Below are 124,628 nucleotides of genomic sequence, written 5' to 3' on the forward strand. Positions count from 1 at the left end.
ACAGCGTAAACAAGCGCTCTTTAAATAAAGCGAGTTTTGCCAGCAATACAGCGCGACTTCAGGAAACCGAATGATTCATATCCTCGCATCCGCTTTTCCATGTATTTTTGGTCCCATTATTTGTTATATTGTTTAATTCCCCTCAGACCGGCGGTCGATATCCGTGCGGAACAGATAAGCTGTCATTTTTTTTTTTTTTTTTTACCTGCTTACCCTTAAGGTGACTCTACCTCTGCGAGTTCAGAGTGGACCTTAAATATGCCTGCAGGTGGCATCGCGGTTAAAGCCGCCAGCTTCTGACGTAAAGGACGCGGGTTCAAAATCCACCTCTTGCTGCAGTACCCTTGAGCAAGATGCTTAACCTGAATTACTCCTGTAAAAACCACCCAGCTGTATAATGGGATAAATCACTGACAGCTGCTTTGGAGAATAGAGGCGGCTAAATAAATGCGATCAAAAAGTATTTTCATATAATTTATAAGTTCACACTTAACATTTTTATAGTCGATGCTGTTAGGCCAAAGTTGACACGTGGCAACCACTTATGCTATTTTCATGGTAAGGAAGAGTAGTAAAGCAGGTTAACCACCGCCTCCCACTTAAAAACAGAGAGAGCATGTAAACTCCGCACAAACTAAGCCAGATTCGAACCCAGGTCCAACACCGCTGCCCAGGAGCCGTGGGTCACCGTTGAGCCATTATCATCTTTGCCACGGAGCTCTGATCGCCGACTGCACGTGACACGTTACGAAACCTAATACAGCACTGCTCTGGCCATGCCCTGTATCACTGGTACAATTCTCATAATATTCATATTAATCTGAAATATTTCAAACATTAGCAGTTGGTAGCATGGCAGCAAAGGGCAAAAACCGGGTTAATGACTTAGGCAGACGACTGGAAGTGATGAAACTGCAAACGGTATGGCATCGGAAAGGTTGATCGCTGTACTCCAGGGAACATTCACCGCTGAGCCGGACTGCCCTCTCCCAGCGAGAAGCATCAGCAGCCGGAAGGGGCCAGCAGGTGGCGCAGCGGCTAGAGACTAGACGGCTAGACGAAGGTGTCGGCTAAACGAATAAACAAAATCACGCACATACGGGTGAAACGTAAACGTCACTGAATCTGGAATTTGTTTTCGATTGCCTTACTGCAGATCGAAACAAAATTTTGACAAACTAACAAAAAAAAAATACACCCCGGTTGTATCTTCGTTTGAGGCGCCGCCCCAGAGCTGGAAACCCAGCATTTCTCAAAGCTCTTTCAAGCAGGAAGGGGATTGAAGGGGGGGCGGCTGGGAAAAGAAAAAGTTCCTCCCCGGGCTCATTTTAATTGCCATTCTTTTGAACGCTGTTCATTATTCGGTGTTTTTAGCGTTCACGGTTCACGACTGCGCTCAAACCCCGGCCTAGTCGGGACCCCGGTGGCCCCCGGGGCTGCGCACAGCTTGTTTGAATTAAAGTGACTTTGAAAGGCCCCCGCGCATCGCTCCCCTCGGCATTACACAGGGCAGAAGGAATTTCACACTGCATTCATAAGCTCTCCGAAGAGCGCACATGAACCCTTGTCCTCCCTCCTTTTTCCACGGGCTATTAAATGGAGCAACAAAAGGGGGAAAAAAAATGTCCATTTCCTCAAACCGCATTCAGCATTTATTACTGGAAATGGTAAAAAAAAAAAAAAAAAAAAAAAAGGAAAAAAATAATAATAATATAATAACAACGAAAAGCGAGCCACGATCCACTGCTTGTTTCTGTTCCTCGGCCGTATGTCTCCCGCGGAGCTGGGACGCTAGCAGGACGAAACAGGTAAAGCCAGCAGGTGGTGCGGTGGTTCGCACTGCTGCCTGAAGACGCAGAGACTGTAGGTTTGAATCCCCCTCCTGCTGTAGTAGCCCTTATCGAGGTACTTGCCCCGAGAGCTTAGCGAAACGATGCCTTCATCAGCGCAATTGAAACGATTTCGTGTAACATGTGTGTGTGTGTGCGCGCGCGCGCGCTCTCCAGAATTTGCTTTAATGTCATAATTACGGGGGGTTCCGAGCACCTGAGCACCTCTTCTGTTTCTTACTGTAAAAATGACCCCGCTCTATAAATGGGCAGATCACTGTAAGTCGTTTAACAGCGTAAGACGATTTGGAGAAAAAATAAAAAGCATCAGCTGGTGAACAAACGGTAACGGCGACTGCTCTTCTTCTCGCCCTTTAAGGTTTCGTGCTGGTGATCGGGCTGGTGACTTTCTACCGGATCGGGCCCAACACGCAGCTGTCTTACTCGTGCTACGTGAACATTGCCGCGTGCCTTCTAGCCACGCTGGCCGCCGCCACGCTCATCTGGAACATTCTTCACCGCCGCGACGACTGCCTCGCGCCGCGCGTCATCGTCATCAGCCGCTCGCTCGCGGCGCCCTTCCGCCCTCGCCCCGAGAACGACTACGTGGAGTCCCCCTGCTGAGCCCAGACCCAGGCCGCGCCAAGGCGGGACCGCGATGCAGCTGCGCCCGAGCGCTTCTCTCTCTGGGACCGAATCGTTCGTTCGAAAGCCGAAGCCGGAGCCGGAGCAGCTCACGACGAGAAATGAACTGCAGCGCAACCCATCCGCAAAGCTTCCTTTGGCTCTTTGCTCGAATTCTGGTGTCTCTTGGGTTAGGACTCACCGGAGGAGAGGAAAGGTCGCTGCCACGAATGTCCCGTCCGTCAACCCGTCGGCTCGCTCGGTTCCACAGCACAACCACACACGCTTAAAAGAGCAAAAGAAGACAACGTGATTAAAAAAAAAAAAAAGCTTTAGAAAGAGGGCTGAATATATTTAGAATAGATCTGTTATATATAAATATATAGTTAATTATCATAATAGGCTAATTTTCATTAAATGACAAAATCTCCTACTTTGAAAAACACGACAACATGCAGGGGATTTTGTGGCCGCACGGCGGAACGGGCGGAACGGACAGAACGCCTGTTACCCGGATCATGGTGCTGCTTTTCTCCCGAGTCACCCGTTCCCGGCTGAGCGTCGGCCTCCACGTCCGGCTGCGCTCTCCCCATAAGATCGAGCTGGGTCTTGAACTCTTGCCTCCCTTGTGCACTTACTTCGTACCACTATATTTCTTGCTGAATGTTAATATTATTGTGTATGTTAAAAAAAAAAAAAAGATATGGATTTCACAGCTATAGCTACAGCAAACATATAGGAATGACGTACTTCCCCGTAACACTGTGCAACTTGGGGTCTTTGGTACCAAAATTAGATTAGCACTAATCCTTCTTTCTTAAAAGTCCGTCTCTATGTGCCGTCATAAAAAAAATACCCACGGACTGGCTGAGAAGCGAGAAGGGAGGACATTTGAAGAGGAGAAAAATAACTACAGTTAGATGTAGGCTACTCACTTTAACACGGACATATTACTATTGATAATCTGCTCGCTTGTGGTACATTTACTTAAATTAATTTGACGTTCGTATTAATTATATTGCTATTATACTGCTTCTTGTGGATGAAGTTCTGTTCTGAGCTGAGTTCAGTTCAGAAGTGTATTTTCTGCTTAACGGAAGAAATTATTGAGAAAAGACACAAATTTAATAAATGTATGACCAAGTTTGCAAAGCGCTCATGATTTACCGTGTGTGAAAAGCAGCATCGATGCTTCGAAGCGCCGTGATGATGATCTTTCTCGTTGCATCGCCTGTACCTGCAGTTGAGTTCTGCCAAGCCATAGTCTCTGTAAAAAAAAAAAAAAAAAAGTGAATATGTCAACAAATTACTGACATGACAGAGCTTATAAAATGTCCTTTAAGATTTTACATCAGTGCTGCACACAGGATATCAAACACCGACTTACAGCTACGTGTAGTCGGTAAAAAAAATAAGATATTGTGAGATCAGTAAACAATTACAGTTGTCACACAAATGTAAACATACAGTAAATATTCTGCTCTGTTTATAAGAGTGTTCAACAGGAGCAGTAGGCAGGGGAGTGGGTCTGAAGGTCCTTGGTTCAAATCCCACCTCCTGCTGTACAGTACTTACCTTGAATTACTCCAGTAAGAACAACATGCTCTACGAAGGGGTAAACGATCACAAGTTTCCTTAGATAAAACACACGCCTCGGCTGAAGCCGCTGCTCCCAAGCAGGGTCACGGCAAGCCGGAGCCTAACCCGGCAATGCAGGGCACAAGGCTGGAGAGGGAGGGGACACACCCGGGACGGGATGCCAGTCCATCACAAGGCACCCCAAGCAGGACTCGAACCCCAGACCCGCTAGAGAGCAGGACCTGGCCAAACACGCTGCACCACCACGCCCCCCTTCCTTTAGATAAAAGTATTGGCTAAATAAAGAAGGTAAAACATTCCAGCTTGACAGTATGTCAACCCCTTGTGTCCCTTAGTTTTACTACAAAATGGTCATTAAATGAGAATCAATGTTTCTCATGTGACATAATATGTGTGTAAGGATCAATTCCATATGTTGTTTAGAGGAAATCGTGTGTCGTAGAAACACGCAAGTAGTGCAGGTGAATAAGTGAAGCCCAAGTTGTACTGGGTAAAGTAAGTAGGTAAGTAACATAAAGGATGTAAATCGTGGCACGGTGAGTAGCGCTGCTGCCTCAGAGGAGCTGGGGGTGCGAGAGGACGTGGGTTTGATCCCTGCTCAGTCTGTGTGGAGTTTGCATGTTCTCCCTATGGGTTTCCTCTGGGTGCTCTGGTTTCCACCCACAGTCCAAAGACATGCTGTTCAGGTTCCCCCATAGTGTGTGAGTGACAGAGAGTGTGTGTGTGTGTGTGTTCCACTGATGTATGGATGAGTGACCCAGTGTAAGTAGTGTATCTAACAGTGTAAGTCACCGTGGCGAATAAGGTGTGTGGGCTGATAACACTACATAGTATCCAGTAAAAATTGCTTTGGAGAAAAGCATCTGCTAAATAAATTTAAATCACAGTAATATAATAATCTTATAAGATTTAGATTTGAATATTTTACACAAGAATAACAACCACCCATACAGCATTCACATACTATCAAGCAGCACTACACAACATGTCATCTGCATTTGACTGAAAAGAAAACTGATAGCAGACACTCTGCTCTCCATTTGTCCCTAAACACCTGGAACATGTCACTGGACTGCAGAGGACCAAATACCCCACAGCTGATTGATTGGACAGGAACTGCTTCATATTTTTCACTCATGCGTCCCAGTGTTTTTGTGTGGTTACTGCGATAATAAAACCTCTCGGTGTCACTGTGTGCCGGAGTGCATGGAGACACTTGTCATCAAGATCCATTTGCAATCCAAGCACAGCACACGAAAGAGCCAGATTATTAGTTTTCTAATAAAAAATTATTAACGGCGGCAGCAGGTGGCATAGCGATTACTGCTGGCACCATCCGTTCTAAGGACTCGGGTTCAAATCCCACCTCCTGCTGCTGTATTCTTCGTTGAGGTGCTTCCCCTTCATTGCTCCTGTCAGAAAAAAAATACCCAGTGGTATAAAACAGTAAATCAGTGTAAGCTGCTTTGGGAAGAAGCATCAGAAATATGAATAAACATGAAAGTAGAATATGAGCTGTCAATTTAAGATGTAAACGTAGATGTGAAATGACACTTAGTTACACCTCTTATATGAAAAAAGACAATGTTTATCCATTATCATTAACCACTTGTCAAGTGCAGGGTTGCCATCAGAGGGGTACTCTCGCTTTCTCACACACACACACACACAAAGGCAATTAAAGTCACCAGTTCACGCAAAACCGAGGTCATAGAACCTAGGAAGGAAGGCTACAGAGAGAACATGGAAACTCCGTGCAGACCGAGCCAAGTTCGTACCCACATCCGAACCCAAAGCCCAGGAGCCGTGAGGCACCGCCACTTCCCACCGTGCACCGTGCCATCCAAGGACAAAGGTTTATCAATATAATCTATTTTTAAGCGTAGAGCTAATATTTTTGGTAACGGGTGGTGCCAAGATGGACTCTCGTTTAACTTATCTTCTTTCCACCGGCACTGTCTATTGTGGGTGCGAACGCGAGGCCTTTGCGCGATGAATAAGAGGAAACCCCACTACATCCTGACGATTGAGATACCCACAATGACCGTAGCCGTGCCTCTGTGTGATCCTTCCAGCGCACTTCTGGATTTTTCTGTTTTTTGCTCATTTCCAGGGTAACGGGCCCACACAGACAACGCAAGATGCAGCTTTGGGTGGATGGATGTGTGTGTGTGTGTGTGTGTGTGTGTGTGTGTGGGGGGAGGCTGTGGGAAACAAACACAATGCCTTTAATGTCTTAACAGGGAAAACGCAGGATTAAAATAGCCATCAATGCGGAACTGTCATAAAGCTGTCTTCGGAGAAATTTAACGTGCCGCGGTTTCTGGCAAATCAGGTACACCGTTTCTTTCACATTTCTGTTTTACTGCTCTTGTTTTGTTATGTGGTCTTCAGATAAAATCCTGAGATCTGAGCAGGGGATTAAAATAGAATGAACCCTTTAACATATTTTCTCATGCAAACAGCCGGAGTCAGGGAAACTTAAGTTTTTCCAAGCAAAAGTCTTGATTTAAATATATATCAGCTCTCTCTCATACATATACATATATATATATGTATATATATGTATGTATTTACACACAGACACACACACCGGCTTCTGCTGGGTATATAAAATGTAGATAAAATATGTAACTGTTCCTTTATTTCATTTCTTGCTTTTGAAATATTATATACTATATATATAGCCATTATGGGCAAGAGAAAACTAGCACTAAACTGGGCAATTTAGATGTTCACACAAAAAACTGCTAGTTTGTCATTAACAACTAGTTAAGTACTTTGTTAATCCTAATACAAAACTAATAGATGCTCATATTTACATTTATTCATGTAGGAGATGCTTTTCTCCAAAGCGATGCACCTCTGAGAGAAAACAAGGAGCATTCAAGTAAGAGACAGATGGGAGTGGCTGTACTGTCAGGGATGATGCATAAATCAGTCTGGCCCAGGAGGTTCCGCGAGAGACGTGAGGTGTAGGATGGGATGAAGTCGGTCTTCTTCACTGCCCACAGGTACTTCCAGAGGCCCATGGAGAAAGCAAAACTGGGTGGAGGAGTTGAGAGGGGAGGAAACACCAGGTTACTGCTGCAGGGAAAACCCAAATGTCATGACACTTGGTCTGTTACCGTGGTACCTTGTGGACCGCAGAACTCACGCAGTAGCGGTGGCCTTACTCGTTGAAGCCCCAAAGGTAGACTCCCTTGTCTCTGCACCGTGAGGCTGCCACTAACATCTCCTCAAAGCACGTTTATGGAGCGTATAATATAGTTCTTGGTCAACATGAGACCGGCCTTATTTAAACAAAATAATCTCATTATTCTGTTATAGTACTGATTTCCAAAAAGCCTCCATTATGAAAATAAACCAAGCAGATAATTTAACTGAAATTACAGTCATTAGCAATTCAATACCCACCTGGTAATTCCAGCCAAAGGGAGTTGCACTATTCAAACACATTCATTTACCATTCAGTGTAGTACTTTAGGGTAAACACTGTGCTCAAGGGTACTGGAGCAAAAGATGGAATTTAAACCTGTGACCTTCAAGTCCAGAAGCAGGAACGCTAACCACTACACCACCTTCTGCCCCTATTCACATAGCAGGGTGTTCTTACTTGAGAAATTTAGGGTAAGTACCTTGATCAAGCTGTGGCGACAAAGACCAGGGCTTGAACCCGCATCCCTCAGGGTGAATATATACTGGGTGTTAACGTAACTTATGACATACTCTTAATACTGCATTTTCTGGAGCTGCACTAAAGATTTTCACTCTTCTCTACATGTTATGTTGAGGATGATGTGACAATAAAGCTTGATTTGATTTGATTTGAAACTTTGTACCCTTCACTGCTGTGCTGCCTAGCCGGAGCCTGATATTATTAAAGGACTTACACGTAGGAATCCTCGTAAGCAACATCCAAAGCGCCTTCTGCAGGATTCCGTGACGTTGCCAAAGCGCGTCCGTTGAGTGTAAACGTAAACCTGACAGGCCTGTTACTGGACAGAAAACGTGTCTTCCGTTACTCGCCCTTTCTGAAAAAGCAGAGCAATGAACTCAAATGAGAAAAGTACGACGATCAGCGGGGGTCACAAGCAGCACAGGGACTGGCGGTTAAGGGGTCTTGGCAGAAGACGAACAAATGACAAGAAGTTGTGGTCGCTCATTGTTTGGAAAACAATTCTTTATTCTCTTTCCTTAAGCAGGAGGAACACCACTGCAAATATTGCTTTTCACATCAAGTATGAAATGCTGCTTCTAAAAAAATGTGCCATGGTATAAATCCGGGTCAGACTGCGGCTTTAGGGTCACTACGCATGATTCGGGAAATATATCAAGAGCGTTTTCCCAGCTTTAGAATGTAATAACCGCTCTTCACTGGGATATAATACTAGAAAACCTCCTGCCCTTAACACTGACATTAACATTACTCTAGCATTTGTCCTTTACTATATTTTTTTTTTAGTAAAACAACTAAGCAACCGTGGTGCTTTACATTTACATTTATTCATTTAGCTGATGTTTTTCTCAAAAGCGACTTACGATGTTAAGGGTGCAATTATTAGTTATAAGCTTACAATTGTTTACCCATTTATACAGCAGGGCAATTATACTGCAGCAATTTTTTTTAGTGTAACTACGTTGCTCAAGGGTATTACATATTTCCCTTTTTTGTTTGCACTTTTCAGTAGAGAGAATAGAAAAGTGTTCCACATCACCGAAGAACATTAAATTACAGCACTTCGGTTTCAGCTTTATTTCCTCAGCTGGACTGTTCATCACTCACATCCTGAGGATTAATTTAGGGGTTCTTTGTGACATACTCTAAACATCCTGGTTCCTTTCATTCTCAGGAAATGCAAACTCTATACGAAAACTTGTAGAAAATATTTAAGTATTTCTCGTAAATAAACAACGGAAAGACCGCGTTTAGGCACGTTCACAAAGCCAGCGCGTACAGTCTGTCTCGGGGCTGCTGCCAGCACGGACAACCCGTGGAGACTGTCTGAACTGTGTGAAGGCTACACTCAAGACTATGAGTAAAACATACTTCTTCCTGCTTTAATATACTGTATGTGTCAGTTTGGTGGGTTTAACGCTTCCCATAATTACCCTGTAGACGGAGGAGACGAGGGACAGTGCTCCGTACGCGTGCCATTCCACACGTTTCACTGTGACCTCATGACCCTCCTGCACTACAATAGAAGACGTCATGAACTCTATATCCATGGTGGTACTTCGAACTTCTTTTAGAGCAGCTGGTAGCATAGGGGTTAGAGCTGCTGCCTTTGGACCTAAAGGTCACAGGTTCAAATTGCACTTTTAGCTGTAGTACCTTTGAGCAAGGTACTTACCTTAAATTGCTCCAGTAAAATTACCCACCTGGATAAAAAGGTAAAAAATTGTAGATGAACACTAAGTTGCTATGGAGAAAAGTGTCAGATAAATGTAAGCTAAATGTAAAGCCATGGTATTGCAACCCTCTCCTGCAAAGATGACAAACCCACTGACTCAGGATGAACTCAGAAATACCATATGGGCAGAGTGTAAAAACAGCAGGAACCACATTCCAAGAGTAACACACAACAGCTTGCTATTTTAAAAAAAAAAAAAAAAAAAAATCAACTAAGCCTGAGCAAAAAGCTCAACATCTTGTCGGGTTTCAATTATTTATAGTTTATTTTTGTCCATTTATTTAGGTGATGCTTTTCTCCATGGGAGGGGGTGCGGTGGCACAGCGGCGCAGTGGGTTGGACCACAGTCCTGCTCTCCGGTGTGTCTGGGGTTCGAGTCCAGCTTGGGGTGCCTTGCGACGGACTGGCGTCCCGTCCTGGGTGTGTCCCCTCCCCGTCTGGCCTTACGCCCTCTGTTGCCGGGTTAGGCTCCGGTTCCCCGCGACCCCGTATGGGACAAGCGGTTCTGAAAATGTGTGTGTGTGGTGTGTGTGTGCTTTTCTCCAAAGTGTCATAAAACAATGTTCCCTTTAAAATAGCAATAAAGCATATAGAGGATTAAGATGTGCACAACAGAAAACACACCAAACGGCTGCATTCACTCACCACATTATACATGAATAGAAGTAAACGCACACAGGCTGCACGGACTGATCATACAAACTTCACAGCACCTTGGGAACTATTCCTCAGGAAATCCTTTACTTGCATTCACACCAGTACTACACAGAAGTCAATGGTAATACATCAAATTGCTAAAAAAAAATTTAAAATTATCTGCGAAAACATGTCAAGGATTTGTAAGATGCATCATTTTCAACAAATTTTTTTTCCTACATTTCTTCGAAAACAAAGCTTTCCACAGTAACATTCACGCCTGCGGTTACATATATTCCACACAAGTGAACGACAAAAGTTTATGTGAAAACTTGGTGGGGAAAAAAAATCTGAAATGTTGGTGTCAAAAACAATAATGCCACCTGCTGGACAAATCGAGGGGGAAAGAATAAAAATCAGCTCAGGAGTTAAACATTCAAGTCGCTTTGCAATCTTTAACACACAGAACCTCAAGATAACATGAAAGGACGATGTCAGTTATTCCACTCGATATTCACAATACATTTAGCGTTTACAAACAGACAAAGGGAATAATCAGAGTGATTCAACACAAAGCAAAACAAAATGCAAGTGACATTCACACACACTGAAGCAGTGATCAGGAAAGAGGATGTGTCGTGCAGGAGCTGGTTGTTACACAACTTCCCTTTTACACACCTGTAAATAGGAGGATTTCTGTGAAGGCCCTCAAGTACAGGAAAATGAGGTAAAAGACATCCGCCTTCCTTGGTAAAACTCCAAAAGGGTTATTTTTGACCTGCGACGCCGCTCTGTTTGTGGTTTCTATAATTGAACGGATGGATGCGAGATAAATCGGGATGGAGCACCGCACCCCCCTGCTCTCCTCCCGCTCAGGATTTGAGGTCTAGGGCTGAGGGCTCCAGTTGGGTCCTAAGACTCTTGTCCAGCAACACGAGAGCCTGCATGGCCAGGGTCCGGCAGTCTGCGTCAGCGTCTCCCTCAGCTACGTCTGTGTAATGGACACAGGAGGACATCACTGGGTTAAGTGACTTAGAGGAGTGGGTAGACAACATGACGAACTGACATACAGATAAAAGGACGGACTGACACTTTTATGACGGGGTCAATAAGGGGTCAAACGAAATGTACCGTGATTAAGCACACATCTCATTTATAGGCTGGGAGTACAGCAGTTAGAGCTGCTGGCTTTGGCTCCAAAGGCTGCAAGTTCAATTCCTATTTCCAGCTGTAGTACCCTTGAACAAAGTACTTAGCCTCTATTGCTCCAGTAAAGAAAGAAAAATTACCCCGCTGTATAAATGGGAAAATAACTAAGTACCTTAAAATCGTAAGTCGCTTTGGAGAAAAGTGTCAGATAAAAGAATAAATGTAAATGTAGTCTGGCAGCTGAAGTCCCAAGAGGGCCCTGGTGTAATGCCTTTCATTAATTTAAAAAGCTGTACAAATAAAACTAACTTCCTTAGGATTAAAGGATGCAATAAAACAATATTCCTGACTCTAAGGAGAGCTGTGCCCGAATGCAGACTCAGTACGGCGCAACATAAAGACCTTCATTGACAGGGCTACTAGAATGTGCTGAGACGGCGGGATGCCGCTGTGAGGGACACGCAGCAGGAGCGAAGAAAATAGAGCGGCAGCTGAGCAAGCACGTCACCCGGACTGTCTGCACCGGCCGGGAAATCCTGAAATCCTCTCTGCTTCCTGCGCTTCGCTTCCCAGAAAAATCTGCCCCTCCAGCTGCGCTGTCCCCCGTCTGCTTGGAGGCCAGGACGTCCCTGGCTGACGCACATTCCTGCTGACGGGAACAGCCCACGGCAGCGGGTTGCAGGTGTTGGGGGCCCTCTGTAGTGAGCACTGTGCTCCCTGGTACCTGGAAGTTGCCTTCAGTCACCTGTCAAGAGCAGCGCTGCAGAACTGCTCACGCTCCGGAACAGCCGACACCACGATCCAACATACGTGACGGCCCTATCAAAGGCACCTGATTCCAACCCTTCTAAGAGCCCCAATCATTATAATAGAATGCTGCTTCAGTGTATTTATAAAAAAAAAAAAAAGTCAAGTAAGTGACATACTAAATCTTAATCTAAATTGGGGGGGGGATTCTTTTTGAATTTTATTTAGGTGCTGTACGTCTTCAAGTACATCTCCGCATCTGTATTATTGTGTGATTTGTCAGAATTTACAGTAGTTACAGTAAGTTTTAATTTTCTACTCTCAATTCTGGCTACGTAACTTGGTCAAGAGTAACACAGCAGAAGGTGGGACTCAAATCCTTCAACTGCAAGGATATGACTGTTGTTTTTCTTGCCATCTAACAGACTTAATTGTAATGACCATATGGATTACTTTTCCTCAGATTCCACTGGCCATCAAAACACCCAGGCTGAAGTCCAAACTCTGTGTTTCTTCTGCCTCTCCTACTAAAGATCACCTGGTTACACATACTAACAAGCCTGGCGGGGGGCGTTTAGTCAGGTGGCCTTAGACTCCCAGAGGTTTCTTTCCTCCCCTTTGCAGCTTTAGGAGTTTTGTTTCTACTCATCTCTTGGTTTCTGTCTTTTTTCCCCATATTTATTTTAACCTGTGTTATTAATAGCACTAATTAATGCGTATTATTTTTGCACTACTCTACTCACTACTAAGTGTTCAGAAGTGGTCTGTCGGGAAGTGGGCTATAAAAAAAAAAAAAAAAAAAAAACTGAACTGCAGTGCATAAAGAATAAATTTAACACAATCAAATAAACTTAAATAGCAGGAGGTGGAAAAACACTAGCTGCAGTGTGTGAAGATCTTGAGGATATGACTATAAGGATGTAGCTAAAAAAAGTACACAAGAATGAAGTATTTGAGACTTTGAGATAAAAGCAGCTCCGAATCCAGTAAATAGGATATGGCTGTTGGGAAAAGATGCTCTTACCTGCCAGCCAGGCCCTGGTCTCCAGCAGGTGGTCACTGAGCTCCGCCAACAGGCACTGACCGGGCATGCTCAGAAACACTGCACAGACGGAGAAAAGGACACCCTGGCGCACCACCCTGAAAGAGAGCACGCCAGTCAGGACATGTCAGTTACACCTACAGTTACCCTTATTTATGTCACACACAGACACAGTCTACAACTGCTTGTCCCGAGCGGGGTCGTGGCGAACCAAAGACTAACCCGGCAACACAGAGCACAAGGCTGGAGGGGACACGCTCTACAGCAAGGCACCCCAAACAGGACTCGAACCCCAGACCCGCCACACAGCAGGTCCTGGCCAAACCTGCTGCACTACCACAACCCCCTTTATTTATGTCACTGATTCTTTTTTCCAAAGCTACTTACAATGATCTACTCATTTATACACCTGGGTCCTTTTTACTGGAGCAATTCAGGGTAAGTACCTTGATCAAGAGCACTACAGCAGGAGGTGGGATTCAAACCTGGGTCATTTGACTGCAAGGCAGCAGCTCCAGCCGCTATGCCAACTGCCACCCCACCTACTGCACACTGTTTTCATACACATCTGACAAATGTAAAATACAACAAACTTGCAACGAACCACACTCACGACGGCTGTCCTTATACCTTGTTTGGTCGTACCATCAGTGCGATCATCAGTGATGACATTTTATTTACAGAAATGCTGTTTCATCTACAGAACATTTTGTTGTGATTCAAGTTTCCCTTTTTGCCAACATCGTTAACAAATGACAGCGTCATTAATCTCCTTCTGCTGATGTCAATACGCTCTCTGTACTGTCCTCAGAAAACGTTGCTTTGGAGAGAAGTGTCTGCTAAATCAATCAGTGCAAATGTAATCTGGTGGTGCAGAAAAAAACTGATTTAGAAAAGAAAAGTGCAGCATGAAAATATAGTTATATAATACTGCACTGTATGTTAACATTATATTAGCTTTAACATGAATAATGTGTTCAGCTGGTTTAAAAAAATACAACAAAGCCATACACAATAAAGCTTTATGCATGTTGTTTGTAAATCCTTATGGTTATATAATCCTTATAATGTCCTATAATATTTATAAATCCTTATGGTTATAATACTGTTGTTGGCAGGAGATCGGCCGGACAGACCCCTGTGGCAAGTCAAGGGGAATTAGCTCCCTCTATCAGAGCACCTCTGCAAATGTGAACAAAGCAGAAGTAATGGAAAAGCTGAAGGGCTGCAGCAGGTGTTTCTAACCCAGTTCCCGCGGAGCCCCCCGGTCTTACTCACTGGTCCGTATGGTAGCGTATAGCCCACACAAAGTCCAGCAGACTTCTGCCCATCTGAGTGGCCACCTGCGGGACAGTACAGACAGGAAGTCAGTGTTGTGCTGAGAGACGGGTCAGACGTGGGGCTGCCAGACATGGCCAGAACATACCGGGGCATTTACAGCCAGGTGCATTAGGAGCCCCAGTGTGTGGACCAACCTCCCCAGTACCAGGTGATCACTTCCCAACAGGTCAAAGGTCACCTGTGGTCTGAGAGAGGGTATAGTTATTTCAAACAGCTCTGTTACAAACACCCTGCATTTGAACCCGATCACTGAAGCTCCTGTTATTATACAAGTACCTGTCATAGCTCTGCAGCAGAGGGAAGAAGAAGAATCCAGCAACGGAAGCGTAACGGTTTGGAGTGGCCGTCACAGGCGCCGGAGCGCCACTCTGGCAGGGACACACAACGGTAACAAGGACCCCATCGATGACAGTGTGAATCTCAGCCTTGTGCAGGTCAAATCCCCAGCAAACAGCGCAATCCAACTGGAGTGGGTCAGACACTCACTTTGCCAAATCGCCGCGTCTTGCTCTGAATGCGCTGCTCCACGACCTGTCGCCAGTTCGAGGGCACGGACTGTGGGTCAACGAGCGTCACCGCAGCTGAAGGGGGAAGAGAGGGCCGGCCTTGCTCCGCGATCGGCTTGGACAGCTCTTGGGCTGACAGGGCAAGGACCTGATTGTCATAAGAGAGCAACACACTGCGTATCGCAAGGGTGATGGCTGCACTCGCCGATTCATACACCGGCTCCTCCTGTTTCAAGTCTCAAAAATACAAACATCATCCGGTTTATTTTTCCAAGACATTTTCTTCACTGATCTTTGCGTACAATTTCTGCCCTGTAGTGTAGTAAATGTGACCAACAGTAAATAGGTAACGGGATCACTTTCACAGAGTTTCCAGTCATGTGTGTTGTTCTGGTACGATTGAGATCACTAAAAAGATGAAGAGATGTGCATGTGTTTATGAACTGAATCTGGCAACAATTATTAAATAAACGCTTATGGAGAGCAGGTATTCTGATTTTCAATAATTTTAATGTAGCTCAAAGTTTATTTTTTTGTTAAGTGTGTATTTATCATTCTAATAGCTGACATTGTTACAAACCATAACCAGCAAATAAATCAAGGTAGGAGAGAATGAGACACATGTGTGTCATTAAGCTTTTTATTGATCTCACTTTGGAGTTACAAGCAAAACAAGTTAGACAAAGACAGACATCAGGTCATAACTGGGTCAGTAACCAGCATACGGTCACCAACAATTCTACAAATCTGAAGGAGAACCTGAAAATGTCTCACCTCCAGAATGTCCATGCGCTGCCGCAGACTGTAGTTCACGGAGTAGAACTCGGTGGTCAAGTACTCAGCGACCTGTGAAGGACAGAAAATCCAAAGACAGGTCACACTGACCAAATTCCATGTGTGCTCCTGATGCGTTTTCTTCAAACTGACCGGGATGCTGTCCACCACAGCAAGGGCCACCATAGCAGCCTGCCTCAGGGCCAAGAAGCTGGGTGTGCTGTACTTGTCTTCGAGATGGAGGAGCACTTTGGTCAGCTCCACGCTCACCTGCACACAGAAGCACCTGGAGTGAGATCCAAATCCTGAGCGCTAAAGAACAGCACAACGGACTGGTACTCTAGGGTCCTCACCTCTCTGGCCGCTGAGGGGTTCTTGCGCACCAGACCCTCGGCGGCCTGGAGACTGAGCTCCACCCGTGTCGGATCCTCGGAGAAGATGAGGCCTGGGGGAGGGGGGCAGGTTACACGTGTATGAAAAGTCCATGTCAACAGTGGGATCACAAAGACAAAGCAAGACTCTCACCCTCCAGGCAGTCTCTGATGTAGCGAGGGGGAGCCGATTTGGTCATTTCTCGATCATCCGACATGTCGTAAGGAGTCAGTTCATCATCACTGCCACGCAGAAAAACACACGTGTAACGTTGATCAGGTGGCATAGTGAGTGGTTAGAACTGCTGCCGTGTACTGGAAGGACCAACTTTCAAATCCTACCTCCTGCTGTAGCACCTTGAAACAAGGCACTTACCCTGAATTACTCCAGTAAAAATTAGAGAGAAGAGATGGGAGAGCACACTAATGGGTACTTTACTTTGTAGAGCATGGAGGCGTCTGCAAACTACCTTCTTCAACGTACCGTACATGTTACGTAAAAAATGACATATGTAATGTCTGACAGATGGTGACATCAATGTTCATGGACCAGTAACATACAAAAGGTTGCACAAATAATATGATTTTCAGTACAGTGATGATAGCAGTAAAAACAGAAAGCAGCAATGTCTGAAAAAGAGACAATACAGAGTGGTCATACAAGACATCAAAATACAAAACGTGTAAAAATTATTATATAATATAAAGCTAACCAGCTGTATAAATGCATAATTCTAAGTGTGACTATAGGTACTTTGTACCCTGTAGATCTTTCACCTGTCCAGCTCGGAGTCTGAGCCCTTGTCCGCTGGTGGCCCCTGGCTTTCCAAGTGGCTTGTCAGTGTGACAGGTTCTTCAGGAGAACCCATCTCTTTGTCCTTGGAGCAGTGGCTAATCTGGAGTGTGTCCAATCTGTGAGAAAGACATCCATGGGGTTGAAAGCATGATCAAAACTATGTACAGAAGAGTACAAGACTAGATGATGAAGCACCTGTCAGTAAGTACTGCATCTTCAGGAGGAAAGGGGTCCATCATGGAGACCAGCTCTTTAGTCTCCTCATCCTGTTCATACTGGAGAAAAGAAAACAGGAGAGCAGCAGGGCATCACCTTAAAGATTTCACAGTGTAAAGGGACAGAAAAGACAGTAAAATTCTGTACTAAAATTATTGAAACAAATAATAATATGGCAGTGTTAGAATGTGCTCACTTTGACTTTATTATTTATTAGCCCTTTATTATTATTAGACTTTATTTGCAAGCCTATTTTCTTTGTGTCTGCTGTAACTGCTGGTAGATTACCTAAATGATAGATTTCATTCCTAAATTTTATTGCTTCTTTTTGACTATGACCATGCTTATTTTCATACCTTTATGATGATTACAAATAACAGCTTATAGTGAAATAGTTGCAGTTGGAGTGCACTCACTTTTTATTTTATTTCATTATTTACTGGTCCTCATTACATTTTTCATTTAATCTTTTGTGATTACTGCAAACTGGATGTGAGCACACAGAGAACAGGTGAATTAACATGAGCACAGTTGTACACTCTTTGGGGAGCACGTACGTATATTAGTGATGGATAACACCTGCTGAAATTCTACAAATCGGTAATAAAACCCTTTTTCCAAGTTTTAGCGTGCCTTGACACACCAAAGAACCTTCAGTTGTCTGAAAAAGATATATTCCAACAACAAAATAACGATGCTATGGAACACAGGACAACAATGTACCTCGAATTTGAGTCTGGCCTCTTGGGTGTTGAGTCGGGAGCTCAGACACTCGCCCACCACCATACCTATCCGCCGTATCCTCACTACGTTGCTGTCCAGGTGGCACTGCATCCCTCCCAGCATGCACTGCATCAGCTCTGATGAGAAGCAGAGCAGCATGATGACAGAGGCACAAAATAGACTTCCAAGACAGAAGGAAGTCACAACAGTCTCAGGTTACGTGTCAAAGATCAGGTGATCATCAGGATGACTCAAGTCATTGCGATAACGCACAACAAGAAATGCAGTGTGGTTCAGGAGAGCAGCCTGTGTCTCCCGGTATGGCGGCTGACCTGCGCGCAACTCCTGCAGCTCCGCTTCGCTCAGAAGGCTCACGCACAGCAGCAGCGCCCGGCTCAGGTAGAGCTGCTGCTCCACAGGAGTATGTCGAACCGAGCTGCTACTCGACCAGGCCTGGCACAGTGCCCGCAGCACCTGAGATCAGTGGCATACACGCATGTACTGCTGTGAGCATCCTGGGTTAGACCACATACACTCTTCACCACACTGGCATACCATACAGTACTGTTGAACTGGACTCAGAGACAATGTACACACTTGACTGGAGAACATGGTGCACAAGGTGACAATTGTAGACGTGCACACGGGAACACATTAAACACCCTGCTCTCCACGTAACTGCAGTTTGTGCAGACTTGAAACTCTGATAGTGCATCAAGGCACGCGCACACACACAAGCAAAAACTGCTGACCTGAATGAGCAGGGGGCGGCGTTCCCTGTCCTGTGCCAGATATCCCAGCAGCGTCCGCAACACACAGGTCTATATTAAGGAGAAAGAGCAAATCACAGAGGTTAGTAACATGATCAGATCCAGTTCTTCCAGTCTCAACTTGGGCTTTTGTGGAAAAAAATGACAAAGGAACTTGAATGCTGTCCCTCTTCTCACCTCATATTTATACTGCAGCAAAAGGAGCTTGTGAGTGAGGACAAACTGGGACTTCTTGTTTTTCACTACCAAATTACCCAAAATCCTGGCAAGTGCCGCAGGTCTGAAACCCAGAGAGAGAGAGAGAAAGGCAGCCATTGGACACATGAAGCACTTTGCTCCGAACAACCCTCCTTCACACCTGAGAGAGCTCAGCACTCACCCAGTCACAACTTGCACCAATCCGGTGACCACACTCTCCATCCAACGATCCGGAATGTCCTCCATCAGCCGCCAGCACACCCTCTGCCACACCATGTCTGAGCGTGTGCTAGCAGAGAGGTGGGGTACTAGATCTTTAAAGAGGTGCTCTGTTTGAGAACAGCACACATGGCAAAACTGCTGAAAATGGATATTGCTATAGAACAGAGAATATACAACCATTCCAGACCCAGTGCCAAACCACTACAATATATACACACATGAATATATAAAGGTGGTCCTCATGTTCAACATTCGCAGCTTAGGTGGGCCATACTATTAATCTAATTCTATTATTTTCAAATCCTGACGTTTGGCTGTAATGTCTAAGCAGGCCCGCTCCACCTGCAGTATGACAACATTGGCTGGACACACTGCCACGAGACACCGTGTTTTTTAGCATTTGGGTCTCAATACTCTTCGGATGTCTAGCAGTGACCACAGGTTGTTTACAGACTTTTTCATTTGTGATTCCCAATCTAGCAATCAAAAAAGTAAGTGTTCCGTTGATTATGATAAAGCATTTAGAAATAAATGTGAAAAGCGTAGCATGAAAGTATGATACTGTACTGTAATTAATTATAGTTGTATGTTAAAATGAATGTGAAACTAGTTAAAATATATAACAAATGTACTGTACAATGCAGCAATCATACATTAATTGTTCATACATCCATATGATTCATGCAACACAATATAAGGGGATTGTTGACTTGCGATGGGGTTGTTGGAATGGAGCCCAGTCATAACTGTAGGGCCATATGTACATACTACGTACACACATTTAGAGTAATTTAGAGCCACAAATGCAGAGGAACTGCATGAGGAGACACAAACATGGGGAAAGCACAAAAAAAACTGCGCACACACACACACACAAGGCCACATTCATGAATCAACAGCGCTACCTGCTGATCCAACACACTGCTCATAAGTACATTTAAGGTACACGTACCACTGTGTCCCTGCACACAGGTCTTCCCCAGGAGCTGTGCGACAAACCTCAAAGAACAGTCCTGTCCATCTGCGGACACAGAGACACTCAAGGTCGCAAAGTAGTATGCACAGTAATGCGTTACGTTATTTAAACATGCAAAACACGCAAAGTGTGTATCATTACTTGAAGGAAAAGGCCATATCACAGTGACTGGAATATTAATTATTTAAGAATATTTATTATTATTTAACTAACTATTTAAGGATAATTAATTTGATCAAGGGTTCAACAGCAGGGCCAGCTAGGACTTGTATGAACAACCCTCTAATTACAAGATCATGTCTTTATCCCATATGATCTCCCCTATTTATGCTTGTGTACTTGACACAAAAATAATATACAGAGAAAAAGCACAAAGTACCTCTGTGGCTTACCTTTCAAAGCTTTGCAAGTCTTATCTAAGGCAAACTTAAACTCCTGGGCCAGCAAGGAATAATATTGCGCAGAAAGGAACAGTGGTCTGTTGTGCGGGTACAGGCGGTTTGCCATTAAGTCAGGCAGAGACACCATGCGTCCCAGGAGGGTTTCTCTGAGTTGAGGGGAGTCCGGGGACCCAGGTCCTTGGCACCGAGACCACAACAAAGCCCCCACACGGCCATTCTGAAGGTACAACTCGAGGATGTCCACCATCTTGTCCTGGCCTGAACTCTGGCTACCAGGTATGAAGAAAGAGGAAAACATGAGGATGACTACCGTAAAGACCTAGAACACAGTCCTCCTCATCAGCCTAGAAAAATACATCATATTCACTTAGCTGATGCTGCAGTCCAAAGCTACTCTCAGTAACTAACCCCTTTATACAGATGGGTAATTTTTACTGGAGCAATTCGGGCTAAGTACCTTGCTCAAGGAAATTACAGAAGGAGGTGGGATTTGAACCTGTGTCCGTAAAGTGCAAGGCAGCAGCTCTAATCACCATGATACCTGCTGCCACAAGACTCACCCAATAGTGCCAATGCAGTCCATAATGACCAGCAGAGCCTGGTCTGGGGGACCTTGGAGGAAGAATGCACCCCACAGCTCCGTGTGCTCAGCGGAGGTAAGACGCTGCCGCCAGTCAGCGTGGAGACCCCCAACGAGAACCTTCAGGACCATGGTGTAGTGTGCTCGGTCGAATTCCTCCCTCTCGCTGGCAGAGGCGCGAGCGTGGGGTCCATCGGGCAAGTAGCCGGCCAGGGTGCGAAGACTCGCAACCACCTCCACCGCATCGCGTGATGTAGAGATGGTCCGGATACATCGGTTCACCTCCAGCCGAACCTCTGTTTCGGAGCGCTGCGCTTCCATCTAACCCCACGGTCCTGAGGGCACAGAAGAGCAATATACTGCCTGGTGTTTGTCTTATCATAGAGGCTTTATAAAGCTCACACGACGTATTTAAAACTGTACTGTAAAAAAGCACCGTGGTATCAGTTCAGCTGCCTGAACTGTAGTAACCAGCAGCGCAGGCTTGTCTCCGGTGGAGTTTGAAGCGCAGAGGCGTTATGGTGGGATACAGGAGGACACATCGGGTGTGCCCACCTTTCAGAGTTCAAGCAAACATAACATCATGGCATGCCCACCAAAATCTGTGTTAAACTCCACTGAGCACTACTGATAATATTGTTTGGCCTCCAAAAACTGACAAGTTGTCACACCCATTGTTAGGTGAATTAAAACTGCCAGTTAGTACATAAAAAAAGAATTCAGAAATTGAATTAAATTTAGTAAATTACAAAAACTGGCAGAAGTTATTTCTGATCAGGACAAACTGATGAAACTCTGGACAAATTTCAAACGTGCTCTGAGTGTTACAAAACCACGGCTGTATGTATGCTCAGTAATTTTTTTTTTTTTTTTTTCAATCAGCACAGCTCAATTTCAGGAGCTTCATGCAGAAATATAATTAAATATATATAATTGTTCGTCACGTGAAAACACAGAAAGAGAAAGAGTCTTCTTTGTTTGTTTACTCTACTAGTTTGTTCGCTATAGGTATGATTACTCCTCAATATTTACACAAATATATTCATGAATGAGTTTACCCTCACCGGCGACGATAAACATGAAATGACAATAAAACAGGTTCCTCTGAAATTCGTGAGCATTTTATTTAAACTCCACCGCTGCCATCGTGCGTGCGCCTCTTAAATGAGTCCGTGTTCGCTACGCCTGTGTGCGCCTGTCGCAGCCGCTTTACGTCTGCTTGTACCTATAAAATACGTCCGTGCTGAAAATGAGCACAGCAACGAAGACCGTTCCCTGATCCCAGCTATATTCGTTCAGTGAAATGTATTTAAAAAAAAAAAAAAAAAAAAAAAACAATTGAAAAGAGTGGCTTTAAATGAAACAAACGATGTTTATTACATAGTAGGGAATTTAACACATCCTTCTGAAATGCGAAACACAGGTAATAAGTCAGTATGAGTAGAAGTGTCTCCTTGGTCAGCTAGCTCCGTATAACTGTGTGTGGAACACATTTTGTCTCTCATGCACTGAGGACCCTCCTCCATCCTCTTCCAGGCTCTTCTCCTTGCTGGTGTTCCATTCATGTCTCCACTGAAGGGCATGCAGTGCTAAGTAACACTCAGAACACTATTTAACCCCATCCTGACACCTGGAGCCTGGAGACACCTATTACCACCATGGAAAGAGTTGGGTTTCATTCCAACTCTTCTTGATTCCCCACCTGCGCATCTCAGAGCCATCAGCTCTGCCATTTGCTGATCGTTTGGGGCGATGTTACACTAAACAGGGTAAATGGGGTATACACAGGACCCTAAACAAGCTCTCTTACTGGAACAGCATGGTGGCACAGTGAGTATTGCTGCTCTCTTATGGTGTACAGGTGGTGTGAGAGGTTGTGGGTTCAACCCCCCATGCTCTCTATGTGGAGTTTGCATGTTCTCCCCTTGTCTGTGTGGGTTTCCTCCCCCAATCCAGAGACATGCTCTTCAGGAAGACTGGTGACTCAAGTTACTTGTAGAGTGTGAGTGACACAGAGTGTGTTCCACTGATGTATGGATGAGTGACCCAATGTAAGTAGTGTATCTAGCAGTGTAAGTCACTGTGGTGAATAAGGTGTGTGGGCTGATAATGCTACATAGAGTTCATTGGAAGTTGCTCTGGAGAAAAGCATTAGGTAAACATGCAAAGTGCCCTTTGTAACACATGGTAAACACCATGGTATCTGCACTGGCTGGTCTTCAGATGCTGCCAAAGAGTCCTTTCTAGTACAGCTGATGCTGGAAGCCTCTGAGCAGAAGGTGGGCACAACTGGAAAGAGGCCTAAATCAGTCTGAGGCCATGAAGGGTAAAGGCAGCATACTTGTCAAAGTGATAGTTACTGTATAGATTCCTATGCTGGTAGTGTGTCCTCTGTCATTACTGTGTTGTTATAAGCTAATGTGATTTCCTTTGGGATTAATATTTTCCATGTTGACAGTAAATGGATGGTACCTTTTGAAAGGGCTTCAGGGTGGACCTGCTGGACACTCCACTGCTGCAGTGGGATGCTGAGCTACAATAAGCACAAAGTAGACCTACATCTAAATTTCTACGAATATTTTGTAAGCATGCAGTAATTTTAACTTTAATAAAACCGAGGTAATGGCAAAGCCATTCTGAAATGGTCTCCTGGCATAATAAAAACAAAAAAATTTGCTGTCACATGCTAAGCAGTAGTACTGATAGTTATATTTTGTCATCAAACTCCCTAAAACTTCATTGTCGTTCCTTCAGACTTTATCGGGAGAATTAGAGTGTTCTGTATAAAGATTGTTAGGTACACATGTTTCGTGTAATTTTGGAAAAGATTGTTATCCAGACCCCATCTTAAGAATGGATTTTAAGGAATTATTTTCTAATACCAGGGAAGGTGAAACAATACAGGAAACATGATTACACACACACACACACACACACACACACGCGCGCGCGCGTGCGCAAGTGAAACCGCTTGTCCCGAATGCGGTCACCGCAAGCCGGAGCCTAACCCAGCAACACAGGGTGCAAGGCTGAGGGGTTGGGGGGACACACCCCATACGGGACGCCACTCCATGGCAAGGCACCCCAAGTAGGACTCGAACCCCAGACCCACCGGAGAGCAGGCCCTGGCCAAACCCACTGCAGCACCCCACCCCCTCAAAAACATGATTAGAATGTCTGAAATGGGCATTCTGAGAAAGTAACTGGCACCATTACTATGGTGACTAGAAATACCGTGTTTGGAATTCAAGTTGTGTGTTAATGAACAAATTCTTCAAACATAATCCTATTCATATCATAAAATGATTTAAATGATCTGAAACTTCAAAGCAGCACAAGATAGCTGCTCATAGTACCAAATTTAATTTAGAAATGTGCAATTTGTGGGTTCACTCTAAAATGGAGTTCAATTTCTCAAGTTCTTAATGCAAGTAAACTATAATAATCACCCAATGCAACTTGTAACCCAGATAAGAGCTCATATCTTCACATCAGCCATAATAACCACCACCAGACTTTTTCGATATTGTTTTTTTTTTTTCTTTTTACAGTGACTTGGAAAGTCTATAATTCTCCAAACAATAATGATTACATCTCTCAGAATTTTTCAAAAGAAACAACATACAGCAGTACACAATACTGATCTTTTAATACAGTATCCTCCACAATTTGAATAAACTTCATTTGACATTACAATCTTCCTTTTTTTTTTTTTTTTAAAATCTTTGTCTCATGTCTTTAAACTAGTGAACCATTAGTGCAGCACCCAATAGTGATATTCGTGCCTTAGGACCAACTCTTTGGACATTTGGAAGCTAGAGTTAGAGCAAAAGTCTTACAAAAAATAATGATTCATATTCACATTTAAACTTCATTACAATTATTAACAAGCCTACACATTGCTTGTCCTACCATATTTAGACCAGTGAGAGGCTGACGGAGATGGTGTATGCACAGTACTGGACCAGCAAACCCAAATTAGGTAGGAGGAGTGTGTGAGCATCTCAAAACATAATGACTGACCAGTGAGACCCTCTAAGTACTATCATCCCTCATTGATTATTTCATTGGTTTGTGCATAACATTTTTAAAGAGCAAACATATTACAAAAACATAAAATACAGAACAAAATACTTCAGATCTGGTTAAAAGCTTGTTTCTACAGTTCAGCTGCTCACTGTATGTCTGACACTGAATTGTACCAAATAGATATGTAGTCAAACTGATTTAGCAAACTGATGCATGTTGAACTCCTTCTTTGGCAATTTTTAAAGCAGGACTGTTTTTTTTTTTCTTCAACAGAAGGGTAACTAAAGTGCATAATACAGTGAACAGTTGATCCCGCAAATGAAATGTAATAAGTACAGACATCTGATGCAGTTGCCTTCATTTAGTTATTTCAAGTCCCAAACTTATCTGAGGCACTGTAGTGCAAAAGACACAGCACCGTAAAACTAATTAACAGGCTGCGGGAACAGCTGCCATGCCATGCTTTAAATCATATTAAAAACACAGCTTGCCCTGTTACCCTCTCATGTACAGCCCAACACTCTCCTAAAGTGTCCTTTTTGACTTGACATTACAGTGAGCAGCTCCAAATATGAAACAAATGAGAAACTCGCAGATAAAGTCTCAAGCACTAGATGAGCAAATTACACCTGTAAATTAAGTGCACACCGCTACCCCACCCCAATTCTCTGAGAAATGCTTCACCTACATTATACATGTCCAGCAAGTCAGGCAACTTAAAGCCACCTTCCCTTCATGACCCAGAAAGGCCCAGGCAGTCATGGATAAGTGTCCATCTGGCCATCTTAAGACAAAAGCAGAGAAATGTGTTTCATTGCATGTCTGACATGAGAAATAAAAGTGTGTGTGAAAGGGTGAGGGGTCTCGAGGAGACACCCCACAAGGGCTAATTCCCAGTGGAGGACAACTACATCATTCTTATTCTCCTTTCTATAAAAATACCTACAAGGCTACAAGTTAGAAAATGAGTGTTTACATATACAGTCATTTACATCCAAAGGCCATTTTACTTAGCACTAAATAAAGATTATGCAGCAAGTGTTTAGGTGGTTCGGTGAGGTTCCGTTCTCCTGGTGAGATGAGCCGATCCACAGAGCAGCCCTGATGCTCCTCGTGCGTCTCCAGCCGTGAGGAACAGACATACAGATATGTCCCGTCACAGGGCCATCAGTCAAAGGCAACTTTTTTTAAATGCCTTAGCTCCTCTGCCAAGAACAGAGCTGCACGACTTCTTTATTCAAAATAATACACCCAAGACAAAACAAAGTGGCTGCTGAGACACCAGAGTTCTCCATGTGGTGGATCATGCGTTCAGGTTGTTGCCCACAGGTGTACGGCTGGTGTTCTGCCTTTTGTGTCCAGTCCTGTCTTTAGTCTACAGATGTCCATCCTGTTGGTAACGACTAACAATTCCACCAGATCTTCTCCTGCATTATGGTTATTGCTTTAGAACAGCCATGCGTTTGTAGATTCAGGGTCCTCCTCCTCCTCCTAAGGCAAGTGTCTCTATGAACCAAGAGCTTCAAAGCCCTCAGACTGCTGAGTAGGAGATCCAAACTGCCTCTTGAAGGTCCCGTGTGTCGTGATGTAGTACAGTTTCTGTTCATCTGCTGAACACCGACGCAGTGCACCCAGCACTTTAGAATGTAAGTCACAACCATTGTGTTTGTTGAATACAGATGAGAAAGAAGGAGCAAGTGAGGAACTACACAGCTATCTGCAGTGGAGAGGGGAAAGGGGGGGGAAAAAAAAAAAAAAAAAAAAAGACGAGAGCGAACTGGTCCCTCCCAAGATATGTTGTACTTTAAAATTTTAATTAGTTCTTCTCAACATGGTTTTACTGTATACATTTCTTAAATGTCCCTCTGCCTCAAATTAGTGGAAATCCAACACACTGCCAACAGGACTTGTGATTTGCTTCACAAACTCTTGCACGTAGCCTTAGCCTTTAACAGACATGTAGTGATGAAGCCCAACAATTACATTGTGCCGTAAGAAGCTGAAGTGCATTTTTTATGATTAATTCTTCCACTTTTTCCTCCTATCTGGATGTTGCATTCACAGGTTGGTGTTTTTAAAAAATTGGGAATAATTTAAAGAAAAAATTTCAATGACAAGGACAGTCTTTTGAAAACGCCTTTTGTGAGGATTTCATAAAGTCAGGGTGACCTTTGACGTTCAAAGTGAGTTTCAAAGGGTCAGGACTCCTGGACAGAAGTCAGCTTAATGGTTGACTGCTCCACCCTGGCAATTCCTTCCCCAAACTCAAGCACACAGAGGATCGATCCTCTGCCGTTCTTCTCCGACACCTTCAGATGTGACCCTGTTCTTATCTGAGCCAGCAGCTGTGGGCTGGAGGGCCACCTACTCCCAGGAGTGGTCAATTAAAGAAACACACATAAAACACAAAAACACACAGAGACAGAACTCAAGGGCTCTTGGGACTATCATTCCACATGCTGACCCTCAGGGCAACTACCCCTCTACCGTACCTATTGCCCATCACTTGGGTAGCCAGACTGATGTGCTACAAACAAGCAAAAACAAAAAACAAAACATACTCAAATCATTTATGCATTTTGTGGTCCGCACTAGAAGCCTATGTAAAAAAAGCCATCTCCTCCAGATCATTTTTTCTGTATAAACAGGTCTGTTTCACTGAACAGTGGCTTAATCCTCAAACTAGTGCATCATACATTTCAGATTTGACTAAACTTTAAAATAAATCTAAAGGGTGCAATTTCATGGCCTAACTACTTGTCGGCTGCCGTCTAATTTTATCTTGAGACCCTGCACAGAATGCTTTTTCTGTTTTGTCTTACCCAAGTGGAGCAACACGCAACTCCTCAACAATAAACAAAGTGGGCAATATACTAAAATGTGAGAGAGTGAAGGCATTAAGTGGGGGTTCACTTGGGGTAAATGCAGGGTTGAGTTCCTTTGGCAAACAGCTCACAGAGCGGCCAACTGCAGAGCTGCCAGGCACCGGGAGCCTGATAATCAATAATTTATTGTGACAACTGATAAATAACCAGCAGCTATGATTGCTCCTCCAAAGTGACAGACCCTTAAAGGATGAAAACGGTCGGAGAAGATGCCCAGTCGTTGGAGAGTCAGCTCCCAAACAGAGCATCACACCCTAACAGCTGAGACCTCATTTACACAAATGTCTAGTGAAAGGGTTGAGAGCAAACAGCACCCAGACACACACACCCACACACAGACGCAGGGGGAGAGAGAGTGAAGACCCAGGTCCCTCCCACCCTTAACTACAGGGAAGTCACAGGAACCGAGAATCAACCACAAACGCACGCACGCACACGATTAACAAGGAAACACAAGGGATGGTCCAATGATTCCCTGGATAACACCAAACCCTGAATCCACATCTACCATTGGAAACATGGCAGAGTCTTGAATCATACAAGTATATTTTTATATAGCAAAAGTTCTTCAATATCCAGTGGGACAAGGAAAGGAGGAGTGTAGGACCAGGGGCGCCCAGAAGAACCAGAAGGGAGGATAGCTGCTACTTCACTTCCAGGATGGAAGGGTTAGACTCCATTATGGCAACAATGATGCGGTCAATGTAGTCCTGCAACCTGTAGTTGATCTCTTCCTGTTTGTGAATAGCCTCCATTAACTTGAAACAGAACAGAACAAAGATTTATTAGAAGACATGACTATGAGCAGCATTTGACAAAACAAGGAAAAAATAAAACAGAAGACTTCAGTGTAGGGTGCAATTATCGTAAAGAAGCATTAAAAATACAGAAGGTGTCACTCTATACTTCTGTAACTATCATCATACCGAATGTCACTGTTTGTTGTTCGCTAACGAGAAACATTTCACCTCACCTCATCCCTGGACACGGAGCTGATCTCTGCAGCCAGAGACTCTGAGAAGGAGGCGGAGAACAGGTTCTTGGCCCCCTGAATGCTAAGGTTGATGATTTGACCATTAAGTTCGTCATTCTGCTCCTTCAGGCTGCGGTTGTCCTGCAGGGGAAAGATTTTGGTTATGTCCCAGCTGACTCAGTGACACAGAGTGAACCAAAAACAAACAAAAAAAACAGCAGAGGTCTGTACACAGACAAGAGATACAAAGGCAGGGTACAGTATGGCGGTAAGGCTAAAGAAATCATCTGTATTGCCACATATATCCTTCCCTGACAACCCAAGTAATGGTGGGAGGGTATTGGGATTTGTCTATCCTGTGTTGTATGCACCTACTCGATCGATGAACTTTGGTGCAGCAAGTGGTAACGAACTAGGTTTGCTTGAGACTTTGTCTGCAGCTGTGTCTCCAGCTACGTCTCCTTCTCCTAATGTAATGCATAAATTGTACATTTGCTGAGATGTACGTTGCTTTGGACAAAAGTGTGTGCTAAATGAATAAGTGTAAATGTAATGGCACAAACTGTGAGCGCTGCTTCACCTACTGCGTGGCACCCCACCTGTTTGAGCCGGCGGATCTCCTGCTCCAACTCAGCCTCGCGCGTGCGGCTCTGGTACTCCTGCAGCCCAGCGCTGGGAGAACGTCCACTCCGGGCCTCCACCTCCAGCTTGTATAGCTGCAGGTGCTCCAGTTGTTTGCGCAGGTCCTCAATCAGCTACAAACAACAAAAAGGGTCTCCATGCAACTTCTGACCACTTCAAGCAATAGCTCACCTTTTCCATAACCTGGGATCAATTTGTCTTCAAAAGGGCAGTGTGTTCATGATAAATTACTCATAAGCTGAAAATGTCACTGAGTGAAGAGCAGTGTGTTCATCACAGCTTAAGATAACTGGCCTTACTCATGTGCACTGAGATCAGACCACTTAGCTGTGCTCCTGTCTCCTGGTCAGTGAAAGGAGCCCTTGCCCACCTCCTGCATGCTCTCCTTCTCTTTTTGGTGTTTGTGACTCTCGTGGGACAGCTTATCCGCCATTTTCCTGCGTGACTCCATCTCTTCACCCAGCCTCTCCGTCACATCCTCCAGCTCATCCTGCAGCTTTCTCTTCTCCTGGGGGGAGAGAAAGAGTGTGGTGAAGACAGCGGGAGCGAGCATGAGTGAGGTACAGTGGCAGATTTAGGCATGGGCGCCATGGGCAGCATCTTACTGGGGGTGGCATGGGGCACCCGCGCAAAAAGGGGAGAAGGGAAAAGAGGAGGAGGAAAAAAAAAAAAAAAGTGCAATGAAGTTTTTACCGCTTATTTGCGCATCACGTCTGCGCAGACCGTTTGGCGTATGACATCAAAGTACCGCGGGAGCGTCTCGCGAGCAGACTGCACCTCCATATGCTTTCGAATCGCTCTTGCGGTACTTTGATGTCATACGAGGCTCTGACTGCGCAGCACAGGCACTCTATGAAGTCGAACACACACCTGTACTCTTACTAAGAAATACGAGGAGGGGCGGGGTTAGTTGACATCACCTCAAGGCATCCAATGGCGACACCTGAGGTAACATTTGCAAGGAGAGCAGGAGGGGAGGGGGGAGCGAGCGAGAGGCTTTTTTTTTGGGGGGAGTGGAGGGGGGGCGCTGAGCAGGGGGTTCGTCCAGGACACCATACAAGGTAGAACTGCCACTGGTGAGGTAGGGTGCCTCTCTCTGCCTCAGGCAATAAAAAGCAACATAGATGGTGGTCAGAAAGGAGAATGTTCCAGCAGGTTCTGTGCCAGTAGGCCCTGTGTGCTTTAGTTACTACAAATAAATGAAAATGAGAAATTTGATGACACAAACTTGCTACTTTTATTCCAGCAGTAGAAACAGCAGAAATATGTTTTTGAATAATTTACTAAACGATTCTATACAGCTTTTTAATGATATAAAGTCCAGTCTTTAAGCAGTTTTGAACACATTTTAAAGAAATTTTTCACCGACATATTACTTACGTAATATTCACACGTTACACGATCATGAGAAACTTTTTTGAAGCTGTAGAGAAAATGTTCTTTATGGCATCAGTCTCAGTCCTGAAGAGTTGGTTTGGAGGTTTGAAACTGTTCTCATTTGTGTTCAGTTTGCTCTGCTCTGAGTATTAAACATGTTGTCCATGTCCAGATACACAGCGAGAACCACACTCCTTGCAGCACCATGAGCTGACTGGCCAGAGCATCCTGAACCATGAACCATTTGAGGAGTGCACACCTCAACTTCAAATCATTTCCCTCAAAAGAAATAAACTTCATGAAGCAATCTGGAACGTACACATTTGGACATCCTTGACCTTGGAGGGCTCACAGAGAGTACAGACTGGTGGCTTTACCTCCTCTAACCGCTCAATGTTGGCGCGAAGGCAGGGCACACAAGATCGCAGCTCGCTGTTCTCCTCATCCAACTGCTGTAGCCTGGAGTAACAGGACGGTACAACCAGAAAGGGTTTCCAGAGTGTCAAAAAGACACAAATACTTCATTCATAAAAGCAGCAGTATCTCATCTGGTGTATTCACAGATTAATTTTTCTATTCGTACCAGTGTACAATATAAAGGTCTGGAATAAATACTGGGCTTATTTTACAGATTTCATGGAAAAACCCAAACCAAAATATGGCAGTACACAGCTAATCTACAACGGTCACTTCTGCTGATCACCACTGGGGGGCAGTAACCTTTAATAAGACATGGGACAGCCAGTCCTAGTGCAGACAGGACATGGTGGTGTGAATGAGCAGGGCACATGGCTCAGCTGCTGCCAAGGGCCAACTGACCTGCTCTGCAGATTCTCCAGCTCGATCCCTCGCTCACGCTCCAGCTTGCAAATGGCATCCTTGTGGCGCCGAATCTCTATCTGCAAGGCGTCTTCTGCCCGCGTCTCCTGCTCCTTCAGCTGCTCCTCCAGGGCGTTGGCTCTGTGAACCAGCTGCAGGTTCTCCTGGCGGAGGCGAGAGTGCACCTCGCTGTTGGCCGTGGAGTCTTTTTCCAGCTCTGACACGCGTTTCTCCAGGAACATCACCTGTGTACGTAGCCCCATGCAGAAAAATTATAATGGAGTTTTCCGACAGTCATCACCTCCTACTCATAAGCTGGGTACCACCCCTATGTCCCACCTGTAGGGGACGGCGCTCTGGGCTGTACCTTGTCAGTGATGTCTGTGTCAGCCAGCTCCAGGATGTCCCTGGACAGGTCATCCATGCTGCCCAGTGTCAGCGTGCTGCTCTGGAGCAGGTGCCTGCATTCATGGGAGGGACACACTCTTATAATGATCCAGCATCAGAAAACCAGGTAACTACCCTCATAGTGAATCCATCCTACCACCCACACATTCATCATGGTACAAGGACATCACCTACATTCTGAACCTCTTTACCCTGTTAGACAAAACACCACATGTACAACTATGCCTGTAGGGGGCACCTCGCTAAAGGAGAGCCCCCCCCCCCCCAATTAAGAGGACTAAGCTGCTTATTCCTGTGTTTTTAGCAATGTGGGGGTCCACTGTACTTCCCTTTGAGTCAGAGCTCCTACATCACATTTACAGCTACTTATGTAGCAGATGCTTTTCACCGATGCAACATGTACAATCATTAACGTTCGTCTAAACCATAAAGTACATGTTGTGCTACCAATTTGCTCTTTCTAATCCCAGGGCGCTGAATGCCGACGCCCTGTGCCATCCATTGGTCTGCACCCCCGGCCCCCAACCCTCACAATGTCCTCCACTGCAGGATTGCTGTCCCTCCCCAGGCTATCCAGTCTAGTTACCCGCCAGTTAAATGCTGAAATTCACGTACCGTGCCACTTTCTTGCTGGTCAGCCTCTTGCTGGTGCTGAGATGGCAAGAGGAAAAAAAGATGAAAAAAAAAAAACAGGATGCTTCAGTCAGGAAGAGTGGAGGAGAGGAAACAGAATGTGTCCCTATGACCCTTCCCTCTTGAGCCCACCCTTCAGTGACCCTCCAACTCTGACTAAAGAGTGCATAGCTGGGGGTGGTGCTGGAGGAATGGCCTACAATGAGGCAACAGCATAACCCTCTAGGGGAACAGCATCACCAAAAACAGGCACAACAGCAGACCATGCAGTAGGAACCCCGACCAGGGTTACTTGTCACCTCAACGGTGGGCAACATTTGGTCAAAGGGGATGCCACTCCACAGTGTGCCAGCATTGCAGTCCACACCTGGCACGCCAGCTTGTGAGCAGTGACGAGCATTTGGGTCATCTCTAATTTTACCTGCCACACGTCAGAAACGTCTACAGAAGAACGTTATCCTATGCAGCTGGTTTTCAGCTTGCAATTCTGGGGGGGTCAAATCCAGCACTTTCTCTAGCTTCCTTCACTCCACGGAGAGCTTAGAACGGGAGCGAAATCTCTTTGCTAAATTGGAGCAAGTGGTTCAGTACCTCCCCAGAATGCAAACTTTGGACAGAGCTGAAACCCTATCTTACAAGAAAGCAGAGAGGAAGATTTAAAAAAAAAAAAAAAAACTTTTAGAGGGGACAGGTTTCTCTGCTAAATTAGCTCACATTTACATTGATCTATTTTAGCTGCTGTTTTTCTCCAAAGCAACTTACAATTACTTACCCATTTATACAGCTGGCTAATTTTTACTAGAGCAATTCAGAGCAAATACCTTGGTCAACGGTACTACAGCCGGATTTGACATTGGGATTTGAACGCGGGTCCTTCAAGTGGAAGGCAGCAGCTCTAAACATGGCCACTCCCTGCTCCTCCAACATTAGGGAGTTCAGCAGAAGTAGTATATATATACCAAACAGCTTAATATAAGAAAGGAATTCCTTTGCAAAGGAAGGAATGAGACTGATAACATCTGATGCTGACACTAATGGGGCAGTTTAAAAGTGCTTCCTGAAAAATAACTCCTTTCACAACAGTGAACTGGTTCAACCAGGAGCACAGTTAAAGAAAATATGCTCGAGGGTCATTCTGCCCTGGACACACCCCATAAAGCTGAGATCAACAGCAGCTACAGGATCTGTGAATTAAATACATTAATTTAGCTGATGCTCAAGGGTACTACACCTGAAGGTGAGACACAAACCTGCGACCTGTGGATCCAAAGGCAGCAGCTCTAACCACTATGCTACCAGCAACATAAGAGAAGGCACACAACTCACACTGAGCGCAAAGCACCACAGCACACTGTAGGCACACGCGTGTACACCAGTTAACAGGATCGAAGACCTCAATACACTCCATGAGGTGATGACCACACCAGTGCGATGAGGGGAGATGCACACAAACACAAAGAGAACACAGTGGGAATGAAGCGGGGTGGTGGGGGGCGTGGTGGTGGAAGAGCATGCGTTACCTATTCATTTCAAGGAAATTCAGGCGTGTGGAGAGGTCCTCCAGGCGACTAATCTGTTTGTGACACTGGCTACAGTAAAAGTCAAGCGCCTCCTCCCTGAGAAAGCTCTGAAAGCTGGCAGGGAAAGGGTCGGCGCTGAGGACAAGACCGAGAGACAAAGGAAGAAGGAGAAGTAAGACACAGGAGAGACCATGACAGAGAAAGATCCTGTGGGGGAGGACAGGTGGGGTCAGTGCGGCCTATACTAGGTACTCACGAACACGTGTGTATGGGTCTGCCAAGTGTCAGGGGTGGGGTCAAACAAAACACACAGGTGCCGATCCCAGCCATTTTACCTCTGATGTTTTGCACTAGTATTGCAAAAGGGTTACACTTATAACACTACACACTTCTGGGCAAGTCCACAGCATCAGCATCTTTGTCAGAAGCAAAAAGTTGATTAGTTTTATTGTGCACAGGGAGTGAGCTGCTAGCCCAGAGGTGGTTTCGTGTTCTTGATGGGCTTGAGCAGGGACCCCCGAGACTGCAGGGGAGTGATCGCGGACACGTCTCAGACTGTTCAAGGTGACGAAGACCAGCAACAGTGCGGTGGGAGGAAAGGTCGTGAGCTTGTGAGCAATGGGTTGTGTAGTGCTGGACATGTCACTGTTGGGAAGCAGATCAGCAGTCCAGACCCTGAGCAGTCTACATCTGGTATCTGTCCATGCTGTATGCTCCATGTGACGTCATCCACACTGCAGTCACAAGGCTTCAGACAAGGCACCCCAGAGAACTCACTGCACTCTCCAGACTTTCTTCTGCAGACAGACAGACAGACATTTGAGCTGCTGGTCCTGCTTTTTGTTCATCTGCACATTGCATATTTGCTCACTCTTGTGCTTGATATGGTGCTCATCCATTACAGTATGGCTCCAGTGTATTATGGGTAGCAGGACTTGCTCAAAGGCAGATGTTTACTAAAACTCAGAGTAGAAGTGCCTCACACAGACCTCCTACACAGAGGGCACTCCCCTGCCCTGCAGCTGTTACATAACATCCATGTAGAAGGAACCGCTGTGATCCGCATGTGGGACATAGACAGGTGAGCAACTGGCAGCATCAGCAGCTTCTCTGCATGGCTATTGGTGCATGTCAGTCACTATTTTTTGCACTACCTACCCCCTCTACCTACTGCTTCATCTCTGTTTTCTTACTGTTATGCTGGTATCCTTTTTGTTACTACATGAATGTTGTCACTACATGTATGTTTTTGTCTCTCAGTAACTGTTGCATGCATGCCACTGCAGTCTTGTGCAATTTCCTCCAGGACCAATAAAGGATCCTTCTATTCACCCACCTACTCTCCCTTGTCATATTTGACATACAAGAGTGAGACTTAGCTCAGTGGTACCGGGCACCTCAGGAAATGAACTCCTGAAACGGACATGTGTCTCCACGTGAACCTTGAATCTTTGCTTTCTGTGTTGGAGAGATGTAGCTTTTATGTTCAGCATGGTAAGAGCGTTAACAGCAGAGCCCCCACCATGAGGATATTAGCCCTGAGCTCGAGAGGAAGCCATGCTGGAAACAACAGACTGAATTCCTCAGACAGGTCAACATTTCTGGCATCTGTCCTGTGCTCTGCTGCGCCCCAGGTAGAGTCCTCACTAGGCCTTACCCCACATATCCCTTAAACAACCCCTTGGTGGAATTGGTCTCCTCCACGTCACAGATGTTGTCACTTGATACAAGCAGCTGCACTCTTCGTGCACGTTCCACTTAGATGGTTTATCAGAGGGCTAACCAAACAGACAATCCTCTTTAAACTGGCCATGAGGGAGGGCAGCATGGATCACAGCTGGCCTTCCATTGGGTACCATGGAATAAGCTTAATTACTTATTTGGATAAAGGCTGCGAGCCAGGTAGTCACGAGCTAAGAACCCGGGCAAAGTGCTTGAGCAGGAGTTTGATAATATTACTGTAGAAAGAATTAAGCATTAACCTAGTTAACAAATACCAAAAAAAAAAAAAAACCCACAGAGAAGAGGAGGACACAAACAGAAGAGAGACCCAAGTAAGCAGCATGGAAAGGAGTGGACACTGCATTCAGCGTAAAAGAGGAGCAGGCGGGTCTTGGACCCAGGGGTCTGACTTGGACAATTAAACTGACTGATGCGGGGGGCCCAACTACGGCAGGGTTTGCTCACTCCTCTATGCAATTGATATCTTGGAATGAGCATTAAAACATACAGCCACAGTGCATTCCTGCACAACTCTGATTCAATTAGGGTTCCCTTTCAGTTAAGGTTCCCCACAATGACACCCCCTCATTTTCCATCACGTCACAATAACGTAACACAGTGCTGTCAATAGATTATCTTGCTGCGAGGTTTCTTGGCCGACGCAATCAAGATAATGGGTCACTTATTCCAGAAGCAGGTAAGCGGTGGTAACAAGGTGCAGTAGAGCAGGATCTTGTACCGCAAAGTTTCCGTTTGGCTAGATACTGCCAGTGAGGTCATTGCCTCACATAAAGAATTGCTCAAAGCTCAAAAGCATAAGAGAAAATTGTACTGAAGCAAACAGGAGCTCTTCAGTACACTTATTTGTCCTTGGCTCCCGCAGCTGTAATTATGTCCTAGTTAACACACTGGCAATGAAAATTTGAAAACAGTGACAATATCAACTGATAGCAATCTATAACAAGAGTAATGTGAAACAGTACAATCAGCAGGCTCCTTTGACATTGAATGACCAGTGTTCGTGTGTGTTGCAGTGAGAGGACCCCTTCAAGTGACTGTGTGTGAGAGACAATGAGAGGACTAAGTCCTCAATAGTACCTGGGTGAGAGCAGTAGGGTGGAGCTGTGGGCCTGATTTTCCGAGCGGTGTTCCTTCTCCATATTATCGGGGCCTTCCAAGAGGAGCTCTGAGTCATTACCCTCCCCAAAGTCCTCAAAATGCTCTTCCTCTCCACCGATCACCGTCACCAGTGAGTGACTGTTGAGCTCAGAGCCCAGCGAGAGCCTGTGGAGAAGAAAGAGCAGATGTAAATACACAAAGACACAATCACAAAGAACAGAAATGCTTGTACGTCCTCCACGGTGGACTTGACAGTATCTCAACTCCACAGCCAGGTTTCACAGATCTTTTTACACTAATCTGAATAAAGGACAGGCTCTAAGTACTTATGCACAATACACATGTACGAGGAGGTGCATTAACATGCCATGCTGGAGGATTGTGGTGTCCATTATCAAAGTGAAGGAAAGGGCTCATTTGTTTCCTCAAAGCTTATCCTTAAATAACCAACAGCTCATTTTAATATGACATTTACTGATGCAGATAAACAACAGCAAACCAAACTGCAAAGACATCCCAAAACATACAGAAAACCTTTGTTATTCAGAAGATGTAAAAGATGTCACTGAGATCTGCTGTGTGTGTCAGCACTGTATGTTAATACAACAGCGAAACCTGCTTTACCTTTAACATGTAGCGCCATTTTCACCTCATAATCAAAGTCTGTATACCGCAATTGGACCCAGCAGGGGACACTGGCAGGGCACTAAGTCAGGCATGGGAAGCCCAGGCCATACAACCCACTCTCCTTACAGCATTGTGGGTCATAATGTCTGGCAAACACTGCACAGTGAGCTTTCAGTAGATTAAACCCTCTAATTACAATTAAACCTCTGTTTACACAAAAGGTATTGTCATTCCAAAGTGGAGGTAACAAACCTATAAACAAAGAAAAACCAAAAGGATTTCAGTTATTTTGCATTTATTTTAGCAGATTTTACCCCTCTGGCTCCAATTGTCTCAGGATGTTCATGGCAATATTTGCCGGAAATCACCTGTCCGTCAGGGGAAAAAAAACAATGAAACCTATCCAGCAAGGTCCACATTAAAAGGGAATTCAGAACAGAAGCTGGAAGATCACTTGCATGTACTAAAACAGAATAAATATTTGGAGGCAGAGCATCCAACCATTATTCCTAAAAGCTGCTCTCCTTAAAGCATGGGTTCTTAACATGGGGTCCACAAACTCCTAGATGTTAGGGGGGGTCTATGAATTTGGATTGGGGGTGGTGGAAAAAATTACTTCTAACTAAAATTTTGTTTTTCCTTTAATTCTGTGTGTGTGTGTGTGTATATATATATATATATTTATTTTAACAGCTCTATTGCAAACTGGTTTCCTTTGTAATCCTATGTATTTAATGCATTTAAAAACCTTATTCTGAGAAGTCCATATGGTTCACCAGACTGTCGAAGGGGTCCAGGGCATAAAAAGGTTAAGAAATCCTTAAGAGGAGGGGGGGGGGGGGCTTAAATTCTTTAAGCAGCACTGCTTTACACGAGACTTCAGCCACTACTGTACTACACAAATATGTTGAAAGCCACATATAAAACACAATAAGTTATATGCTGCTGGTCTTAATATGGCTTGACATTTAGTGTAACAATGAAAATAAACCAGACACAACGTAATAAAACACTTATTAAAAGCTGATCCTGTAGTTACAATTCAAAGCTTGGGAACAAAGTTTGTTTTTTTTTAGACAGAATATAACAGGAAGAAGAAAACTGGTAAATATCCCACTTTACAGCAAGGAAACCTGTATCCAAGAACAAACTGTCATCTTATAAAGCCAGGCACCTGGAGCAGTGATTTCATCTGAATGGTGATTTACATCACATGGCTGATCTGAAAGCTGGACAGTTTTTATACATGAGTTGTCCTGTGCCAATACACTAAAACCAATTTCCATGGTGGAAATGACAAACAGCCTGAACTACACTGACGGAAACTTATTAAATACTTCAACCCCCCCACCTGAGCTCTTAAGCTTAAACTGTAAGCCCAAAACTGCTGACAGTATTAAAAACGGTCCTCGTTTCTACGGGTGAAAGCCATAGCCTAAAGAAAGAGACGTTCCCGTAGTCGGAACTGATGGCACACGTACACAATATCGCGCCTAAACTCAGTTATTAGCAGCACCTGCTGCTATCGGTTCATGTGTTTAGTCCACCAGAGTCAACACTATAGACTTTGACACAGGAAACCTTCTGGAAACACAGCAGCACTGAGCTGTGGACCATACAACGTTTGAAGACTGGCTGCCATGTTGGCTGCAGAGGTGACAGAGCGACCTTGGTGTGGTACTCACCCACAATTCGGCCCCGCTGCACGGAGTGCGTGCGATGACAGGGATGGCATCCTCCACCGCTTGTGTATGGGCCACCAAACCTTCAAAGGGAACCGTGGGATGCAAGCAACCTCCTGGTGTGACTGAACAGTGAGCAGACGAACACCATGCCACTGGCGTTCACACTGGGCACCAAGAGCAGTGAGCTGAAGTGGCCTAATCTGATTTATTTCTGGCTGGAAAAACAAGAGCTGCCGTGACCCTATGGTGGAGCGGATGGGGAGTAATCCTGTTTAATTTCTAATCCCGAGAATATGCTGCAGCCTGTGAATCTGATACGAGGGGGAGGGGTTTCAAAACTGAAGCAAAAAGAGGGGGTGATGGCGATTCTGCGATTGCGTTGCTCTTTTATATGAAGCTTTCAGGCAGAACCTCACCTCCACCACCACACCCTGATTCTACAAGCTGCAAGTTTGAAGAAAAGAAAGAGAGGGAAAAAAAAAAAAAAGAGAAGCCCCCCTCCCCCACCACCCCGTGTCTCTCTCAGCATCAACTATGTCCTCAAGAGCTGTTCCTTCAGGATACATGATGATCCGTCTCTCACTGAGGACCGTCACAATCATCCTTTTGATATATTAGGGATTCAGCAGAAAAGTGGCTCTGTGGGGATTTCTGGGAGACAGATGAATGTGCCCTAGGAAAAGGCTCTAACCAAGGCCCTGGATGTTGAACCCATAGTATACTGGACAAATATATATAGAGAGGGCAGAGTGGGACCCCACACTGGGTCATACGTCACACATTTCACAAGTTGACCCCTCTTCAAAAAACAGTTTTCCTGGACATTTCATCTTCGACAGCAATTGGAACAACTGACAACCACATCAGCAAGATATTTTCTTGAAAAACACTCAGCTGCGATGTGTCAGCAGGTTATTTTTGTTGTAAATGATGACCCCACAAATGCTCATTCTGAGCACACACTTTTCCGTAAGTATTTCGATAAGGTCTGGGGAGGTTCAGCGGGAGCGGAGGGGCGACCTTTGAAAATCCTGCTAAGTGCCGCAAGTCGAGGACTGCTGACTTGCATGGAAAGGAAGAGTGAGGGGGAGAAATAGGAGGCGGTGACGCAGTCCAGAACAGTCAGCTACACACTTCCTGCTATTCAAGGTCTTCCAGCAAAGAGGAAATAAAAACACGTCCCTGTCAGTCGGAGCTGATCTGTCATCAGGCCGGGCCCCACTGGCTGTACCATTAGCAGATAAGCAGGGTCATTTCTCCATACCCCCATCCCCATCTCCTGGCTTCCTGTCCCATCCCTGGGTCATCTAAAGGCTTGGGAAACACCTATCACCTGAGAAGAATGTTGAGTACCAGGTCTTCATCAGCTCAAATTCAACAATTTTGCCTCAATCCCATTATTACCCGAGTAATATTTTATACCAAATGCAGGTTTTTTTTTTTTTTTTTTTTTTTAGCGACGTCAGTTGGAAAACCTCACCGTATGCCTGCTGTCTGGCTGTACAGGAAGAACAGGTGGCTGCTGCTAATCTTGCTTGTTAACAGACAGTGAGGCAGCAGTTCTGTAATCCTGCTACCTTTCCTCACAATTACTGTATTAGTGCTGTTTTAGTATTAGACAGCAATATGAAAATCATTTCAGAATAAAACAAAAAAAAAAATACACATGGCCTGCAGTGCAGTAATAAGTTTCTGTATACCAATCAAAGGAAAAACTACAGAAAAATATAGAAATAATACAAAGTAACATATTTAACGGTTTGAATTTGGTATGAAAATTAAAAACTTTGTGGAATCTTCACAAGAACCTTAAAATCTCAGAGGTTTTTTTTTTTTTTTAAATTTAAAAAAAAAAAAAAAAAAAAAAAAAAAAAAAAAAGGAGGTTCTCCAGGAGTTGGACACGCCGCCAGAACACACGCAAGTTACTGCAAGCCAACACCTGGGCCCCAGGAGAAAACCCCCAGACTCTTTCCTGGACAGCAAATCAAGGTCTTGAGCTTTCACAGCACCTCAGGGGCCTCAATAATTCGGTGCGATAGTTCGGCAATATTGAAAACCACCTTGAAAAAAAGTAGCCAGACTGCAGGAGGTCTAAAAATCCTGATAAAGCAAAAAAAAAATTGCTGCTTTTACAAGATCTGGTACAGTATGCATCTTAGAGCTGAACTGCACAGCAACCATTTCTAAATCCTTTCTGAGCATTCTTATTCAATTTATACTGTTTTTTTTCATCTCACTGTAAATTAACAACCCTGAACAAAGCTCTGTGTACTGTACATGCATCAACAAATCCCACTTCCTACTGCTGTGGTACCCTTGATCAAGGCACTTACCCTGAATAAAAACATTACGAATATAATGCTAAACAGATGAGTAAATCACTGTAAAGCCAGACCAAAGCATCATACAAATATTACCATTCATCTCCCCTCCTTCTCTCTCTCCACTGGCTTCTGGTAGTTGCCTGTATCAAGTTCAAGAGAGTGTGGTCATGACCTACAACACAGCCAAAGGATCTGGACCCAACACCTATTGTATCTCGTCACTCCCTATACCAAAACAAGTGTGCTGCGCTCTATACCTCAAAATGCATCTCTTTTGGACCAACTTCTCTCATGACCACCTTTATAAATTTACACCAAACAACCTGTTACGATCACATTTGGATTTCCCATCAGACACCATTCTATAGCCAGCTATAGAATGTGCAATGTGTTCCAGCAAAAACAGTGCTATCAAAATAACCGTGCTTCGACAAATCATGCCTAGTATGCTGATTTTACATTTATGATTGAGAAAAGTGTCAGCTGAATGAATAAACGTGAGTGTAAATACATGTAATTCACGTCACTATGTGGCACAGTGGGTAAATGTGGCGTCAACTCCTGGGCCGTGCAACGGAGCTCGGGTTGGACCCCTGCTCAGTCTAAGGGGATTCTGCATGTTCTCCCCATGTTCAGGGTTTCCTCCCACAGCCCAAAGACATGTGGAACCTTTTGACGGGATACTCTAAACTCCCTGTAGTGTGTGTGAATATGCAGGAATGTTGTATTGCTCTATTGCAGAAATGAGAGAAAGATTGCAGTGACACTAGTGAAGTATATCTAGCTTCATAAATAACCATGGACAAAGCTGTCTGCTAAATCCTAGTTGATAATGACTGTTCGCTGTTTACGAGAAAATCTAATAAATGTAATGTAGTGTTTTTGAAATCAAGAATGTCTCACAATACACACACACACACACACACACACACACACACACAGTGGGTCTGGGGTTCGAGTCCCGCTTGGGGTGCCTTGCGACGGACTGGCGTCCCGTCCTGGGTGTGTCCCCTCCCCCTCCGGCCTTATGCCCTGTGTTACCGGGTAGGCTCCGGTTCCCCGCGACCCCGTATGTCTCACAATACAAAGTTTAAAAATTGTACAATACCATTTCAGTCAACAAAGTGTGATTATGTAAATATATGTTGATATTAATTTACATACAGTAGCTATGACCAGAATTATTTAACAAATGTGAATCTATGAAATGCAGAATTTTGCTCAGTTTAACAGTAGCTGGCACTTGAGCCTGAAAGCATGTGGTACATTTTTATAATTATTATTTCTCCCAAAAATTCCTCTGCACTTATGACAATTTACACATAACTGCAGCGCAAAGTGAAAGGGCGGCAGCCAAGGGATTTTATATCGGAAAAATAAATGTAATAAAGCTCAGGCTGCGTTTCAGTGCCACCCACAGCAGCAATTCCACCTGTTAAAATAATAAAAGATACTAAAGAACAAACACTGGAGCTTTAAAATGTAAGCACCTCCCCCTTTTTGCAGTCTTATCGACGCTCTCAAACAGTGCTCAGACGTCATGGCAACCCCAGCCGTTCGAACAGTCGGCTTTTGGAGAACGTCACTCCTGGGGCGCTGAAGTCCCACTGCTTCTGCATACCCCACATACACATACACACTTCATTAGCACTTCAACCTCCATTCACAGTGCCAACAGAAGACGACAGAATAATAATGATGACAAAAATAACCCGTCAGTCATGTGCAGAGTCTGGGACAAAGGGAAAACAAATCAAACAAGGTCCACCTGAAAGGTTTAGGCCCAATATTTACATACAACCAAGCACATTACCGTGGGATGCAGGATTGTGCAAAGACATTCGGAGAGAGATCATTGTACTTGCACTGTCACAAATAAATGCAGACGAAACATGAAGCCCAGCTATACCAAGATTTTAAAAACCAGTGTATGTGCCTGTTCTAAAAAATATGGACAAGGTGACAATCTAATAACAGAACCGGTGTAACTGGATCATCGTGATTCACTTCCTGTTGACACCACTACTGAATTATCAATTTGGTAGCAGCTGCATTCAAATCAAATTCACTTACTGCAGATATTATTCAGCACAAGCGTGCCATAAGCATGACAGAAATGTAACCATGTAGAAAACTACATCTATCCACATTATAGATGTGTTGTAGAGGCTGCTGTCCTTGTGCAAGATGCTCCAATACAGTAATCAGATATTTAAATGTGTTTCATCATAAGTCCCTTTGGGTGTGAAAGCAGTACTAGTACAATAATGAAATTAATCATGATGATGACAGTAATGATTATAATCACCATCATTAAATTTAGTTCACATTTATACAGCAAATCGTCTCAACAACGTGACCCAGAGCACCCAGAGCCCATGCAAAGATGCCGCCATAGTAGATTCCTGATCCAGTGTCCAGAATCATCTAACATCCAGCTGGCCCAGGGTGTCAGGCGTGCCACAGCTGTGTGATACTGACCTGCTACCGGCATCGTCGGGGTCGTGTAGCGCGGTGTCGATGGCGCTGTCTGTCTCGACCTCCTCGTGCAGCTCGGGATGCACCAATGTGCCCGTGTCCTCGTCCGTGAACGTCTCACACTCACTGTAAGTGCTCTCCGAACCCAGGTAGGCGCTGTCTGTCACCTCGTTCTGCTGCAGGATTGCAGGGGGCAGAGCACAAACAAAAAAAATGAGAAGGTTAAAAACTCACCGGGGGGTAAAGATCAAGAGCTCGGCAGTACATCAGGACACTGGTACTAAGTTTTTTCAGACAAAAGCCGGAAATCAAAGGAGTTTTTTTTTTTTTTTTTTAAAGGCCCAAGCTAAGAATTTATATTCACCAGATACATACAACAGATTTTAATGCTCTGTAGCCTTATGTAAAAGCGCCAGTGTTCTGTCCTTGAGGGAATGAGTTTACCTATTCAGGTGCTTATGCAAAAGGTGCATATTAAAGAACCGATTACAAGTGGCCTGATTTCTGCCTGTGATTCATACTGATAAGAGACCTGGTCATACTTTGTACTACCTGAGGACCACATTTAAACAGTCTTCCTGACAGCAGAATCTGTTCAAGAGTTTAAAGAACCTTAAAGCATTTCTCATCAACTTGTACCAGACACTACGGCTGTCTTCGAGAATAAGAACTAAGGAAGCTGTCCTTCTAGACAAAGACCAGACAATACAACCGGTTTCCCAAATGAGAGCAGATACAGGAAGCACTTCGCGGCTCATTTTTTACAGAGTCTGCCAGGTGGGGAGTACTGGACCACCCGCTACATTGCAGAGCCCCTACCTGCCATGGCAGCAGTTCGACGGGTCGCAGGGGACCCGAAAGGTTGCCCACCATATTCAACACCAGAGTCCAGAGGAGGAAAAAGAAGAACACAAGGCTGTCTGTGTCCACCCCCTGCTAACCCCGAGTGCAGCAGGAGACATACAGGGCGCCACCCCATGCGCAGCTACCCCAGGTTCTCAGGGAAAAGTCCGAAGGGCAGGAGGCGCAAGACGTAGGTGGGCGGGGCCTAGGCTGGGGGGTAGGGCTGCTGCCCCTCGGATCTCATGTTAAGTGAGAAAATCAAAGAAAAAGAGTCACACCAGCCTGACCAAAAGTCAAACTTATTTACAGTAACTCAAGAAAGAGGTTAACAGTGGAAAAACACTTCTCTGCATCCTTCAGACAAATGTGCGCAGCGTATTCCTCAAAGTTACAGCAAGTGCCAGTGGAGGTCCGCCACTTTCGGATCAGCGTTCCAACAGCTTAATCAGGTCAGGCGTCAAAAAAAGCAACATGGCAGATGTGCTCTCCCCTTCCCGCAGCTAGGAAACTGCAACGGGTGCTCACTGCCTTCTCAACCAAACCCCAGAACACAGCCTGCTGCTTCTCCAGCTATTGCAGCTTGCCAGTCTGGGAAGAAGTGAGCAGCACTGAAGAGCCTCAGAAGTGCTGCAAAGTGGTTCACGGTGCAATTTGACTATTGACCACTGAAGATAGACTTTATAATTAAGGGATGGTGGGGGCTAATTGTTTTAAGGAAAGTGTGTGTGTGTGTGTGTGTGTGTGTGTGTGTGTGTCTTTATTTGTCAGCACTGATAATGACATGTGCCACTGTGTAACTTCTAAAGCAATCAGACCACTCCATCACAAACATCCATTACCCATCATCCCTCAGTGGGACTCTGGTGTGCATGTACATTACATTTATTTACTTAGCAGACACCTTTCTCCAAAGCAACTTACAATGGATACTATTTAGTGTTATCAGCCCACACACCTTATTCACCAAGGTGACTTACACTGCTAAATACACTACTTGCAATGGGTCACTCATCCATTCATCAGCAAAACACACTCTCCATGTCACTCACACACTATGGGGGGACCTGAACAGCATGTCTTTGGACTGTGGGAGGAAACGAGCACCCGGAGTAAACCCACTGAGTGACTGAGCGGGGATCGAACCCATGTTCTCTCACACCACCCAGACGCTGTAAGACAACAGTGCTACTCGCTGTGCCACCGTGCCTTGCATGTAAGGTCTGCCTTTAGTGCCGAAGTTGACAGAAGCTGCCAAGACATCACAGGCAAATATTCCAAAATATAGTGCTGTGTACATTTCTTCAAAATGAGTGGAAAGTCTGCAGACCACAGGGTCGAGGCATGGTACAATAGTGGTGGCACCTGATACCATAGTGTTTAGAGCTGCAGTCTTCCACTGAAAGAACCCTGGCTCTAATCCATGTTCCTGTTGTAGTACCCTTGAGCAAGGTACTTACTCTGAATTGCACAGTAAAAATTACTCTGCAGTATAAATAACTGCAAGCTGCTATGGAGAAAAGTGTTGGTTAAATAAATAAATTTAAGCCTGGGAGGTTTCAAGGACCATATAGTCAACCATGACAATGTACTTTTAACAATACCGCTGTCTTCCTAGACACACTCAAAAGATAAAACCACAACCCAACAAGGGTGGGGGAGTGCATGAATCGCACAAAGGGTGTGCCATCATGTCAGAGCTCAACATCTGACATATACAGGGAGAGTTGCTAAATAAACTGTAAATACTACATTCATCATCACCGTTGGCAGAGATGACACTGAATGGCAGAATACTATGGAATACGAGAGAAGCCGCTTCGGGCTTTGCAGATGAACACAGATGTTGCGTCAATCTATGGACATACAAAGCCATTTATGACACAGCGGGGCCACACTTGACATGTGGCAGGACCACAGAAACCCATAATGCCTCATTCAAGGACTGGGGACAAACACCTACACCCACAGGATCATACTGACCTCCAGCAGATGCCCTTGAATTGGGGGATGAACAGAGCCCGTGTTTGCAGTCAAACATACAACAATAGTGGTGCTGTACCTGCAGCAGGGGCTGAGAGGGTTTGGGACTGCACTGCAGGAAGGAGTGCCCTCACCACATGCTCTACCCAGCTGCCTTGGAGAGCTTGTTTAGAAAGCAAACAGAGCAGCACAAAAGGCCCACTGAGGTGGATATAGGGAGGGGTGCCAGTTACGACCCCAGGGCGAACAGTCCCACCCACTCCTTGTACGTTCATTCATTGCTGCTTTGAAAAGCTGTGAAAAATGGTTCAAGCAATAGAGATGAAACAATATTGGCACATTATGTATTTTGCACATTTTCTAAAAATCTTGCATTTTTATATACTTTTTCTTAAAACATTTTCAGACAATTCTCATTAAAGATACAGAACAACAAGGACTGCCTAATGTTAATTTCACTTAGTAGTATTGTGAATGTTTTTTGTGCCACTTTCATGATATATTTGGTCAAATTTGTGTATTGCAGCAAATCACTAGGATTAAGGCCAGTTGTTGCTCATACTCAATTTTGGTCTTTGACACTCGACCAGCAGAGGACAGTGCTGTGACGCTACAAGTTCAGCTGCTCATACAGGCAAGATAAACAAGAACGGCGTGTACATGCGTGCGCGCACACACACACACACACACACACACACACACACACACACACACACACAATATCTCAAGAATGGCGGTTCACGTTACACTGCTGGACACTGACAGCTCTGAAAAATGGCAGCAGATCGGCATAATGGAGGTGCATGCAGAGTTTAAATACACACGTCTAAAGCTTAAGACAGCCAAGGAATTCAAGACACTAACCTCAGTTAAAATGTGCAGGGACATATTTGTAAAACACATCTTGAGTCCAGGATCTCAATACTCACAATGAGATACTGACCCACTTGTAAACAACCCCTTCCATAGCAGATTGTTCCTCTTACTAAGTTAAATATTCAGAATCAAAATGACTGTTTCGATATCAAAAGGGCCAGCAGGAGTGAAAATTCGGAGCAGCGACGGATGACAGCACAACAGACAGAAGTGACAGTATGCTGTGTCAGGAGATGGTTTTGTGTAAAAGCAGTAAAGGTGTTCACCTCAAAGGCGGCGCAGTCATCGTACTCCTCCGAAGAACCCCTGGCCGCCTCCTCAGGGCTGAAGCCAACGCTGTAGAGTGGTGGTTCACTGCCTATTGACAGGCACAGAGATGGAGAGGAAAAATGGGCCGAGCCCACATTAGTCACAGTGTGAAGACGGCAAAATAAACAACTGCTGAAAATTTTATTAAATAAACTTATTTGCAAAGCTCATTTCTCTTGCTCTTTGTCTGTTTAGTTCAGCCACAGTACCAATAAATGATGAAATATTTTCTATGCCAAAACAGAGAATATTAGTGGAAAGCAGAACCAGCCCATGGTAATAATTCACACTTTCATGTTAAGGTGAAGACATGGATAAATAATGACAACTGGGACACAGAACTTGTGAAAATGCATCTACTTCATCTAGTTCATAGGTTGTTTCATGGATGTGTTCAAAGTCAGCAGGTCAAAAATGCAGCATAGTTTTAAAAACAGACTTACTAATACTGCTTCTCACCTCCAGACTGCAATGAAATGATTTCGGTTTAAGAGACAAACCCAACACTAAGTCACCTTGGAAAAAGGCATGAGCTAAATTAATAAATGCAAATTAAATACATTTACAGCAAACCGCGCACAAACTCACACATTCTCCCAGAATCGTGAGACTAACAGTGCTGATTCATCCGTCACCTGATAGAATGAATGAAAGATACGACACCATGCCCTAAAAAGTCAGACTATTTAATAAGCATTTCAGCAGTTTTTTTTTTTTTAAAAACATTTCGCCTTTCATCAACACTAATCGTGTTCCCCCCCCCAAAAAAAAAAACTCCCACTCAAAGAGAATGAGTAATGGTATATGTGTTCTTGGCGGAGCTCTTGGATAAACTCAACGGTCCACTGAAACAAGAGATTGAGGACACATAGCTTCTGGATAGCATCAGTTAACACTGTGCACTGGCTCCTCTGGTAATGGATGATTGAAGAAATATTCCCTAGTTTTATTCTTAATTGGCTTTCCAAAAGCCAGCTACATTTCCACATTTAGCCATTAGTTGGCAGTATAACACATAGAGCGCACACACAATAGGTTTGCATGACTGCCTTATTCAACTGGCTTCAGAAGGGTTTACAGCTGGTGTCTGATATTCCCAAGTGTCAGTGATCAATTAGTACAGTACACAGGCAGAACAGTACATGGGAAGAACGAGTGCAACAGTCAATGAATTAGGATTCAGTGTACTTGAATATTTGTATTTTAATTTTCAGCCATTTTAAATTATGTAGTTTTAATTCTATTCTATCTAAAAAATTAAAACGTTTAAATGAGAAGTCTTACAAAACACGTTTACTTACCATGGCTATATTCGAGACTTTTATAGAACGTGATCCACAAAGAAATTAGATCTCCTTTACAAGTGTTTGTGTAGATAACGAAAGTGACTTGAAGCTGATCATCATCATCATCATCATCATCATCATCATATAGCTTGTATTGATTGACACTTGTGGATAAAAGTGAGTATTTATAAACAGCCTTCTGGTCCCAATTGTGTTTGAGGAACCAGTGAAATGCCACACTTTCAAGTGAGCATGGTTTCAGTTCTGAGACCATTTGAGCTACATCACTCTCAAACACGTATGGGATGTTTTACTTTTTTTGGAGAAATCCTTGCAGCAGCATGTGGCAAGGAGCAATTCAACAGTGGCAGAGATGACAAAGAATGATAAAGTAGTTTGTCCTAGAACATCTTCACGGGCCCATGCCCTGCCAAGGGTTTCTAAAGAATGCTTGTGAATCCTTTCATACGAGTGTGAACAGAATTCATAAGTGTCGGCACTCTCTCAATATGCTGCTAGTGTTCCGGTGAGCAGCACTTGCAAAAATGTATTCAACACTTTGGCAGCTGTGACACTGGGTAATACTCTTCCTAGACGCCAACAGACTACCACCTACTTATTACTCTACAAACTGTCAGATCTTTGTCAACATCTGTAAAACAAAGAGACCATAACTCCAAGTAATGCATCACTAATATTTTTTTTCCTGCAATATCTTGTTTAATTATGCCAGTTTGTACTGGCACATTATCCAGACATAACTTACGATCAAAGTGTAGGGTTTTGTCCAAGTCTGTGTATGGAAACTTCTACCAGACAAGTATGTAGCAGTTGTGCCAGGAAATTCAAGTGTCCACAGTGTGACCTATGCCGACGGCCTACACTTGAGTCCACCAAAGATAAACTGTCACTTCTCTTCACAAGCCTAAAAGCATAAATGTTGTTATTCTTGCATGCTAAAATGGTTCACGGAAACAAAAACGGCTCAGAAAACAGAGCCCATCAAGTTAGGTGGTGAATGAGCCATTTCGGATATACTGTATGTGCACGTGGATTCCATGGGTTGGAGGTTGTTGAGGACCCTGTAGGGCTGCAACGACACCAGAGAATTCTAGCATTGGCGTGTGAAGAGCCTTGGAAGTTACAGCAGTGTTTTGACATGCATATCCTAATGGAAACTTCATGAAATGCTTCTGCGGTCGGGGGTGAACACATCATAAGCTCATCCCCACCAGCACACACCATACACAACAATGACGCACAAGGATTTTGCTTGTCAACAAATTGCATAAGAGGAGTGCAGATGAGATGTGAACAGCCTCACGCTGATGTTCTACTCCCCCACAGCCCTCCTCTCCTACAGGAGCCAGCAGTTAAGCTGTGAGTGGGAGGTAACTGAGGACCCCCTAAGACCCTGACTAGATGGACACAGGCTGCCAACAGCAGTGAGTGAACAGGCAGGCATTCCTGGAGGGGACTCTTAGCTGTTGATGCATGACGCCAGGAGGGGTCAGAGTGAGAAGCGAGAACAGAAAGTCGTTAGATTTAACAGAACATCCTGAGTGGAAGAGTCATCAAGGAGCCATCTAACAGGGAGTAGAGCTCCCCCCTGCCCAAAACTATAACCCATTATTCCATTCAGGCCACGGATGACTGACAGTTCTGAATGCAGGAATTCCAGAAAAGGGCCCCTGCTGCCCTCTGAGGCCACGAGGGCTGCCAGTCATGACGAGTGAAGAAAAGCAGGGCCATGATAGCAGGGTCTTCTGATACCAACACAAAAGGCCATTCAAAGAGGGCAGAAACTCCTCAGTGTACACATTACGCTGGTGTTTGTTTAGTATTGTCTTTTTTATAGTCTGTGTGGTTTCTCTGTGTTTACTGTAAATACTGCTGCAGCTGTGTGTTTAAGCTCACGCTGCCTTGGTAAACTTAACAAAAAAAAATAATGGCAATGCGAAGAACGACAGTGACTGAGCTGAGGATGCGTTAAAGCACACAAATGTGAGAGGATGATCATCAACTTAGAGAACAGGGCTTCCCTCGAGCAGGCCAACCCTCGCGGCACTGTTTCAGAGCAGAAACCGTAGGCTGGTTCTGCAACTCTGAATTATTCAGGGAAACCCAAGCGCCCTCTTTTCCGAGACAGGAACATGGGGCCTGGCGCTGGTAATACCATGAGTCACGCTTCCTGGCACATTATTAATTGAAGCTGTGTAACCCTGGACACTGTGAAGGGGACTGCAGGGGGTGTCTCTGCTGCAGGTATAACAGTTGGGCTACGGGGTGTGGCGAGTCTCAAAATTAAAACAAATTCTTTCTGTACTATAGTGGCATACAGCAATCAAAGCAATCTTTTTATTTTGTTGCCTTTCTTTGGCAAAAAGATCATGTACTGATCTGGTAGCAAAACAGGGAGATAAATTAGAAGAAAAAAAACAGAGGGAAGGCCATAAAAGAAAAGTGGCCCGGTAAGGATCGAAGAGTAGTGAAACGGGTTCATTATCGAGGTGAAAAACAACATGCTCAGGATGTGAAAGTGCACTAGCGAGATCAGAACACTGCTGCAAAGGGTAATGAGCCAACCACCAAACACCATGTTTGTAATGGAGTTCTGAAGGAAAAACTCCCATTATCTGAATGCAAAACACCGTATCAGAGGGCAGATCACGATTCTGCTTTGTACACCATAATTACACCCTCCCTCAATACACAAAACTGTGCACTGAGTTAGAAAAAGAGACTTCCTTTTTAAACAGTTCAGACATGCTCTATGTGCCATTTACAAAGTACTTATGACTGGAGATCATTTATAAAATTTTTCCAGCTTTAATTAAGGAAGAAATTACTTTCCACTTCGTTTCTTTCAAAAAGGGATCATTACATTTATTCAATTAGCAGACGCTTTTCTCCAAAGCGACATAGATCTCATAGAAAACACAATCTGTGCATTACATCAGGAGGGAGAGACAGTTGCAGAAGTACGATTCCCAAGACAGTAAGCCTGTTTCTCCCACCACATGCACCAATGTTCACCACACGAGAAGCTGCACAAAACCATCAGAATATCGACAATTCCTGATCACCTTCCTAGTTTTTTTTTTTTTTTTTTTAAAATAAGAAACATATAACCATTTACATGACATTACAAGAGTAGCTGCGTAAAGGACCGATCTGGGCATGATCTTAAAGTTTTAGTGCATGAACACCTATACCCCACATGAACCCAAGAAATCATGGGCGAACTGAGTCCAGAAAAGGTGAGTTTTAAGACCCTTTTCAAATGTGGACAAAGATTCAGCAGTTCTGAGTGAGCGAGGGAGGTCATTCCACCACAACAGAGCCAGAACCGAGAACCTCTGTTCTTTTCCTTTCGTGCGCGGGACCAGCAAGCGGGCAGATGTGGAAGAATGCAGCAGTCTGGTTGGGGTGTAGCAAATGATCAAATCTTGTATATAGCTGAAAGCAGTGCTATTGATGCATTTGTAGCGGATCTTAAATTTGATCCGACTTTTCTCTTACAAAAAAAAAATGCGTAATTTCTAACGAGTCTCTTACCTTTGCTGGACTATTAGTGTAAATATGTATGGACACATGAGATTCAGTATATCAGGGAACATGCACAAGCCTTTCACTTACCTCCATTGCTGATAGCAGAAATGCCTCGGTAAAAGTCCTCAAAACTGATCACTCCCAAACCGCTTGGATCCAGGAATCGTGTGAGATCTTTCACCTGAAACAATGTAAAAAGTTGTGCAAAAAGTGTGAAAACATAATTAAATTAAATAAATGGTTGCAAGACTGCTGGAATGGAGACAGAAGAGCCTGCATACGTACGGCACACCGTAATAAAACAGCCCTGGGCAAAGTGTGCAGCAGTGTAACAAATTCCAGCACTGGGGTGGCATTTATGAACAGAAATCACACCTTGCTAAAGTAACAAATCACACTGAGCCCTTCGAGTCTAAAAGCACTAGGGCTAACACACCGGTGTGTGTAAAAATCAACCCCCTCTGCTGTTTCAGATGAAAACAAAGGTAGTCGCATTTGTGTGCGCACGCGTGTGTGTGTTCACCATGCAGTTTTCTGATGTATTCATGCTTGACAGTTTCTTCTCCCAGAGGGAAGTGTTTTTTATCCTTTCACTAAACAAATGTTTTACATAAAAAGTCCAAACAGGACCAAGACAAGGAAACAAAGTGGAAGCAGTACAATGACTATAAACACCACCAGAAAGGAGTAGTTTCCTGAAACCTGAAGTTTATTCAGGAGTAGCAAATTCAAGTGGTCATGACCCTGGTGCTGCCACTGTTTTTGCAGCAAACAGAGGTAACCCATATAAACCGGTTCCCCTTATTTACAGTGTGGGCACTGGGTGTCGAACTGACAAGCAATATTGTGGGGCAAGTGGCCACATTCTGCTTAGGACTCAGGCTGCCCTAAAACTGCTCTTGCTTACCCATGTCCTAGCTGCCATGGCAACAGAGGGACCAGACAAGTAATAACTGTACCTGCAGTGATTTGTAAACTCCTTGCAATCCTGTTTTCCACAGTGGTTGTACACTGACAAGAGCAGGGAGGCACTAAAGAACAACACCCAGCTGCTTACATCAATAGCATTTCAACTACTGTAATTGCTCTGTTAAAAGTATCAGTTCAAATGATCTCAATGTTGATTGCTTTAAAATGAACACTACATGGTAATGGTAAAAAAAAGTTCTCTAACACTTTAGTTCTGGCTCTCATTGTTTCTCTCACATTAGCTCAGTTTTTTTTTGAACAACGTGGCTGTGTCGGGGATGGTTTTCTAAAAAATTAAAATGGTTTAGGAAAGCGGTTCAGGAAACAGAAATCAGAACTTTTGAAAGTTTCAATGAATTCCTGTCCACACAAGACTCAAACCACAGTCTCAATCTTTGGTACTTTTCAAGCAGGATGCTATCAAATATCGAGTAGCTCTCACATGACACACAATATAATGGCTGACTCGGTTTCTCGGTAATTGTAGAAAGAAGCAGAAGCCTAGCAACTAATTGAAGAAACACCTAGTTAAGCACGAGGGGCTGACAGTTTCGTTCATGAAACACTGTATATGACTTTTGGGGGGGAAAGACTAAACCGGCCTAAATAGAACATGGAACGATGTTATGAAAGAATGACTGCTGAGAAAGTTCTGTATCGGTTACACAAAGTAACACTAATTCATCTAGCAATCTATTATTTATAATCTGCTTAGTTCATTTCAGCTCCATCCCTTACAGCTTATGATAAGCAGATAAAATTCTTAAACTGCTTTCAGACACTCACTTGGCTGAAATGTGAGCCGCTTTCTGAATTTGGGAAACTAAGGCCTTGCGGCGTTACACACATGTAATGTGTGCACTGTCTATGATTGCAAATGAGAAGCTTTATTATAAGGCTGCTTCATATAAGGCAAGCCACAGGACTAATAACTATACGTCATAAGACACTCCCTGTCACTCCAGCAATCAATGAGTAAAAAAAATATATATGTCAAAAACGCATTAAAATGGTAATCGAAAATACTATTTATACTATATTATGGTCCAAAAGAGATTGGGGCAAAAAAGTGACTTGAGCTTTTTGTGCTTTCATTACCAATAACAAAAAGCTGTTATTTGCAGAATTATTGTTTGTAGAATGTTACCACCGGGCAGCATGGTGGCACAGCAAATAGCACTGCTGTCTCATAGCGCCTGGGTGGTGCGAAAGGACGTGGACTCAATCCCCACTCAATCTGTGTGGAGTTTGCATGTTCACCCCATGTCTGCGTGGGTTTCCTCCCACAGTTCAAAAACATGCTGTTCAGGCTCACCCATTAGTGTGTGAGTGAGAGTGTGCTCCACCGATGTATGGATGAGTGACCCATTGTAAGTAGTGTATCCAGCAGTGTAAGTCACCTTGGGGAATAAGGTGTGTGGGCTGATACTACATGGAGTTCACTGGAAGTCGCTTTGGAGAAAAGCACCTGCTAAATAAATAAAGTGTTACAAAAGAACTTAATGCAGTTTATGAAAGAGAAATACAAACAAATTTTGAATGGTGAAACCCCCACTGCAGAGATAGCTGGGTGATTGTCACAGTGCACAGATCAAACTATCAACAGGTAACCTGTGTAATCCCTAATCTCTTTAACCTGGAAGATAGTGCCAGTAAATCCCAGCAAGTTTGAAAACCATTAATTGTAAGTAATCCCGCACTTTCGCAGTGGTTCGACAGGAAGGGGGCGAAAAAAGCTCTGAAACAGTTCTAGCAGATGGAGGACCTCACAAAAACCAAAATCCAACATACACAACACAGTAAACCCGTGACCAGTTCAAGAAATCCACTTATGCCACAAATTTACCTCAAATTCTTAAAACCAAAAAGTGGACATAAAACTTTCTCAGGCTCACATTCATTTTTGTTGTTTTTTTTTTTTTTTTTTTTTTTTTTTAAAAATAGCTGAGGGTTTGGACAGTGGCCATTAGTGTTGTAGTCTCTGTCATGGTGAGCCTCAAACATATTCGTGCTCCGAAACACATATGACACTAGCTCACTTGCCTCAAATTGCAGTTCTTGTACAAAACACTGTTGGTATCAGTGATGGAAACAGCCGTTCAGTCTCTTCTGTCCCGTTTCTACACAGAGTTCAAGGCTACGCCTGGCAGACCAGTCATCTCCACCAAAACATCATTACCATTTCTACGTATGTAAACGTACACTCAATAGCTGTAAATTATCCAATGTCACTGCAAACAACTGAAGCGTTCATTCACACAACGCAGCAGTGCAATAGTGAAAATTCCCATCTCGAGTTCCTCAACTCCTGCCGCAGGAGATCCCAACCCTGAAACTGGATCCTGCGTGTTTATGTCCATTCTAGCCTTGGTTCATCATAGAGAGCACTGAAAAGTGTCAAGACAGCCTTGCAATCCAGCTTCGTAACAGCTGACTGACCTTGTTGCCAGGGTATATAATTCTTTACTTTATCAGCATAAAAATTATATTTTTCAAAAGTTGTACATGTCAAAGGTGTGTAGCTGCACCCCCACTTACAAAGTAATTGAGTGGTTAAAGGCAATTAATCAGCAAGTTGGTCTATGATTGCAGTATAACCATGTGAAATTAACCAAGGATTATAGCACCATCTATAAAAACTGACAAAATGCTATGTTTTTTTAATTTGCTTTAACACAACAACTCCGTTCCATGACTAGTGTATCGATAAGCGAAATGGAGAGGGGGTCTGTATGCCCACATTCGAGAACATTCCTGTCCTTGTGCAAATCATACCAAATGTACCACAGACACACAATTACTGTACCTCTAAGTGTGATGAGGGTTTTGTTTAATGATTCACCTTAATTGTAATTCACTCATTCACTGTTCACAGCTGACACAGAATGTAAACGGGTCAAAGGAAACCATGGTTTTTATTTCTTGTTTTTGCCACACTGAATATCCTTGCTCATCATCAATATCTCAATTATACCATTTAGATCTCATTTAATATTGACATTAAATATGAAACACTAACATTTACATATGTCAACCTTGCTGTGGGCAAAGTAACACTAGATTCTGCATAGACTATATATAGTAGTAGTATATAGTTTACTTAACAGCCCAGACTACAAACTGCCCCACACATGGACCATAGACCTTGAGTAAAACAGCAGTAGACTATGTTAGATTCATGGACCTCTGCATTTCCACTATAAAAACTATGGGTAGCACAATCCTTAGAGAGGACCCCTTGTAATCTTAAGGTCATAGGCTCAAAACCCAATCTTGCTACATAGTATTCTTGATCAAGGTACCTATCCTGAATTGATATAGTAAAGGTATCCTTCCTTATGCATGAGTAAATCAATGTCCATTTCTAAGGCCCCTTTGGAAAAAGGAATTAGATATGCCATTAAATCTGAAAAGGTCCTTCACTGATTGCTACATGAATCTAACCCTTTACTGGGAAACTAACCAAGTGCTGCCACAACCTTTTATTTACTGCAACATAATCAAAATAACCACTCTTAGCTGGCAGCATATCTGCAGTATCCCTTTACAACACGTACTAGACACACATATCAATATCAATGCATTCTGTAATGTGATCACTATTCTGCAACATCTGAGTCAAGTTAGAACAATGATGTTTGAAACAAAAACAAGCAAGGACAGCATGGATTAGCATCACGAAACAATGCCAATACAAAAAGACATCTCTTTCACTTGGAGTCTTCACTGCTTAGTAAATGACATCATCGCCACCAAAAATGGGACAGTCATGTTCTGAGCCATAAACAAGCAAACAACAACAACAGCAGCGGCCACTTGATAAGCATGTGGAAATCTCAGTGGTGGGGAGGGGGTGTGTATGAATGATGATGGTCAGAGAGGTGTAGGAGCCCACCAGCAACCTAGGGCAGTGTGAGGGGCATCTACTCCAGGCACCTGCCCACTACTGAGGTGACACAGTGAAACACATGATCCAGGGGTAGTACCATTTAGTTTAACATGAAAACATCAGTGATGAAAGCAAAATTAACAAAAACTAAGTCTCTAATTTCCCATTGACCTTAACCCCATTAAAAAAAAAAAAAAAAAAAAAAAAAAAAAAAAAAAAAAAAAAAAATTGAGCCCCCCCCCCCCCCCCCCCCCAATTGAAAACTAATAAGCATTTAAAAACATTTGAGCAAAGCTGCACTAAGAGCTCAAACATTCAACTTTCAATCGCAGATTCCCTTGACAACTGCGTGGGTTTCAGAAAGAGATAGACAAAGGGCAGTTTGCGGAGTTGCACGTGGTGCTGCAAGAGCTCTGCCTTGATATGGTTAGACAGCACACAGCAGGGGGCTGGTTGAGGATGGGGACACAGCCATGCAAACCAACATGGATTTCAAATTATTATATAAATTACATAAACACCCGGCAAGGAGGAAGGAGAGGACAAGAGCGATGCTGGCATGCTCAGTATCTATTTATGTGAAATGGCACAGTGGAGCTGCTGCAAGGAGGAGGAGCTCTACTACAAGAAGACACCATTTAGTGAAGAAAGGCCTAGAAACACTTAACACTTATGTATTAGGCCAGACAGCCTGAGCACACGCACGCACACACGCACGCACGCGCACACGCCTCCAGCATTTCGTACTCACTCTGGATACCCTGAGAGGTTACAAACTGGTCTGGACAGCCAATGATGTGTTGCATGAAACTATACTTCATCTGGGTAAATTAACTATAAATAAAAGTGATTAAAATGATGTGCTTACAGAATTGAGGTACTTAGAATATTTCATACATTTATACTGCTGGGCAATTTTTACTACAACAATTCAGGGTAAATACCATGCTCAAGGGTATTACAGCAGGAAATGAGATTTGAATCCGAGTCATTATAATGCAAGACAGCTGCTGTCCCTTCAAATAAAGTAAATTTGGCAATACAGTCAGTGAACAGAAGTGCCACTGGCTCACAGTCAACTGATAACATTTACATTTATTAATTTCATTGATGCTTTTCTCCAAACCGACTTGCAGTGTTAAACATCCTTACAATTATTTACCCATTCATCCTGCTGCATAATTTCACTGGAGCAATTTAAGGTAAATACCTTGCCACTATAGTAGGATATGAACCTGCGACCTTTGGGTCCAAAGGCAGCAGCTCTAACCACTATGCTACCAGTGGACATGCCTAGTGAAATACAGCTCTGTACATTACAGGTGGTACCTTCACAGGACAACCTTATTTTTACAGATGACCAAAAGTAGAGTGTGATAAACGACATGACAATTTACCCATTTAAATGGTTAAAACAAAACAGCAAGAACAGACAGAACAGCATTTACCTGACATCTTTCTCATAAACACCCCCATCTGTGACTGGGTCTCACCCCCCCAAGAAATCCTCAGAAAACACACACACACACACAAAAAGTATTGAGCTGGCCATGACATGAGTGCCTTCTCTGACCCGCAGGGCTGTGCTCAGATCAGCGCAGGACAGGTTTAAAAACTGCAACAGTTTTACACACACACACACACACACACACACACACACACACACACACACACACACACACACACCCCTCAAATCCTGACAATATCCAAACTGCAAGACTTAAACCCAATAGGTGCTTTTCAGTTTGAACTTTTAGTGCGACGAATATGTATCCCCGCAATCACAGCAAGGAAACATCTCAAGGTTGCTGCAGTTTCCTGAAGTTACTTAAAGTACACTACAGCAAGGAGGGGTCAGTAAGACACTGTGCTTGTTTTTCCTGTGAAACATGAAGTTACCCTGTTGAGTGAAAGGACGCTGCTGTTAGCTCACATGTCCCACTACACCACTGAGCACCCAGGGGCTCAAGGTCCAGCTTGCTTTGTCACAGCCTGGGCTGCTTGCACTTGATGCACTCTGGTAAAAGAACGCTTTCACCAGCATCTCAAACACAAATAGGTGGTTACAACTGAATGAGGGAAGTGAAACGGAAGTTATCAGTCACCCTGAGGGAGGTCATTGTATGGATGTGAGGATATGAAATTCCACAGGCAGCCTAGACTTTCCTTCTGCTCCAGTGCAGAGCAAAGCACAACCAGGCTTTCATTTAGGGGTCGACAGGAGACTTTGGGGCGGTGACACTTAACTGGTACACGAAAGATACATGGAACAGTTTGGTATGAAGAAAATCAAAAAATTAGCTTACTTTTATTCATTTAGCTGATGCTTTTTCGCAAAACGACTTACATCATTAATCTAACTACAATTTTTTACCCATTTATAGAGCTAGGTAATTTTTACTGGAACAGTTTAGGGCCAGTACCTTTCTCAAGGGTATTACAACCAAAGGTGAGATTCAAACCTGCAACTTTTGGTTCCAAAGACAGCAGTTCTAGCCATTACACTCCTAGCTGCCCCCACACTTACTATAAAGTAATTTTATACAGTATTTACTAAGATGAAATTCATATAGCTGGAGTACTTGATTTATGCAAAATTTTATACAAGACACCTTGAACATGTCTTTGGTGTGAGGGTTTTCAAAGTTGTTTTGCCATCCTTGTAACTGCTCAAATAAAGCTGAAATGTACACCCTGATACCTTCATGAATTCCACAATGTATGCGAGCACTGTGGTGCTGAAGTCCAAGTCTTGGTCAGGAAGCATGCGCCACAAACGTTTTACATCCTCACCGCAGGAACTGTGCTGCCACCGCGTAGGTCTGCATCACCTCAGCAACAAAGAATCGCAGGGGTTAAGTGAAGCAGTCCCATGGAGCAGTGCGCAGGCATTTCCATAGCCACGCAACATTCTCATCTCACACCATCTGACGGAAGCTGCTTATGTAACTGCTGATCGCCAAGACGTTTTTTTTTTTTATATTAAAAAAAAAAAAAAAAAAAAAAAAAAAAAAAAAAAAAAAAAAAAAGCTGTTTATCACCACTGCAGGTTCCGTATTCCAGGGTTGCCTGCAGTGCTACAGGGGTAGGGAGTCTGATGCAATACAATCATAAGAAAACTTCTAAAAAAAGACATCTAATGAAGAATACATGATGGACTTTATGAAACGGTGAATAAGAGTCACGTTTGATGCTTTAAAGGAATCGAATGGCGCTCCTGCAGAAAAATCGGAAATAGCCCATCAGTAATATACAATCACTTGCCTGTGCTCCCACAGCCTGCTTACAGTAAAGGAAATGAATTGTGCCTACTGTTTTATCTACAGATCATGATTAGGCCATCATATTTACATGCTCTGAAAGCGGCAACCATGTGTCTGGGGCAAGGCTAATTGAATTCAAACACAAAAAAGAGGCCAGAAAAATAACTGGTCCAAATCAAGCTTTCCCAGCATGTGAGTGCACTTACACAAGTGCAGTCCCATGCGCTTGCCCCCCCTAAGTCCTACTGCCTTGCCCCTCAATTCCATACCATGCGTGACTGCCTCCTGACAAGCCGACCATTGTGTGCATCTCCATTCACAGGCAGCCTCTATCTGTGTGTTTCCCTGGTTCCTATGATGGCTCACTGTGGCTGGGTGTGTCAGCTGTCTTTTAAAAATGAGCGCAAACCATCTGAGACACAGTAAAAGTAGAAAACAGCACCTCTGGAGAGCCCACCCTGTGTAGGAGCAGGCCATGGTTTAAGCAGCATTAGAGTACACACCCAAAGCAGTAAGCGACACAAGGCTGCCCATTCAATATGCCTTCAGCAGCCCAGTGTAAAAGGTGACCAGCTCATCGGTTAACCACATTCCACCTAGAACGTGGCCATACCTCTTCATTTGAGAAATTATATTCTGGGTACTCAATACACCAGAAGGGAATCAAACATTTGCAATTCAAATCAGTTCAAATCATTCCCCCCAAAATGTTCATAAAAAGAAATAAGATAAACACTAAACACCACCAATACCGCAGTTCTGAACCAAACGTTTGGCTTGGTGGTACCGAGCTGTCTCGACTACATTCTTTTATTAGCACATTTGTTTACTCCTGCAATGAGCTGCAGCCTCATGCAGCTTTCTTTTGGATTAATAAAATTCAAATCTATTTTCTTGTCCAACCAGCTTGCATTCAGTGAACATAAGGGCACCAAAGTCACACAATTACAGAGTGGAAGTCCAACAAAATGCTGACTGAGCAGAAGATAAATACGGAAACAAAGTGTGTATATTCAAGATGTTCAAACATGGCATTTGCAGGAGTGATTTCTGTTGTCTTATTTTAGGCCCAAACAGCCAGCACTGATCCATCCTTTCTATGCAGAGTTTTGCACACCCATTGATTGTGAAAGGAGGGGACAAAAAGCCACAGAAACAATTAGAGCCCGGGAGCAGTCGCTGCTCTGTAACAGGGAAGCCTGCCGCACTATTCTAGGTTCACAAAGCCACACGCTAACGGCTCCGAATCAGACAAGGGGGACATTCTTGCGGGGATTACCAGTGTGTAACCCCAACCCCCTGGCACTGGTCAGGAGTTGGGAACCCACATTATGGAGAGCTGAACTCGCACTAAACAGAAAGCGACTGTTGGGTGTGAAGAGCAGGGCTGACAAGGAAACCCAGTAAAGTCTTTCCCATAACCCCAGAGCAATCCTCGTTTCAGAGCCCACACACCCCACCGGCTCACCACCTGGTTAACGATGACAATTACTCATCACAGCCCACTATTTCGGACTTTAAATCTTTTGATAGCCTTTGAACTCCATGTAAACTCTGCAGCTGTCAGTAAAAATTGTGTAAACATAGTGCAGCACAGCTCACTCTTCCATCAGCAGACACACAGTTCCATCTAAGCTCACAACACTCCACTATCCGACGGGTGCGGGAGCACTATTATTTTTAGTTTTCTGCATAAACGGTTTCATACAGAGCAGCGTCGCCACTACAACAGAGTTTAAGTACATGTTCCATAGTTACACGAGACACATGGTAATTATGCGTGCTCTTTGTGCTGCCTCTTCAGCTGCTCTTTCCAAGGAATGATGGTGTATGACAGTACACACACGGCATTTTTTTCTGGATTATTACCACAAAGCAGCAACCAAAACAACAGAAAACATTCACTCACAAGGCGTTTGAAAGTGAGCGGATGGAAACAGCACACACACCACGTCAACACCACTGGTTCCTTTGCTCCTCCCCCAAACCTCCTGTTCCAGAACAGTTGAATCCTCTTCTTCCCGAATCACCAATTGGGAGGAGGGGGATTTGCATTGAGCTGTTGGATAGTGGGAACATTTTAATATTCTGCCAAGCTATCTGGAAAGCCATGCAAAAAAAGACAGGTGGAAAAGACAGCATTCCTTTGAAACCAACTCTCCTTGTAAGTCTCTGTACACTGCCTTTGCCAATCCAACACAATGGCATTCTCCTCTGGCCATACCATCACATCGTTATTTAGTCATTTAGCTGCTGCCTTTCTGCATAGCGATTTACAACCGTGGGGATGCTATACTAAGCTATTTTCAATTAGCTACCAATTTATATTGCACATTTTTATTCTATCATTTCAGGGTACCTTGATTAAGAAGGCTGGATGTGAACTCAGCTCTTCAACTGCAAGATGGTGATTCTAACCACCTGCCTCCTGGCTTAAAAAGGCTGACCATTCCAGATATTCAGCAACAAAAATGTGTTACGATTTATGGAACTTCCATTCAAATGAGCGCCTGTTCATATTTAACCACAAGTCAGTCATAACAGAATACCCCCCCACCCCAGCTAAGATACGCCCATTGTCAAACTGGTTCATGTTCATATCAGAAGCTACTAACCTTCCCCACTTCATAGTTTGTTGTCAAATAAAATGCTGTGGCTCAGATAATACCAAAGCATCACGCCATACTCGCTGCGCTCTAGTTAATCAGTTTCCCGGGATCTTTAATGACAGGCATAAAAAAACATTGAATGGAAAGGCAAGTTTGCACAGTTTATGTAAAGAACAGCTATTACAGCTTATCTTAAAGGGATAAAAACATAGCTGAGCTAAGCAAAAACCAAGGTGGTTTGCATTCTGTCACGCTCACTACCAAAGGTAAGGAAACTCAGCAGCTCTTCTGCAGTGTCTTGTGATATTGTCAACTCATGATGCTATAATATATAAAACATATAATTAACCTCTTTTAAATGCTCCGAAAACCATATTGGAACCATGGCACTGTTCATATCCACCTGCAGAGCTCAGACGTTATCATTTCACAGAAATGCAAACTGCGAATAAAAGCAGCAAGGTCACAGATACGGGACGTTGTTTGGCTTCTGACTGGTGACTCTGCCCTGGCATTTCCAGCGCGTACAATTCAAGGCCACGCAGTGGGAAAAACGATACACAAAAACAAAGGCTACTGAGCGCCTGCAAATCCTCTGCACATTTAGGAGCCTCTTGTACTCTCTCGCTGCGGTGGAGTGGGAGGGTGGCTGCGGTCTGTGCAAAGGTGAAGGTCGAGGCCAGAACACAGAAGGCCTTCCTCATTGTTCATCTAAACATGAGAGATGGGCCACAGGCTACACATTGTGGTTTCATGTTGTTTCCCCTTTTACTTCTAGGTCACCAAAGCACAACAAACCCCTGGTTCCAGCTACAGGGGCACAGAAAAAGTGGACAAACTTGACAAACTGGACCCTGGCAGTAGGGGTTCCTGGCTGCGGTCCTTCCTGTACAGCACATGTATACCTGTTGAAGTTGGTAAACCATTCCACCATGAGCTGGAAGGACTCGCTCCAAGACAGTGGCCAAACACACAGGCCGGATACTTTCAAGGTACTGTAGAAAGAGTTCAAACGGAAACAAACCTTTGTGAGCTTGCAGCCGCAGCCTGTCTGTCAGCTGATCCACCTCAGGTGACAAGGCTGCATGACAATGAATGAATGACAGCTCTTAGCGACAGCGTGCCAGCTGTCCCGGAGCAACAATACCACAGCTACCATATAACCAAGGAGACAGTGAAGAAAAGGACTCATTCGTACAAAGGAGCAAACCTCCAGAAACTGATGACATTTTAAAATCCAGACAGAACAACGCAGCAAAACAAAAACTAACACCAGTGCTCAAAGAGTAAAATTAGAGCACGCATTCCTTATTTAGACCCTTTAAAATGAATGGGATGAAAGTTTTCAACCTACAATTGCTTGTTATGAATTTTACAATATCATACACTGCCATTAACTAAGCACAAAAATCACTCAATTTTAATCTCATTTTATGCTGTAATATGTCTTATACACCAATATTCGTAACCTCAGATACATTTTGACACATTTCTGTTTTTATATAGTTACTGGCCAGTTAAACCCTATAAAGAGAATCATGTGCAGAAAATAACTTTAATATACTTTGCCTTTAAGACTGTGACCCAAAGGATGGGTTAGACTGGAGATAAGGGGTGAAATTTTACCCAACTGCGGTACAACTTTTTAAAATGTAATTTCAAATCAGAGGGCTCCATACTGGTTTTGCTAAATTATGTTTAATTAGAAAGATAATATCTAGCAGAGTCAGTGGTTCAACAAGAATGGTTCATTTATTAATTTGGCAGCAGAGTTTACAAACCATAAAGGTCAGTGGTTAAAAACTACAGATACCAGAAGTGTCTGTGGGTTAACTAAAAAGGGCCAGATGTGCAACCACTCTCTGTGGGATTCTTTTCCTCCAGGAATCTGGGAAATGTTGGAATGCTGAAGCAGTGGTGCACCCGTGAGCTGGTGTCAAACAAAACTGTTGAGAACAGAAAGTGCCAACACAACCACGGACCCTGTACTGTACTGCTAGTTTCCGCTGATGCTGGAAGCCATCACCCCGTTGGCAAACAAACAATGTGACTTCAACAGTCACTCTCCTTCTTTAAGATGTCAAGCATCAGAGTTTGAGATTCCTCCCAAAAAAAACATCACCAGGTTCCAAAGTGGAAAAAATGCCTGTCTGTAGGAAGAAAGTCATGAGTGTTAGAAAAAATGGGGAGTAACTGTGCACAAATTCATTATTTACTGAGTTTAACAAAGCACTCTCAGTTCAGAAAAGTCATATTTGAATGTATCGCCAGCTTTCGGATACAATTAAGAAAATGCTCATTAATAAGTTTGTTGATGGATATAAAATATATAAGTAGTACTTCAGCTTCAGGCTTTTCTTTTTTTTTTTTAAATAGTAAAAGATATGACCCAAAAATGCTACATGACACAAACAAACTACATTATTACATTAAACTCAAAAACAAAAAGGAGCATATTTTCAACAGTTTTGTAGACCTGCACCACTACAGCTAGTCTGAAAGAACAGAATATCTGAACATTGTAAATTGCTGGAGTTAGCAAGATGTCAGAGTGACTGTAATTCTCAACATTTTACACAATGTTACTTGTGGGCTCTTGATAGGAAAAGTGTACTTTTAACAGCTTTGAAATCTCAGATGTACAAGTAAATGATGGATGATTCAATTTTACATAATGTTAGAAATTTGAAATAGAAAAACTGACTCCATATTCTCCCTTTAAACTAATACAAAATGTAGCTCAGCACCACTTACATAAACCCAGGATGCCACACTTTGAGCCTCCAAAAACTTTAGGCTTATTCCTTTTTGGAGAGTATTACGTAAACTACTAGTGTTGTCAACTTTCATCTAACAAATGCGTTTTTTTCATGAACACGGTACCCAGCAACAACATGACAAACATAATGAACATACAGTTGTTGACTAATGTGATTGGAAAGTGTAATTTTTTTTTCCCCCCCTTTGCCATATTTCCATGGTAGTTCCAGCACCATGCTAAGGCCTGTTTAGAGGGGAAGGGTGTCTTCTACGAAACCAGGAGACAATGGAGCCTGGTACTGTCTTCCTGACTCAGGACAACACATTGTGGAGTTAAGCTTTCCAAATCAGTCCCACCTCTAGCACACATGAGCGACTGAGACAGCAGCTCCCCCCATGTCCCCCCCACCCCAGGCATGGGGTTGTGGATTAGGCAGACCACCTGACTCTGGGGGCAGTGGCATTTCCCTGGAATCTCTCTGGAATCTAAACGCTGCACTGGACCCAACTCAGTTCCCCCAAACTCCCCATGAACCAGTGGCGGTCACTGGCTTGAAGCTCTTCACCTCTTAGGTCTTTTTACGCGACCCCTGACCTCATAGTCACGCCTTCCACATGATGAAAATGTATCACGGCTCGGCCCCAGAGGAACTCGGACCCAGCCGAGAGACAATTTGCCCAGTTCACAAAAACAAATGAATGTGGCTGTTTGAGGTCAGTCTAACCATCAGTGAGAATTAAGACGCCACAATGTCTTTTTGCACTGCACGTTAAATTTCAGCACTGCCTTGGCAATGGCTGTAAAGACAGATCCCTAATCCTCAAGGACACATCAAAAATTGCTGCAAACTTTTGCCCACTAGAAAAATACAGATGAGGGAAGGAGATATAAGATGTATAACCAGAGCCATAGGGTACAAAAATGCTGAGATTAGTAATAATTTGGGGGGGGGTTTATCCCCAAGAAATTGTACCATTGGTTGGTTCCCCTGTTTCGTTTCACTTCTGAAAAAACAGGTAGTTTTGATTTTTGATACACTACCAGCATCTTCAGTGAAGTCACCAATGTGATCATTTCCTTGTAAATACAGTAATTCTTAAGAAAAACAGGATAATAATGAAACCTTAATGAGCAAAACCTTAATGATTAATGAAAAAAAATCTGCCTGTCCAGCTTTTAAATGCCATTTCTGTCAACCACAAATGATGCCACCAAAACTATTTAATTACAACATTCATCCCATAAGAAAATAAAGCCCAACTGCATGACTTCAGTTTAAACGTCTGGGTGAAATCAGGGTGTCATATTCATCATCTGGCAGGTGGCATCTACAGCGGTTGCCATACCAACCCATTACAGTCCTAATTGGACTAATCAAGTAATTATCTATACTGTTTGCACCAGTGCGTTTGACAAAACATGGAACTGAAATTCAACAAAAATTTCCTAAATAAATACTTACGTAGCTGCTGTCTTCAAAAGTACGTTCTATTCCCGCATATCAAGTGTCAAACTGATGGAGGAAATTAAATTAATGGAGGAAGATGGAGGCAAAGAGGCTGCAGACAGGCTCCCAGAAATTAAGTTTGACATGTATGATTTGGACGCATGCAGTGTGCCAAATGGAGTAATGGATTACTCAATGGCAGCTGATCCCCCTCCCACCTCTTCGGCTCTCGAAAGCCCTTAAACTAAAGTCGCTGTGCACATGGTACGTCAAGAGTGGGGGGGAAATCACACAGATGACATAATAAACCTCCAGCACAAGCAGCAGTCAAAAAGCTGACCACACAAGACCACTGAAAACACGCTTTCCTTATCCACGTTTTTTAATTAATTTTAATTTGTTCCTATGGCTTTAATTGACTATTTATAAACCAGGGCATTTACTAGAGTACTTCAGATCAAGAGCCTTGGTCAGAGGTACAGCGTTCACATCGAACAGAAAAGACGGTGTGAATGATTCAGCCTTTTATCACACCATTAGAACACAAACGGGGCTACAGCTGAGCAAGATGTGTGAAACATTCCCAGTTGGGATAGTACTGCTGGCCCTGCCCCCTTGCGCGAGCACACAGACACCTAATCCCTCCGTGGACAATGCTGTAGAGCTAAAATAACAGAACAGACGAGCTCTGGAACAGGAGGGGAAACAAGGCCGGAACTGGAAGGAAAGGAAAGAAATTCCACTGCAACGCAGTTCCAAACACAGAGCGCCACTTGTCTCGGAGGATCATTTTCGCTGCATGCGGATATGGGGACGATTGCTCCCAACCTCGGCACTTTCCAACCTAACGAAACAACTGAAGCGGGGCAGTGAACTGCGGAACAGGAAGCGACAGCAGGGAATAACACAACAGCTGAACCCACATTCCCACCAGCAAGTAGAGCAAGCCCCCTTCCACTGAAGGTACAACAACCAGTCACTCCTGGATGACAAGAGCACCTCCCTGTAAGACAAATATTTTGACGTGTGTTATTTTCCCAACCTCTGAGCACGTGATACGTTGACCGAAACCCTGAGTTTCATTGTGCAAAACCTTGCACAATGCTCCCAACCTGAGAAGCACAGGCCTAGAAATAAAAGGCACACGAACACCTACAGCTTTATTACTTGTTCCTTTATGTTAGGAGAAAGGGGATCACCAAGAGATCTACTGCTGAAGGACCACATAGGTTTGTTTGCAAAACAGGTATTCCAAGAAGAGTAAGGAAATTCAAGTACATTCAGAGTAAAACAAGAAACTAGATTTTGGCACTGCAGGAGGCATTTGGTGAAGAGGGAAACCAGCAGGCATACAACAGTTCCAGGAGATGTCAGACACCTGGTATTGCTTTGGTTTCACTCTTCTGTCCAGTTTGTCCCATTCAAGTGTTGCATGGGTTGTCCAGGTGATCTCACATTGTTCACTGGTTCTGTATTTCTCTAAACTGAAGTGTCATAATTTCATAATATATAACATGTGGAACCAGGTTACCTCAATCAAAAACTAACTCTACAAAAGGTGCCTCTCGAGAACCTTGTGAATTGTCAAAATACCCTATGCTGTTTTGTGTTTTACAGTAATCTACAATAAGGAAAACACCAAATCCATACTTCTGGAAAAGGGACTAAAAAAGGATTAGGCTTTAATCCAGGCAGGGATCAGCCAAACAAATACGGCTACTTTGCAACTGACAAAGTGGCATACATTGAGATTTTTCAACAAGGGCTTAGTGCTGCCTTCTATTGTCTCTGCACAGTCTACGCAGTACAACTTAAATTGGTAAAGCAGTGGATTTCATTTACATGCTGTCATTTACAGCAGCACTTTCAAAACATCCCAGTATTGTCAGTATAATTTTGATTTACACAAAAAAAAAAAAAAAAAAAAAAAAAAAAAAAAAAAAAAAAAGACGACTTATCAGTAATCTCAGAAGGAGAGAGAATTTGCCCAGGTCTACACTCTTTGCAAAACAGCAAAAAATGCTTTAAAAAGTGGTGTGGCACTGAGCATTGTAAAGCTGAGCTTCAGCTGCTGAATTGTTATTGCTTAAATTGTTAAATGTAAGTCGCTCTGGAAAGGAGCTTGCCAACTAGAATGTGAATATGTTTAAGTGTTACTTTCATTTGGTTTAAAGGAGGCAATTCAGCATACATACAACCAGCAGGACCCCTCCCAGGCACCTGAACCTGGAACCCCCATCTTCAAAAATCTAGAGCCTTAGAAACTGTTCCACAATGTGCTTCTTAAGCTCTGACACTGTTGCACAGAAATACACCATTTATAGAGAGAAACTAGGCTATATCACATTTGATGAATACCACAGGTGACAAAAACCTAGGCAGCTGGTAGTGTAGTAGTTAAAGCTGCTGACTTTGGACCGAAAGGTTGCAGATTTGAAACCCACCTCCAGCCATAGCACCCTTGAGCAAAGTACTTACCCTTAATTGCTCCAGTAAAATTACACAACTTTCTACTAATATTGAAAAGTTAACATATCGGAAAACTGCTGACTATTTTGCCATGTACTCACAAGTCACCGCACAATACTGATGCATGGGGAACAATATTGAAAGCATTCAATTGCTCAAAACAACATCAGCAATATTCCAAGTATTTACGTTAGTAGCAGAACGGTGCTGGAATGAAAAGGCTGAAAGATGCTGCTCCGTCTACTCAAAGCTCTGACCAGCAACACACTGTGCATTGCAGGAATTACTATAGTTTCATAAAAGATGCTCAAAATTAAATTTTTTCCCCATAATGCGGGGCACCATGGTGGCACAGCAAGTAGCGCTACTGTCTCATAGCGCTTGGGGGGGTGCGAGAGGACATGGGTTCAATCCCTGCTCAGTCTCTGAAGTTTGCATGTTCTCCCCATGTCTGTGTGGGTTTCCTCCCACAGTCCAAAGACATGCTGTTGAGGCTCCCCCATAGTGTGAGAGTGACAGAGAGAGTGTGTTCCACTGATGTATGGAAGAGTGACCCAGTGTAAGTAGTGTGCGTATCTAGCAGTGTAAATCACCTTGGTGAATAAGGTGTGTGGGCTGATAACACTACATAGAGTTCATTGGAAGTTGCTTTGGAGAAAAGCATCTGCTAAATAAATAAATGTACTAAATAATTTACTCAGTAGATTAGTAAAGTATACAATTTCATAAACATACCTATATGGTACAATTACACAAATTAATTTAAATGAACCTTTTGTCCAAAGCGACTTATAATATTGGATAATAAACTTTACAATGAGATACCAGTTAAGAGAGCAGGGTACTCTTACTGTATCAGTTCAGGGTAAGCACCTTGAGCAAGCGTGCTACAAAAGAAATGGGGTTTGAATCTGTACCCTTCAGACTGCAAGGGTAGAGTCCTAATGACTACGCACCTGCTGTACCTACAACAATGACGTGTGTAACACAATGAAGTTATTCTACTATGGTTACCTCAAATTTGGACTTGTACTTAGCCTTTTTAAACTAGAAAGTAGACAAAATGCTTAAAAGGTCTCCTGGGGCCAAGTGCAGTAAGATTTATATTGACTGAATTACACCTGAAAGGGCCAAAAAAGATGACTCGTTAGTCCCCTAATCAGAAAAGTGTCTTTGCTCAAACAATATAATCCATGTGACTAAACACCAGCGCACTCAGCAGCCCTCAGGTATTGGATCTTGGACGGTGCAGAACAGCAAAATAGTGACACTTCAAGCAGCCTACATACACATGGCCTGGGTTTCATTCAACCATCTTCCAGTTCTTCCTTGCTGTAATGTTGGATTTTTTTGTTGGGGGGAGGAAATGGTGTGTTTTTAAAAAACAAGGCCACATTATATCTATTTGTAATGGGGAAAAAAAAAAACTTGCTTGTGCCAAGGAGAAATAAACTAGGGCACCAGCAAAACATAAAATGGCTGCCAGCTTGTGAGTTGCTCAGGGACGCTACCTCTTCTACAGATGTGTGCCATTCCCAGAGCACCTCTTGACACACTCCGGCATGGGAAAACTCCGCTCCTCCTACAGAAAGCTTCTCAGATAAGCTCCAAGGTGGCCAAAACTGCAGATGTCCTAAACGTGGGGTGTGATGATGAAACGTCCCCCGGTAACACGAGGGGGAGAAGAGGAAAAAAAAAAAAAAAAAAAAAAAACACGGAGTCTTCCACATTCTCACTTTTCACCAAGCAATACTCAAGTCAACTGCTGCCAAAAACACTTAATAAAAACCTGATAGAAGGACTGTTACCTCTACTAAAATAGTTTTTGGGTCTCCATCATAAATCCCGTCTGGGATTTACTGGCCTTTTCGCAGAACAGTGGATTAGGGTGAAATGAAGCCCTGCGGAAAGCCTGTAGGACACAAACACTGTCTGTCGCACTCCAGACCAGGACTAATTCCCTGAAATATGTATCACAAGAACATATTACTGAATAACGGCCATATCACAGTAAATTAAATGTATGTTTCTTTGGAATAACAAACCTACACAGTAATCGGCATTGATGTAGTAATAATAATTCATGTATTTCTTTAACTACTGAATTACCGACAAGCATGAGATCCCTGGGAACACATGTTGATAACATGCAAGCTAAAACAGAAATGTTTCTCCCTCATTTAGAATTTTGCTTTGGATCGAAAGCCTATCACTGAAGCCTAAAATGCAGACAAAGCACATGGTTGGTTGGTTGGTTGGTTGGTTGGTTGGTTGGTTGGTTGGTTGGTTGGTGGGAGGGTGGGGGGGAGAGAGAGAGAGAAAGAAGCTACAGTGCTGTTATTGTTATGGATTCTTAAAACAAATAAATGTGCTCTTACTGGGTCTATAGGAACAAATCGACGACTTCACTGTGACATCACTGGCGAACTTCCCCTGACTTGTAACGTTACAGGAGCCCATGTCTCAGTGTACGTTGACATACAGGCTTATTCTTGGTTCAAACTGTGTTTGAACCTTTCTTTGTAGAACACAGAAATTATTTACCTTTCATCGCAGAGCAATAAGATAAAATGAAGCTTATTGTGTTTGAGTGAGCAACCATAGACAAAACGCTCGGTAAATGGTCCTATTGCAGCATCCTACTCCTGTACTGTTGTCTGAGGTACCAGCAGCACGGTAAACAAGCATTCCTCTGAAATGACATCCATTTAAAGAGACCAACATTACCAGATGTCTCAATGACCACTAGCTACACAAGGTTAAACGAAAAAAAACTTACAGTATTAATACTTCATTGTCGCAGTCTGTTGGTGATGTTAGAAAGAGCATACGGATTACCTAAGAGAACTTTCTTCTACTAGAAAAAAAGCCACATGTAACCTTCACCATAACTCTTACAACCTTGGATCTCTTTTTTTTTTTTTGGATGGTGAATCTCTTGGAGAGCGGTAGACGACCACATCGTTGAAACATTACCACTTTTTTGACCTTACTTTATATATGTGGATATATTCATAATCACTTTGTGTTGCCATCCCAGCTAATGAATAAAAAGAAAATTTACAACTAAAAAGTCTTACCTGCTCTGCCCCATATACTGTAGCAAACTGCACAAACTCCTCGATGCGCACAAAGCCATCACCGTCTTGGTCTAAGGCATCAAACACGGCCTTCAGGGGAGACAGGTCCTCCTCACTTGGAGACGTGCCGCTCCTCACCGGCAGGGTGGCGGAGGCCCCCACCTCCGGCAGCGAAAGCCCCTCGACCATCTGCTCTCCACTCCGCAAGGAGCCTGTGGAAGCAGCGTACCAGGCCTGGTCCAGACGGTCGCCACACTCCTGCGTCTCACACACCACGTGCTGGGTGACATCCAGCTCAACAAATGAATCATCCAGCTTCACCGCAGGAGGCTCTGCAGGTATATTCCCTTGAGGCACTTCTGAATCCTTGTCAGGTTCCAAGTCACACATCGACTCGACAGATAAGGTAAACTCCAGAACTGGACTTTCGTTCACTTCGAATTTTGCTAAACTCTGAACTGTGCTGGCTGCCATTAAATCCCCAGAAACATTACAGCCGGGGCCTGGGCTTGGAAGCAGCTCAGCCACACAGGAGGCATCTCCCTCGACAGGGGGGTCAGTATGCAGCGGCTCTGTGGACAGCAGGTCAGTTAAAGGGCTGGAGACATCTTCGTCTTCTCTGCACTCCACACTGAAGCCGATGGGCACGGCGTCCGGCGAGGAGCCCTGTTCATCAGCTGGCACGGCCGTACTCGAGCACGCGCACTCAGAGGCCTGCGACTCGCACACCGTGAGGCCAGTGTCCAAGCTCACCGTTCCAGGTAGGAGGAAGGAGCTCTCCAGGAGCTCCTGCGGCTTGCCACAGCCTGTTAAGGCAGCACTGTGACCGGGGCTGCTCTTGGGCGAACCTTCCTGGATAGAGTTACCCTGCGTGAGCTCATCTTCCAGCAGTGGGCAGGCCAAACCTTTGTCCCTGGTTTCACATGACACAGTCTCTCCACCTTGTGACACCAGAACGAGATCGCTCTCCTTGCCGACACCCAGTGAACTCGCTCCACTGGAAGGCGAAGTGCCGGAAGAGGACACCTGTCCAGGAGAGGTGTCCGCTAAAGGAGAGTCCTCCCATTTACAATCCAAGGTCTGGACCAAGGCGGGTGACTCAGAAGAAGCAGGGGCATCCCCGTCATCTGTAAGCTTATCAAAGATGTCCCGTACATCCATAGGCTCAACAAGTTCGCTCTGGAGGACATCTAGCTCCTGCAGAGAAACGTCCTTTGTGTTCAAGTCAAGCGAGCCAGAAAAGTCAACATCATCCAGGAAGGAGTTACTGAAAGTGTGTTCTCTGGGGACTGTGGGGAAATGTGCAGCCTCCACAGCTTCCTTGTGCTGGAAGTCCTGCTCCTGCGAGGAACCGTCTCCCCACTGCAGCATGGGACAGGTGGACCCGGTGTCCCACGACAGGATCTGGTCCACACCTGAGTACCCAGAGCTCTGGAAGAGCTGATTGAGGTCCAACGCATTCCCCTGCAAGATTTTATCCAGGTTGAAGGACACCAGCTCCTTGTCGGCCTCCCCGAAGTCCAGGCCCGAGTCCGAACCCCCCTCGCTGCCCTTGGACAAAGCAGCACCTTCACCTGGATCCAGGAGGAGGAATCCCAGAGACGGCTTCTGCTCGAGATCCCACTCCGAACGCCCACCAGGGCTGGACAGAAGCACTTGTTCCATTTAACGTCTCTTAAATAATAATTACTGTCCTTGGCGGTTCTAAAATCCCTTCGTTTGACGCAAAAATTCCAGAAACTTCTCACTTCGCCTCGCAGGCGACAGGTAGGCGTTGGGGTTGGAGCGGAGTCGCAGCGCCGCCGCCGCCGAGCTCATTTCAAACGGCTGAATGATGACGGAGACGCGCGCGTCACAGGAGCCTCCGCTGAAGAGCGCTCGCGAGCCCGACGCTGGTCGTCAGCACGCGTCCCCTGTACGTCCGTGCGGCCACGCACAGTCCGACAGCGAGCCCGGCCACTCCGGACACAGCCCGCCTCATTAACATGACTGAAACCGAACCAATTCTTTAGGTTTTCAAACACATTGATTGATATACGAACTGCACAGGAATGAACACGCGCCAGTGGTGCCTTTCCTCGCGAATACAAACGGATCTTACGGTCTTCTAGAGGGCGAAAGTTGCCAAGCAACCCGCCGTGGGACGGCCACTAGCCGGCAACACACCCACAGCGGGGCGAAACGTGATTGATTTTCATCAAATTTTTCACCTTTTCTTACTGCGCGATGACCGTGTGGACGAGCAACGTCATTTAGTCAGGAAACATCGAGAGAAGCACGAATGGTAAGTAACAGCGGAGCCGCGCCGCCGCTGACGCCGTGGTGTCGTCAGTCAGTCAGGCGAATTGAGAACATGGCGATGTGCACGCGCCAGGTCCGAACCCCGCGAATCCGTCCACCTGCAGGGACAGCACAGCGCGTGCTCAGCGCCGGTAGTGGGGCTCGTGCAGCCCGCGGCGCGGAGCTCGGCTCTCAGTGAAACCTGACACGTCGCGTCACATATTAGCCCTGACTGACAAACGCTCGCCGATAGCGATCGATTAACAGCGTTCCCGCTGAGGCGCTCGATTCTCCACCATTCGTGGCCTGTGCCTCCGCAAGTAACCCGTGTGCTGAGCTGACGTGCGTTACTTTTCCACTCCACGGCCACCGCGTTGTTCTCCTCAGAGAGACGCTTTCACGCGCTTCATACTGAGGCGTGCGCTCGCGAGTCGGTACGTCACAGTCCCTTCGAGGCTGCGGTGCGTGAAATGTTGTTGTTGTGCGAGGCGCTCAGTCTCACGCATCCTCCAGCATCCTTCACTCCTAACGCGACGCCCGTCTCCCTCATCACTCACTGGCCACCAGCGCCTCCTGTGTGGAGACACGACCGGGCGAGGCAGTCCCTCCTCCGGCCGCCCATTGTCCGCCTTTCCCGCGAAGGAGCTCCTGCTGCCCGTCGTCCCGAAAGACCCCAGCAAATCCACCTGTGTTCCCGAGCCGGCGCTGCTTTATCCTTCCAGCCAGGCGCCTCGTGTTCCCTATCGGCCAGCCTCAAATTCAAAATAGCTGCGATGTCGTTTCTGTAGTCCTTTGAAGAATTCCGCGTTCGCGCCGCGTTTACCGGAGAACAGCCGGCATTCGAGCTGATGACTCCTCGCGCTGTCCAGCGCCGAAAGGCCGCTCGCGAGCTTTTTCCGCCCCCCCCTCACTCGCATCAGCAGCCGAGCTGCCCTCGCGCCAGCCGCATACAGCACTGACGTCAGCCGTCTTCACGGCGCGCATGCGTACAGTGCGCGCCGCAGTCCGCCGACAGAAAATCGTACAGTATGGTGAAAAACGTCCTTCTAAAACGTTTGAAATACGGCAGGAGCTGCGGTGTATAAAAGAAAAACCAACAACACACTAAAGATATGAGGGTGATGAACTGAGCTAAGAAATAATTTTCATACGCCACGTTGTCAAGTATAGATAACACAACAGCTAGAAAGACGAGTTTGTTTTTAAAAACGAACCGTGGTAGTGTTGCATCATGTACCCTAATAAAAGCGCGCTAGATGGGCCTTCAGACGTTATTTTGTACTCTAGCGCCCTCGTTTGGCGCAAGCCGTGTACTCATTTTTACCACTCTATGCTATTTTCTAGACATGTTTATTAATAACCTTCATTTATCTCGCACCTTTGTCCAAGGTTATTTACAATGTCACACACTCAGTTTTACAGCGATTGAGCCATTAATACAGCATCGTAAGAAAATTACCCTAAATACTACATTACCTTCTAGCCTAGGGTATAATTACACAATGTGATCCACTCCTGTTTTGGCAAATTAAAGACCAAAATTTATTTTGCATTAAGGATATTTGTCTATGGCAAAAATTGGTCTGAAAAATTTAAAAATAAGATTTTAACTTGGTAGATTTATTTGCTTTCTGGTATTACATTTACTTATTTACATTTATTCATTTAGCAGATGCTTTTGTCCAAAGCGACGTACATCTCAGCAAAAGTACAATTTATGCATTACATTAAGAGAAAGAAACATAGCTGCAGACATGAGCCTCAAGTATTTAGCAGATGCTTTTCTCCAAAGCGACTTCCAATGAACTCTATGTAGTATTATCGCCATATGGTATGATACAATAATTTCACTTTTATTATTTAACCAAGTACAAAGCAAAACAGTCACTATCACAAACTTTCTAAAATTGCTAGAAAAATTACAGATCCTGAAAATGTCAGTTTAAGTGAGTACTTACTGTAGACTGTCAGCAAAGCAAGGTATAACAAAACCAATAACTCAGACAGAGATGGTAAATCTGCTTTTTTTGTCTCAGGTACTTTTAACTGTGTCAGCACAGTGACACAGCATCTGGCCTGTGAGATCAGACTTGTGTTTTGAATCTGCCTCCATCTGTGTGCAGTTTGTATGTTCTCATGTTCATGTGGGCTTCCTCTCACAATCTTAACTGCATCTATTTCAGATGAACTGACAACTTTCAATCGCCCTCAGCGTGCGGGTCTGTGATGGCTCATGAAGAACCGGTGTCTCATCCAGAGTGTTCCCCGTCTCATGCCCCCTGCTTCTAGGACAGCCTTTGGACCACTCTGAACCTGCATTAGGACAACCGGTTACTAACAACAGGTATACGGATGGATACTTTTCATTTCAAGACAGAACTACAATGTTACTGAGAACAATGTTTATTTAGAAAATGTAGTTTTATTACAAGTCACATGAATGTTTTGTTATTGTCAGTCCACCAAAACATTGTATTTCATCAGTACAGATTTAAAAATAATTCTGCAGTAGCATTTGGAATTTTTTTTTTTTTAAATCAGTCCTTAAAATCCAATGTTTCAACAGTAGCGGAAAACAATGCGCATTTAATTATCACATGTATTATTTTAAATAATTGCAAGTTATCAGTCCATTCTTCATCTGAACAATGGACATATTTGCATTTCCAAACTCTTTTGTCTTGAATAATCATTGTTTCTGTAGGTCGCTGTCACCTTCCTGTCAGTCAACAGTGAGAGGATGCACACTGTGCACGGAGAGGATGAGGACTGACTATTTTATACATGAACTTCAACAGTTATTTTCCCCCGGACAAGAAAACAGAAGATGAAAGCCTTACTGCTAGATGGACAAAACAAATTTGAAAAGCAGTCTTAGGGAAATCCATCAGCTCTTTACCCAACATTAGTGTGGTTTGTCTATGCATTCCATCACATTCTCACTGTGAAAAGTTAAATAGTGTAAATAAACTGGTGAATTCTAGATTTTAGTGGTTAGATCTGCTGCCTTTGGACCCAGAGACAGCAGTTTTGGATCCCACCTCCAGTTGAAATACCCTTGAGCAAAATACTTCTCAATTACTACAGTAAAATTACCCAGCTGTATAAGTGGATAAATAATTGTAGGTAGATTAACATTGTTAGTTACTTTTGTCCAAAGCATCAGCTAAATGAATAAGTATCAAATAAACAAATTAATGGATGAATTAGATCTCAGGCTTTTTCAATAATGAAATGAAAACCTTCACAGACTGATGAGCTGACAAAAGAGGAGTCATTCCAGACAGATGTGCTCCATATTGGAGCATCTTATCCCTTTTAACTGATTATTACTGTGATTCAGTTACATCAGCAAATATATCTCTTCCATGTTTCTTGCCATCACTGAGAATCCCTTTGGTGTGTTACTTGTCTTTCTTCAATCCAGATGACCAATAATCTGGAACAATACAATGAAAGTTAAAGTTGTACAGTAATAATGCCATTGTAATCAGCAATATAAAACAAGATCATTGTAATATGCAGTACTGTGCAAAAGTTTTTGGCACTTGGGAAAAAAAAGCTATAAAGTGAGAATGCTTCCAAAAATAATTCTCTTAATTAATAAACTTCCTGCAAAGCTTAGTAACCATAGATTGTCAACAACTGCTTGTACCGAGCGGGATCGCGGCAGGTCTGGGGTTCGAGTCCTGCTTGGAGTGCCTTGTAATGGACTGGCGTCCCGTCCTGGGTGTGTCTCCTCCACCTCCAGCCTTGTGCCCTGTGTTGCCGGGTTAGGCTCCAGTTCGCCGCAGCCCCGCTTGGGACAAGTGGTTTCAGACAGTGTGTGTGTGTGTGTGTGCGCGCGCGTGCGCATTTTCTTTAACAACATACAAAACCCTTACTGTAATACTGTAACTTTTTGCAAAAGGAATGCTTGGAAATCTAAAATAGGCTCTTTCTCATTGTTATTTAATGTCTTCTGCATCAGTGCCAATCTAAAACAAATGCCCAAGACTTTTGCACAGTAGTGTATTATTGTAATGTATTTAAGCAGATACATTTAATCAGCCCCTTTATTCATTGTGATTTGGTACCAAATGTTTTGATTGCCATGCAGCCTCAAATTAATCATTTTTTGATGTGAAAAATTATACAACACAGTCCAAACACAAAGACTTCTGTCCATTGTGACAAATTGCGGTAGTATCGTGTCCCACCAGAATTAACCATAATTAACTGTCTTCTACACCCTTCCTCCACTTCCATTCCCTGTGTCATTTTTGCTCCTCTCCTTTCCTCTCCTCTCCTCTCCTCTCGTCCTACACACCTGAGATGTGAGCAGACTCAGAGTTTAGCAGATTTGGAGGATGTTATACCCAGGAGTGCGGGCAGACTGTTGGCCGAGGTGAGCCAGCTTCCACCATCAGCTACCAGACAGGCACCAGTCACGTACGAGGAGGCCTGGCTTGCCAGGAACAGCACGCCGTGGGCCATCTCCGTCTTACTTCCAGCACGCTGCAGGGGGATGGTCTCAAACATACCACTGGTCTGCGCACTCAGACCTCCTGACGGAGAGGTAGGACAAAGAGAAAGGATAAAGATTATGAACACAAATCACAGACAAGGGCTGTCAATGAGAAAAGTCAAACTTATCTGTAGAGTGAAGTATAACTGATAAGTAGAGAACCAGTAAAACGTCTGAGTCCGTGTGATGGAAACTAGTTTTTTCCAAAGCATTCAGGAGACCAGCTGGCATGTCTGCCAGCCCTTCTGCAGGAGTTGCCAGAAATATAGGACTCTTGTGTGAATTGCATTCACTCCTCTGCCCAGTTTGTTCCATACAAGTGTTGTACTCTGTCTTTACTGGTACTGTACATCCACTCATGTTCAACAGCAATTTATCAAGTCATGTCAGGATCATGGTAATCCTTCACAACTAACAAGAGCAATAGGGTTTCACACACAAAAGTACATCTTCTCTAAATCTCTAGTCATTATAAGATGTTTCTATCAGTGTCTTCTGTATGGAAAAATTACCTTGAATAATGACAATATACTAAGTTCAGTTACTGAGAGGATTTAGTTTTCCACTATGAACTTTCTAGCTTTTCTATTCTCTGTCATGGTGAGATTGTTACTTTCTGTAGAGTGACATTCCAAATCCTTTAAAATTATTCTTGTCCATAAAATGCTTTGCCACACAAGTAATGCTTTGTTGTCTAATCACCAACTTGTGCACTGTAATTATAGAGGCTTTCTCAACAAAATGACACTGACATGGACATTAAAATACGAAGGATATACTTTTTACAATATCAAACTTGAATTAACATCAATCTTTTCCTTGTACTTGGACTAGTAAAACTGTCACATCTTCTAAGGGGTGTAATCTATGAACAGTTGACAACAAATTTATATGAAACCTTTATTTCCAAACCTACATCTGATTTAATTAGCTTATTAAATACACATTGAGATTCTTTTTGTAACTAGAAAGAAGACAGTGTTGAAAATCTGAGTGTAAAGATCCTTAAAAATTCTGCACAGATTTGTTGGACTGAGCCCAGGACTCTATATCCGTAAACGTACCCAGCCTGCGATATCCCTCTGTCCCTGAAATTGGCCCAGGTGCCAGGCTGTTGACCCGCACTCCACTTGGACCCCACTCCACAGCCAGATGTCTTGTCATGGCATCTGTTCCACATGAAAAAGCAAGCGTGTGACAGCAATGTGTGACTCAGGGGAATATGACCATTTCTGCAGATAAAATGCTGAATGGAAAAAAATAGACATATTCCTCTGAAAAATACTGATCGTCCTGAATTCATATCACCCACTTCTCACCATTGGCTGCCTTGGCAGATCCAGCATGCACCTGGAGGGCCTGGCCCCTGTAGCCTAGTGTGGCAGAGATGTTGACAATGCAGCCTCCATGATCCTGAACACACACACACACACACACACACAAAAAACAGACAAGTCATAGCTCTGAAATTTACAAGATCAAAAGCGTGACTTACAGTTCCATAAGCATCTTTAAAATTCTTGTTAGTATAACTCTATAACAGCTGCAGCACTGTGGTATTTTGCAGCTACCAGTGACCCTTTGTTGCCTGATTAATGGATTCATAATCAGGTAAGGAAAAAGTGAGAAATATATTTAAAGAGACAAACATCAGCACAAAATCAACAGACAAAACAGCAGCTCCTGCAGTAAGAAGCTCTCGTTTTATAGTATACTTAGTATTTGCTGGTAATACTGTTCAGGTTTTTCAAAATTAAAACTGAATATGAATCCTTTGTACAGTACCTTGAACCACTTCTCATAGACCACCTTGCTTGTGTTGAATGTTCCCATGGTGTCGATCTCCATCACTGTCCTAAATGCGTTGAAGGACAGTGACGTAGCAGGGCAAAGAAAATTCCCAGCAGCATCTGCCAAGGCATATAGACGATAGATAGAGTGAAACTACTTGAGATAATCAAGTTATAAACAATTACAAGGTAATGTGACAAGACTGCAGCCTTTATGTTTAGCAAGTAGCCACCGCTGGTGGGGACACTGGAACTGGACCAGAGCAAATGACTGATTCATACACAGACAGGAATACTGAAGGGGACTGTTGTTAACACTTAATAAAGAGGATGGTGTGGAATTAGAGAGCCACAATGAATATAAAATTCACAGCCCATGTGCTCTTCCAAAGCTTCGGTTTACTATCCCACTTATGTATATTTATTTAGCAGACGCTTTTCTCCAAAGCGACTTCCAATGAACTCTATGTAGTGTTACCAGCCCACACACCTTATTCATTGTGGTGACTTACACTGCTAGATACACTACTTGCAATGGGTCACTCACCCATTCCACCCACAAAAAGCAACGTAGGAAAATGGCTTTCACAGTAATACAAAGAACAAGTAAAACCCTTTCAGTCAAGGCAAAAATTTGCAGTACAGGTAACGCACACTGATGTTACCGAAGACAAGTAATTTATCTCACTGTAACTATTCGGTGAATCTCCGAAAAATCAGAAGTGATAAAAGATGTCCCAGTTTGACTACACTTCCCTCTTATTTGAGCAAATGGGAAAATGCCAGAAATGCACACACATTAATGTCACGTGGTATAGAAAAGGGGAGCAAAATCAGAAAGCGGATCTTCACAAAGGTGTCAGTGGGCCTGCCAGGGACCTCTGGTGAGGACGGGGTGAAAACACCCACACCGATACGCTGAATCGGAGTCTGTGTGGTGTGCTGTGGAAGAAGAGAGGGTTACCAACTGTTAACGAGAATGTCAATTTTCCCAAACTCCTTAAGCGCCTCTTCTATGGCGGCGATGACCGTCTCTGGCTGCCGTACATCAAGAGCCAGAGGAAGGCAGTGGCGTCCCGTGGCGGCTGTCAGCTTCTTAGAAGCCTAGGAGATGACACACACAAGACGACACAGGCTATCAATGTGCACACACTACACAGCACAGCAAAGGAACTGCAGTATCACACACACGGTGAGCTGCACCAGCAAGCACCCAGTCAGATTTAGAGAGAACTTGGAATTATTATTATTACTATTATAAAGTGTATTTAGCCGATGCTTTTGTCCTTTGGGACATATGATGCTAGATACACTACACTAAACTATTTATAAATACTATCCATCCACAAAACAGAGCCATGTAACACACACACACACACACACACACACACACACACACCATCTGAACCGCTTGTCCCATACGGGGCTGCATGGAGCCGGAGCCTAACCTGGTAACACAGGGCATAAGGCTGGAGGGGGAGGGGACACACCCAGGACGGGATACCAGTCCGTCGCAAGGCACCCCAAGCAGGACTTGAACCCTAGACCCACCAGAGAGCAGGACCCGATCCACCCCACTGCGCCACCGCGCCCCCCCACGCACATGCAAAGGGCAATTTCGAGTCACCAGTTCACCTGAAACATGTTTTTGGATTGTGGGAGGAAACCACATGAACATAGACAGAACATGCAAACTCCGCACAGACTGAGCTGGATTCGAACCTATGTTTAATCACACAGCCCAGGTGCTGGGAGACACGAGCGCTACCGTTACATAGTCAGACTTTACCTTACAGGGGCTGCAGGTGGATCAACGCTTAGTGCTGCTGCCTCGCACTTGAAGGACTGAAGTTTCCTCTCACCACCTACTGTAGTACTCCTGAGCAAGGTACTTACCTTGAATTGCTCCAGGAAAAATGACCCAGCTGTACAAATGGGTCAATAACTACACAATTCAATGCTGCAAGTCACTTTAGAGACAAGTGTCAGCTAAACGAGTAACCATACATGTAAATTCAACTGTTAATGCAACTAAGACATGATGGATTTCCAAATACAAGCAAACATGTTAAACTACGTAACCTAAGAGAACAATCTAAAATCATTTCATCAGCTAACAGCATGAGACATAAATAAAGCATTACACTTAGAAGTACTACATTTCATGCAAAAGTACCACAATTTAATACAGTTTGAGTTTGATCGTCAGTGCAACCCATGCAGAGTCTTTACTAGATGTAAATAGGAGGATTATATAAAATATAATCAGTATATTCCATGCTGCATCTTCCACCTATAACAGTTCTATTTACATTAATGCTTGAATATAGAATAAATTAAGTGCAGAACCCATGTGCTTTTAAGTAAATGAGGAAGTCAAAGACCTGAATGAGCTTCTCCAGATTCCTGCTGCCAATCACTGCATCACAGCCGTGTCTGGAAGGGGGGGGGGGGGGGGGGGGGGTGTCGCAGGAGGATTGTCCCCTTCATTTAAATTGCATTTTCATCAACATGGAATTACAATCAGACATTCTGTCCCACTTGTGACTGTATGCTGAACATCCAGGGTATACATATTCCATCCATGTGAATTTTTTTTTTATATAGAATAAAAACAGACTCATGTTTTCTACGTTGTTACGTGCAATGTTTTATCACTTGCTATGCTGTAGCTGGGAGAAGAAGTGGGGAGGAAGGCAGTAATCACTTTGATCACTACTTACCAACTTTCTGATTGACATTTATTCATATCTGCTTACATGGAAACATTTCTATCTGAGCAAAAATCCTATTCATTTTCAGGAAAGTGGATACAGCAGGGCACACGTGACCTGCGTTTACACACACGGCCGACAGATGGCAGTAAAGTGGCGCCAAAGGCGAAAGCGGACTCGCTTTTGTTAAACTCGCTTCCTTAGTGTCTACAGCGCCTTTGGTGTTTTTAGTGATTGAAACACCGTTTAAGAGCACCAGCAGGAGGGGTAAACTGTTGCCATGGAGACTAATTTCGAGGCGATGAAGAAAGAGGGGGAAAGTTACACGTTTCCTAGATAAATCGGAACAGGAGTTTGTGGAGACTGTATTTTTATTTTCTGTGACTTTAAGTTTAATTTTAGCTCAAGTTAATAAACGTGTTATGAAAAGCTTATATGCAAACAAATTTTAATTAATTATCGCATTAGCCATTTTTTTAAGCACCAAACCACCAGGGAGTACACATATATACTTCTATAGACGTCTGCATTTTTTACTTAGTGATCCTCACTTGCAACTTTGGAGTTAAGCACAAAACGAATTACGAACAGACTTCCGATGCCGATCGTGTTCAAAAGCTGAGGAGCCAATTTTTGTTTTTTTTTTTTACCTCATTAAGATTTCCGCAGTCCTGAATCCAATTCCAGACCCCCCGCCAGTTACGAAAGCCACTTTGTCCCTGGAAAAGAGACATCGTGTCGCTGTCAGTAAAGATGATTGACTCGTTATGTGTTGGATACCACAACACGAACGAGCGTGGGGTCGAGACCCACTTCAGGAGGTCCGGGCTGTAGATGTACGAGTAACTGGTCAGGCAGTCGTCCGTCTCCACGTCTTCGGGCACCTCCGCGTTCCTGGCTTCCCCTGCCATCCCGAAACCGTGCTGCTGTGTTAAAATGTGGTAAGAACTGTATGTTTACCTTCCGAGGAAGCGCACGCCGTGTAACGAACCACAGCAAAGAAGGTTTTAATGTGTTCGCTCGACGATCCACGTTCAGCTACGACAAACAAAGGGACCGTCAGAAAAGTGCCGCCTTTCCATTCGAGTGGAAACCAATTTCCGCTAAATTATAATTAATTTATAGCACTATTATTATACTGCATACTGTCGGCAAAGCACACAGATTCCGAAAACCAACAATAATATATATATATATATATATATATATATATATATATAAACATCGTTTGATAAAGTTAAAGATAATGTAAAATGTTTGTTAAATAAGACTATTATTATGATTTAGTTGAAGACTAGATGACATTTAGGAGCGTTTCGTGCATAAGTACAAATAGGGGCCACAAAGTTCCATCTGTGTAGTCCGTAGCTAAATCAATAAAAAATCAGAAAATCTTTTTTTCCGAGTTCTGATTCATGAATGCAGTATGTCTTTGCAGGTTTGACGAGCACTTCTATTATTAGTGGAAAGACACTGATAGTCTCCAGACCAGACCACTGCAACATTGGAAATGATGTGCAAAATTAAGGCCAAATGTATTCAACATATGCATGCATAACCCCTTATTCTTCTGAAAACAAACATCAAAAAGTTGGTAAACTATGTTTCTGTAATAAGACTAGTTTAATCAGAAAGTACTTTCTCAATGAAGCACTTGGTTCTGAAATGGTGCTATTCGACATTCACTTACATCCTTATTTTAATAACATCTGAAAAAATGTTTTCAGTCTAACTTTCACACCTAATAGAGCCTTAACATGCTTGGAGTGGAAACTAAGACACTGCCCCAAGACATTACACAAAAGTGTAGTTTTAGAGGTCGTGGAGTTTTACGACGGTCCCATAATATAGCATACGACTCGATTATTGAATCGAAAGAAAGGAAATTACACTGACGCTGCGTTCTATTTCATGTAAAATTGGACTTTGCACGACGCCTAGTAAAGGGAGCAGTGACCTACACATCTCTATTAAATGTTGCAAGGCTGCAAATCAATAGGTTCACTTGGGTAGACAGATGTTGCACTTCTGTTTACCTAGCTATGCGAAATAATCCATAACCATTTCGTACACAACGTTGTCCCTCTGGTAAATGTACCCTATATAGTCCACTCAGGAACCATCCACACGTGGTATATTTAAAATAGATATGAGTACATATGTAATATCTTGTGCAAGAATACAATACTTTGAGTACATTTTGTGGGATTCTGGGAAATGTAGTGTCAAAATGCCTGTACTACAAGCACGTTTCACCTTTCGCAATGCATGCTGGGTTTTGCAGTTTACTACTATACTGCCCTGGGCGGCACCTTCAATTAGTTACTAAATTGAAATGCATGCACAATTGTCCAAAACACCTTCTATAGAGAGATATTACATACTGAAATTATTTTTAAAAAATGTATTAGTGAACTGCAAAATACAGTCAAGTACAATTTCCACTCATAAGAGTCAAGTAGTTTAGCACTTGAAACTCTTAATTTCAGCAAGAAACCTGTGATCTTCCCCTCAACGGGTTTGAAAAGTTTAGGATTTCAGAAAAAAAAAAAAGTATGTTAGCAATTGCCTTTATTATTATTTATTCAACTAACACCTTTACACAAGGTCACAATGTTTGTAGAATACGTAAATGTTTTTCAGTGACTATTCACCCATTATACAGCAGAGTGTTTTTACTCTATCAATTCCAGCTAAGTACCTTACTCAAGGGTGCAGCACCAGTGCTGGATTTGAACCTGAAACCTCTAGATAAAAAGTGGCCCTATCCCCTTTGCAACTCGCTGCCCTACATTTATGTGAAAGTCAAGCATATGCTATCTGGGCTGTTTACTTTGTGATATTTAAACTTTGTTTTTAATCTTTGTTGTTAACATATAAAAAAGGTAATTGTCGGAGGGCTGACTGAAAAAAAAACTACGACAACCTAATTATCTGCACCTGTTTATTTCATGTAAATTTAAAAACTTTCATAAATTAAAACAAGACTAATGTGGGATAACAGTATCAAAACACTCCATTAACAGTGTCGGTAGAACACATTAACACTCCAATCTTGTGCGTGATTTTCAGTAATTGAGTTGCCTTCAGGTAGATGGAAATACGAGGAAGAGACAGGCACAGGTCCAGTTCTGGCACTTTGCACGTTGGGCTGGTCAGCAGTAGGGGCCCAGAGGCTGCCGCACCTGTAGGTCGAGGTAGTGAAGATGTTGCTATGGATGGACGGCGCAGGGCTCCCACATTCTCCTTTCACACGTGACTAACGTTACTTTGGTCACAAGAATCCCAGTCCATCAACTCATTACGGTTAAACCACAGCTGGATTTCGCGTTGGGCCCCTTCTAGAGAATCGCTGGCATGTACCACATTCCTGGTTAAGGACATCAAAAGGAAAAGAATCATCAAAATGGGACAAAAGTGTAAATTAAAACACCACTTAGGTAAAAATGACATTTATACATCAACAAATATTTATATACATTATTTTCATGGATTTCTTTCATCTTCACTGCTCTTCCCCATCATTGAAGGCTGAATTAATACAAAAACTCTCAAACAAAATGTATACTCTGTGTTTAAGTGGACCGTCAGTAATGCTACAAAAGAGCTGAACAAGCCCAGCAAGACCGCCATACAGTAATTAATGAACTTGTGTTGTGGTAACCATTGTGAACTCCTAAAGTAAATGTGTTTTAATGAGATTCCGTAATATTTTCGCATAAATGCATGTCATTTTTCGGCTTCGTGGAAAACTACATCTTCCAGTTAAGACGACTAAGGGGTTTTCAGGAACGCACTCTCTTCATAAGGGTGGAGAACACCGTACCTGCTAATGTGGAGACTGAAGTCCCCCCGAATAGTGCCAGGATGGGCTTCGGCCGGGTTAGTGTCCCCTACCATCTTGCGTGATGTAGACACCACGTTGTGTCCTTCCCACACCTGAGAGGCATCGCGGATGAGACGAGACATTAGTCAACCAAATTCAACCGTTATAGCGAAAGAGCCCTAAGATTACTCATTTGCAATGAAAAATCAGCAGTTCTGCTTTGGGAATATCAAATCTGATATGAGATTTCTGCTTTTTGCAGTCGGCCATCGGCAACATGTTTTTCTTATAAAAGCCAAGTTAATTTACAAGTGGAAATTATAAAATACCCGAGGGCTCAGGGCTGACTGAAAGGTTTTCATAAATGCATTTATGAACCCTACAGGTTACCTTACCATGATCACCACAGGTCCAGAGCTCATGTAGTGTAGCAGTAATGGATAAAAAGGCTTCTTCCTGAGGTCATGGTAGTGCTGAGACAACACCTCCTCTGGAGCCTAATGTCAGAACAAGAGGGAACATTAAAACTGCTCAGACATCAGAATCAACCAATTGAATTGCTCTAGTGCCATCAGGTCTTCAGAAGAGACACTTCAGTATCTGACATCTTTCATGCCAGAGGCTGTAATTCCAGTGTCACCTCCTTTGCTAACCTTCAGCATCTTCAGGCCCACCAGTTTGAAGCCCTTCTGTTCAAAGCGCTGGACTATATGCCCCACCAGGCGCCGCTGCACCCCATCCGGCTTCACAGCAATCAGGGTGCGCTCCTTCGCCCCAGAATTACCTGCTGTACACACAAGCAATGGGGAATATTTACATTTTGTGGTAATCTTTAAGATGCTACCTTTTGGTATTTCCCCAAAATTCATTCCTTTCATGCTTGAAAAACTGAATGTGTCCATGCTTCCCCCCTCCTTTTTTTTTTAATTTATTCTGAAGCATGCTTATTTTTAGGCGAGAGCATATTAAAGAAAGTCCTTCAGGCTTCCATGACGGTCTGTCAGCTCTGCCTCTCGGTTGCACATGAAGTTCACAGGTGGACCAGATGACACAACATTGCTCTGTGACAGATTCATTATATATGAGGGAAATGAGAGGCATGTTACAGTCCTGCTGGTCCAAAGGAATTATGGTGGGTTGGGGTCCAGTGGTGGATTTTTACACACTTTGCCTTAGGCCTGTTAGTTGATGTAAGAGGAAGGAGGGGCAGAGTGGTCACATGTTCACAAACCCTCACATTCAGCCGGTCACATGCTGCGTTCGCCTCATATAGCGCCCGAGACCTTTCGACCCCATCCATTTGGTGGCACTTCCAACCGGTAGCCGCTGTACACGCAGACAAAAACATTTTCAGGTTTAACGACAATGATTTTTGAAGATTTACGCCACCTTTGCAAGACTGGATTCTTTGTTCGGTCGGCCACAGAAGTCAAAGCCCAGCGGCGGTGTAGCTGGAAGCGGTCATACTGCATTCATTGAGACAAAGTCAAAATCACTTGACAGCATTAGAGGGGCTGATCGCATTACAAAGCACACTCAAATAAGGGCTAATGTAAATGCAGCGTGTGCCCTTTTCATTAAGTCCCATCATTTCATTAAAACGGCCACTAATTTGAGTCAGCTACAAGTTTTTCATGAATAAACCCAGAACGGGCATCTTTTAAACGGACTACGGTCCTTCTCCATTTAGTCGTCCATAGAACAACAAAGAAAAAAGAGCATCCAGTTCACAAAAGCTAACAGTACCATTGCACAACTCATAGATCCTTGAGGTTAACTTAACCGCGCACTTTATGTTGCCCATTTTTAGAAGTATATACAATAACTGAGCCCAGTAATGGCAGCTGCACAGTGAAATACGAGTTGCCCGAATCCAAACTGGAACTGCATTCGTTGAAACGTCGAAAGATTTGCGACAGTTGGTTTCAGACTTCTTTACATGTTTTTCCCTCAAGTCGGAGGCCTTGTTACACATGGAGAGACCAACATGGGGTGGCAAGAAACCTTGGGAGTTGCAAGGTGGGCTCCTGGTAAGGGGAAAACTGGGACCAGTTCTGGAACATTCTTCCTTCTAGCAAACCCCATCAGCTGCCCAAGTAACAACACAATGTGTTCAGTAGCAACTATCAAGCATGAAGGTAGTAGAATAATGGAGAAACATCACCTCAAGGTTATGGTGACCAAAAGGTTGTGTTCATCCAACTGTTAGGTTATTGTTTACTACTATGAGGCTGTGCTACACCAGCATTACATTTGATTTGTGTAGTCATGAAAACAAGTGACAGAAATATATTTCACGATAGGGTATCAAGTTATGCATTTGGGTTCATTGTACATTTTAAGCCTTAAAATGTACAATGAACCCAAAAAATGCATACTTTTTTTTTTTTGGGCCAATTACTGAAACTGCAGACTGCATAGTTTGAGACTCTTGCAAAGTGCTTAAATTGATTATTGTATTAAAACCAATTCCAATCTTCGTGCTTTTTAGAAAAGTGCACTCTGTGTGTGCTTTTTAAAAACGTTACTGTACAAAGTTAGAAGACAAACGGCGTGCCGTGAGTGTGAACGCAAGTAGCTCAACCGCTGTGTGTGCGCACATCAAAATGTCGTCAGTGAAAAGTCAAGTTCGGGAGACGAAAAGTGAACTCGTACTTCCCAAACTCGCCGACTATTTTTTTTTTTTGGGGGGGGGGAGAACATCTAACGCTATTTTCGTCTCGAGGAAGCGTGTCGCGGAAAGTTGCGCACCGCACTAATTCCTGTGTGTTTGTGTGGAAGTGCGCGAAGAAGGTGTGTGCGCGCGCGCGCGCAGGCGCGCGTCGAAGTCTAGGACCAACCTGCGGCGCGGCTGTGGCTTCTGCAGCCGCCGGGCTCCGCGCTCCCGAAGCGGGCGCCCTGAGTGCACGCCCAGCCGGGGACGCGCACCTCGTTGCGCTGCTGGGAGCCGCCGAGGGTCCGCTGGCCGAGCGCCCTGGCCAAACAGCGCTGGAAGAGCACCATGGGCGCGCGTGGCTCCACGCGAAGCGGTTCACCGGGCGTCCGAGCGACTCCGCCGGTCCCCGAAAACGTGTCATTACAGCAGAGCGCAGCCGAGTTCGGGCGCTTTTGTGGCGCGGAGCCCCACCTCCGCGGAGCGGCCGGCCAGTTAACCCCGCCGACGCCGCCGCCGCCGCGTCCGAGAGTGAAGCAACCGGTTGTAAGATTCCAGAAAAAGCGCGTAAAACCTTGTCCGTGGCCTGGTGGTGTTCGAAACCGGTTTTCCCAGAGTTTCACAGCCCGTAGTTGTTTATGAAATTATACACTCAAATAGGCGGTCGCTTAACGCTGTGTTACACTTTCTTTTCTGGTGTTACCAGTTCAACACATTTTTTTTTGGAGTTTATAGACCTCATTTTGTCAATTAAAATGATCCCACGCGTATTGTGTGTGTGAGAGAGAGAGAACTCCTGAATTCTGCATTTCATCCTCGTTGCTGTTTATTAGTTTCACCCTTTCATTTTACTCACAAAAAATGTGAGTAAAAGACCTGCAATTTAATCTATCCATGTAGTTGACGCTTTGATGCTTTTTTTTTCCCAGAGCAACTTACAATAGTGGGCCATTTACAGTTATTTACACAGCAAGTTTTTTTTTTTTTTTTTTAATTACTGGAATAATTTTAGGGTAACTATATGATATTACAGTAATTTTAGGACAGGCACCTTCCTCAGGGATACTGCAGCAGGAGATGAGACTCGAACCTGTGGGGCTAAAGGCAACAACTGTAACCACCACCACCAGCTGCTCCCCCAATTTGCCTGGGTTTCAAAAATTGTATGTGTTCAGATGCCTCATGTGGAGGATGTGATGAAGAAGACTTGTGGCATTCGGATGAAAAGAACCATATGACAAGTAAAGTGTGTAAATGAGTCAGATTTGAGTCAAGTTTGGACACAACCCTAACCCCAACTGGCAGACTTGACCCTGGGACCCTGATTCCGTATCTCTTTTCTTTCTAAGCCCTGTTATGTATTTTTAATTAAATTTCATTATTTTTTCCAAGTTTCATCTGTTGTGCAAAAGGTTACCTGTCTGAACTTTTCACACAACTTCTTGAAACTTTCCAGTACTCAAGTATATTCTAGTATATTGTCAACTGTCTTATTTTTTTTCTTTGCCTTTCTTCAGCTCTCTGTGTCTCTATGTGAAAAGATCACTCTATAAAATTGAACTCAACTGAACTGAAGTACAACCTACAGAGAAAACTTCAGTTGAAATTTATGTTTGGAAGGGGGTGTACTGGGAAGGAAAGGGTTAAGCATTTAGAGTTAAATTCCTTCACGTTTTCCCCTGTTTTCTTTTCTCGGCTGCTCGCTGTGGGCTGCTAGATGTGTTCAAACAGCCTGTTACTCGGCCCATCGGGCCTCTGTGGGCGGAACACGTAGGCTGCAGCAGTAGGTCATTAAACCGCGTGTCCAGGCCAAGGTGACAAATGTCCACTCGTGTGCAAAGAACAGAGGTTGTTTGATGTAAGACCAGATTCCATCATTACACATTATTAAACAAGGGATCTTTTAAGGATTTCATGGGGTCGCCGGGAGATACCCGCGATCGGGGCAGAATGTGGAAGATCAAGGATGGTGATGTAGTGTCCATCTGGCAGGGCATTGGAAGGTAGTGTGTGCGTTACACCTTGGTAGTTGCACTGAGCAGTATCCCAGGACGATCATCAGGAGTTCAGCTTTATTGATTCATCTTAAGCCCTGCATTTGGATGACAAGACTTGGCTATCGTTGCCATGCTGCCGATGCCAGAATTGGGAGCGAATGATGTCACTGCTACGTTATCAACATATGTACGTTTTCGTTTTATGTACAGTCTTCCTCCACCCTATGAAAGTAGCGCGGTCATGGAAAAACCCTTCATGCGGCGAATAGTCATAACTCAAAGACGTAATTACCGATAGTTTCAACAGTAAATACACACATCATCTGAAACCGCTCATCCCATACGGGGTTGCGGGGAGCCAGAGCCTAACCCGGCAACGCAGGGCGTAAGGCCGGAGGGGGAGGGGACACACCCAGGACGGGATGCCAGGCCATCGCAAGGCACCCCAAGCGGGACTCAAACCCCAGACCCACTGGAGAGCAGGACCCAGTCAAACCCACCACGTCACGGCACCCTCCCAACAGTAAATATTATTATGCATTTCTGAGTCCCAAGTGATGCCCATTTATATGAAAATATCACCTAATACATTTAAAATGGACACAATTACTTAAGTAGTTCACATTAGTTGAAATAAAAAGACACTTTCTTTTGATTAATTACGCTGTTATACTGTATGGCTGTCTATCTGCTCTCATGGAGCTGTTTTGTAGCTGTTATGTGCCGCACTCTGAACGGGGTGTGTTTTCTCCAGGTGCTCCAATTTCTTCCCACAGTCCAAACGCGTGTGTTTTAGGTGGGTTGCTAACTCTAAATTCAGCCATTCGCACTCGGGGCAATTTAGTGCCTCCATTTATACAAATATATACACACACCTACACACACATTGTCAATAACCACTTGACCCCAGCGGGGGTCGCGGCGAGCCGGATCCTTACCCGGCAACACAGGGCGCAAGGCCGAAGAGGGGGGATACACCCAGTCCGTCGCAAGGCACCCCAAGCAGGGCTCGAACCCCAGACCCTCCCAAATATGTATAAATAAAATTAAATTGAACTTTACACATAAGGACAGTTGGTAGTTTAGTGGCTCAACCTAGTGCCTTTGTCCCCAAAGGTTGCAAGTTCAGTGCCAACCTCCAGCTGTAGTACTTTTGATCAAGGTACTTACCCTAAATTACTCCAGTAAAAATTACCCAGCTATACAAATGGGTAAATAATTTTGATAATAATTTTAACACTATAAGTTGCCATGGAGAAAAGCATCAGCTGAATGTGCATGTTTATCTAATGAATAATTAAAAGCCATCATGGCTAATGTAAAATTTGGACTCTAACGCTTATCACAATGCCTCTCTGTTACGCTGTAACCAGGATTTTGGAGGGAGGTGGGGATGGCAGTGAAGCTGGAATTTATTCTGATGCCCTGAGCTGTTCTTTCCCAAGGGTGGGTGTGCAGCATACAGTTGTGCCCAAAGACATTTTTATAATTAAGTCCTGAATGTAAACAGCCCCGTTCGGCTCCCTGCGACTGGGTTTACATATTTATCAGGCCCATATCGTTGCAGCGATCGGCGTGCGAGAAGAGCCACACGGGGAGGATGTCCTCAGGCTGCTCGGATGATGCGGAGCGTGATGAGCGGCTACTGTATCTCCGCTCATAAACCTTCTTCTTGTCCTTTGCCTTGATAGCCTCCAGACAGTAGAGCTTCTGCCTGCGTATGTGAGCGCGCGGCTACGGAAATGACCATCCGAAAGCCTGAGGGACTCAATTAGAAGTCCGTCAGGAAGCAGGGCTCTCAAATAACTACGTTTGTACAGTCCAGCTGGCAAATTGGCCTCATTAAGACAAACATGTCAGGAGTTTACTCAGTTTCTCCAGGAATGTATGCATGATATAATAGATAATAACAAGAAGCCCACAGGCTGACTTAATTTAGGGACTCCAGGTGCCATGCAAGGAGGTCTGAAGAAGGGTCTCAATCACAGCAGCCGGTACATCTCCATCCTTTACAAGTGACTTACAGTATTATTCACACAACTGGGTTGTTTTGCTAGAACAATTTAGGGTAAATGCATTGTTCAAGAACACTACAACCGGAGGTGAGGTTCAAACCTACAAGCTTTAGGTCCAAAAGCAGCAGCTATAACTGCTACACTACCAGTTGTACCCTTAATGGGCAGAAGAGGTATAACCAAGACATATAAGACACATAACCATGTCTCGGACATCGCTGGACCTGAGGTGTGCGTCCATGAAGAAATCTGACATGTAGCTGTGTGCCGGATTGGGAGAGCGCCCTAGCGAATGTCCTAAACGCTCAGCGACGTGGTCATGAGGAGCAAGCGCATAGTTGTGCCACCAGTGAGCGCAGCAGACCTGCCTACAGTTACGTTGATTCATTAAGCATTTGCTTTTCTCCAAAGCGACATACGTCTCCGAGAAGAATATCTAAAGTGAGGGACACCACTCAGCGATCACAGCAGCTGTTTTAAACGGGCTTCTTTTAAGCGCAAGGACTGTAGGCCCATCAAGGGTGGCGATAAGTGCGATAGGTTCACGAAAGGCGCGTTCGCTGACAACGTGGGTCAAGGGCCATTCCGAGGAAACTCAACGGGTCTCTTCGAGCGCCTTCCTCGCATTGTTATGTCACGGTGAGCTGCTCTCGCACGGCTGCAGCAATAGTCTGAAAGCCACCTGCTAGCAGCAGGCAATTCCTGGATTCCCGCTCTACGAGATATCACACCGTTTCCCATTAATCTCACAGGCAGCGTTCTGACTGTACGCTGTTTTTTGCTGTGAGAACAGGACCTGCTTCCTCTATCCAGTGTTATGAGAATCGGGCAGCAGGGGGCGTAGCGGCTAGAGCTACTGCCTTTGGATCTAAAGGTCATAGCTTCAAGTCCCTCTTCCTGCTGTAGCGCCCTGGAGCAAGGTACCTATCCAAAATTGCTCCGACGAAAGGTACCTGGCTGTTTAAATGAGTAAATCAGTGTAAGCAACTTAACACTGTAAGTTCATTTGGAGGAAAGTGTGAGCTAAATGAATTTGCTGCACTTCCTTCTCCTTCAAATGATTTTACGGCGGTGTGTATGTGTTGGGGGGCTTTCTTCTCCATATCTTAGGCTGCAGCAGGGTAGAGGGGCCCCCTGACAGGGTGAGGGCTGTAGAGCATGAAGCACTGGAACACCATACTATATTTACTTTTCTAGTCCACAACGAGATTATGTTTTTGTTTGCTGTTGAGCCTTGATCTTAGTTGTCAGGCGCGTTACCTTTGGACCAGAGTCTGCCGGAGGGGTCGCTCAGGCCTGTCATAATAAGGTTGCTGACCGCCAGTTGAGAACATTGTAAACAATAAATCGCACCGGAGATCAAGTGCAGGTGGGACACCTAGAATAGTGAACGCAAAGCCAAAATCTCTCTGGGGTTTTACTCTTTGGAATGAAACTACTTTGTTTGGGGTTTATCAAAAGCACCAGGTAATATGGTACCACTGCAGTACCACTGAGTAAGGGACTTACTCTGAATTGACGTGTAAATGGATGAATAAATGGTTAAATTATTGTAAGTGCCCCCTGTGAACCAGGGGCAGCTGGTAGTGTAATGATTAGTGCTGCTACCTTTGAACCCCAAGGGTGAAGGTTTGAATTCCACCTCCAGCTGTATGTTAAATAAGTGTAAGTGATATGATTTAACCGTTCAGTTGAGGCCAACTTTTGGTCGCTTTACGGATCATCATTCTCTATGCTTTACGATCTTTGACCGCTTCTTTCAATTCTTTCATGGCCGTGTTCCTGCCGGCCTTGATTATGTCCAGCCAGCGTGTTCTTTGACGTCCTCTTCTTCTCGTCCCACTGACTATGCCAGGCATTAATGCTGTTTCCAAGGAATTAGCTCGCATGATATGACCAAAGTACGAGAGCCGCTGCTTGGTGATTTTGCCCTCCGGCGATATCTTTGTTTTGACTCGCTCTAGGATCGTCTTGTTTGTGACCTTTGATGTCCATGGCATGCGCAGCATTCGCCTCCAACACTATAGTTCGAAAGCGTCGATTTTCCTTCTGTCCGCCTTCTTGAGTGTCCAGCTTTCACATGAGTACGTGGAGATCGGGAAAACGATTGCGTTGATTATTCGAGTCTCTGTTGCGGTGCTAATGTCTTTACTCTTCCAAATTTTTGCCATTCCTTGCACCGCGTTGCGACCAAGTGCAATTCTTCTGTGGATTTCCGGTCCCGATTCGCCGCTGCGGTTAATTTTAGACCCAAGGAAAAGGAAATCTTGTACTGATTCAATTTCTTCATTGTCGATTGTTATGTGAATTGTGCCATTGGCTGCTGTTGTCATTACCTTTGTTTTCTTGATGTCTCATGCGCTCGCTTTCTTCTGTAGGTGTAAGTAGCTTAATGTTTTAGGTGTCTTTGGAGCAAAGCATCCGCTAAATTGAAGCGCGTCAAGTTGACCTCAGCGTTACTATTTTGACCGCCCCAAACACGGTACAAGAACAAATTTCTATAGCAGAAATACCCCAGCAAACTATAAGCACTTCTAAAGAATGTGGACTGGAGGCGACTCATTTTATCTGCTCTGTCTCTCACAAACTCCAGAATCGAAACGGGTCGACTAAGATAAAATCAAACAACCTTTCTGGATGGGAGTGGAACGGCTGTGCTGCAATCCGTCCATTCACTGGGAATGGAAAAAAAACAGCTGACAGACAAATACTTCTATCTCCTCCTGCATGGAAACAACCTTTGAATTAGGATTTCTTTCAAGCCCACTTTGGAACAATCCAGGCTTCACCATTACGCTCTTTACCCTAAGAGCTGAGATATTTTGTAGTGGAGGGTGCTGCGGGTTTTGCTGGAACCTGCTCACTGGTGGGTCTGGGGTTCGAGTCCCGCTTGGGGTGCCTTGCGATGGACTGGCGTCCCGTCCTGGGTGCGTCCCCTCCCCATCCAGCCTTGCGCCCTGTGTTGCCGGGTTAGGCTCCGGTTCACCAGGACCCCGCTCGGGACAAGCGGCCTCAGACTGTGTGTGTGTGTGAGTGAGAGAGAGAGATATTTTGTACCTTGGCAGATAAAAGTCCATTTGAATTGGAATATATAATTTCCAATGAACAGATGGACCCTTTCATAATTTTTAAACTTTACTCACTGCTGATCCACAGCTTCCTTATTGATCACTTGTGGGGAGAATCCATCATGTAGTTCTCAAGATGCAAAGTTATGAATAAATGAATGAATGAAGGAATCCCTCAACTTGTTTGCCTCCAACCAGACTGTCGGTGTTTTACTACCATTTACTTCAATGTACATGAAGGACTGATCCGTGCAGCTTCGCACAGCCGCCGCTAGGTGAAGCCCACGCGCAGAAGGCTGCGGCCGTCACCAGGGTTACGGCTCCGGCCCGGTGACGCGAAGGCGCTGGCTGTGGTGCTGACTGACAGTCATGTGGCTCTCTGACAGCAACAACATTTATAGCACTGGGACTCACAGGAATGAACACGAATGAAAGCTGTGATCCACTTACCCACATCTGTTATCTATAATGCCGTTTGTCCTTCTTAGGGTAAAGAGCGTAATGGTTAGTGTCCCACCCGTTGAACTCGGAAGATGCAGGTTCGAATCCTGCTTCCTCCTATAGCACCCTTGATCAAGACACCTACCTTGAAGTGATGCAGTAAAATTACCCTGAAAATAGAGTACATAACAGTATAAACCGTTTTGGAGAAAAGTGCCAGGAAAACAATCAAATGTGTATCTTTACCCCTCCTATTTCAGACTACTGTGAGAGTAACTGCAGTAATACCATGTATGTACTGTGTATATTCACTCGTCCCTTATATAATGGGCTTCCTTGTAATGGTTTATGGAGAAATACCTTTTTCCCCACAATGTCCATTTTTTCCTGTGCAACAGCACTTTTGCCTGCTATGCGGTAATTTTACTTCCACAATGGGTACCTCACTCTCTAAAACTTAATCGCCACTTGTATCGTCACAACTTTTTTGAGCAGATATACACTCAGCGTCTGAAACTCTGTGTTTTTGCCCCTCCGTGGGGTCAATTTTGCAATTTTTTTTTTTTTTTACTAATTCTTGAGTATAAACTTCTAATTTATCCTGAAAACAATGACTGCAATGTGATGAGTGCCATCATAAATAAAGCCTTAATCTTACCATCAAATGAATCATCTAACATCAGTAATGCTACAAAGAACCTCCACCTGCACAGTGTTGCAGGTAGAGCTGGTAGATAAGTGAAAGACACAGGCAGTGACCTTTCCATCACAAATGTCTGCAAGCCAAATTATCACAATGTAAACTGGTTGAAAAAAATCCAAAAGTCATGGAGAAAAGAAGCTTTATACGCATACACCTCAACATTTATCTCCATCACTGTCATACCACTAACAAAGCAAGGCGTAACGTATAATATAGCAACCTGGTTGGCAATAATTAGTTGAGTGGGTTTTAATAATTTTGGATAATAAGTAATATAATAATATTATAAATAAGTAAAAAAGTAAATAAGTAATAATATAATAACAGTTTAGGAAGTGGGTGCGGTGGAGCAGCAGGCTTAGGTGGGTCCTGCTCTCTGGTGAGTCTGGGGTTTGAGTCCCGCTGGGGGTGCCTTGTGATGGACTGCTGTCCTGTCCTGGGTGCCTCGCCTCCCCTCCCCCGCCAGCCTTGAGTTGCCAGGTTAGGCTCTGGTTTGCTGCTACCCCACTTGGGACAAGTGTGTGTGTGTGTGTGTGTGTGTGTGTGTGTAAAATAGTAAAAAAAAAAAATAATTAGTAGAATAATTTAATAATTTTTGGATAATAAGTATAGGGGGCACGGTGGTGCAGTGGGTTGGACCGGGTCCTGCCCTCCGGTGGGTCTGGGGTTCGAGTCTTGCTTGGGGTGCCTTGCGATGGACTGGCCTCCCGTCCTGGGTGTGTCCACTCCCCCTCCAGCCTTACGCCCTGAGTTGTTGGGTTAGGCTCCGGTTCCCCACGACCCCGTATGGGACAAGTGGTTCAGATAATGTGTACGTGTGCGTGTGTGGATAATAAGTAATTTGATCCTCTCACAAGAGGAATTCACCAGACATGGGGCCTGGGACTGGTACTGACCCTGTTACGTGAGCAAGGGGTTTATGTCAGTACTACATATTGGTGGAATACATTCAAGAGGTTCTTCTGTGGATTACTATGTAAAATATTGAAATATTTAAAATATATTCCACATTGCAGAATTAGCAGAATTTATGTAAATGTGCTGTGTTAATGTTTGTGAAAAGATACCGTGGCACAAAAATGCAGGAAAGATTTCCTTCTTAAAATTTGTTTATGAAAGTGGGGTGCATTTAATTTAAAACCGTATCTAATTCGAAAATCACTGCTCTTTACTTCCTTTTCTTACAATCAAAACAGTTTTCTCTATATTTACTTAAACCATTTAAACTGAAATTTCCATGAAATAAATTTAAAACGTTTTTTTCACCAACATAATTTTAACCGCCAAACACAATATTGATATATTTCACACGAAGACTTAGTATTTTTTGATGATATCACTGAGGTTGTATTTATGAAATTCTAGCAGCCACACTTGTTATTTTTTTACCCTTCTTTATTTTAAATAATCCATGTTTGGCTAATTCTCAGAGGGAAACTGTTTCTTCACTCTGATGTTTTAATTAAAAGCTTCTGAGGACAAACAGAAAGAGGAACGGAGAAAGGAAAAGAGGTTTGAGGTTTTCATAAGGCAAAGTGAAATGTGTCTGTAATAACCATATAGTCCTCAAAGTGTCTGATGTTTTTGCTTTAATGTTTTGTTGTTTTCATAGAGGAGAGTTAAACTGAGATTTCTTCCTAATTTACGCATACTGTGTGAATGTGTGATTGAAAATGTGAGTGTGGTTACCCTGCAAGAAACTGGCATCCCATCCATACCTTGCCTAGTCTCGTACCCTGTGGCTGGAGGCTGGACTTCCAACCACCTGCGTTGGACAATCTACTCATACCCATAAAACAGACCATCCGAGGGTCTACAGAGGTGCAGAAATTCCATTCGCTGCAGGCTGTGCTAAGTACCACAGACAAGAAACTACACACACACGGCATAAGGCTCGAGGGGGAGGGGACACACCCAGGAGGGGACACCAGTCCATCACAAAGCACCCGAAGCGGGACTCAAACCCCAGACCCCCCAGAGAGCAGGACCCAGTCAAACCCACTGTGCTCCCCTGAAACTGCATACAAGAAAAATATAATAGAGTAAAAAATAAAATACATATATGAAGATGACAGTGAATGATACACACATTTCAGAACCACTTGTCCCATACAGGGTCACGGAGTCTACCCAGTAACACAGGGCAGAAGGCCAGAGGGGGAGGGGACACACCCAGGACAGGACACCAGGCCATCACAAGGCACCCCAAGCAGGATTCAAACCCCAGACCCACTGGAGAGCAGGACCATGGTCCAACCCACTGCACCACCATACCCCCCCCTCCCAATGACAATGTTCACCCCACTACAGTCCTCTGCTCTACCAACTGAGCTACCGAAGGATGACAAAGAGAAGTGTCCTTCGAGCCAGAATCAAACCAGCAACCTAAGGATGTCAGTGGTGTGTTTCTTCTACAGTCCTCCGCTCTACCAACTGAGCTATCGAAGGCATACTACATGAATGATACAATAAAGAGTAAATATTAATAAAGTTGTGAAAAAGTTATTACACTCCCAATGCCAGTATAATTTTTTTTCGTCCGAAGCGACTTCCAGTGAACTCTACGTAGGATTATCAGTCCACACACCTTATTTACCACGGTGACTTACACTGCTAGATACACTCCTTATACTGGGTCACTCATCCATACATCAGTGGAACACACACACACTACGGGTGAACCTGAACAGCATGTCTTTGGACTGTGGGAGGAAACCAGAGCACCCACAGGAAACCCACAAAGAGAACATGCAAACTCCACACAGACCGAGCAGGGATCGAACCCACGTCCTCTCACACCACCCAGGTGCTGTGAAACAGCAGCAGTGCTTGCTGCACCCCCATGCCACCCAGTAAATTGGTGCTGCTGACTGAAAATGTGTGTCTATCCCAGATGGCTTACAGAAAGCTTGTAGAGCAGGATCAATTCTGTACACAGCACATGGAAGGGCAAGCAGCTTCTTAACTGCTTCCCTTTGTGAGGAAGTGCTGAAGCAGCTTCGAGGTGTGTGAAGCAGCAGTGCTATCAGCCACAAGAGAGGCGGAATGATGTGCACGGAGTACGCCGGCGTCATGGGAACACAAAGTGCACACTCCACGTCTTCCTCCCCTTTCTTATGTAAATCTACCCCCAAAAAGCTCTTATAATAAACATAATAATTTAGAACTTTAGGCAGGTCAGTTTACAGTATGATCACCAAACCCGTGTGTGCAGCTGCAGTGTGAATAGTAGAGAATGTTGAGGAGTTGCACAAGAAGCAAACAACAGCAATGTGTTTTTTCATATCTGTAACAAAATTATTATTTCCTATAAGGGGAGCATTGAGTTGGACCAGATCCTGCTCTCCAGTGGGTCTGGGGTTCGAGTCCTGCTTGGGGTGCCTTGCAACAGACCAGCATCCCATTCTGGGTGCATCCCCTCCCCCCTCCAGCCCCCTGCCCTGTGTTGCTGGATTAGACTCCAGTTCCCCATAACCCCGTATGGGACAAGTGGTTTCAGATGCTGTGTCTGTGTGGCCCCTCTGCGAACCGCCACCTTATCGAGGTGGAGGGGTTTGAGTGCCTGAATGATCTCAGGAGCTATGTTGCCTGGGGCTATATGCCCCTGGTAGGGTCTCCCAAGGCAAACAGGTCCTGGGTGACAGACAAGACAAAGCACGGTTCAAAATCCCCTTATGACTATTAAATCAAGGATCTCGTTCACCCCGCCCGGTATGGGGTCACCGGGGCCCCACCCTGGAGCCAGGCCTGGGGGGGGGGGCTCGCATGCGGTGGCCAGGTCTATGCCCATGGGGCCTGGACGTGGAGCCACTCTTCGGTGGGCTCACCACCTGCCGGAGAGGACATAAGGGGCCGGTGCGTTGTGATTTGGGCAGTGGTCGGGGCCGAGTGCCCGGTCGACCCAAACCTCAGGCGCCAACTCTGGCTTTTGGGACTTGGAATGTCACCTCACTGGCGGGGAAGGAGCCTGAGCTGGTGCAGGAGGTTGAGAGATATCGTCTAGATATAGTCGGGCTCACTTCCACTCACAGCTTGGGTTCTGGAACCACTCTTCTCGACCAAGGGTGAACTCTACACTACTCTGGCGTTGCCCAGGGTGAGAGACGGCGGGCGGGTGTGGGCTTATTAATAGCCCCCCAGTTCAGCCGCCATGTGTTGGAGTCTACCCCGGTGAATGAGAGGGTCGTCTCCCTACGCCTTCGGGTCAGGGAACGGTCTCTCACTGTCGTTTGTGCTTATGCGTCTAGCGGCAGTGTAGAGTACCCGGCCTTTTTAGAGTCCTTGGGGGGCGTGCTGGAAAGCGCTCCCACTGGGGACTCTGTCGTTCTACTGGGGGACTTTAACACCCACGTGGGCAGCGACAGTGACACCTGGAGGGGCGTGATTGGGAGGAACGGCCTCCCTGATCTGAACCCGAGCAGTGAGTTATTGGATTTCTGTGCTAGTCACGGTTTGTCCATAACAAACACCATGTTCATGCATAAGGGTGTCCATCAGTGCACTTGGCACCAGGACACCCTAGGTCGGAGGTCGATGATCGACTTTGTAGTCGTTTCTTCTGATCTTCGGCCATATGTCTTGGACACTCGGGTGAAGAGAGGGGCTGAGCTGTCAACTGATCACCACCTGGTGGTGAGTTGGATTCGATGGCGGGGGAAAAAGCTGGACAGACCTGGCAGGCTCAAACGCATAGTGAGGGTCTGTTGGGAACGTTTGGCGGAGGCCCCTGTCAGAGAGGTCTTCAACTCCCACCTCCGACAGAGCTTCAACCAGGTCCCGAGGGAGACTGGGGACATTGAGTCCGAATGGACTATGTTCCACACCTCCATTGTCGGGGCGGCGGTTCGGAGCTGCGGCCATAAAGTCTCCGGCGCCTGTCGCGACGGCAATCCCCGAACACGGTGGTGGACACCGGAGGTAAGGGATGCCGTCAAGCTGAAGAAGGAGTTCTATCGGGCCTGGCTGGCTCATAAGACTTCTGAAGCAGCTGACGGGTACCGGCAGGCCAGATGGAGCACGGCTCTGGCAGTCGCCACGGCAAAAACTCGGGCCTGGGAGGAGTTCGGTGAGGCCATGGAGGAAGGCTTTCGGTCGGCCTCAAAGAGATTCTGGCAAACCGTCCGGTGACTCAGAGGGGGGAAGCAGTGTTCCGCCAATGCTGTTTACAGTGGAAGTGGTGCACTGCTGACCTCAACTGAGGATGTCCTCGGGCGGTGGAAGGAGTACTTTGAGGATCTCCTCAATCCCTCCGACACGCCTTCCGTAGAGGAAGCTGAGGCTGGGGACTCGTCCATTACCCTGGCTGAAGTTGCTGAGGTAGTCAAAAAACTCCTCGGTGGCAAGGCTCCGGGGGTGGATGAGATCCGCCCCGAGTTTCTCAAGTCTCTGGATGTTGTGGGGCTGTCTTGGCTGACACGCCTCTGCAGCATCGCGTGGAGTTCGGGGACGGTGCCTCTGGACTGGCAGACCGGGGTGGTGGTCCCTCTTTTTAAGAAGGGGGACCGGAGATTGTGTTCCAACCATAGGGGGATCACACTCCTTAGCCTCCCTGGGAAAGTCTATGTTGGGGTACTGGAAAGGAGAATACGACCGATAGTCGAACCTCGGATCCAGGAGGAGCAATGCGGTTTTCGCCCTGGCCGTGGAACACTGGACCAGCTCTATACCCTCACTAGGGTGCTGGAGGGTTCATGGGAGTTTGCCCAACCAGTCCATATGTGTTTTGTGGACCTGGAGAAGGCATTCGACCGTGTCCCTCATGGCATCCTGTGGGGGGTACTTCGGGATTATGGGGTTCAGGGCTCACTGCTACGGGCTGTTCGTTCCCTGTATGACCGGAGCAGGAGCTTGGTTCGCATTGCCGGCAGTAAGTCAAACCTGTTCCCGGTGCATGTTGGACTCCGCCAGGGCTGCCCTTCGTCACCGATTCTGTTCATTATCTTTATGGACAGAATTTCTAGGCGCAGCCAGGGAACGGAGGGTGTCTGTTTTGGTGGCCGCAGGATCTCGTCTCTGCTTTTTGCAGACGATGTGGTCCTGTTGGCTTCATCGAATCAAGACTTACAGCGTGCACTGGAGAGGTTTGCAGCCGAGTGCGAAGCGGCGGGGATGAGAATCAGCACCTCCAAATCTGAGACCATGGTCCTCAGTCGGAAAAAGGTGGATTGCCCTCTCCGGGTTAGGGGGGGAGCTCCTCCCTCAAGTGGAGTAGTTTAAGTATCTCGGGGTCTTGTTCACGAGTGAGGGAAAAATGGAGCGGCAGGTTGACAGACGGATCGGTGCGGCGTCCGCAGTAATGTGGTCATTGTACCGGTCTGTTGTGGTGAAGAAGGAGCTGAGTCGTAAGTCAAAGCTCTCAATTTACCGGTCGATCTACGTTCCTACCCTCACCTATGGTCATGAACTCTGGATCATGACCGAAAGAATGAGATCGCGGATACAAGCGGCAGAAATGAGTTTCCTCCGCAGGGTGGCTGGGCGCACCCTTAGGGATAGGAGTTCAGTCACTCAGGAGGAGCTTGGAGTAGGGCCGCTGCTCCTCCGCATCGAGAGGAGCCAGTTGAGGTGGCTCAGGCATCTGTTCCGGATGCCTCCTGGACACCTCCCTGGGGAGGTGTTCCGGGCATGCCCCACTGGGAGGAGGCCTCGGGGCAGACCCGGGACACATTGGAGAAACTACGTCTCCCAGCTGGCCTGGGAACACCTTGGGGTTCCCCCAGAGGGGCTGGAGGAGGTTTGCTCTGCTTAGACTACTGCCCCCACAAAACAGTCCCAGATAAGCAGAGGAAGATGGATGGATGGTGGCACTGCAGTTGGAGCAGATGCCTTTGGCTCTCCAGCTTGCTAGTTTGATCCCCACTTCTGGCTATAGTGCCCTTCAGCCAGTTGCTTACCTTGTAATCACTTCAGTACCTTTGCCCAGCTGTGTGCCTGGGTACCTAGCTGTGGCCCTGTGATGGACTGGCATCCTGTCCAGGGTGTGCCCTCCCCACCCCTTCAGCCTTGTGCCCATGGGCTCTGGCTTGCTGTGACCCTGCTTGGGACAAGTGGCTTCTCACACACACACACTCTCACACACACACACACACACACACACTTTCAGAACCACTTGTCCCATATGGGGTCGCGGGGAACCAGAGCCTACCTGGCAACACAGCACGTAAGGCTGGAGGGGAAGGGGACACACCCAGGATAGGACGCCAGACTGTTGCAAGGCACCCCAAGCGGGACTCGAACCCTAGACCCACCAGAGAGCAGGACCCGGTCCAACCCACTGTGCCACCACGCCCCCTTGGCTTCAGCCAATGTGTGTGTATTTCCTGCTTTTCTTCTAATGTTGTATTTCATTAATTCATTCATTCATTCATTCTCAATAACTGTGATGGACTGGTGTCCTGTCTAGGAGGTACTCTGAATAGCCTTATTCCCTTTGCTTCTGGAATAGGCTCCAGACTGCCATGACCCTGACTAAGAGGGTCACGAAGACCCAGAAACTACCCAGGAAACATAGTACAGGTGACAGAATACACTCCTGGCAAAGACACTCTCTCTCTCTCTCTCTCTCTCACTCACACACACACACACACAGGGTATAAGTTAAAGGACGTTAAAGGCTGCGCATACTTATGCAACGAAGGCACTACAAGGTTTTTATTTTCAGTTATTTTTCCTAACATTCACCCATTTGTTTTTCACTTCAATATTGCTGCGTGAAAAAGATCTAAAATGTTTTGCCTCGATTTTCGCCGTCACATCAACGAAAGCTGAAATTCACTGAGGGTGTGTAAACTTTTGACACCCACTGTATGGTACGTATGCTCGTATCGTCCCAGAGGCACTTCCTCTCCGGAGTTAGTTCGCGGAAGCGTTTGATGTTGTAAGGGGTCAGAGGTCATCCTTTTTCATAACTCCAGAGAGGCTATAGACTCCCCAAAGCTGGAAGTTGCGGTCTACGCTGGGAACATATTGCTCCAGCTGCCTCTTTTTCTTGGTCGCATTTCTGTGAGAATTTATTCACGTAACCCTCATAAAGAGAAGTTGAAGGCACAGAACATAGTGTGTAACCAAGACAAACTACACACTGACAAAATGAGAACAATTCAACAGTTTGTCTTTTCAGCTGAGCATTTCGCATCAAACTTCTCGAATATCCGGAATATATCGTTCCTGCAGTTCGGAACGGAACGACCAGAAAGTGCAGAACGACCGTTGCCGGAAAGTAAGTATATCGCACCCCCCAAACAACAGAATAATGGCGCTGCTTTATCATGGGCTGCTATTCATGGCATTTCATAAAGTACGACTTTTGCCTTCTGCTGAGGAATTAGATTAAAGTGCTGAGGCTGCAAAAGCCCGAAGATCATAAAGAATATTCCCTTAAAAAAAGTATCTGAGTTCCTTTCCTCCAGACTCTCTGAGGACTGCTGGAGTCAAAACCAGTCCTGTAACATATTTCTAAATTAAGATGACGAACGTCCCCCTGGTCCACACTACTGACATCTCCTTTAATCGAAACTTGGAACATTTCCTCTGTCCAAAACTGTTAATGTTTAAATAAAGTTGCTAACATTTCCTCTGATCAAACCTCACAACATTTCCCCAGCAAGCAGAATTCCCCATGGAAACCGTTGCGGCCTTAAACAAAGGCGTTTGCAGCCATCGGAAGACCACAATGATGGGATGAACCGATGCTTCGGGTTCCCTAAAGAAACGTCTCGGACTCTTGAAGGCGTCTCAGCTCGGGACACTTTACCAGAGCTGCACATTACTTGTCTGTAAAGGATAAGTAAAGTTCTCCATGTTGCTGTTCTGTGAAAGGTCATAACTTTTTACAGATATTGCATTAAATGTTGATTTGAATGAATGAATGAAGCTTTATCAATCCCAGAGGGAAATTCTACTCTTGCAGCAACATACATACACTTACATTTATCTGATGCTTTTCTCAGGTGACTTACAGTGTTGATCCATCCATCTCTGATGGCTGTTTGTCCCAGGTGGGGGTGTTGGCCAGTGGTGTGGGGGTGGGGGTGGGCACACCCAGGGCAGGATGCCAGTCTTCTGGAGGGAGCCATGGGCAGGGCTTGAGCCCCAGACCCACCACACAGCAGGCACTGACTGAACCTGCTGTGCCACCATCCCCCCTTCCCCTCTGAGCCTTAAGCTGCTTACAATTATTTACCCATTTACACATACATACAGATCACATACAATGAGGACACAAACATTAATAAGTAGAAAAATAAGTAAAAAAGTAAATAAATAAGAAAACAGATTTATACAGTAGCAGGGTGAAGTGATGCAGGGACTATGGCAACTCCCACTTCATATGAACTAATTTCACTAATGAAATGGGAAAACCCTCCTGTAGAAAGTGTCAGAGAAACTCCCAGATGCATGTGCTGCTCAGGGTTCATCCTGTGGGCACCACCTGGTTGTACACTGAGGCTGCAGTCCTGCTGCTTTATTTTACATGTATTCATTTAGCGGACGCTTTTCTCCAAAGCGTCTTCCAATGAACTCTACCTAGTTTTATCAGCCCACGCACCTTATTACCACGGTAACTTATACTGCTAGATACACTACTTACACTGGGTCATTCATCCATACATCAGTGGAACACACACACTCTCCGTTACTCACACTACGCCTGAGCAGCATGTCTTCGGAGTGTGGGAGGAAACCAGAGCACCCGGAGGAAACCCACACAGGGAGAACATGCAAACCACACAGACTGAGCGGGGATAAAACCCACGTTCTCTCGCACCACCCAGCCGCTGTGAGAGAGCAGCACTACTCACTATGCCGCCGTGCCGTAACACTTTTAATGCCGTAAAACAGAAATTCTTCAAACACAGGCCAATAACTATCCCATCTGACCAGGTGGGAGCGCTTTAACATAAACATAAGTATAAAAACATAAAATGTGGACCTGGCAAATCTCAAGACAACATGAGTGTGGATGTTTCAAGACTTTCCAGGGCACTACAGCATGTGTAGGTCTTGAACTTGGGACAGATTACAAGGCGATGACCCAACCCCTCTGCCACCTACTTCTCCCGCATGGTAACGCAAGGATTATCGTTTGTAGGCTATGGACCATCATGTGAGAAGTTCCACATACTGTAGAGCAGTGCTCCTTCATAGCGCAAGAGAACGAAACAGAAATCAGATTCACATTTTCTTTGTCTGAAAAACTGAAAATGCAGCACAGATCATCACAGAGCCAGACACTTTAACAACAGATCAATACACGCACCCTCTTTACAAAAACGTTGTTAAGTGCCATCGAGTCAATATCCACTCTTAGTGGCCACAATTACAGAACGCTTCCAGAAACATCTGTCCTCCACCGGTATCCTTAGTGTTTTTTGTCTATTGCAGCTGCGATCGAGTCCATCCTTTTGATTGCTCTTGTCCTTCTCTCCTTCCTCCTCAACTTTCCCAACCTTTAAAGTCTTTTTCGAGAGCATCCAATCTTCGCATGATATTTCCAAAGGAGAAAACCTCAGTCTCATCATCTGTGCTTCCAGTGAGAGTTCCAGCCTCATCCAACATCCCTTTACAAAAGCAGTGCAGTTAACTGATGACATAATTCAATTCAATTGTCCTTCATAGAGAGCACAACTAAATCCACACTAATCAATTTTTAATGTTTATAACCGTATGAGCACTGTCCAAAAAGCTTCCCCCCCCAAATAATACTCAAAATTCTAAAGCTTTATTTCAAGAATTTAAATAAAGGTATACTTATAGCTCTATAATTTCTTCATTATGGTAGCCATTAGTTGACTGTCTTCTTTGTTTGTATCAGTTTTTCTTGCTGTATGTCTGTGTTAAAGCGCTCTGTGTCACTGCATGAGAAGAGCGCTCTATAAAAATAATAAATAATAAAAGTGCAAAAAAAGATATCAAGACAATTTTTTTCAGCGCTGATCTCACAGCTATAAAAGCATTAGTGTTTACCAGCAGTCATTTACATTTATTCATTTAGTTGACACTTTTCTTCAAAGAAAGTTACAATGTTAAGGTTACAATTACTTACCTATTTGCACAGCTGGGTAATTTTACTGGAGCAATTTTAAGGTAAGTAATTTGGGTCTGGTATCGCAGTGGGTTTCACTGGGTCCTGCTCTCTGGTGGGTCTGGGGTTCAATCCCTGCTTGGGGTGCCTTGTGATGGACTGGTGTCCCATCCTGGGTGTGTCCCTTCCAGCTTTGCTTCCTTTGCTGCTGGGTTAGACTCTAGCTCCCCTGCATGAGACCAGCAGTTTCAGAGGGTGTGTGTGTGCTTTGCTCAATGGCACTGCAGCTGGAGGTGGGGATCAAACCTGCAACCTATAGGCCTAAATGGAACCACTCTAACTGCTGCACTGGCAGCTGTCCCTTAACAAAAACACTAAGTGACTAGTGGAATTAATGGTTGTTCAACAATTACACAATAAAAATGAGCAATGATTTAATTCGCAAGACATTAGAGTTTTCAATACATAGATACATTTTACATTTTTTTCATTTCGCCGATGCTTCTCGCATTGTCATTCTTGCCATGAACCTGTCTGTGATCCAAAGCTCCTTGAGAAAGTTAGAGCTCAATAACCAGCAACATGACGGATTAAGCACTCCGGGGTCCTCAAGAAATTACACCTGCTGGTTCCATGCAAAGCTTTTTTTTTGTTTTGTTTAAACCAGCGCATGACCAGCTGCAGACTTGTTCTCAAGTGATTTCTCCGCTGATTTGCCCATTAGAGTTAAGGCCTGTAAATAAGCAAATGTACAACGTGACGAATGGCATTTTTTTGCATCGTGCCCCGTCGAACTGTCTTGTTACATGAGCGAAACTCCAAAAAGCAGAGGGAAAAAACGACAGAGAGACGACTTAAAACCTCATCCCCTTGGAGCACAGTGAGATGCTCATTAGCTTCAATAACAGGTCCGCTCGAGACTGTGCCAACTTAAATGTCGCACAAATTATCTGCTCTGGACAGACGGTAATGAAGCTTTCATCCATAAACAATTTAATGGAGTAAATGACAAGGGACCGAAGGGAGATGAGAAATAAACGGGCTTGAAATGGAGTTCGGAACATTGATGACATTTACCCTGATTGCCTGGTGAAGAAGTAAAAGTGGAATCGGCTGTACTGAGCTGAATGAGCGTGGAAAGGTTAAAGAGAGATCCGTGTCGCCCGGCAGCACCTTGGATCGTTCTCCATAGTGCTTCGTAGAGCCCTCGGTTGTGTTTATGATTCACGGTGCTGGAAATTCACCCTAAAATATTGCCCGATTCCAAAAATGTTTTCGATTTAGTGAAAATCTCGCAAAGGCTCATTGGGCGGTACTTTTGCAAATTACCACACCAGCAATAATAAGGCACAGGTACTTTTCACGTCCGTCCGCAGTCAGCTGTGGGAAGTACAGGTTCGGCGAGATGAATTGAAAAGTTTATTAATCAAGGGAAATTGCACGAGGCCGCTGTAGGATACAGTCGCTTATTTAGCTGACACATCTCTCCGAGCAACTTATAGATATTTTACCCATTCATACAGCTGGGTAAATTCACTGGCGCGATTTACCTCAAGTACCTTAGTTAAAGGTACTACACATGGATTCAGACCTCTGGGTCCAAAGGTAGCATCTCTAACCACTGCGCTACCAGCTGCCCCTTTCAATAAACTGTACATTCAATAAAGTACACATACTGTATGTGTACATATTATACTGCAATGTATACATACATTCAATAAAGTGTAAATTCATATATGTATGCGTGTGTATATATACCAGGGGGTGTGGTGGCACAGTCGGTTGGATGGGGTCCTGCTCTCCGGTGGGTCTGGGGTTCGAGTCGCGCTTGGGGTGCCTTGCGATGGACTGGCGTCCCGTCCTGGGTGTGTCCCTTATGCCTTGAGTTGCCGGGTTAGGCTCCGGTTCCCTGTAACCCCGTAGGGGACAAGCGGTTCAGAAAGTGTATGTGTGTATATATATTATACTATAATGTATACACACATTAAAGTGTAAATTCATATATGTATGCAAATGTCTATATTCCCCGTGACCCCGTATGGGACAAGCGGTTCTGAAAATGTGTGTATTCATTCAATAAAGTGTACATTAATATATGTTTACATATGTGTACATATTATACTATAATGTACACATTCAACAAAGTGTACATTCATATATGTATGCATATGTGTATACATTATACTATAACGTATACATTCAGTAAAGTTTACATTAATGTATTATGCATATGTGTATATATTTTACTCTAATGTATACATTGAGTAAAGTTTACATTAATATATGAATGCATGTGTGTATATATTATACTGTAAAGTATTCATACATTCAGTAAAGTGTAAATGCATATATGTATACTTATGTGTATATATTATACTATAATGTATTCATTCATTATAGTGTACATTCATATATGTATGCATATGTGTGTATATTATGCTATAATGTATGCATTCAATTAAGTGTACATTAATATATGTTTACTATGTATACATATTATACTATAATGCACACATTTAATAAAGTGTAAATTCATATATGTAGGCATATGTGTATTTATTATACTATAATGTATACATACATTCAATAAAGCAGTGTCCGAACCACAACATGGCAACAAAGACACTGGAACCACACTGTAAGCAAATAAACGATGAAGCGGGACAAAAATATTTATATCTCAATGTACGTTCATTTGCTTTGTCCATTTAGCCGACACTTCTTCAAAGCAGCGTACTCATCAGAGTAAAGAAAAGCGCATTTCACAACAGTCATACCTGCAGAACGTACCATCATTAGATAGGACAGTTATAAAAAATATTGAATATTTAGTTACCTGCCCCACTCGTGATCCGTTTCAATTTGCTGTGTGCCTTCGCAGGCGGAACAAGTACGGGTTTTACAAGACAAAGGGGAAGGGTACACGTATCTGGCACATGCAAACCATGTGTCACATGACAGGTTTCGTGCGTAGGACAGGGCACGGTAACAGTTACACGGTTATTTGGGTCTGCTGTGTGACTCAGACGTACAGCATATGGAACTTCTCAGCGCTCACACCCCTTTCCACAAATTGCCTGTCCTTTGGTTCTGATGACTGGAACCCATCTCCTCCTTGCCTGGCCTCCGTCTCTTGGCTCCTTTGCCCGTCTCCAGCAGAGTGACACCATAAGGACTGGTGCCCGTAAACAGATCTCAGGTTAGCCATAAGAACGCTAAAAGACCCAGGGATCAATACGCATCCGAGCGTTGAGTGTGCGCTAATGGGCCGCGCGGCCTTGCGTTCGGCCCCGTTTTCGGTTTGACGGATGGGCCGAGCCAAACGGCAGACACTCGATCGTGCAGGACAGCAGCCCTTTCAGAGCACTTAGTCTCTGCTCGGTAATAAAATAAACCCTCTGCGGTGGGAACGCGGCTGTGCGAGCGGGCCGTGCTGGCGGCAATGGGACCGAGCGCCGGTTCGCAGGGAATCTCAGCGGCTCATTCTTTCCTCTTCAGGAGCCCGTAATAAAACCCAGCGCACGGCGACTGGTTCGCTCACAGTTCTCAAGGCTGCTGTTCTTCTCCAGAAACTGTAGCATCCGGCACTCGTCAATGAGCGACAAGGCTGCCTTCAACCCGTAAGTACTGATTATTATTCAAAGGTGTCAAAGTCTTGCTGCTTTCCAAAGGATCACGATATAGCGACGGCCGTTCGATGGATTCTCGGTGAAACTTTGACGTGTGGGCACACTTACGGCTAACAGACAAAGCTGTTCGAGGTCTTCAGCTACATGATATCCCAAAAAGCTATGTGGCATATGTGGCATATGACTTCCAGAATCAGAGCGTCTCAATAGCCCAACATCGCATTTTGCCTTTGATGTGAGAAATGCCGTTGATCGGTGTATCCAAGGACAGCGCTTTTGTCTGGTTACATTTCATAAAGGATATTTACATTTACATTTGTTCATTAGCAGACGCTTTTCAACAAAGCGACGTACATCTCATAGAAAAGACAATTTGTGCATTACATTAGGAGAAAGGGACACTGATTCTTAAGTGAAGTTAATTTGTTTCTTTCCACCATATGAAGCAATGTTCATCACACGAGTAGCTGCATAAAACTTTATCTGAATATCAACGATTCCTGATGATCTTCCTAGTAATTTTTTTCTTTTTTAAGATACATATAAACATTTGCGCTGCATTACAGGAGAAGCTGTGTAAAGCGTTATCAGGGCAAATGAATGAAAATATGAGCGAACGGAAGACGCTGCCTTAGGTCTGGTTGTAAAGTCAGGATGGAAGGAGAAATTCCGATTAGACCAGACATCAGGGGTAACGCAGAACACGTAAAAAACTCCGAGAATGTACTTACAGCATAACACCTGTTTCTCCCCCCCCCGCTTCTGCGGAAGGAATTTTTACATCGTTCAAAACTGATGTCTTTGTTCCCGATCAGTATAGACAACTGAATGAAGTCATTCAGTTTAATCATGTCTATAATTAAATACATGAGATCAGATAATGAGTCTTTGGCCCATCCTTGTAAATGATATCACTGGAGGCCAGTCTGTCAGACAAACTTTAGGTGAATCATAAACAGCAGAAAATTCAGGCGAGAAAGAGTCGACTCAGCCTGCATTTGATCGGCGCTGAAGCTTTGTAAACCTAAACTGATATGATTTGTAGACATTATTAAACTGCAGAGCCCCTCCACATATTTACTTTAACAGGACCTTGAGTTTAGAGGCAATACTTGGATCTACATTTATTCATTCGGCTGGCATGTTTCTACAAACCACACACACACACACACACACACACACACAGGGTCTGAAGCCGCTTGTCCCAAACAGGGTCGCGGCAAACTGGAGCCTAATCCGGCAACACAGGGTGCAAGGGCCACACCCAGGACGGGACGCCAGTCCATTGCAGGGCACCCCAACCGGGACTCAAACCCCAGACCCGCCAGAGAGCGGGACCCAGCCAAGCCCACTGCTCTGCCGCACCCACCCCCCCACAAAGCAACTTACAATTGTTTACCTGTTTACATAGTTGAGTAATTTTACTGGAACATTTTAGGGTAAGCACTCTGCTGAAGGGTTATTCAAACCTGGAAACTTCAGGTCTAAAGGGAGGAGCTCTAACCAGTCCAGGTTCAGGTCTTGCCCTACGGGAACTACAGGAACTCGAAAGAGACTTTTCATCCCATCCTATATTTTAGGAGAAAATTGCATCAATGGATTCAGCACATTTTTCCATGTGTGGATCATAATTTACTGATCAGACCATCTGTGTTTTACTTACATTTATTCATTGAGCAGCCACTTTTCTCCAAAGCAACTTATAATGTTAAGGTCACAATTATTATTTTTCACACCTGTAAACTTACAACTATTCCCCTATTCATACGGGTGGTTTTTTTTTTTTTTTTAACTGAAGCAATTCTAGGGTAAGCACCGTACTTAAGGGTACTACAGCCTGAGGTGGGGATCAAACCTGTGACCTTTGGGATTCAGAGGGAGCAGCGCTAAGCACTACACCACCAGCAATTCTACTATATATGTGAGATATAGGCATGTGTGCATAAAAACAACAGACGCTGTATGCTTTATGTATATATTTAACACCAGCTCCAGAAGGGACTATTTAAACTGATGCTTTGATTTGCTGAAAACAGATTGTTTTGTTTTGCAAATACTGTGAGAGAAGGAAGCTGGTAGTGTAGTGGTTAAAGCTGTTCCTTTTGGACCTGAAGGTTGCAAGTTCAAATCCCTCTTTGAGCTCTAGTGCTCCTGACCATGTTATTTACCCAAAATTGCTCCAGTGAAAAGTTGCCCTGCTGTACAAATGGGTCAGTAACTGTAAGTTGCTTTAGAGAAAATGATAAACTACAGAAATAAATCCTTTCAAAGGTAAGAATATTGGAATTATAGGGTTAGTATTGAGTTCTTAAGGTTTATTATAGTGCATCACTTATGTGCCACGTGTGGGTTCCATACACTGAATTGACTCCGCTGTGGACGCACCTTGGTGACAACCGAACGTCAAGCAAGTCGAGCAGCGAGGCTGCTACAACACGATCAGCAGATACAAACCGCTATAGCAGATCTCTGTATTTGCCCCCAAAAAATGAAAAAGGTTGGCAGTGGATGATCGTCTTTATTTGGAAATGAATCTATAATATTGTCCTATTCAGAACATATGTGTGCTTCGCTTCATAGCGATGCACGGTTCGCCATCAAGTTTTTGGTTTCCGTAAGTCATGTTGTTGTACTGCAAGGTTGTTTCCTACATTTTTTAAAATTTCCTGCTATGGGGGAACAGTAACAGTGAGATGCGCTTCTGGATTGCTAAGCAACCCCAAAGCAATGAACTGTAGGCTTGAAATGCTGAAAAGATGACATATCAATTGATTTTCCAAAGGCGCCATCATCCCCCCCCCCCCCTTAAAAACACAGCAAGTTTCTGGGAATAAAACACCTAAGTTTAACGAAAGCCTTTGAGTAATTTTATTCAATATAAATTCTATGAAGCAGGAGACTTTGAGATCCACTTTACAAAACCAGACCTTGAATCCTCCGCCTGCAAAACAAAAGTCTTTGTTCCGGGCTTAACCTTCGCCTCCTGGAGGACAAGGGTGAAGACGTGTCTTATGGTTCTTCTTATAATTCTGAAGTTTTGTTTTACGCACGAAACCGAAATTTAGAAGGGAAGGTAGGGAAAAGATGGAAAGAGGTGCGAAATGCCCTGACAAGGTATTTAGACAATATGTTGTAACTCTACTGAATGAGAGGAATGAGTTGAATAAACTTGATTTATTCAAGTAGAGTGAAAAGCACTGCAGTAAAACGAACGGAAGGACCGAAGGTGGTAATACCGCGGTACTGCAGTAGTGGTAGTTTTACGTTGGGTGAACACCCTTATGTCAGACACTATCGACTGTTCACTGTTCACGCTGCTTACATACAAGAGCGTTACAGCTCATTTATTTGTATTCTACAAGATTTTACGGCCAGGGGGCAACAGACAGTTTTTGGAAACAATAAACTCTTTCAACGCCAAAGTCATATGTTTTCATTAAACTTTATCTGTATTACTGTGGTTCGGGGGACTATTTATTGATTATGGGGAATTTTTTTTGTGTTTTTCTGCTTTTTCTGTCATTTAAATAAGGTCAGTGTGAAAAACACACAGTGTATGGCCATGTCATGATTCTCAGAGCAGTGCAGCTTGAAAGTGTGTGAACCCAACAAGGATGGTCATTGTTCTTGTATAAAACATTAGAATAAACACACGCAGTTTCAGAACCACGTGTCCCATACAGGGTCGCAGGGAACCAGAGCCTACCTAGTAACACAGGGCGTAGGGCCAGGGGACACACCCAGGACGGGACGCCAGTCCATCACAAGGCACCCCCAGCAGAACTCAAACCCCAGACCCACTGGAGAGCAGGACTGTGGTCCAACCCACTGCGCCACCACCCCATTAGAATAAACATGAAATCTAAATGTTGAACAGAAAAATCAACTTACCAAGGAACTAAATGACAGTGATTTACACTGCCGACCCTATTTACTTACCTGGTGTAATCAATACGACTTGGGCTTCACTTATTTTTACCCTGCACTGCTTGTGTTTTTCTACGACACACATCACTTCCTCCAAACAACATATGGAATTGGTCAATACGCACCTATTATGTCACATGAGAAACACTGATTCTCGTTAAATGACCGTTTCATGGTAAAACTAAGGGACACAAGGGCGTCACACACTTTCAAGCAGCACCGCTTGTATGAAGTCAGGTTTACAGTATGTACCGAAATGGCTCTGCTGCTCGTACCCGTTCAACGTGCACATGTTTCAGCAGGGTCTCTTGCGCACCTTATAAATGCACATATTTATCATTGTCCTGAGCTCCACTGAGGCCACACTTTTCAGCACTAACAAGCTCTCCCAGGAAAACCACAATTCGAAACAGCGATCGGAGAAACCGGGACTCGGAGTCCCCCGTTCTGCCGGGGAAATTTCAGCGCAGAGCCCCAGTGCTTTGTCGGGAGCGAGATTTTCACTTGCGAGACACATTTCCCGTGCAACCCTTTCGCAGCCCGCGTTAATTGACCCCTAAGACCCCCTGGTTCCGCTGTGTTTTTCTCACATCCGCAGAGACACGGGGGTCACGTGGCCGAGCAGGGATGGCGTCGCTATGCCTCTTCTGTTCAGGCAGCGGGGACACTAAACCAACCCGGCTGTGCAGGTCAGTGAATCGACGCCACCTGTCCAACTCCTCCCCCCCCCGGCCCCCAAATGGCACCTAGCGGTGTGGGCACCGGTGCAGCAGAGGGCGCCCTCGAGGCACTCGGTCAGCCAGGCTGCTCTGTCATCACCTGCGTCTACGGCGCCTTTGTCCTTTTCAGCTGATGTTTGCTCAACAGGCCTCATAAAATTCCCAGACAGGGGCCTCAGAGAACAAATAAGCCCCGAGAAAGGTATGTCATGAGATCTTGGGGAACGTCTAGACCGATCCTACCGTTTCTCTGCACCGGCATCATTAAAGCGCTGACATACAGTGCTGCCGAAAGCGTGTGAACCCTATAGGGAAGGTCATTGTTCTTGTATAAAATATTAAAATAAACTTATAAATGAATATTATTTACACTCCTGGTTCTACTCACCTACTCGGTGTAACCAATCCAACTTGGGCTTCACTTATTTTTACACCTGCACTACTTGCGCGTTTCTACGACACACGATTTCCTCTAAAGCAACGTGTGGAATTAGTCCTCCTTGATTCTCATTTAATGACCATTTTGTGGTAAAACTAAGGGGCACAAGGGCGTCACGCACTTTCGAGCAGCTCTGTATTGATATATAGATTTTTTTCGTTTTTCGTTTTTTTTTTTTTTTTTTTTGCTGTGTGGATCTGACCTCTGAATGGCAGCATAAAACTTCCAGCAGCATCACCATCCCCCCCCACCGGCAGCATTCGGTTGCGTTCTATTGTTTCGGCTCGGCGTGTCCGTCGCGATATAGCAGACGGAACAAAGGAAGGATGGAACAAAGGAGCCCCTTCCGAGGGATCGATCCTATTTCCGCCGCTGTCACTGATGTCAGCGGGCGACTGCGTGGCCGTGGGGAGCCCACAGAGGGCTGCGATGGCGAGATCAGAATGGCAGAAATGTATTCAACGCACGATGCGGTCTCCGTGCACCTGGAGGCAGCCCGTACGGGATGCGTGATAGTGTATTCATAATTGGTTTGATTCTGGGCATTACACATTCATGTTAGGTTATCAGTGGATCACATAGATCCGAGAGGCGCTCTGTTCCCATACCTAAAAAAAGAGACACGGCAGCAAGTAAAGCGATACTGACAGTCAGCGCCGCTTGCATAAAGGGACCCCCATCACTGTGCGAGAGCGGAGAGATTAAGATTGCTAAGCCCCGGCGTCGAGATTGCCGCCGCTGATGGCCCTCAGCCTCCCGTAATCACCGCCTCCAAGCTGGAAGACAGAGCGAAAAAACAGGTCTCGGTTCTGTGTTATCACCTCGGCCATGCGGCAAAGCGGCGGAAGCCCATTGTGGTGATGATGGATGATTGAAACCAAGTGCTTCCTGGGGTGCGCCTTGGAGCTCCTTGATGGAGTTTTCAATGACTGATGCTCTGGGCTGGGGGGGGGGGCTCCCGTTTTAGAGGCATCTGTAGGGTTCGAGATGCTTAGGTCCGCACTGCTGGGGCGGAGCGGCACAGGTAGGTGAGAGCACTGCCTGGCCGGAATCGAAATTCTGGGAGCTCTATGTGTGTGTGTGTGTGTGTGTGTGTATGGAACGTGGGGAGAATGCAGTGCAGAGGGAGAACAAGCAGCCAATTGACATGCGTAGCTGCTACTGTGCTGTGGGGGTGGGGGCTCCACCACTTACTGGGTTTTATGTCTGCATCTTGGACGGCCGCATCTAGAGGTTGGAAGTCCCGGCGCACGAGGTGAACGCAGGAGTCGTATCAGACTTTGAGTTGAGTAGAGAGCCGCCTTGGGTTGACTCACGGTTCCTCGACCGCGGCCGACAGCCCGCTTCTCCTTCACGGTGTGCGTTAATGGAGTCGGATCGGCGCGAAGCCCCGCAACTCGTGCCTCTAAGCTGCCTTTTTTCCTGCCGGTGGACATTAAAGGAGCCTATGGGTTCGAGAAGCTGATTACACCGGTTACCCTGCAAGGTGCCCTCGTTCCATTACGCCACATTCACCAGACTGACCCGTGCTGTGAGGTTCAACGGGGGGGGGGTAGAAACGCATTATACACCAGCATTACAAAGTGAAAAATCACTTCTATGTTGCTGCCGCAGAAGAAGGCAAAGAATCACATACCCCATTGTGTGTAAAAGGAAATGTGTTTTTTAAAAATATATATTATAAAAAATAATGGAATATATACAGCGTATATATACGAGCACACACTTTCTGAACCGCTTGTCCCATACGAGGTCGCAGGGAACCGGAGCCTAACCCGGCAACTCAGGGCATAAGGGACACACCCAGGACGGGACGCCAGTCCATCACAAGGCACCCCAAGCGGGACTTGAACCCCAGACCCACCGGAGAGCAGGACCCGGTCCAACCTACTGCGCCGCTGCGCCCCAAGTGTATATATATACACACACACACACACACATTTTCAGAACCGCTCGTCCCTTACGGGGTCACGGGGAACCGGAGCCTACCCGGCAACACAGGGCGTAAGGCCGGAGGGGGAAGGGGACGCACCCAGGACGGGACGCCAGTCCGTCACAAGGCACCCCAAGCGGGACTCGAACCCCAGACCCACCGGAGAGCAGGACCCGGTCCAACCTACTGCGCCGCTGCGCCCCAAGTGTATATATATTTATGTATAAATACTGTATCTGTATATATACTGTACATACTACATGTATATACCATATATACATATAAACTGATACAGTTTAACAGATATAACTGATATAGCAGCTTATACAGCTTAACATTATAAGCTGCTTTGGAGTAAAGCATTTAGCTGAATGAAGGTAACTATATAGTGGCAGTGTTCCTATATGTACTGTTATATGAAAAATGTTGCAAGAATGTTCTGGTGCGTCAGGAAAACTCTACACTTGTATACAAGCGGATTTGACACCATCCTTATGAAGCGCCTGGCTGCTGTGAGAGGATGCGCGTTCGATCCCCGCTCAGTCTGTGTGGGGTTTCCATGTTCTCCCCGTGTCTGTGTGGGTTTCCTCCGGGTGCTCTGGTTTCCTCCCACACTCCAAAGACATGCTGTTCAGCTTCCCCCATAGTGTGTGAGTGACAGAGAGTGTGTGTGTGTTCTACTGATGTATGGATGAGTGACCTAGTGCAAGTAGTGTATCTAGCAGTGTAAGTCACCACGGTGAATAAGGTGTGCGGGCTGATAACACTACATAGTATCCATTGTAAGTCGCTTTGGAGGAAAGTGCCTGCTAAATAAATAAATGTAAATGTCCGTATAGTGCCTTAATGTAACATCTTTAAGGTATGGTGCTTGGGAAGAAAATAACCACTATTGATATATGTTTCTTTCCAACAATGCGACAGGGTGAAATGCACAAATATCAAGACAAGCTGTAGAGGCGCAGTACCATAATTACACCACAGCCGAAACATATACCGGGAAACACTGTAAAAAAAAAACTGCAAATGTATCAGGTGGGATCGAACTGGCCGTGACCCTGGAGCCAAAGGAGTGTGTGTAAGAAAGGACGTTTTCATCGTTAGGTTCGTTAACCTACCGTGAAATCATGTTGTGTGAAGGCCGGTACAGTTCCCAACCAGGATGATTCAGAGCCGTACAGTATGTTTACTGATGACCAAACTCCATTCAGCTCTGTGTTTGCTGTCAGATGGCTTAGCTGTTTATAGCTGTCTGCCAAACATGACATCTGTTCTCACACATGGGGCATCTGTACTATAATGAACCGCTCGAACACGGTCAAATTATCATAATTTCATATAACCCTCAGTGAACTTCAGTCCTGCACGTCTAAAAATTACGATTATGAAAATTCCGAGACGGCGTGTTCCGGCAAAATTCGACGCCGCGAATTGATAATGAAGGGATTCGGGTGAAAAGAAGTACAAATAATTTCAGATTAACCGATCATGTGGTGGGCAAGTTTTTTTTTCTTTTTAAATTCAGTCACGAACGCCACATCGGTTCAGATCAGAAATGCAGCAACTGCCCGCCTCCATGGAGCTGATTCCGCGGTTAAAACGGAACCTGTGGGTCAGTGGGAACCCGGCGTCGGGGCGACACCGTAAAAAGGCAAATAATCCAATATACTTCTACTAGGTTTTCCTCATAATCTGACAAGCGCTTTAATGTAACACAGCTCCCTGGGCGTTTTTTTTTTCTTTCGACTTTCCAATGAAGGCCCTCATTCTCCACAACAGATGCACATTACGTAAGAGCCTTATGGGTTAAACTCTGTCTCTCTCTGCCTGAATGCCTTATAGATTAGTAGGCAAAGAAGGACTGAAAACTCCGCCGCTGCCGCTTGGTAACAGAGTTCCCCTGTTCATCAGTCACTTTGTTCTTGGCTTATAGTAAGTTGATTTTTCGGACAGTTTTCTGAAATTTGATCAGTGCGGCACAATAGACTGCCCAGCGATTAATACTGATGAATGTGGAACAACAGACTGCCCGGTGATTTTTGCGGACGCCTTCCGAATCCGACGAGCTCGGGTTCAAGCGAAATTAAACAAAAAATAACACAGAGGGTTTGTTCCAGCGACGCAGTGCGCACGTGACTTCTCTTTCCGTCGTGACTCTAAGTAAGGCTGATACCCAGCAGTCTGAGAGATCGATGCTCTCCGGTTTCCACTCAGACAGTGACAGCCCAGGCCGTGACGGTGCTTAAAAACTGCGTGTCACCTTATCAATACCTGTCACTCACTTCTTTAAAAAGATCCAGGTTATAAAAAAAATCACAACCAAGAGAAGAAGAGATGAACTGGGAATTTCATCCCAGATGATGAGAAGTAGAGCACATCTTTGGTACAAAGCAAGAAAAAAAGGTCGGGGGACGGGGCGAAACAAGCCTTTTCTTAGGATAGCAGTTTAACCTCCCGTCCTGGTCAATTCACACCATCAGTGTTGGCAGCTCACACCTCCTGTCCTTCGACGGGATTCGTGGCAGGTTAATTTCTCAGGAAATGTTCACGGGATTCCAGGCGACTCTGGAAGATCAGGGAACACGAGGAAAAGAAATGACATTGGGGAAAAGGACTCGTCCATCTTTCCACATGATCCCTGTGCATGAGAAGAAAGCAGAACAAATCCTTACTTCTTCCAGTCTCGGTTGCATTTTTGGCATAGTAAATAGTAAATCTGCGCAGTAAAAGCGTTTCATGTTCGCTCTCGATGAGAAAACAATTACTGAACGCTTCCCAAAAGTGTCTGTAACAGCAAAACATGTTTTACTCAAGACCTGCTCTTCATAAGTCAGGGACCAGCTGTATTGCCCAGGTGTCCTCAAACACTTTACTTGGACTCTATTTAGCATAGCACTGCCACCTCACTGCACCGGGGTTGTTCGGGCATAGGTTCGAATCTGCCTCAGTGTGTGTGGGAACCCAGCACCGGGGCAATGTTCCCTCAGACTGACATTTTACATTTATTCACTTAGCAGACACTTTTCTCCAAAGCAGTTTCTAATGAACTCTATGTAGTGTTATCAGCCCACACACCTTATTCACCATGGTGACTTACACTGCTAGATACAGTACTTACACTGGGTCACTCGTCCATACATCAGTGGAGCACACACACGCACTATGGGTGAACCTGAACAGCATGTCTTTGGACTGTGGGAGGAAACCAGAGCACCCGGAGGAAACCCACACAGACACAGGGAGAACATGCAAACTCCACACAAGCTGAGTGGGGATTGAACCCATGTTCTCTCACACCACCCAGGGGCTGCGAGACAGCAGCGATACTCGCCGTGCCACCCGTGACATACTAAGAAGGTGAATAATGCGATATACTTCTAAAATTGTGTAGTGTGTGGATGTTCCCTCCATGCCTGTGTGATGATGCACAAATGGACAATTGGTAGTGCAGTACTTAAAGTGGTATCCTTTGGGC

The 124,628-nt window shown here is 44.6% G+C and overlaps 5 protein-coding genes and 1 long non-coding RNA gene across 14 annotated transcripts in view; 2 read left to right on the forward strand and 4 right to left on the reverse strand.

Annotated features, from left to right (window-relative positions):
* The window catches only part of tmem204 (transmembrane protein 204), an 11,312-nt gene extending 7,134 nt beyond the window's left edge, over nt 1-4,178 (forward strand). Inside the window, exon 3 of the mRNA XM_029246960.1 lies at nt 2,209-4,178. Within this exon, the coding sequence (XP_029102793.1) occupies nt 2,209-2,453 (245 nt within the window). The 3' untranslated portion in view covers nt 2,454-4,178. The remainder of the gene's footprint in view (nt 1-2,208) is intronic.
* A 2,738-nt stretch (nt 4,179-6,916) lies between these two features.
* Nucleotides 6,917-22,077, reverse strand: telo2 (TEL2, telomere maintenance 2, homolog (S. cerevisiae)). Of its 4 annotated transcripts, XR_001965259.2 has the most exons (22): nt 21,979-22,077; nt 20,895-21,249; nt 20,326-20,603; nt 19,910-19,978; nt 18,917-19,064; nt 18,715-18,817; nt 18,520-18,588; nt 18,100-18,241; nt 17,768-17,904; nt 17,024-17,103; nt 16,810-16,944; nt 16,187-16,275; nt 16,015-16,106; nt 15,815-15,931; nt 15,662-15,733; nt 14,868-15,035; nt 14,658-14,749; nt 14,467-14,566; nt 14,319-14,383; nt 13,023-13,138; nt 10,781-11,093; nt 6,917-7,097 (listed from the first exon to the last, which is right to left on the reverse strand). XR_001965259.2 is itself a non-coding variant. In XM_018735045.2 (21 exons), exons 2-21 carry the CDS (start codon nt 21,233-21,235, stop codon nt 10,975-10,977), a joined length of 2,532 nt encoding a protein of 843 aa, XP_018590561.2. In that variant the 5' UTR covers nt 21,236-21,249; nt 21,979-22,077; the 3' UTR covers nt 9,990-10,974. The 4 variants fall into 4 exon arrangements, 3 of the variants coding, with proteins under 3 accessions (XP_018590561.2, XP_018590562.2, XP_018590563.2); XM_018735045.2 differs by lacking the exon at nt 6,917-7,097 and having other exon boundaries at nt 9,990-11,093; XM_018735046.2 differs by lacking the exon at nt 6,917-7,097 and having other exon boundaries at nt 9,990-11,093; nt 21,973-22,077.
* A 4,663-nt stretch (nt 22,078-26,740) lies between these two features.
* Nucleotides 26,741-75,173, reverse strand: rab11fip3 (RAB11 family interacting protein 3 (class II)). 3 transcript variants are annotated; one of them, XM_018735005.2, is made up of 14 exons: nt 73,490-75,173; nt 53,090-53,183; nt 48,122-48,213; nt 44,160-44,329; nt 37,021-37,206; nt 34,201-34,335; nt 32,663-32,698; nt 32,007-32,100; nt 31,640-31,884; nt 31,198-31,279; nt 29,814-29,951; nt 29,401-29,556; nt 28,802-28,942; nt 26,741-28,586 (listed from the first exon to the last, which is right to left on the reverse strand). In XM_018735005.2, the coding sequence occupies exons 1-14, from the start codon at nt 75,152-75,154 to the stop codon at nt 28,473-28,475; spliced, it is 3,348 nt and encodes a 1,115-aa protein (XP_018590521.2). In that variant the 5' UTR covers nt 75,155-75,173; the 3' UTR covers nt 26,741-28,472. The 3 variants fall into 3 exon arrangements, with proteins under 3 accessions (XP_018590521.2, XP_018590519.2, XP_018590522.2); XM_018735003.2 differs by having other exon boundaries at nt 44,160-44,332; XM_018735006.2 differs by lacking the exon at nt 34,201-34,335 and having other exon boundaries at nt 44,160-44,332.
* A 525-nt stretch (nt 75,174-75,698) lies between these two features.
* LOC108923939 (uncharacterized) lies at nt 75,699-78,814 on the forward strand. Its single transcript, XR_001965258.2, has 3 exons — nt 75,699-75,773; nt 77,953-78,113; nt 78,474-78,814. It is a non-coding gene; the product is annotated as an uncharacterized LOC108923939 (long non-coding RNA).
* Nucleotides 78,815-78,902: 88 nt separating this feature from the next.
* On the reverse strand, nt 78,903-85,828 carry decr2 (2,4-dienoyl CoA reductase 2, peroxisomal). Of its 3 annotated transcripts, none has more exons than XM_018734893.1 (9): nt 85,741-85,828; nt 85,431-85,499; nt 84,451-84,502; nt 83,035-83,170; nt 82,062-82,186; nt 81,596-81,689; nt 81,341-81,445; nt 80,128-80,316; nt 78,903-79,208 (listed from the first exon to the last, which is right to left on the reverse strand). In XM_018734893.1, the coding sequence occupies exons 2-9, from the start codon at nt 85,433-85,435 to the stop codon at nt 79,174-79,176; spliced, it is 741 nt and encodes a 246-aa protein (XP_018590409.1). In that variant the 5' UTR covers nt 85,436-85,499; nt 85,741-85,828; the 3' UTR covers nt 78,903-79,173. The 3 variants fall into 3 exon arrangements, with proteins under 3 accessions (XP_018590409.1, XP_018590407.1, XP_018590408.1); XM_018734891.1 differs by having other exon boundaries at nt 85,594-85,828; XM_018734892.1 differs by having other exon boundaries at nt 80,079-80,316; nt 85,594-85,828.
* Nucleotides 85,829-87,556: 1,728 nt separating this feature from the next.
* On the reverse strand, nt 87,557-91,800 carry LOC108923891 (nucleoside diphosphate kinase-like). Of its 2 annotated transcripts, none has more exons than XM_029246843.1 (5): nt 91,447-91,695; nt 89,260-89,390; nt 89,002-89,103; nt 88,607-88,719; nt 87,557-88,150 (listed from the first exon to the last, which is right to left on the reverse strand). In XM_029246843.1, the coding sequence occupies exons 1-5, from the start codon at nt 91,607-91,609 to the stop codon at nt 88,030-88,032; spliced, it is 630 nt and encodes a 209-aa protein (XP_029102676.1). In that variant the 5' UTR covers nt 91,610-91,695; the 3' UTR covers nt 87,557-88,029. The 2 variants fall into 2 exon arrangements, with proteins under 2 accessions (XP_029102676.1, XP_029102675.1); XM_029246842.1 differs by having other exon boundaries at nt 87,558-88,150; nt 89,260-89,393; nt 91,447-91,800.
* Between the last annotated feature and the right edge of the window lie 32,828 nt (nt 91,801-124,628).

Source organism: Scleropages formosus, chromosome 20 (assembly GCF_900964775.1).
Source record: "Scleropages formosus chromosome 20, fSclFor1.1, whole genome shotgun sequence".
NCBI lineage: Eukaryota > Metazoa > Chordata > Actinopteri > Osteoglossiformes > Osteoglossidae > Scleropages > Scleropages formosus.

Coding starts and splice junctions, on each gene's coding strand:
- telo2 (XM_018735045.2), bottom strand. CDS start 21,235: ATGGAAGCGCAGCGCTCCGAAACAGAGGTTCGGCTGGAGGTGAACCGA. Junction 19,065..19,909: donor CTGTGTGCAGGGACACAGTG/GTACGTGTACCT, acceptor GTTCTCAAACAG/AGCACCTCTTTAAAGATCTA. Junction 15,734..15,814: donor CTGTGGTGGACAGCATCCCG/GTCAGTTTGAAG, acceptor TGTCCTTCACAG/GTCGCTGAGTACTTGACCAC.
- rab11fip3 (XM_018735003.2), bottom strand. CDS start 75,154: ATGGAACAAGTGCTTCTGTCCAGCCCTGGTGGGCGTTCGGAGTGGGAT. Junction 53,184..73,489: donor CAGTATATGGGGCAGAGCAG/GTAAGACTTTTT, acceptor ACATTGTTTCAG/GTGAAAGATCTCACACGATT. Junction 44,333..48,121: donor ATGACTGCGCCGCCTTTGAG/GTGAACACCTTT, acceptor GCAATCCTGCAG/CAGAACGAGGTGACAGACAG.
- decr2 (XM_018734891.1), bottom strand. CDS start 85,691: ATGGCAGGGGAAGCCAGGAACGCGGAGGTGCCCGAAGACGTGGAGACG. Junction 85,500..85,593: donor TACAGCCCGGACCTCCTGAA/GTGGGTCTCGAC, acceptor TCTCTTTTCCAG/GGACAAAGTGGCTTTCGTAA. Junction 83,171..84,450: donor ATCTGGAGAAGCTCATTCAG/GTCTTTGACTTC, acceptor GTCATCTCCTAG/GCTTCTAAGAAGCTGACAGC.
- LOC108923891 (XM_029246842.1), bottom strand. CDS start 91,609: ATGGTGCTCTTCCAGCGCTGTTTGGCCAGGGCGCTCGGCCAGCGGACC. Junction 89,104..89,259: donor TGGGCCTGAAGATGCTGAAG/GTTAGCAAAGGA, acceptor TTCTGACATTAG/GCTCCAGAGGAGGTGTTGTC. Junction 88,720..89,001: donor CTGGACCTGTGGTGATCATG/GTAAGGTAACCT, acceptor GATGCCTCTCAG/GTGTGGGAAGGACACAACGT.